This window comes from Astatotilapia calliptera, chromosome 9 (genome assembly GCF_964374335.1).
Source record: "Astatotilapia calliptera chromosome 9, fAstCal68.1, whole genome shotgun sequence".
Classification (NCBI taxonomy): Eukaryota; Metazoa; Chordata; class Actinopteri; order Cichliformes; family Cichlidae; genus Astatotilapia; species Astatotilapia calliptera.
In genome coordinates, this window is record NC_137430.1 from 23,767,202 (window position 1) to 23,911,380 (window position 144,179).

Below are 144,179 nucleotides of genomic sequence, written 5' to 3' on the forward strand. Positions count from 1 at the left end.
GACTGCGGAGAGGGAGAGCAAGAGACCTTTAAATTGTTCCAATGGGATACAAGATGGAGCGCTTTTACTTTTGATGCTCAGAGGCTGCGGCTGTCTCAACAATTTTTTCCTTCCCTCTCAAAAAAAAAAAAAAAAAAAAAAAGGAAGCTTGCCACCTTTTCCAACACCCCCTTTGCATCCTTAAGAGTTCACTTAGCGGAGACGGAGGATCCTGTGAAGTAAGACACCCCCCCCCCCCTCCATTCTCAATTCTGTTCATGCATCTCTACACCAGAAAAGCCATTAAAATTATGGATAAACAAGCTGAACAGTGCTACATCACATTCAAATGAAGAAAGGGTGTTTGGTATACAATAGGAAACATTTTATTACTAAAAACTTCTTATACTGAAGGTGCTCTTTCAGCAGCGTTTCCACAACTATTCTTTATTGAAATCACAAGATTTTTTTTTTTTTTTAACCACTTACTTGAAACAAAACAAATCATACATGAAATGACAGTAACTATGGACTATATACAACAGTGGAAGAGAGGTGGGGTTGGCTTCAATCGGCCAGCATTGTTTGGTGTTTTAACACACTAGGCTCGTACAGGAGGCACTTGAATGTGAGAGCCTTAAGAGCCACGACCTAGCCAGAGTGCTGGAGGGAGAGGAAGGTTAAAAATGGAATCGACCGGCAACAGAAAACAATGACTACCTGCTTTAAAAATTAAGAAAAAACAAAACAAAAACTTTTTGTAAGGAGTCCATAATATGCATCTATTCCTTCAGCTCAGACCTCGAGACCCGAGGACTGGTTAGTGGTGGAGCGGGGAGGTTGTCGTCGTCACATGTGGGACACTGATGCACATACAGAGCATTTTTACAGGCCTGCACCACGCAAATCTATAGCACAAAGGGTGCACATTCAAAAGCATGCATCGCCCCACAATGAGCAATGTGGTTATAAAAGAGGAAAGGTGTGTTTATGTTAGGACGTCTGCAACTACGACAAAATTCAACTGTCTGCTGCTCGAGATTGTTAATGCAATAGACATACACAGTATTTACAGGAATCATATTTTTCTTTTAAACATCTGTTTCTCCGATGCCAGTTAAATTAAAAAAAGAAACTAACTCATTGGATATCAGGGAAAAGTTTACAGTGACAATTGAAGAAAAAAAAAAAAACCTATGTTTTCAAGAATGGCTACCATTTCAATGATCTATTTACAATAAAACACAATTATGCATCCATAAACAAAATGAAGCTGAGGACGAAAAAAAAAAAAAAATCCATGACATTCTGAACAGTCTGTGAGTTGTCTGCCTCACTGCAGAGTTCCCGTCAGAGCAGGTTTAGTGGTTGGCTCTGTCTGTGTTGCTCTGGGAGTGTATGGTGTTCAGCGTTTCAGATCTTCTCCTGGATAAAGGGGTGCTGCAGAGCCTGGTTGATACTGATGCGCTTGGCTGGGTCCAGCATCAGCGTTCCATCCAGCAGGTCCTTCAGCTGCATTACCTTCTTCCTCTGGTCCTCAGGCAGCCGCTGGCCTCCTATCATGTCTGCCAGCAGGTCTTTGGTGGGGTTGATGGTGCTCATCACTGTCACCTTCTCCTAAAGGCGTTGAGCAACAAAAATATAAAACTTTTAAAACTGCTATTAAAATAGAGGGACATGTAAAAAAAAAGAAAAAGAATGGTTTAGAGGCAAGAAAGAACACCTTACCCTTTCAGTCACTTTGTCTACTTCAATGTACAAGAAGTTCAAATTCTGATCGAAGTGCTGGTCTTTGAACAATCCTTTACGGATCATCTGTGGAAAGAATCCAAAACATTGCATCAGTCTTCTTGAACAGTGCACAGTAGAGCAACACATCTCCCTTCATCTAGAAAAGGGGAAACAATCACTAAAGGAACTGAAATTATATGATGCAATTTCACCTTGTTGGGCATCTTGCCCTTGAGGTCCATAGCCAGCTTGAGCATGTGATTGTTGGAAGATCCAGGAAGCAGGATTTTGCCTGTGTAAAGCTCGTACAGAGTGCAGCCGACGGACCACATGTCGATGCCATAGTCGTACGGCTTTCCTATGACTGAGGAAGAAATTATGAGCAAACTTCAAATTTAAAACGAGCTGATTAATGGTGAATATTTAAAGAAAAGAATAAATAGTGGTACTTACTAATTTCTGGAGCCCTGTAAAATCTGCTGACCAGATATGGTGTGATGTCATTGTCAGCAACATGTGACGCCGAACCAAAGTCACACAGCTTCAGGATGGTCTTTGACTCATTCACCTTTTAAAGACATGAATAGAAATCACACGTGGCACAACTACTTTGGTCATTCTGTGAGCCGATTTAAGATGACTGAGCATTTGAGTCATACCAGGATATTATCTGGCTTGATGTCGGCGTGGAGGATGTTGCATCGTTTGAGCAGCTTGAGAGCCAAGAAGAGCTGCTGGCTGTAGGAACGCACAGCTTTGATGTGAAGCCCAACATCTTTACCGTACTTCTTCAGCACCTCTCGCAAATTCATGCTACAAATGAAAAATTTACAAACTCATGAATTATGCTGAGGTAATTGATGAAAAGCACACCTTTCAAAATATGATGAAAATGAATGTGATGTCCTCTCTCCGAGTACCTTAGAGGCTCAAACACCAAACAAAGATGCTGCTTGTGGTAAAAGTGCCTGAAAAGGCGCAGGCAGTGGAACTTGTCATCGGGATCAGCGTCATTCAGCTTCTTGAGGAATTCCAGCTCTTTTAATCCGGTCTTGTGCCTGTTCAAACATACATCTTGTCAGGAGTGAAGCCATTACGGTATTTAAACAGATCAATAACTTTCACATATGAAATGCTGGCATTCATGGGAAGACTCACATGAGCTCGTTGTTTCGGATGATCTTGATTGCCACCTCCTGGCCGGCTCTGGCAGTGTCTCTGGCTCTGATCACATTGCTGAACACACCTTGTCCAGTGTAGCCATACACGTCGTAACGTTTGTCCAGCGTCTCCCCGATGTTCACTCCTAAACAACAACACAATTTACAAATGTGTAAAATGACTGAGACGAAGTCTCTCGTTGCACTTAAAAACAAACTTTGATGTGCGACGAACGCAAACAGGCTACAACCTTCATTCCTGGTGACATTAAACAAGCATAAAATGTCACCTTAACCTACAGTTAACAGAAAGGAAACACTTACGGTAGTAACCCTCAGCATCAGTCCAGTTGTCCCTGAGGTTGGGGTTCTCCTTGAAGTCCTTTCCTACACCTGCTGCTCTCATCCTGGCACTCTGCAGAAACAGCATGAAAAAAAACAGAGGTCAGTAATTCACTGGTGTGCCTCAATAATTTACACTCTTCTGAAGAACGACACAAAGACACAAATTAAAAATAAGTGAAGATTTTAAGATGCCCTACTGAGCTCAGTATTTAAATACTTACGTCAAAGTCTGCAGCAAACATGTCATCTGACTCGGTAAACATGTCTGGAGCTGAAGGCTTCTTCGGGTTAGATCCTGAGACACACAACAACAACAACAACAAAATTATACCAGCAAAAGATGAGTTTCTGCTCATTCAGCATGTTGTAAAAAACAGTATATCTGGAACTTGTGTTTGATTCACATACTCTGCAGAGATCAAAACATGCTGCAGGTGGCAGAGACACCAGGCTTTGGATTACAAGCCAGCAACTGAATGAACACATGACAGAAAGAAACAAAATTAAAATCCCTGCATCACAAAACGCTGCATTTCTCACACAAACGAGCCACCAAATACCCTTTTAGACATGTGTACTTCCTGTACTGGACGTTTTTTAACATGCCCCTGTGTTAAAATGAAAATACCAAATTGTTCCAAACTGCAGGGAAGCAATATTAATGCAGCGTCCTAGCTCCAATTTCAAGTAATGTAAAAACGCTTTTTAATCACATTTCACGTTTATAAACTTGATTTGATTCATTTCTGCTGAAGGGACTGTGACAAAACCAAAAGAAAGAAAGAAAAAAAAACAAAAAACTGAAAAGTGCCATTTTGCTTTCAACAAAAATCACAGCCAGAAAACTGGGAACAGGCTGTCCAAAAGATTGCCATCTCTGACAGAAGGAGCTTTTAACTGTTAGGTTTCATCTCTCCGCCATGCTCACAGAAGACTGTGCTCTTCAGTGATCAAGTGGGCACAGGCAGCGACTCAAATCTCTTTTCAGAAAAATTTCAAAGGCTTAAGTGAGGGGTGGAAGTAAAGGAAGGACAGCGCAGAACAGTCTGTCGTTACCTGGGTCAAGCTGTCTCCTTTTTGCTAAGATAACACATGAAGGCACGTTTGTATTTGGCCTAAAACTGACCATTTTAAACGAGCTCTGTGTTTGTTATGTGTTTTCAGCGGTCACTGGTATTTAAATTTGGATTCTTCTGCTTCATATGCAAAACAAAAAACAAACAGTCGCAAAGACCAAATGCGTTGATTTAAACTGGTGGGAAAGGCAATGCTTTTCATATGTTAGCTATGGCAGAATCAAAACAATACAGATGGGGTCTCCCACTTTTAATTCATTCATTCTGCCTGTTTAACTTTATAATAAAATTCAGGAGCACATAAAGGAAGAGAGTATACTTTGTAGGATGTCAGGTCAGTATGCAGTGATGTAGTATGGCCAAGGACACATCAAAGAACACGCTGCTAAAAACAAGTGGCTCTAACACACCCAGACCTCCTGCAGTTCAAGCAATCAGACATTACTGTGTCCTGAATGCATTCACTTCTGTGCATAAGCTGTCCACTTATGCTCAGATCAGCCAAAACACCTGCCAGTGTCAGGTGCGAAAAAGTAGATTTCAACCTCTGCAGTAGTTCTGGAAATAACATTTCAGCTAAAAAACATAAATAAAATACTAATAACAATTTAAAAAAAAAACTCTCAAAGGCTTCTGCTTGCTCTTATTGTGACAAGCAGGTAATAGGGTAACATACAAGAGTCTTTAAGAGATTCAAGTCCTTCTCCATGCTAACAAGGAGAAGGAAAAGAACATATCTGCATCCTCCTATAATCCATTAGACTATTTTAAAGAGATCCCCTGAATTTGCAGCCAACCAGGATGCTCACAGCTGACAGTGTGGTTCATTCAGTTGGCCTTGTATGCTAACAGTCATCATTCTGATTGGAACATTACCATCTTTCTCCTGGGCGATGAGGTTGTGCTTGGCTTTGATGCTGGCCTCGAAGGTGTTAACGTTCTCGCGCTCGTACTCCTTCACGTCTGCGGCTACTCGCTCCAAGATGTCATCGGGTGAGGGCGAACGGCTACGTGTGCTGCTCTGGGGGCTGCTGGGCTCTGACGTCTGATTGGTGTCCTCGTTCACGATTTTATACTTCTGTAAAGTGGAAAGAACAGCTGATGTAAGAAGGTCACTCATCAAATCCACTTATAGAAGTTACAAAAATTCCAGACATGAATTAGCGTGGGTATAAACAGACCTGGACGATGGCCATGCGCTGTTGGCGGCGCTGCTCAATGAGAGCTTCTTCATCTATCTCCTCACCATCAAAATCCTCCAAACTGCAAAAACATGCCAGAAATTAAAATTACAAAGGAAACACTTTCCTGTTAACGACTAAGCAACAAATCGTGCCCTGATGCATTAATGTGAAACAGGATATGATATCAGCTACAGATCATGGACGTCCTCAAAGACGAGATGGTAAAAATTGTCTTATTTCTAATCAATATCTACAAATGCTAAGGACTCAACTTTGTTTTGATTTATTAGTGCCAGCATTAATTCACCAAAAGCGGTTGATATGAATGGCTGCAGAGACGTACCACACCGTTTCACAGCAAATTTGAACTCTGTATGGCGAACCCGATCGGATCTTAGTTTTTATATCACTTTTACTTACACTTCTTCCTCTGAGGACTCCTGATCGACTTTCATGCCTTCTGAGAGACTTCCCTTGAACTTGTCTTCATCTCTGTTGCGTCGTCTTCTTTCCCGATCGCGGGACATTGAGCGTCGATACTGTCGGAGTCGACCATATCGGTCTCTCTCCCCAGACCTGTGAGGCACAGACGTGATGACAGGAATCATTATTTACTTCAAAAAGAAAAGAGGGGGGAAAGGTACTAGCAGACAGGGATATAAACAGAATTCATATCTAAACAACTGTTGGACCACCAAAAACTAATTAGAGAAACACAAGAGTTCTCCAGCGACTTTTGAGAACTGCTTTGTTGTGACTTGGGATAATGTCTTCTGTCACATGTAGACAAGTTGAGTGAAAAGTGAGCGGCCATCACCTCCGTCTCAGTGGAGACCTGCTCCGTCTGCGGGGGGAAGAGCGGGAGCGGCGGCGTGGCGATGGGGACCGTCGTCTTAGAGGCGAGCGACTCATCCTGCGGCGAGACGATGATCTCGGACTGGTATCACGCGATCGGTCTCTGCCTGGTCCAACATCTGCCCGAGAGCGCTTCCTGGAAGAACATAAAAAATAATATTTCAAAATCTGTCATAACTTTACTTTTGCGCCTTCAAGACTTTTTTTTCTCCGCAACTTTGGATCAGCATTTAAACTAAGTTAAATATATCATTATCTTCCAGTTTACAAAAAAATTAATAAATAAATAAATCTTTAGCTTTTATAAATGAACACTCAAATATTTTACATTTTTGCAAACTCACTTTTATTCATCTGAAACTGAAAGACAATTCTGTCATCTGTCACAATCAGCTTATTATGGGAAACGTTGGAAAAGCCAGAGGTGTGCACTAACCTCAGTGGTGATTCCTGTCTCTCAGCATCTCGCCTCCTGACCTCTAGTGAGCGGCTACGGCGTCTCTGGGGCGAGAACCTAGTTCTGGATGGAGAGTGGCTCTGTTTTGATATCCTTTCTGAGGCACTAGCCGAAGGGTAGCGGGCATCTCTATGGCGAGGGGAAGCGCTGCGTTTCCTTGCAGGGCTGTGAGCCCCTCGTCTATGAGGGGAGCGGTTTTCCTTTCCTAAAGAAGTGTCCTTGGATGGTGACTTGGCTGGCCGTTTGTCCCGGTCAGCGTCTGAGCGACTTGGCCGTTCTCGTCCAGGCGATCTGGACCGTCGGCTCACTCTTTCCTGGTTGGGTCTGTCATCCCGCTGCGGAGAGGACCGTTTATCAGTGCGGCCGACTTTCTGCTCTCCCCTGAAGCTGGAAGGAGAGTTGGACTTCCTTCTCTCCTTGGACCTATCAGTGCTGTGTGAACCCTTCCTGTCTTTTGACCTGCTCCTTCCTCGCCCTCTGTCTTTTACACCCGTGTCCTTGGTGCTTTTGGTCACCTTGTCCTGCTTAGACTCCTTGGCTAGCTTGTCTGCAGACTTACTCCGACTACAGCGTTTGGAGCTAGACTTACTGCCCTCTGTTGAGTCCCGTCTAGATTTGCCACTTTTTCCTCTGGGTGATATAGGTTTACCTGAGCTGCCCCTTTGTCGTGGTTCTCCATTTCTGAACCTTGCATCTCCATCCTCTTCAGATCCAGAGTTATACCCCTGAAGGATCAAACCCATGCCAGACTGAACTTTTCCCTCCATCAACTGGCTGTCAAGTTCAGCTTTGATCATGGCCCTCTGTTTCTCCAAATCCTCCAGCAAGGCCCTGTCATCCAGACTTGGATTTCCAGAAGAAGGAGAAGATTCAGCTTTTCTATGAGTAGAGGAGCCAAAGAGGACAGCGGCAGAGGGAGAGGAGCCCTCTTTGCGTTTGTGTTTCCTATGTTTGTGACGATGCTTGCGTTTGCGGTCCTTGTCCTCATCAGAGGCATGTTTGTGCTTTTTGTGCTTACTGCGATGCTTGTGTTTTTTCCGCTTGTGTTTACCGCTACTGCTGTGATGTTTGGACCCCTCCTCTGTCTTCTCGCCATTAGTTTCAGCCTCCTCCTAGGATGTGAACATACCAGGATAACAATCAATTTAGTTGACAGATGATCTCTGTAATTCTTAGTTATGGTGTAAACAGATATAATCTTGTTTTCTTTGAGTTTTTACCACCTAACCAACCTAGACTGTATTCAGAATGACTGATGTAGACAAAAAGTGTTACTAAATTTTGGTAAAAGTTGATCCTACAGCAAGTTATAGTAGCACAGTTTGGTATAGTCTGAGTTTTGTGTTAAAAGAGATGACACCACTTGATGGCATTTAGGTCCTCACATTGTCAAGCCCTACCTCCTCCTCCTCCTCTTCAGATATGTCGCCGCTGTCCTCATTTCCACTTCGTTCATGGCTTTCCAGATCTTGCTTCCTGTTTCCAAAAAAAAATATTTAATTGCTTTAGTGCTAAATTATTTGGCTGACTGAAGTCAAAAGGAAACAAAGGTCTAAAAAAATAGACACAACTGTGTCAAATATTGTTTTTGGACTGGTAGTAGGAACACACGGCCATAGCAATGCCTGACCCTGAATGCAACTGATAACATCCCATAAAATGAGACGCACAGAGTTCTGCCATCTGTCCAAAATACTGACAGGCGCTTAAGTTTAAGTGTCTGGGATATAAAACACTATGATAATCAACTAAAAATTTCAGTTACACATCAAATCTTCTTGTGGCACTATTATTTTTTCCCCTTTAAATCTGGAAAAATAGGAAACTCTGTCCAATTATTATTTCTTTAATACACAATGAAGTGAACACGATTTACAGTAACAAACATCATACAACGTGATCAGTAGTTTTAATTTTAATACATGTACATAAAAAGATCATAAAGATAGCTATTCTTTCCTCGAGGTAACTTGCAGTCGTTGTGAACATTTAGTCTAAAAATCAGTTCATAGCTTATACAACATTCATTTCCGAGTTTAACCCATCATCGCCCGAAGTGTACCATTTTAGGTAAGCGTAAGGTGTTTAACATCGGGCATACCGGGATTATATAACGTGGTCAGTTTAGCATGAAGCTGTAGAAACACTGATCAGAATCGCTCGTTGATGAGAGAGTGACACTCGGTAAATCCCCGTGTAACCTTCACTTGCTCCCTCTTTCTCCGAGCGAGACCGCCAAGATGATTTTCACTCATTAGCTCTGACATGCTAACCGTCTTTAGCAAAGTTAGTGCTAAGCAGCTACATCCACTGAATAATTTTTGCTATGCTAACTTACATTACATGATAGCTGCTTGGGAGCGAGTACAAACCTTACACTGCGTGTGGCTTAGCAGGTACACTTTATTGAGGCAAATACACACAAACGCGGATGAGGTACACTTCTACATGCTATCACCGAAACTTAGTGCTAGCCGCGCTGAAGAACATTAGCTAGCTAGCCAAGAACGTTAGCCTATCGTGAGCATGCCCCGGCAACAACGTGAACTTGCTACTCCGTTAGCCCCGGCAATGATAACACTTCCCTTCATATTCGACCTGAAAGAGGCCTATAACTTACTGCCACAAACTTTAAGTATCTTTTGTTGTGTAATAACTTACACGTGCTCGTTGCCATTATTCATTCTCCTGGACGAGATCTCCATCTCAACGTCGGCCATTTTCCTCAGCTGAGGGGGCTTTTTCTTCTTCGGCTACTTTCTCCACATGGGTACAATGATATCAAAATACTGACACGTTCCTCTGGTGTTTTGGCGGCGCATCGCAGTCAGAATTTGTGCACTGAAGTCTGTTCTTTGTCCACTAGAGTGTGTGCTCGTGTAACTTGAAATTTTCATATTAGCCACTTACGTCTTGATGCATGCTCAATCATCCAGGTAAGTAACGTTTACCTAAGTAAGTGACTTCTTCGAAGAAGTCACTTGGATGAGTGACGAAACGTTTCTCCCACAAAACGCTACGTCCAGATGAACAGAATCAACTTTTGGAGATTAGCCACTTACATTACACACAGACATCCCCTGCCCGAACAACTGCCAAATTAAAATATTTATAAATTTTTGGTAATTATGTCAAATTTTTCACCTACTAAGTATCTCGAAATTTCAAATTATTTCTGAGTGAAAAAATTGTAATAAGCAATTTGAAATGTAAAATTATTAACCAAAGTTTTTAAGTTGCAAATGTTGAAATTTCGTGTTATTATCTTAAAATGTCGAAATGCTAACGTACAAATGGAAAAATTGCAGAGTAAGATAGTGTTCTGAGATACGCAATTCAAGATATTAAGTGATTAACCAGAAATTTTAAGGTGCGTTACTCTAAATTTATATTTACTGTTTGTGTACTGTATGTGTTGTCCTGTATGTATATTTAAAGCGAGAGAATAGCTCTTTTAGCCAGTGTGACTGTTTTTAATGTGGCTTTTAATGATCTGCTATTTTGTATTATTCACACGTTTGTGCTCACTTGTCTGTATGCAATATAGTATTTGTTTTTTACTTGTTATATTATTATGTGTCGTATTAGCTTTTGCTGCCCTATTGGCCAGGCCTTTCTTGGAAATTAGATTTAAATCTCACCTGGATAAATAAAGGATAATAAAGACAAATGTATAACAAATACCCCACGATGTCCTTGATCTTATTTGAATTTTCGTATTTTTTCTGTATAAATAGATGGGCGACCTGAAGACTTGGATACAGGATTTTAAATGACCACATTGGCTATAGAAAGACTGAAAACATAGTCGTGCAAAGGACATGCTGTTGGAGCCTGTTCGGTCTGCTTTTACCACACGATGGCTCACGAGGTTAATTACAGGTGGATCATCTGTAGTGGTTCATGTGGTTGCTGAAAACCCCTCGTGCGCATCATGATTGCGCACCTCAGTGTGCGCCAATATTCAACAGAATGACACATGAATGATTACAGTTTTATCTCCAGTGCAACATTTTAACAGCAATGATTTTGCAGAAGTTACTTAGTATTATTGTGGTAAAAATAGAACAAGTAAAAGCGTGTCACTGTGTGATACTTGAGTTCTTTGCCTGAACTTCATTGCCTTTTATTTACAGTATCCTCAGGTCATTGGTCAGGTTCTTGTACCTTAGAGGAATGTGCTTTTTGTGTGAGCTTGTTAAGCCACTTAACACTGACCTACGAATCATCCAAACATAAAAAGACACATAGCACAAGGGATGAACCAGTATAGTGCCTACACATGACAGACAACTTAGCAAAGATATTTCCATACATCCTAGCAAACAATACAGAAATGTTCAGCGGTTCAACACTTCTACACACTTCTATAAATAGCCTTTTTCTTATGGTAGTCATCAGACCTGGAAAAACAAGAACAAGTCCAGTATCAGAAAGTGGTAATCCTTCTGAAAAGGGGAAAAACAGCATGTGACTCTGAAAGACAGAGTTAAAAAAAAAAACACCAAACACCACATCTGCTTTATCGTGTTGCCTCATACAAAATGCAAAATAAGGTCAGACGTGAGACATCATGTTCGCAACACAAAAAGTTGCGAGCTGTTCGGCGCACAGCTCTGTGAAACCGCATGACTTTCACGGATGCAAGCGCATTCAAGGGCTGGGCATTATCCACTTGTGACAGTTTTATATCAAGCAGTAAATTGTGGTATTGTGAGACACCTGTGGCTGCTCCACAACAGTGACGAAGTAATGGAAGCATGAAGACATAACGGCATTAATGCTGACATCCTGGCAGATGGGATGAGATTTTCTGGCAAATGATGATACTGCAGATGGTACTATTATCATCATGTGTTTGATGACATCTTGATTTGTGTATGTTTGAGTACTCTGAGATTTTGTTTACAAGTACAACAAGCATATACCGAAAAATACCCAACGCGACTTGAGTTTTACTGGAACCCCTCTCACGTAAATCCACACTGTATGTACAGAGTATAAACACACAGAGCCTCGGGATGTAACTCACAGCCTGGGCCTTCTGCCGTGCAGCCTATCTCAGATTTATATGGTAAAGTTGCAAGCTGGAGGTCTCACAACTGATTAAAGTCTCTTTCACAGAGACATTAGATATTCCATTAGTTCACAGCCCCATCCCAGTGTGCCCAGTAAATCATGGCAGTATACAGTACGAGGCAAATGTTGTATACTCCATTCTGCCGTGCAATCTAAAGACCAGTCTGTCTTACATTGTATGATTTATGAGGTGTGTAACTACTTATATTGTGTAAAGCTTGAAGTTCTTGCCTAAAATAATTTCTGACACCTGCGTTTCATCAATATCATTTATCTTTTTTTACTGTATTCATTTGACTTAACAAAGCAGCTTAAGAACATTTAGTTTTAAGATACCAGAGTGTCCATAAAACTATGTTGTCAGGCCTTGTTCAGATGCAGGAAACTTTATTTTAACATTTCCTATTTCCTTATTTTAGGTTAAAAATCTGCTTAAATTTTACATCTGTACAACTGTAAATCTAGAATAAATCTGACTTTAATGAGAGCATATAGAACATATAATGTACCGTTTCACTGTTTGGCACAAGTGTCGAATAATAGCAGCAGTAAGCTGTAATGCTAGAAGCATAAGTAATGATTACATACTTTGAGAGAAGGTGCTGATCTCAAGATCCTGTTTCAAGTCGAGAAAGTCCGAAGCGTCCTGGTGATTGCTGCTATATTTCGATCCATACCCATAAATGATGAGACCCTTAATCAGAACATTTGTCACAGAGTTAGAGCCAGATTGGATAGGGCTGTGAACATGCCAGCTACCCAGAGGCAAAGCCAAGATATTGTGAATGTTCCCCAGTGGCTAGCTGCAGTATATGTCAAAATCCTAAGAACCCAAGTTGAACCAGTTCATTTAAATTTGTTTTCCTTCATATTTAGTGATTATGTCTTTTAAAGCTCCAGTCTTCATTTTTCTAGGGATGCTTTTGATTAGCATTTTGATGCTATTTGATCAGCATCATTGTGATTACAGAGAACAACATATGCAAAACAAGCTGCTGATGAAAAATGTGTTTCATCTTGTGAGAATACTTGTTTAAAAGGTCATAATGCACATATGGGCTGATCAACCACATACTGATACATGGACATGTTGTTACCTGTATTATTCTCTGACTCTCTTCCACAGCCTGTCTTTATCCTGTCTTCCTTCTCTCACTTCAGCCGCTCACAGCAGATGGCCCCGCCCCTCCCTGAGCCTGGTTCTGCCAGAGGTTTCTTCCTGTTAAAAGGGAGTTTTTCCTTCCCACTGTTGCCAAAGTGCTTGCTCATAGGGGGTCATATGATTGTTGGGTTTTTCTCTGTATGTATTATTGTAGGGTTTACCTTACAATATAAAGCGCCATGAGGCAATAGTTGTTGTGATTTCACGCTGTATAAATAAAATTGAATTGAATTGTTAGCATGGGTAAAAACTGCACCTTTGCACAGTTATACAATCACTGTGCTTTAAGATCTGCAGCCACATTACTGATGAATGGACATTTCACAAATAAAGGCACACTGACACGGTAGATCTGATTCATGACTGCAACTCGTATTTCCCTGAGAAAAAAACCCCAAGCAGACATTAAGTCTACCTTGACTGTTCAGATCTCTGCTCGTTGGGCTTTACTGGAGACACAATAAGGACGGAGCCATAAAACATGGGGTCCAACAGATGCTCGCTGAAGACAACCGCAGTCCATTATAGAGCCTGTTAAAGACACTCAGGCAGTTTGCTAACCTGCTGTCACCCTAGCCTTTGCACTCTTCACTGGGTTTTGTCTGCTGCTGCTGCAGACAAAGATAGAGTTATAGCTCAGAATGACTTCCTCAATGTGAAGCTTAGGCAGCTCTTCTAAATAAAAGAAGAACGCCTGCTCCTATCAAGCAGATGTCATTTGTTGCCTGACAGATGTATCCATATTTTTTCTTTCTCGTCTTCTTAACAGTTTTGCTTTACGAGCCTCTTTTGTTTACTTTTCTGAGAGAATAAGGGCTGACAGGCAATTTACAAGGGCAAAGAAGTGGGTTTGGGAGTATGAGCTAAGCATATTCAGTTGATGTTTGCTTTAAAGGATGAGAACAACCAGAAAACCCCCTTCTGAAATCAAAAACAGCTCAGACCAGTTGGGGCAATGGACATTAGGTGTGTTCCACTGTGCACTGCAAATGCCTGATCAGTACTGGGATCTGGAAATCTTGGAATCAGATTTTTTGTGCCGTTTTGGGTGGAGTGCCATTTCCATGGTGTGGGGTGCTTACTTTGCAGTGTTTAGGTGGGTGGCATGTGTCAAAAAGACATCCACATGAATACCAGGAGCCTACTGGATTGAAACAGAAGGAACAGTGTTATTCGTCATTGGTTTCATTTTTAGGTTTATACTAATTTAAATTAAAATCAAGAAAGTCTTGTACCTTCAGCCAGACTGGGCGGTGACTTGAAGTTAATTGTGGACGTTAAGACCATCAGTGTGGGTGCAGGGTGTGGCAGAGAGGAGAATGTCTGTGAAGAGCTAACAAATTAGAAAACAGGAGTTGCAGAAACCCTTAATTTTACTCCTCTCAAGTGCTTAGTTAAGCATAGCTGTAAAATTGCATATGGGTGACAGTCAAAGCCTGTAATGGCGATATTTAAGCAGTGCTGTAGGTCCAACAGCTGCGTCACAAAATAAACAGTGTAAAACCACCCAGGTTACAAAGTGGAACTAGTGTACTGTATCTTATAATACTGCCTAATTCATGTGAATTATTTTGAACCTAAACTTGTATTTATTGGGTGTGATCATCATTTAAAAAGGTTGCAATCACAAGCTCCTTTTCATTAAGGGCGCGTACACGCATTAGATACAACACAGACATGGTAAAACTAAAGTACACCCTCAGATCAATCGATTACACCATGTCATTATTTATTAAACAAAAACCAAGCCAAATGAAGCAGAGCGTGAAAAATAACGTCTTTGTTCACCTCAGGTTGAAGTTACCCAATTTCAAAGCCTTGACAGTTTTTTTTATGCCCTCGTTTGCAAAATCTTAGAGCTGACAAATGATGCTCTTTGTTTTTACCGTGTAGTTTTAAACTGTTAAAAACACTGAGATTACCTTGTATAATCATTGCTACTGTCTCCCTAGATCAGACTGGAAGCAAAGAGAAACAGAAAGCCAGGCTTTAACCAGAATTAACATAGTGTGGACAGACTAGTTGATTCCCTATCACTGTTTCCTGGCTCCAGCTATAATTACACTGTGATTATATTTAATGGAGCGATTTCATCTCAATATTCTTGTCTAAATGATTTCAAGAAAGGAAAAAAAACAGCTTTGTTCAAACCTTTTTGTCCTGTGAGGACACTGAAACACAAACATACCGATGATATGTCATTCATGCATCAGACCAGGGGTCCCCAACTCCAGGCCTCGAGGGCCGGTGTCCTGCAGGTTTTAGATCTCACCCTGGGTCTACACACCTGAATCAAATGATTAGTTCATTACCAGGCTTCTGGAGAACTTCAGGACATGTTGAGGAGGTCATTTAGCCATTTGAATCAGCTGTGTTGGATCAGGGACACATCTAAAAACTGCAGGACACCAGCCCTTGAGGCCTGCAGTTGGGGACCCATGCATCAGATCAGAGGTGGGACCAAGTCATTGTTTTGCAAGTCTCAAGTAAGTCTCAAGTCTTTATCCTCAAGTCTCAAGTCAAGTCTCAAGTAATGTCAGGCAAGTCAGAGTCGAGTCTCAAGTCACTGGTGTAAAAGTCCGAGTCAAGTCACAAGTCTGAAATTTTGAATTTCAAGTCCTTTCGAGTCTTTAAAAAAAAGAAAAAGAAAAAAGTATGTTGCAGTTATGCTAAATGTAAATATTAGACCATGTAATTTTTAAATCTGTGTTTTTCTCAACACATGACAAAATAGTGAACTTAGAAAATATACACAAATTGTGAAATTGCACCTCTTTAAAATGCAGCTCAATTAAACTTAGCTCCAAGAATAATTTTCACCGACAGTTCTGAGATAAGCTGCATGTTATTCTTGGATGCGCATGTAGGACCGGCTTTAAAATCGCATGACAAAAATATCATACACATTAAAAAAAAACTGTATCACCAACGTAGCCTGGACAACATTTGCTAGTTAGATGAAGTCAGCTATCTCATCGTAGCATATTTATATGCATATTTATAATTATACGGTTCTTGTGAGTGCATACACTCGTGAAGTTTAGTAACTTCAGGTCACTGCAACAAGCCCAGGTACAGTTTACCGACGGATGGGTGCAGGACCTTGAAATGCACCGTGTAGAAAGTAAAGACCATCGTACGTATCATAAGTTTACCAGTCTCACAAATCGTCGTCATAAATACACATTCGTTAACCGTTTATTAATATAACCTTTGAGCTCAACGGTAATTAATTAGTAGTGGAAATAATTTCTGGTAGCATCACAGAAATGTAGCAGTGACAATAATACTGTATGCTGTAATCGTACTGGGCAATTAGTGATACAAAAAACCTGTTTTATCCTGTGAATAAAAGTATATGTTTTTGTCAATGTACCATAATAACAGAAGCGAAACGCAATATTGTGTCAGGACAATTCACTATTTATGCACAATAAATAAAGGAGCATAGCGCGACCATTTCTGTTCAGCGCCAGACTTGCTTGTAACCTATATCACCAATTATGTTATGAAAATGACGCATTAACTACAACAGCAGACTGACCTTCGTGTAAATGCTTGGAGCAGACTAACCTGTGAGCTGGAGTGTTCTAGGACGTTATATTTGATCTTTGAATGGCTGCAATCCAGTCGCGTCTTTGTTACTTCGGAAACATGGCTCGAACAATTTCTCTTCCACGACGTAATCCGATAACAACCGATCTCTTTACCCGTCGGCTTCCTGTGGCTGTCATGCGACCGGCTATTGCAGTTAATAATACAACAGCTTCTTGACATTTTTGTGTTTCTTTTTATCGCTGTGTGACTGATTTCAATTGAAAGCCTGCGTGCGCTAGTACCGCTTGCCACGAGTTCCCAGAATCCTTTGCGGTTCTACCCGTGAATGACGTCACATTTTCAATCTCTATATAATATGCATGTTAAATTTTATATTTGGGGTAAAATATCAAGTCTTTTCAAGTAAACCGGTTCAAGTCCAATTCAAGTCCCAAGTCATTGGTGTAAAAGTCCAAGTCAAGTCACAAGTCTTAGAACATTTTTTCAAGTCAAGTCTAAAGTCATAAAATTAATGACTCGAGTCTGACTCGAGTCCAAGTCATGTGACTCGAGTCCACACCTCTGCATCAGATAAACCAAAGCCGATCAAGCCCTCCTGCAGCTTCCCTCACAGAGCTTTGGCATTCTCATGACTGTAATGGGAGACAAATGTGCTAGAACGTGGCTTAAACGGTCTGTAAGAGTGAGTAGGCAAATCTATTTTTCCTTTTAAAGTTTATGCTTTCAGAGGAATTTCGTATATTGGAGCGAGGTATTGGGGTAGAATGTGCTGACTCTATAAATGTGGCCAAACCACAGATTGAAGCCCTGCTCAAAACAGACGTATCCCATTATTACACAAGGGGAGAAGGGGCTTTCTGATTATACCGAGGTGGTTTATTCAAGTAATATAATCATTCGTGCTTAAAATGAAATATTTAGCTCGTAGCATCTCCACACTTGGCTTATAGCTGAGAAAAGAAACCCCTAAACTCTTTTTCAGTAGGAAACTTGACAGAATGGCAGCACAGCGAGTTGTTTTCTAACAAATTAAAAGTCTGACATGTTCTCTGATTTATTTTTAACTTTTGAAACATTTTGTTTTTAGTCATTTCCAATCTTAATAGGTTGGGCTATTTGCTAAGAATATATTTTTAGCTAATTTGCAATAGTAAAAGGCAAAACAGCCCAGTTGAACCTGGTTTAGGTGCTCAACATTCATCCCAAATGAAGTTAGGATGCTCATCACAGTTTAGCATTTTAACTTGCATCTTAGCATATAGGTGTTTTTGCCTATAGTAGCATTTGGATGTGAAAGAACTGATGGCTTGTCTGCAGACTCTTGTTTTACTGCAACTCACTTTTGGTTTTGTATAGAAGTAATCAAAGCAAAAAATGATGGACACAAATATGAAATGTTTTTAAAAATGGCAAAAAAGTTAATATCACTAAACCAACTAATACAAATGTAAAAAGTGGGTTGACATTCAAGGAGACAGAATGTATCTACTTGAAATACCACCCAGGCTAATAGGTGAAATGTTCCTCTCATCTTTCGCCTCTGCTGTCCACTGGTTATCAGCAATGACAACTTGGCTCTTATTGATTCCTGTGTGTTTTGCATGTGTCATTCTGACACAAGGTAACCCCGTCTGTAGATAGATTTCTGCAACACAATAGTGCTGTAGTCATGCAAAACAAACTCTCCTCATAATAAAGACTGGGTTCTGCTGATGGGTCTGTCCTATGAGCACCGAGTAAAGGAGGCCAAGAGCAGGTGTTTTTCTCCCTACATGACAGCCTGGTATCAGTGTTTTTACACTGGCACTTTTTTTTTTTTTTTTTTTTGTAAATTTCCCTCTATTTCATGTCTATTTGGTGTGTGTGAGCGTGAATTTGGACACGTCTGTCTGGTTATTTAAACACGATCAGACATTAGAGGTGTGCAACATAACCTTCATATTAATGTCTGGCCTCTAAAAAGCTAAAGAGATGGCTAACTGAGACTGTTACATTTCAGGATGCCTTTGCGAACACTTATAGATGAAACAACATGGCACGCCTCCACGTGACAATTCAACATCCAGTGCTTGTCAGAGCGACTATGATATTAAATGACAGTCATTTTCTTTCCACTCTGTAATTTCGGCTACAGCTATGATGCAGGTTAATGGTTGGTACTGTGTGACTAGCAATCTGAGAGAACAGTGTTTTATCCCAGTTCTTGGCGTAAACAACCAGCGACGCAAGCGATCATCTAATTTTGTATGCCTCGTGCGATGCTCCGTAACATTTCTAATGCTTTCTTTTGGACATGTAATATGTTTCCATACCAGATGTATGGAGGGATGTGCAGTTGTACAAACAAAACAAAGTACTATGAGGATCCAAGTACCCCAAAAAGCATCTGAATCATAGAGTGGAAAACTGAAATGGGGTTTAAACCAGGTTAGTTTCAGTCTTTATATTATTTTAAACAATATTCTTACAAATCAATAATTGGCCACCTCTATAGGACACTTGTTGGCTACCCAGTATTATACATTATAAGGAGATTGCAGCGTCTTTATGACCAGGGACTGTAACTCTGCTACTTACTTTCAAAGAGACGGCTATTCGTATTTGTGGAAATCACTTTCAGTAAGTAGGCTTCAAGATAATAAAACTGTAAATTAGAGGGGAAAAATGTTTCATGGGAAGTGCAAAATGAAATTCTATCTGTGGTTGACAATGTTAGACCTCCAGTGAAGTGGGAATCCCTCGAGTCTTTTTCCATAGCAGCCTTTCTGTGCAGACAGTATGATAATGAAGAGTGCTCACTGGCAGCGAGGAACTATGAAACAGCTTGATATTAAACTGTTAAATATGAAGGGATCCTCTTCGGACAGCTTCAATGTGGCAAATTGAAACTTTATACTTTCACGACTGGCTCGATTTCCTTGTTGGGAGTGCTCGTGTTTGCCATTATGATCCTAAGTCACTCACAAAGGTACAATTGTGAGCAACAAACGGGGCACAAAGGCGGACTCTGCACCAACCACCTGCTCTGTCTCATAAAACGTGATGTGCACATTACACATCTCAGAATTTCTTTCACCAATCTCAACAGAACAATTCTCATTTTTTCTGTAATGATTCCTGTTACGTGTGCAGGTGCAATTGTGTTCCTGTACTGTAAGGGGTGTTTTACAGCTTGCTTTTACCAGCTATTAACATGCTATTTCCTGCGTGGAATTTATGAATTGCTTACCAGAAAAGTGTTTGCAGACAGTCCTTTCCCCCACTGTCTTTTAGTACAGCTGATTCGCCACTTTTTGACTTCCTGCAAAGCCTCTTTTAACCAGTCTCGCTACTCAGCTAAACATCAGTGAGCAATGCAGAGAAAATCAGCTCTTTAGGTTATTCTCTCCCAAGATCAACATCATGGAGCAGCGCATCATTTTGCTGTGGTTACATATTGGCAAAAAATACCAGTACTTTGTGAAGACGGGAGTTATAAAATAGTTTGAAATGAAGAATCTTGGAGAAGCACAATTTCATTGCCCTCCCGTGTTTCTGCCTGCTTCACTAGATTCAGACAGTAAGGGCTTGTTCTCTGTGTAATGTAATCAAATGACTGCAGAGAGGAGCGTAAAATGAAAAGAGACACAAACTTTTTGCAGACAGATGCAAAATGACCACAGAAATACAAACCAGTTCCCCAAAGCCATAACAGGACCTCATGGAGATGCAAAGACCACAAAGACACACAAACAACTGCAAGAAAACACACAAAGTTTCTCACTGCCAAGAACTAGGACCTTTAGTCCATTCAAAAGTTGTTTTTGGACTCCTTTCTGGGCATTTTTCTCCCTGTGGTTCATTCCAAACATCTCATTTCAAGATTAGGAGTGCTGATTTTTATGGAAATACACAGCAGCGACCTCACATGCAGGGTCACCAATAACTAGTTGACAGTGTGCAAAAGAAAATGAATGATTGAACCTGTCGATCCCGATTATACACAAGGAGATGGACAGTTTTGTCCTCACAGCCCTTTGCATTCCCTGCATAATAATAGCCTGTTGTCAAGGAGGGAGGAAGGAAGAAAGGAGGGAGAGGGGAGGAAACTGCGCTGAAAGAAAAGCAACTGCTGATCCAAGTGTGAGGTTAAATGCTCTGGAAGCGCAAAGAGGGAGGGAGCAGTGTCTTATTCTGAGAGGTGTGGGTTTAGTGTTGGATCTTTTCTTTCTCTCTTTTTTTGGTCAATAATTGACGAAAAAAACCCGCACTTGGATCAATATTACCAAATCAGTTTTTCAGGGGCGTTATCTCTGGCTCTAAAGTCTATTTTTTTTTTTCTTTCTAAGTCATGCCACGTTTGAGATTACGCCTGTGATGGGCTGAGCCATCATCCTCCTCTCGCTCACACTCTGCTGCCGCTCAGACACAGAGGCTGGTCGAAAAGTTACCAAAGTTGCCTTGCCTTTTATTTGTTTATGTATTTGACATTGTCATCGCGAACACCTCATTCTGCTGTTCACCGGGCCCGCCGCAGCATGCTGGACTGACGGCTTGGAGGAATGGCATCGGCTGTGTTTGAAGGGACGTCCCTGGTCAACATGTTCGTCCGGGACTGCTGGGTTAACGGGATCCGGAGACTTATTATCAGTCAGAGCGGAGAGGAAGAGGAGTTTTTCGAGATCAGGACCGAGTGGTCTGACAGGAACATTTTATACTTGCATCGCAGTTACTCTGATCTCGGGCGGCTGTTTAGGAGACTGGTGGAGTCTTTTCCGGAGGACAGACGAGATCTGTCCAAATCTCCACTGATAGAAGGTTGGTGTGACAGCGGATAACATGTGACAGTTACTAATCTACAAGGCAGGAAGCGATGATCGAGCAGTATCAGAAATAACTCATTTCTATTATTATATTCCCGTTCAGGAGCGTATTGCATTTATACTGTAAGTGTAGGAAGTAAGTTGGCCACCCTGTCCTCTTTAGCACTACGAGTTTCAGATTCCAGAAGAGAAATATTTACTCTGAAGTCCCGAAACAAAGAAAACTAATTTTGGCATTTCAAGCAATTAAACTTGCAGATGGCATTTCTATGTAATTAGTGAAATAATTGAAGCTCAGTTTTCTACTATTTACCAGACTTTTGCAGCATTTTTCAGCAATATGAAGCTACCTCGAACTAAATCAGCACTGACCACTTTTTTTTAACTAATTGAAAAGTTTGTCTTGGAGTTTGCGGTGGACTCCCTAAAGGAAATCCTCCTGCAGATTATATTCCTGTTTACATTTTGCAAGAGCTGGTACAGAAGTTGTTGTCTTTGTGCATTGCAGTCAGATCCAGATCTGCAAATGATCCATTGACACCATAGGGCTGATTAAAGTGCTGGTGATTAACAAAGCAGAATACACGAAAAATATTGAGCTTAATCAGCAAAGGCTTGGTTCTAATTTGAAAGGCTTCAGAGCCTTGGAGGTTAATAATTAACATTGTGCTCTTTAGGATGTCACATCAATAGAAGTCTGTGCTGACAGCATGTTTCTAATCTATGTCAATATTTAGGACCTAAAAGACTGGACACACTATGTGTAAGATTTGTTGCCATGACTCTGTGGGAGCTGGATTCCCTATGGGGATCCTTAAGTACCAATGCAGACTTTCAGTGTGGAAATCTGTTCTTTACATCTTACATCACAAGCTTGCTGCTGGAGCAAGTCTTTTCTGGTAGCTTAAAACTTGGATCAAAGGCCACGGCAAAAATATTTCTATTGCTTATGCACATTTTTTATTATGAGGGATAAAAAGTACACAGTTTTGCAGAAGATGAGTGCTGAAATATAAACTTGTTGAGATATAAACAGTTAGTCCAGATGGTAGCATTTTAGGTTAACATCAGTTATTTGACACACTATTTTGCCATCGCATGTCTCCAGATTTGGTGATTCTTTTAAAGATATGAAAGTGAAGGTTTTTCCTTCAAAAGCAAGCGGGGTATTCAAGTTAAAGCTTGGCTTTACTGTGTCTGAGCATCCAACCAAAGCATACTGTTTACGTTGTCTTTGACCATGTTGCAATATTTGCCTTTCATAGTCACTTTAAACCACCTGTGTCTGGCTTAATCCAGGGGTCTTTTTAGTGGTTTTCCCGCACTCTTTTCCACTTTCTATTTTTATTTATTTATTTTTAAATGGAAGTGCGGGAGAGCCATCCAGCCACAAACTACTGCAGAAATAACTTGTTTGTTTTGTTTTTTGTTTTTTAAATTACTTCACTTAATTTTGAGTAAATATAACTAAAACGTTCGTCCAAAACTGAATGTGAAAGATTTTGTGCTACTGATATCAGGTAATTTAAACAGTAAAATATAAGGCAGTGCTTTGCAGACGGCAGTCTTTTGGTATACTATGTGTGAACCTCCAGCATTCAGGATTTGGATACCCCACAACTGTCACAAATTTGGCAAAACTCCCAGCCTCTCCTGTGTGAGAGAGGACCCCCCCCCCCCCTCGGCACTTTGCTTTCGTGTCTACTTGCTGAGCTTATACCAGTGTTTTGGAGACATCCCTTTAGCTGGGACTGGAAAGGCTGGCTTCCTGCTCAGGCACTAAAATAGCTGACAGAGTTGTTGACAGCTAGCTGCTTCGCCTCAGCCAGTGCAGTGTGGAATGCATTTTGGGACGAGACATTTTTGATCTCATGACTCACTTTTCACTTCTTTATTCCGTCTGTCACTCTCATGCTGATTATAGCTCAATGATAAATGAAGCTGAAGGAGACATCAAGACCATTTTAGTGTTTGAAACTGGTTTGAGCATTTCATTGACGGATTGTGAGCCACAGGGTTAAAAGAAATTGAGGAATTCCTGAATTCCTATCCCTTTTTAATATTTCCTTTGCATGCCATCTAATCGCTGCCCTGATTGAAGATCTTGAGGGGAGAAAATACACAAAACCATAGGTCTGCCCTTTCTCAGTCCATTTTGCCACAATTTCTGGCTCTGGTCATGTTTTCCTGTTTCTGTGCTGCGTCTAGGCAACAAGGAAGGCGTGCAGAGCTTTTCAGACTTATGTCATGATGAGAAAGAGGGCGACTGCGGAGGAGTGGACTTCCCATATTTAGTACCGCTGGTCTGCCAGGGCCTCATCACACTTACCTTACATGTGACCCCATGAGCATACAGACAGCGAGCGATTGCTCACATTCCATGTGAGCTAGATATGATCAAGGAATGTAGACGCAGACAGCGTTGAAATCACTCTTACAAACTGTCAGCTTCTGTTGCCTACTCAAGCAGTTTCTCTATTTTAGGCTTTTTTTTTTAACAGTAATATATGAATGCTAAACAATATAATACAACCTCAATTTTTACTCTGTAGGCAGCGAAGGTGACACTTTGACACTGTGGAGAGGCTATTAAATTGGCAGACTACCTATAATGCAAAAGGAATATGTGCACATCACTTTCATGCAATTTGACATTTAAAATGGGATGTGCATGCATTGTCTGTTCAAAATTTGCATTAGATGAGAGATGAGAGTGAAGAAAATAGGCAATTTGATCATTAATGTGCTCAGAATGGCTACAGACAGGAGAATTCACCTAACCTAGCACCTTTCAAAGGTACACGATCTGCTCTCATGTCATCTGTAAACGTCGCTATTTAACATAGTTGTTTAATCTAATCAAGAAAACTCAATACAAAACAACATTGCTGCATTTATCAATGATCTCGGAGGGGCAGGTGAGCTTTGGACGTGCAACACTATCAACATCAAGCATAACTCAAGAAACGAAATTCCTCGAAATGCCAAAGTCTTCTTTTAACTTCCAGCTTAACGACAGCTGAATCAAGCTGAGCCATTTCAGCTTTTCACAAAGCAGCTTTGTGAAACCAAACAAATGGCAGCATACACGTAGTGGCTGCAAATAGAGATTTTACAGGAAATATAGTGTGCATGTGTAAAGATTAAAATGGCCTGCAGCAACAACTTGGTGCAACTTCTTGCTAATAAAAGTAACATCTTCTTTCTGACCATGCCTGGGGCTTGATGACAGAAGTATTCGGGAATAATGTGTTGACAAACTGTGGCATGTTAGTGGTTGAATGATTAAGTACTGTGCTGCTGACTGCAGCTTATCAGATCCCTGCAGAAGATAACTGTGAAATGTGGCTCTTACAACATAGGATGACTAGATAATGTGCATGAGGAAGACGTGGGGACGGCTGAGTTCCTGTTGTACACATGCTTCTATTTTTTGTAATATTACAGAGCTTCTCGTCACCATGGCATTTTATAATAATCTACCTTTATAATGACTACAATTAGTGCTACTGATTACTGATCACATTTTACCAACGAGCAGCCCCAGGTAAATAAACACAGTCACATGTTCTTCTTAAAAATAGAAGTACAGTAATCAAAAGTGAAAGCTACTAAGAGACAACTAAAAAGAGCCAAAATGGCTGGTTGTGAGGTCACTGTAGGGTAAAGTGAAAATGGTTTCACTGTAGAATAATTTGCTCTATACCACCAATGACAGCGTTGTTTAATTATTTATAGTGCATGGACCACTGTAACCAGAAAGTCCAAGCAGAAAAATCAGTTTACAACCATGTAATTCTAGCCAACACAGAAAATTAGACATCCTGGGTTAAACTCATGAGACACATGTCAGTAATCTAGCGAAGCACTCTAATATTGATGTGTTAGAGTGATTTCCAAAGCTATGGCACAAAATCCGCTCCCGAAAAATCCCCAAACTTTCTTTAATGAATATTTTTTCTCATCCAAAAGTTTTGCTGTGTGATTTTTTTTTTTTTTTTTTTTTTTTTTTAAATGAACATTAATCAGTATTTGTCATCTACAATAACATGCTTACACGACATTGGGCCTTATGACTGATTAACACCGTATGAAGCCAACTGATAGCAGCAGTTGCGTGCTGAAATTTGCACTCTCTAATTAGACACATAATCAAGCTACACACACCAGATTAACAGTGGTTAAAACTGGCAGAAACGCACACACTTCTCTTTGGCACATCACACACGTTTGAGTCTTGGTGTTATACGCAGTCTTCCAGATTATGCAGTGAAAAACGTCCCATCGTTGTCACCCCTACCCACTAGTTCCCACTTTGAAAATATTTATGTGCAAAGACACAGCCAAGATCAGACTGTGAAGAAAAGAACAGCAATTTGTGAGCTTGATCGCTCCAAATCTCTAAGATTAAATGCTTATGATTTATTCCTCATAATTCATTCCTTGATGGACTGCGTGCATGCATGCAATAAAGTGTATTTCTTTTCATTTAATTTATAACATTACTGCACTACATCAGTGGACACAAACTTTGAAATCTGTCCCCGATGATAACAACTAACAAGACAGGGTGTGGTTTGAAGTCTCCGCAGTGACGTTGTCATCCAGGCTTTGTTTCCGTTTAAGATGTTAACTGCTGACTGCTGACTCACACTTGAAACCTCCCGAGGTTTTGAATTAATATGAACAACTGTAACACAACCTAATGAACTTTATGGACACATTTCCAACATTGTGAAGCTTGTCTTGTTTAATCCAAGAGGTTATTTTCTGACTTCAGCTACATATTTTAAACAATTTTTACTTGCTCTCCATAGAGCTGCTTTTATTTACTGACACTACTCCCTGATTTTTCTGGTCGAGTGGACCAATCTGTAACACATTTATCTAATTTTTGCATGTTTACAACACTGAATATTGACACAAACCTATCACTAGCTTTAGTAGTAAAACATCTTAAAGTGCCTAAAACATGGGTGTCAAACATAAGGCCCGGGGACCAGAATAAGCCTGTGAAAGACAGCAGTGTTCATTTTGACAGTTAATTTTGATTTATTTTAATCACAGACTTTTGACTAAAATGTGAATTAGTTTTTGTCCTAATTTAGGCATCTAAATTTGTAATATGTCTATTTGTCTACTTTTAACATTGACATTTTGTCACATTTTCATGAGAAACAGGGAGCACGGGAGTTAGCTGAACCCTTGTTCCCACCCTGTTTCCCGGGGCCAGATCAAATTGTGTGTGTCTAACCTAACTGCATAAGGAGTTTACTTCTGATTGAATCACTTCCAAACTTGCCCCGCCTTTCTACACATCTTAATTAGTTCTGGTTGGATCTTGTCTCTCTTGAACATTTTCTTCTTTTTATTTGACAAAAGTGTAGATAAACTTCATCATTGCTTTTTCCTTGTGCGTTAGTACTTATTTAGGTATCGTCTTGTTTTTATCAAGAACAAAAAAGATCGTTGAAGAAAACTATGAAGAAAATTAGTGAACTAAAATGTGAAGAACACATTTTAACTCTACTTAAAAAGAACACCCCTATGGCCATTCATACCATACCAATGTAACTAAGTGAGAAACAATTAAATGGCCGATGTGTCTATTTACAACAGAAATTTCTGTTTTAAAGCTTGTGGGGATAGGTTAATTGGAAAATCCAAATTGTCACTAGGTGTGAATGTGCGAATGAATGTGAGTGTGAATGGTTGTCTGTCCCTGTGTGTTAGCCCTGCGACAGACTGGCGACCTGTCCAGGGTGTACCCTGCCTCTCGCCCTATGACAGCTGGGATAGGCTCCAGCACCCCCCGCGACCCTGAAAAAAAGGATAAGCGGAAGCGAATGGATGGAAATTTCTGTTTTAGTTTAAAATAACTTTCTGTGAATGAACAAAAACTTTCTGTTTTATAATCACAAGTCAGGCTGGGCAATGCACTACCAGAATTTTTCTGTATTATTGCACATTTATTTCTTACAATTTGAGTCCAAAGATGCTGACAGATTTTGTTTGCATTTCTTTATCGCGAAGAAAAATTGAGACGTAGGATTGAAATTGTACTTCACTTCCTTATATTGAGATATTTCAGAGAATAAATGTGTAATTAAGCTTCTTTACACTAACAGAAACAGGAGTTTCATTACTTAGGATCAAAGTGGGCTGTACGATATAAAATGAGTTTGACATCCTTCGCCTAAAACTCGTATCTGTTCTTGCACCGCGCTCTGGCAAACGGATATCGAAAGGACTTTGCAAGTTAAACAGGAGGAGGGCACAACACAAGCTTCAGATTGGGCACCTAGTCATGATTCAACTGCCACATCACTCTTCACATCCCCCAGGATGTGATGTCATCACTGTGGGTCATTATAAATGGATGAGCCTGTGAGTGTGCATAGAGGTCGTCTTACTCAGTGCTTCCATGTAACCACTGTGTGACTACATTTCATCTGTCCCAGTCAGTTCAGACAGAGCCACATCCCTGTGGCTGCAGTCTTCATCATTATTCTCCTCACCACATCCCTTTGTCAGCAGGCTGGCTGTAAATGATGCTCTGCTGACTTGCTCACTCATATCGGCGGTAGCCTTCTATTACCAAATGTGCTGATTTTACGCTCCCACTGCCTCTTAAATTGCATTCCTAGTTTTATGCAGGATTAGCGTGCTATCACAGACATTGTTCTACAGCCACTCCACCACCTATTATTACTTTCCTCTGTTATTACTGCTGTTATACAAATGCCAGCAATTGCGGTGGCAGTTTTACAGTGTTAGTGTGCACCCTGCTCTTGCTCTAAGGACAATGGTATGTGGTCTGTTTTTTCTCTCCTCCTACGAGAGGTAAATATCATGGGGCATTGTGAGGAAAAAGGTTACCGAAATAAAAAGGACTCTTGCATTTGAGCCAGTCTTTTTCAAGAGTTGGGATGAATTAAAATCTGTCTGGCTTTTGTGTTTTGACCTACAGAAAGCTAACACAGTGATGGCTGTAAAGGTCGTAGAGCTTGCCCTCTTTCATTTTCTAGGTGCAGAAATAGTTACACTTGGCCTTTTCATGGAGGGAAAGTTTCTTTGTACATCCGTCTCTATGTACAAATGATAAGGGCTCACCAAAAACATCTATACTAAAGGCACCGCTGCGTCAAATTTCACTGTGTCTTAGAGTTGTTGCGATACACTTTTTACAACATTAAAAAGACTGACAGGTGAAGTGAGTAACATTGAATAGGTCATAATAATGCAATGCTTTTAAGGAAAATGTTTGACCCCAAAGGAAGCTCAAAGGCTAAAAGCAAGACTATTTATCATCCAGGGCTCTTGAACTGTCATGGTTCTGCGTCATTTTGACCCAGTATTTTCAGTTTCTTGTATTTTGGTGTTTTTTCTGTATTATGGTTTGTTTTCTGATTCTTTAGTTGTCCTGTTTTGAATATTATAATCCTAAGTTTCAGTGTTATTCTGGTTAAGGGTTTGTTCTTAGGTTTAGTTCAGTGTCTAGTCTGTGCCTGTCATGTTTCCTGTTTTACTTTGAAGGTCCGTGTCTCATGTTAGTGTGTCCTGTGTAATTTTCCCCTGTGTTGTCATTATGTTTCATTCGAGTCAGCTGTGTCCTCATGTGTCTCCACTCCTCCTGATCACCTCATGTGTGTATTTAAGTCTTCAGTCTTCCTGTGTTCAGCGTCGTGTTGTCTGTGTTTCTTACCCTATGTCTGATCATAGTTTATTGTCGCAGTTTAAGTTGTAGTTCTAGGTCTTATTTGACTCGGTATTTTCTCAGTTAACTCTGTATGTTATCACCTGCAACTAGCAAAATAAAGGTTATTTTTGGGCTTTAAAGTTTCATCCCCTCGCCTCTGTCTGCTCCTGGGTCCTCAACGCTAACCCACACATGGTCTGCCTCGGCGGCCTGTGACATGAACGGATGTAAAACACTTCATGGAGATCCAGTGGATGGTTTTAAATCGAAGGAATCAAGTTAATAGAGCTTTATTTCACTGACAGGAATTCAAATCAGCAGCCAAATCCAGCGTACCGCAATCATTTAGAGTTCTTTGTTTCTTTCAGGGCTGGTGAAAATCAAAGAAGCGACCGACATCGAGGAGAAGTTAAACGAAGTGGAAAGGCTACTGAAGAATGCAATCAACATGCCATGCAAGGTTGGTATTTCATCTGATGGCATGTCATATAGACTTATAAAAGCTTCTTACATGAGCACATCAGCTCTGTACTCAAAAACCTCTTTCTTTAGTATTCCAGATCAGAGGTGATGCTGACTTTCTTTGAGCGGTCGCCCCTGGATCAGGTGCTAAGGAACGACAAAGTCCACAGAATCCAGCCATGCTTTGACAGTCCAATCAAGATATCAGGTTCATATACTTATTTAATGTGAATATAACTACATTTCAGTTATTTTTCATGATTTCTTTAAGGATGATGTAATATTCCTCTCTGCATTTTCCAGAAATCATGCGGTCCAATGGATTTTGTCTGGCCAACACAGAAACCATCGTGTTCGATCACAGTATCCCCGAAGAAAAAGAGAGACCTTCATCGACCGACTCTGTAGAACATACGTGAGTATAAGGATCGCTCAGTCATTAATTCTATCTGCCTTTGCATATGTTACTGAGCAAGAAAGCTATGTTTAAAATCACATTAAGGGCCAGAGTGAGTTTAACACAGTTGTAGGTTTGAAGGCCACTTCAGAGTAAGAAACTACCTACTTGCCTTCTCACAAATGTGAGGATTTCCATGCTTGCCTTTGAGTGTATACAATAAATGCTTTGGTGAGTAAAGAGGTCCTAGAATGTGAACCTACCCCAGGACCCTCCACCCGCTTCACATAGCACAGGAAGTGTGTCTGTGCAGCTCTTCCTTCCCTGGGTGTGTGTAGAAAGCAAAAGAGGAACACATTCCTCTCGGTACTTCACAGAAACACAAACAATGCAAATCACCCATAAATGGCAGCACAGTTCTAAGGTTTTGTCAGTGTTTTGATGTTGACACTTACATCACACCTTTGATTCCTGGGGTAAACTACACAGGCCTGGGTTAACCCAGTATGTCTTTCATTTTATTGCCAGGTATGAAGATGGAACAGAGTTTTTGCCATTGGAAACAGATGTGTGTGATGAAGAAACAGAAGCATATGTCACCAACCTCTCCTACTACCATCTGGTCCCATTTGAAACAGACATCCTGGAATGAGCATTGATCTACCAGATGCTTGTCGATGATGGCTTGTCACGCTGTAATATGTAGTCCTCAGTGGAACTCAACTATGCAATGCTGCACACCACGTAGCTGCTGCTTATTCCAGCGACTTTAAGAACTTTTTAAATAAGCATTGGTCATTTTGGAGTTGGCTGGGTGTACAGTTTGCACAGTAGTATTAGAGGAGCGCTACAGCAGCACGCCTTTGTTTTCATCCACTTTATGTGACATCACCGATGTGCCTCATCCAGAGCCTTACTTTTTTTTTTCCCACTTCAAAAGGCTTTCAGATGATGTACCTGAGGCAGCCACACAGTATAGATCCTCAGTGACACTTTTAACGTGCTGTTTGGCAACTTAAAAGAACTAAAATCTGTAGGTTGGGGTGTGATTGTAGTGGCGACTACGCAACAGTGGAAATTAAGAAGCAAAAGTAATTTATGGAAACATTCATGATTTTCTCTCATGGACCTAAGAGATGGATCTTTAAGGTTTATCATGTTCTCTGATTCCTGAAGTGATGCCACTTAGGAAAAAAGACAAAAACAAAAAACAGTTAAGGAGATTTTTATAGGATTTTTTTTTTTTTTGTTGTTGTTGTGTGGTGCAGTTTCCACCTGCATTAAGTTTTTTGTAAAAGCTTAAAACTCACAGGAAAACTCTGATTTTGTTGCTGTGTCATGCAGCAGGATCTTTGGTATGACAGTACACTGAAAGCTGAATGAAACTAGAAAACATGGGCTCTGATGATAGACACTTGTGGAATTTAGCTAGTCTTGGAGATGTTACCTGTGACAAATTGTTGCAATTGCTAAATTAAAGGCACTGAAGTGTGTGCAGTGCTTTTTGAGTCCTATTTGACCAGTCAAAGCAAACACCAGTCCACAAACTGGGGGGCAAGGTTTTCAATTTTGCATCTGTCCCAGGACTGAACCACAGAGGTTTTGATTATGATGGTGAATTGAGCAAGAATTATGTTATCTTATCCTCCAGCAGCATAAACATCAGCAGGAGATTCCTTTTCATGCTTCAGTTGGGCCTTGGACTGCTGTCAGTTAAAATAATATAAAGAAAATACAAAGTTTGGTTGTTATGTTGTTGCTTTGTGTTCAGATAAATGCTGCCGAGTTTGATGTTGATGAGACGTTTTTTGTATTAGTTTTGTCTGAATTATGAATTGTGATGTTAGACATGTAGCTTCATAAAAATGCTCATTTTTTTTGCCCATAAAGGAATAATTTGGTGTCAAGAGTGAGTGTAGCCTGTGGAAAACAGAATCATGTCTCTGCTGTTGTTGTTTTCTGATGAGTGATAAAATGGGGCAAAGAAAGCTTTGTTTAAAGGCTCCATTGAGGTCACTTTTGTAAGATGACATGAGTGGGTTCAGCCAGACAGCTGAGTGTGGGAGTCTACAGAACAAGTCCTCTCTTTATGTAAAGAAGACAAACAACTCTGCTGTACTACAAGTTTCTATAGGAAAAGTTGTGAAGCAAGGCAAACAATTGGTTAAAATTCACGCCTTTGTATGTTTGTACTATAAGGAGGGCACTTTTACTTCTGAAACTGAGAACTCAGTGGTGCATTGCAGAGGCTTTGAATGTGACCCAAATGCTAAAAATGTATATTTGTGTTGTGTTAGCTGTCTTTGCTTCAGCGGTTTTGTCACTGCAGGAGTCACCGTGGCCTTACAATGTAACTTAACAGCTTGTGTCCAGGTTCCTGCCCTTCCAAATGCAAAGGCATTCAGCCCTCCACAAACTTGGCACATGAGCCGTCAGCATGGCGATCCTCCACATGAATCTGTTTAGTAACACAGTCATGATCACTATTCACCCCGTGAGAAAGTACAGCTCTTTCACAGGATACAAAAGTATTTCATGCTTTCTCTTGTTTTTTGAACAAGAATGACGTGCTGATTTTGTATATAAGCATTTCTGTCTAAGGTGCGAAAAAAAACTGGAATTTCCCACTAAAATTTCTGGACCAAGATTTTGTTCTACATGAAATTGTCTGATATTGATGAACGAGCATAGGCGTTCATATTTAATAATGAAAACTCCAGCAAGACCTCTGCCTTCTTTACGACTCTTTTGCAAGCTTATGGCATTCAGTTTATTTTGAATATGAAGTTCTGAAATGGTACTCAACGCATTCAGTGCAATGAGGAAAAACACAACGCTGGTACTCCAGTGCCAGTGAAACTCTGAAACAAAGCTACATGCCTGGTGTGCCAGCCAGAGGTTTGAAGAGAGACAAGTGAAGACAATAGGAAAATAAAGTTACACAAAATATTCTTATTTATTTTGTAAATTTCAGCCACATTCTGTGAAGCCAACCATTCTATGCCTTGTAATGTATTGTATATTTACTTGTGTGCGTCATACGTGAGATGAACCTTTGGTTTGTAAATATGAATCTTAATTATAAACTTCTAAGATGAAGTTTATGTGCAAACATGTTTGATAACCTTAAAGATGTTCAGTATTGGTTACAAATTATTATTCAAAAAACCTTCTCAAAACAAATAAACGTTTTCAATAAAACAAATGGTCCTGTGATGTCTTTTGTGCACAAAGTGATTGGACCTTAGGGTCATAGAACGGCAGATGTAGACTGTGGGTAACTTGAGAAGCAAGGTGGCTACAATCATTAGTGTTGGATATGAGATTCAGAGGCATTCAGTGATAAGTGCACAATACTCATCCACAAACTCAAAGAAGTGGAGAATATTTGGTTGGGAAATCATGATTTGTAAATATGAATATCAGAAGCAAATATTCCAAGTTGCTGGAGCCTTATTGGAAGCAGTGCACAAATTTGGACGGCAATCACTGGAAAATTCTCTTATTCTGGTAGTATTTTAATGTTTATGTATTTAAGATGCTACTAAAAAGAAAGTGAAGACAGAGATGTATGGTAATATTGATGATATTTATTGTATATGATCACTTTATTCTATGGAAGTACACAGGCATTGAGGTGCTTGGCCCGCTGCCCGTTATCTTAGAGCGACACCTGATGGTGGGTACAGGTAGTCATCATCAGTGTCGCTTCTTCAAAATTCAGTACAGTTAAAAGGTTGCTGATTTAAAAAAAGGGGGAAAACTGTAAAATAAGAAACAGCAACAAGATGAAATAAGTAAATAATTACAGCAACCAGAAACCCCGTAAAAAAACAGAAAGATCAACATCAATATCTTGTGTTGTTTTCATTAGATAATCTTTGTTGTTCTATTTAACTGTGGAAAAAATGTTCTATCAACGGAATGTAAAAATAAAAAACTAAATTGAACATAACACAATAAATATTCATTAATTATTTGTTATTAACCACCTGTTTATTAGGACGACCTGCATCACAAACCTTGACTTGCAGTTTCATCAGTATAAATACTTATATTTTTGCATTTGTGTACGTTCATAAAGTGGAAAAAAAAAGACCGTAAACATGGCGTAAACGTCGATGAAAATCTTCTGTAAAAAATGTAGTAAGTGGTACAGATCAAAAGTGATTTAAATACTATTAAAACAAAATTAAACTACAAAAAAAAGCTAAAGGAGGAACCGTTTTGTTTGGTAACCCCTTCAGGAGGCTGCGCAACCCGGCGCATGCGCGGAGGGAGGTCGATTTAGCGGTTGTTTCCTGCTTGCTGTTTCCACTCGAAGCAATGGCAGAAGTAAAAGCTTCCCTGGCTTGTGGAGGTATGTTCAGCTTTTGTATTTCCTGTATGAATAACAGTGGACCACACACGCTATCCCAGCATCAGTTTAAAGGCCCCTAGCAGCTGCCGTTGGTGAAAATGCGGCTCAAACTGAAGCACAGTTAGCCGGAGGGGCGACAGCTTTAGCTGGTGATGCTTCAGTCATGAGGTTTAATGCTGGGGAGGAAAAGAAACCTTAAAGCTGTAAAGCTTCACATTGAGATAAACACCTTGTCTGATTTCAGTGTTTTCTTTTACCGTCACAGTTATAGCGGCTTTCCTGAGTTCAGCGGTGCTTGCATTTGTTGAAGACCTAGATGACACGTAAGTGATGCACTACTATGTGCTTTTCCCCCTTCACTGATTCACCAATTCAGCTTCCTGCTACGGCAACTTCCGAGTTTAGAAATCATGCTCCGTGTGGATGCAAAGTGGCTCACTGCTCCTACTTCCTGTACTTTAGCAATGCTCTAAACCCTGTATGGTAAAAAGTGCCCACATTGCAGTGGTTGCATTAGCAGAAAAAAAATACATGGTGGTGATGCTGATTTCCTCTCTTTCTAGTTGCACAGTGCTTTATTTTTTTTAATTGGATGCCTGTGGTGAAAAGTCTCTGTAGATTATCTCTCTTGTGTGTAATAAGCCTGTCTTTGTATTGGAACATTTTTCATGATTTTGCCAATGACAATTTAAACATTAGCTCATCAATGGGCAGAGAGTAGTCTGCACGCCACAGGCTTTAATTGATTTTTTCAGGCCCCCAGATGTCAGCAGTTTAAATGTGAGAATATGATTCTTACGTTAAATATGAGTTTGGATTGCTGTGGGGAGATTTACCCATATGGTATACTCAGTCTTTTGTGGTATTTCATTTGATTTTATTATTCATTAATTTTAATGTGATTTATTTGATTGTCAGAACTTGTCATTTCTGTCTAGTCTCAGCTGAATGGTTACAACTATGTTTTTTCTCTATTCCATAGATTTAAAGACACCAGAGTGAATGACGTCTGGCTGGTTGATGTGAGTTTGACATTATGGACCCACACAAACACACACTCTAATCTGGGTCCATTGAGCTATGGTTTACTTCATATCCAGCACGCCACTGTCTGAATCATCCCTTGCGGAAGCAATGGGAGTCTGGGTGGGATGTCATAAGGGAGGGGGTCGTGCAAACAGTCCCCTGTGATTAGTGAATGAGAAGTCATGCATGCACGGCAAAGCCGGGGGGCTCTGAGAGCTTTAAAGCAGGGTTTGTGTCGACACCCAAAGTAGCAAAAGTTGCTTTTGCTGCGCGTTATGGGCTCCATGGTGAATTGTGACATTAGTTTTATTTTTGTGTTGTTTTCTTATACTGATGAAATTGTTATATGTTGTGTAATTTGTGGAAACTAAGCTCCTAAAAAGAAATTCAAACAAACCAGACAATCACTGGAGCAAAAGGCTTTTACGTAAAATTAGTCAACAAGTTCTGCTTAACACTGAATCTTTGTCTTTTATTGCCATAATAACTGTTTTGTAATCCTTTTGGCTTTCAGTGGAGAAAGACCACTGTAACTGTTACCCATGGTCACATGTTAGGTTAGCCATTAAATCAACAATAAAGCACCAATGTGTAAAATTAGTACAGGAAAAATATGGTGTAACCGAAAAAGCCATAAAAATAACTTGCACAAGAGAGCAGATACAAACCAGTGTTTTAAGTATACAAAGAATCGTAACCAGTTACATAAGACATGTAATAGTCACACATATAATATAATAGACTTGTAATAACATTTCAATAAAAATGATGATTAAAAAACAGACAAAAACCAAACACTAAACGAGACCAGATAAAACAAACCTTTAATACACTACTTTTTGTTATTCATAAATTCAGACATACTTAACGTCCACTGATAAAGACAAACACGGTGTGTCATACCGGCTTCATAACTGCCTAACTTGTAAAATGCAATGGTACCTTAAATGGCCCTCTGGTTAAAGTGATGATTAAGAGCATGGGGAATCATACTTTCTCATGCTACTATCTCACCTCTGTGTGAAGATCTTTTTGTGGTGGTGGAATAAGACGTGACGTGCAACCTTTAGCGGGTTGTTTTGTTCTAATGAGCATGTCGTCATTTTGTGCATGCCTGTCTGTTAAACCCTACGTTTAGTGCTGCCGGCGTGCTCTGGAATGATGGTCTGGCACTTTTTCCTCCAAGGGAGGAAATGGAACACAGTCTGACTTAAAGTCAGTCATTGCTGAAGTGTATTTCATGCAAAAGATGCAAAAAGGCAAATTAAATGGTCAAAAGCTAACATGACCTAACACTGACAACATAGATGTCACAGTTTTCTCCTTCATTCACATGAACTCTGTTTCATCTTACAGTACCTGTCTTTTAGTTATCCTAAATGGCCTTTTATTCTTTTTGTTTGGTAAGCATAGTGTGCCATGTTAGTATTTTATTTTCTCTTGTCCTGTGAAACTTACTTCATTACGTCATGTCTGTGTAGGTTCTCAGTTGTCCAGGTCATGGTAGCTTCAGGAGCTTGACAAAAGAAGTCCAGTGGCCTTCTTTTCAAGCTCTTAAGACTTCATTACATTGTTCACATAAACTCAACCTTTCCTCAATCAGTTAAATTAAAAGTCCTGTACCTTTGCATATATTTTACTTTGACATATTTCTATAAATGTGCTGAAAATGTTAGAACAGCTTTTATTTTGAAGACATATGGGTACATAAGGATTATCTGTGGATATTTCATTAACCCTTGATGTATTATAAATCTTACCAGCAAACAGACAGATATTAAAAAAGAGAGAGTTTAACATTTAATTATAGTCTCCCTTAGAGGTAGCTAATGTGTCGTCATGGCAAAAAGAAAGTTAGACCTTTTGCCAATTCTACATTTTTTATATTGGGACATAATAGAAGTAATGCTCTCCTTACCAAGTCTTAAAATTTGGTAAATATAACCTTAGATGGACAGCAGCACGTGACATATCACACAGTGTCATTATCAGTAAATCATGAAAATGCAGAAGCAGTTTGTGGAAAAATTAAGTACACCCCAGTGTCTACTGATTTACTAGCTTGTAGAACGACTAGCCATACTTCAGCCTGTTAACTAATGTTAAGATCTAAGATGCTAACTGAGGCCTGTAGAGTCTGAGATGCTCTGGGGGTGAACTTGCCGCGATGTCCACTTCTGGCAAGATTAACAATTGTCTTGAATTTTCCATGTTCTCACTGTAGAATGATGCACTTTTAATTATTTGGAAATGGTCATATAGCCTCTCCAACACAGATGGACAGCAGCTTTTCCTTCTCTAAGAACAGTTAGACACTGCATTGCAGATGTCGTTCCTTCCTGGCAAACAAGTGTCAGTGCTCCAGACAGGAAAAACGTCTGTTTCTATGGCAGTGCTCACATTTGCTAATGACCAGTGCATTTGATTAGTAAAAGCAGGGTGTGCCTTATTTTTACCACAACTCTGCCTTTGTTTTGCCCCGGTACTAAAGACACTGCATCTGTACTGTTAATGTGACATCATGAAGTTCAGACTTCTGCAATGTAGAAAATATGAAAATATACTAGCGTCCCAAACCCTGATAAATGGGAGGGATGGATCAGGAAGGACTGCCGACATAAAATCTGTGTCAAATCAAATATGCGGATCCATCCTCTGTGGTGAACCGTTGGGAAATAAAGGACCAGCTGAAAGCACCTTCTCTTTTCTCTGTTCTTTGAAAATGGGATGACATGAGTACAGTTCTTGAACCACTATTTCAAGCTTAGCTTAAAATTAAACAACTGCAATTGTTCTTCCTTTTTTATCTGCTGTTAATTACCAATAATGCTTTAACTCAGCTGTGTTTGTCCTTTCAACAATGGGGTGAATCTTGACAGCGCAATATTAAGGTCGCTATTAATATAGTTTATGATTATATGAAAGACTTCACAGTAGGTTGTACATGATCTAAAGAATGCTTTTTTAAAATTCTTGTGGTCTCTTTCAGTTCTATGCTCCGTGGTGCGGCTATTGTAAAAAACTAGAGCCAATATGGCATGAGGTAGGAGCTGAGCTGAAGAGCTCAGGGTCGCCGGTTCGTGTGGGAAAGATGGATGCTACGGCTTACTCTGGTGAGTAAATCATGTAGCAGTTTAATGTCTTCCCCTGGAGCTTGCGTGCCCCCAGGTGATTACTTTATGTGCTAGAGACAACATTTCTCTGTAATGGACCATGTTGTTCAACATCATGATGCTTTCAATATAAACATTAGAGTATTAATGCCAGTTACTGTGACATTTGTGTGACGTGTAGGGATGTTGGTACAGCAATATTACAAGTGTGTTAGAGTAAAAATTATACCTCTACAAATGCAACAGTTCTGTGTCTTATTAAGCAGCTGCTAACTGCAAGATTAATCTATGGACACGTATTCTCCAGCCACAGGAAAGCATCTTTCTTTTTGAATCTGTAATGCTTCAGAGAGATATACTTAATTTTTGCAGTGAGATTAAATTAGGAGAGCATTTGAATCCTTTAAGACGATTACAAGAGGGTATTAAAATCTTTCAAAGAGAGAGACGTCTTTCAAGATGTGGAGATTAAGCCTTTCAAAAAAAGCAAGTATGATTTGTATTGTTTTCTGTGTTGCAGGAATGGCATCAGAGTTTGGTGTTCGTGGTTACCCCACAATAAAACTGTAAGTACCACTCTTTAGTTTGGTATAGATGCAAGATGAAGTTAAATGATTTGAATATATCCCACACTCATTATAGACTTTATGGGAAGTAATGCCAAGCAGTCTTTTAAAAACAAGTTATTATACTTGAGCGCTTAGAAAAAGTAATATGCTATTAAAAGGTTAATTAAATTTGAACACAATATTTAATTATTCCATTAAAGTTGTTTTGCAGGTAACACTGTCTTTGTGAAGCTTCAGTAATTTTCCTTTCACTATTTAATCAGAGGAGCGTTTTTTTTCACCAACATGTAGTAATTTTGGACTGTAATTTGTTATGTGGCTGTTGCATTATTTATATTTTATACTCTAGCTATTGCTTCAGCCACCCCACCCCCACTGTAACCTCCTGTATCTAAGTGTACCTGCGTGTATTTTGTGTCATTATAAAGATGCTTTTTCCCTTGTTGCCTTGCCTTTGGAGATGCCCTTAGATAAATTATTCAAGAGGGAATAAGGTGTTGTTGCTTTCTCCTTAAGGCATAACCAAGTAACAAAGTCAGTTCACACATTTTGAAAAAAAATTATATTAGTTTGGCACTTCAGAGTGCTGTTAATTACACATTTCTTGTGGGATGATTGTGCAAAACTCCCTTTAATCATTGGAATTAGCAATAGCTTCTTGATTTCATTCGTATGCCTTTCTTACAGTATATCTGAGTGTACCTGTGAAACTACAAATGCAGTTGTCCAAATGTTTTAGCGCATACTTTCCATTTAATTTATTTCAAATCATTTCTTAAAATTCAAGTGCCATTTTTTTTATTATAAAATGAATGAATTTAGGTAGACACCAGCTGCTTAACGGCAGGGCTCATGTTGACATGAGATAAATGATCTTGCAACTTAGCAGAGTTCCCTCCATTTATATGAAGCTGAATCATTTATCAGCACACTAACATAATGGGCTCCCCATTTAGTTTCATCAAGCTCATTTGGGAAAGTGCCACAAGATCACTGCAGGGTTCATAACATTAAACCAAGCAAGTGATGAAACATCCATCGAAGAACACGAGATACCTCCCTTGGTGACAGAAGGAGACTTGATTTAGAGTTCTGTTTCCCCCTGAGTTCATTAAGCGCCGTGGGCTGATGCAACCTTAGCAATCCTTAATGCATTTTGCTTGTTGTAAGAGCTCGACTCGAGCAGTTTTCTCGGCTGGAACTCAATTAGGTAAAGTCATTTGTCTTTTTTTTTTCCCCTATTGGAGGTGTAATGATTTAGATTAAGTTGACCTTTGCGGTGAACAGGGTTTTCCTGGTAGGTGCTGTTTCACCAGAACATGCTGTTTGTATGACAGGTTGTTGTTTTTAAGTTCAGATGTTGGTCACAGACTTTTAAGTGAGATAATTTGCTTTTTATTGTTAAAGGCATTCATTTCATATGTAAAGGTATGATGTTAATATAAAACATGGGCAGAGTTTCAAAATTATGATGGAAACGTCTGTAAAAGAAAGGCTTAATCTGGCATTAAATTCTAGGTTTTCAATTTGTTTTCTTTTCACATCATATACCACATATCTTATATTCAATGTATAACATATGAGACACCTATAACATGAAAGGGAACAGGTGGATTTATAAAACTGCTTATTGCGATGGTTTCTCAAAAATTGCTAACTCCTGTTAACTTACAATAGGTGTCTCCATAGTTTACAAAATTAGATATAAAAAACAAAAACATCCAGTGATGGGCTGTTCTTGTCAATGACAGAGGTCAGAGGAGAACTGCTTGATTGGTTAAGGCCCCCCCCCCCAAAAAAAGAAAAGTGACTGCAACTATTTTGAGCATGATCGCTTTGCAGATCAGTATCTCAGTATGCGTAACACGCTGAAACTTGATTGGCCAGACCAAACCAGGCTTCACTCCCTGTGACTCACCAAAACTGAAGTGTGGAAAAGCATGTCTTGGTACGATGACTTTAGATTTCTGCTGTAATGCGCAGATGGTAGGGTCACGATTTGGCATCCAGCTGCCTTGTGTCAACGCTTCAGGCTGGGTTAGTGGTAAAATTGCGTGGGGAATGCTTTTCCCTGGCGCATATTAAGGCCCTTAATACCAACTGAACATCATTCGAATGCCATTGCCGAGCCGAGTATTGTTGCTGACCGTGTGCATCTCTTGATAGCCACTGCCAGCAGGGTAAGGCGCCATTTCACAAAGCACACATGATCTGAAGCCGGTTCCATCGACATGCCAGCGGGTTTTGTATGTTCCATTCGCCTCGGCTCTCGACCAAAACCCCCTTTGGGATGAGGTTGAAAGGGAGAGCCGTACAGCCAGCAATTCTGTAGCATCGTGTACTGGTTTTATATGAACATGGTAAACAATCTGTAAGGAATGTTTCCAATATTATACTGAATCTATGCCACCAATTAATTTAGGATTTTTTAAGTGGGCAAAGGTGGGTCCAACACTACATTAGAAAAGCATACAAAAAATTGGCACCTGCTATATAAAATGAGGAAGAACCAGTAGAAGGAAAAAAATATTTGTGTTGCTTAAACAGCAAAAATAATCTACTCTAAAATGTCAAAAGAGCGGTCCAATCAGAAAATTTAGTTCGACGTACACCTCTTGCATAATATTCTTTTTTCATACAAATCCTGAATGCATGACTGCCAAGCAGTTAATTCCCGTTTTATTCAGTTTCACATAAATATGCAAGCGGTGTCATTCTGTTGGCACAAAACAGTGAAAGGTGTTGAATGGGTTTTCAATGAAATATTCAGTCTTTCACTATTTTTTCTTATTATTTTCAGGTTAAAGGGTGATCTTGCCTACAATTACAAGGGACCGAGGACAAAAGATGATATTGTAGAGTTTGCCAACAGGGTGGCAGGGTAAGTTACAGGGTTCAAACAACACTTGGAAATCAACATGAGGAGAAACTGAGAGCCGAGTAGAACTTCCCTTATTTCACAGGAAGACATGCCAAGCTAAATGAAAACCATCTAAGGCAGCTTATCAACCCAGGCCATATTTGTTTCATAGCTCAATGGATTTCTGCCTCTGATGCTCCACTTTAAACCACTGTATCAAGTGAGCCTGACAGATTTCTCCCCTCCTTGAGGGAAATCAAACTAGATCCGTGACAGAGGGGCTGATCAAAAGCTTGGCTCGGAGACGGGTTGAGGACTGCAGTGGTTTTTTGAACTGCCACTGGGTGGTGCTAGCAGCACAGAAACCAAGATTAGGACGTTACACATCACTGTTGTACTCTGTGAGGTTTAAATACTTATCAAAATGAACTCCTGTCTATGTTTTGTTTGTTTGTTTGTTTGTTTGTTTGTTCTTTATTCCATCAGACCAGCCGTCCGAGCCCTTCCCAGCAAGCAGATGTTTGAGCACATGATGAAACGGCACGATGTGCTTTTTGTGTATGTTGGTGGGGATTCTCCTCTCAAAGTAAGCAACCTACATCAATACACTTTCATTCTTTTATTCTTTAGCAACCACACAAAAGTCTGCATCATAGGGGCAATGCTATGCTGCAGCATTGACATAATATAAGAAAGAATTAATTCTATGCAATACCTTCAAGTGATAATTTACAATCTTTGAATACCGAAAGCCTTTTTTTTTTTTCCTTCTTTTTTTGCTATTGCAGGAGAAGTACAACGACGCTGCCTCTGAGCTCATCGTCTATACTTACTTCTTCTCTGCTTCAGAGGAAGCCTTGCCAGAGGTAATGCTTTGAATAGGCGATCATCTTTCGTCTTTAGAAAGTATGAAATTAATTTCACAAAGATACACTCACAAACATGTCATTAATGCACTTGGGAATGACACATGCAGTTATATTTTCCTAGTTTGAGATAATGTATTTAGATTCTTTGAGCATGTCTCTTGCCCTGGGATTGCACACGTTACAAGCTCTGATGTTTTTTTTTCCCAGTACAAAGAGTTTTTCACATATTTTATATGATTTATGGATCTTTGTCTAAAGTGGTGTTTTTGTGTTTTCAACAGTCAGTATCTTTGCCAGAGCTTCCTGCTGTCGTAGTCTTTAAAGATGGAGGCTACTTTACCTATGATGGTAAGTATTTTATTTGCTTTAGGCTTTGTCCACTACTGTTGTCTTGTTTTTTTCAATTGGTTTAGTTTAATAGCTTAACTAGAGGGCAGTAGGGTGCCATGCTGTCTCCTGCTCCCGCCTGCTATTCCCTCCTCCTTCTCGCCTCTCACATAAACTTTGTAACCAGAGCTGTCTTCATGTAGTTTTCCCGTTCCTGCCGCTGCTCTTTCATCCTCACCACACTGAGTTATGGTGTGCCTGGCCCATCATAAAGCACCCCAGGCTCTGCCCACTATTGTGTGTGTGGTTAGGCCAGTGATGTTGTGGCAGTTTGTCTCTGGGCGGACATACATAGCAGGCCAGGGTGGATGAACTGGCTTGAGTGGGCGTGCGAGACCGCAGATTCGACCAAAGAAGAGCGCAGAGCTGGTAGTGTGTATACAGTCAAAGCCAAGAGGTGAATCGCTGCATCAGCCATCGAGTCAAAGCAGACAAAAAAGAAAATCACATTTGTGATGCGTAAAAGCTTTAGAGGATCTGCTTTTTCAGGTCATAATTGAAAGCTTTCAGCGCAGTAACATGAGTTCACCGCATTCCTCCATGATCTCTTGTATTTCTCTGCCGCTTTGGGCCTGAGTTGGCAGGCGGAACCGGAAGCGAAGAGCGTCGAGGCACAGCGACAACACAAACGGACCCCAGTAGTGGCTGTTAGGGAGGTCAGGCGCACGGTGTGTGACCCGGAGAACAAAATCCATCTGCGTTGCGGTCTGTGCGTTTGCATCCATCTGCTCCACCTGACCATTTCGGAAGGCGGGCTTCACGCACCAGAATCTCAGCAGAAGAGGCTCGCCACAGTAGATGTTAACCACAAAAACTCCACACTCTGCAGAGTCCTCTAGGACTCTGATACGGAGGATGTGATGAATCTGTAGCATTGCCATGGTGACGGTGTGTTAAACTTGTCAAGGACTGAGGAGAAGAGCAGCATGGTAAAATGACATGGTTGTGTCCTTCCTTTCTTTGTCCTTTTCAGTCGTTCGGAAACTGCAGAAGAAAAAAACTTTGATTATTTAGTATAGTAACACAGAAACTGAGTCATTAAGCATTAGACACTTACCTCAAGTGATAGCAAAAGAGAAATTTAAGAAAGTGGTTTGCCTCGCTTTTTTAAAGACTTATAGCCTTCAGCCTCGGCTTTCTGTCCATCTGCTGTAGTATGCTTCTAGTCTCCCCGAAGGTCTTCTGGCTAAATGTTGGATGAAGGAATAAATGAGTCAACCACACCTCATATGGTTTGCTGTTGCCCTCACTTTGCATGGTGTTCAGTCAGAAAATTTTATATGGCTAAACTTATGAGCCCATTTGCATAGGCACCTAGTGACACTGTTTTATGGCAGGCTGTGACGTTTAGTCAAGCGTGTGAGTATTATACTGTGAAACTGACACGTTCTTTTTTTGCTGCATTGTTGTTTATCTTCTAGCTTTAGAGGCCGACAGCTGCCAAGATATTCTAACGACTTTGATCATGCCCCCCCGCCAACTATTTGCTTTCATATGTATTTTCCGGATACACAGATTCAAAGTACTCATTAGAAATTCACTGCACACTTGCTGTTCTTGCTGTGCACTCTTGTTTTTAAAGAACGGGTCCCACTGAGCACAACCACACTGTCCAAACACAAGCTCTCGCTTTGTGTAAAATGATATTTGACATGTTATTGTTTAGCTTTGATTGCTTTAGTGCGCATCACAAATAGCGGCATCCCCTTTGAAGAGCACTGTTAAGATATAGTAGAACACAGAAGCTCATACATATTTAATTATCCAAATCCTCTGTTTCATACAGTTATACAGGTCTGCTCTGCTATTGTGCTTCAAAGGCCAAGTGGTTTTGATCATTGTGTAGCTGCATTGAAAGCTACTGGGCAACATGTAAGAAAGCAGAAAAATATAATTAGCATATATGTCAGCATGCACAGTATGGCATTTGTAACTGTTTCACTTGCCAACAGTCTTTAGACACGTTTTTGGGTCTTTGAGTCCTCCTAATGCTCAGAGCTCCACATAAGGCTTCCTGTTAATCTGACTCAGTGGTTAATGGTTTGGCCTTTCCACTCCTTGTATGGAAACATTCATAATGCTGCCAGCTGTGAGGCCGAATGTGTTTGCATATGTTTATTGGGATCATGTAAATGACAGGATGATTAACAGTTTGTGAATGTGATGACAGAAAAGATCACACTTAAACAGGTGATAACACAATGATGACATTTTGGTACAGCGCACACGGTCAGCCTTCATTTCACTGGTTATTGCAATCTGCAGTGTTGGCAAGGTCAGCGTGAATGACATTGATGGAAACTGGTTGTTGTTTTTACTTTGTTTGGACAGAGGAGTGGTGGGTGGGAGATGGGGTATGAAGTGCAAAAAAGGCAGAGATGCTGCATGTAAATTGTGACCGTGGATTTCACGATCTTATTTTGGATAATTGTTTTTGGAAAGTGGACAAAAGTATTTAGACATGATTAACATAAGTCAAATGTTTAATTATTGTCAAATTATTAGGTCAAAATGATCAAATTATTGTTCCAGCTGCTGGTGTAATGTTTAATTACTAATTTATTGCTGAGCTATAAGTACATAATGTAGAGTGGAACCCCGACTTACGAAATTAATTCGTTCCCAAGGGTCTTTCGTAAGTCGAAAATTTTCTTAAGTCGAAGCACCCATCGCGCCTTTTGAGTGACCGATAGGCTATTGGCTAATTGCTAACTGCAACAACAATACACCGTTTAAGTGGAATAGCGAAGCGCAAGTACGAAAGCCAAGGGGGTTCTCACATGATCCGGAAGGCATTGTAGGCATTCTGGGCTCAGCCAAACAGAGCCAGCGGATTTCGTTATGCGGGCATGTTGCCGTAACACGGGCAGAAATATTGCCGTTAAGTGCCTACATAACTTGAATTTTTCGTTAAATGGGGTATTCGTAAGTCGGGGTTCCACATTCTGCAGTTGCATGCAAATTACAGTGGAGTAATTAAAGTAGGAATACAGTGAAGTACTTCAGTGAATTTACTTTAGTAGTAAGTCTACTTACTACATGGCTCTTGTCCACTTTTCTATATTTTTTTATTCATGTGGCATTTGTCACCAACAGTGGCTTCTTCTTCACTATAAATAATATAACTAACTATAACCGATATAGCTTTGTTTGATTTGATTGCTCAAGCATTACCTTACATGAATATGAGCTGCTAGCTACTGACAGCATCATTTTTTTTCTTTATCTTTACCCGATCCTATAACTGAGCAATACATAAAATATTTTTATATCACACTCTTTTTATTTGTTGTTGTATTCCTATTTCCTTTTAGCAGTTGAGCCAAAGCATCTTCTTTGTTAAACCTTATGTGTTCTTTTTTATAATAGCAAATTACCCATCATTACACCGAGCTTTGTGTCACATTTCAACACGTCATTCTCCTGGATCGTACGCTGTCTGAGTTATCTTTATGAAGCAGCTTCCTCCCCTCTCTATGCGTTTTCCCCCTGTGGTTCTGTTTCTACACTTTTTGCATTGTCTTGGAGGTCTTCTGTGCCATTAACCTTCATCCTTGAAATGTGTCAGAGCTGCCTCCTCCCTCTGCTCCAAACTCTGACACTGGATCATCCTCACTCCACCCACTGTCTGTTTATATTCCCCCTCATCTTTCTCTCTCACCTCCCACTGTGTGAACTCTGGGCTGAAGGGCTCCTGTAGGGCAGTATGGAGATTGTGAGGGTGGTGCCCGGGAAGAAAGCAGTTCTAATTTGTTTCAAGGTGAAGCAGGTTCAGTCGGTGTAGAGGTGGATCAGGCTGTACAACCCCAGTATGGGGCCTCCGAGCTTTCTTTTGCTTCTGGGGTAAAGTTGGGAAGCTGCATGCTGTCTGTAAAGCCAGAACATCTGTGGAAAGAACTCTCTGGAATGTCTGCCCTATCCACTGACTCAGCAGTCTTAACAGCAAGGCTCCGCTCCCTTTGCACAGTATAATCACTGAGGAATAGTTTCTAATACTACTGTAAGCTACGACCTTGGGGGGGGGTTTAAAAGTGTGTTCCAGGTTTTAGCTTGTCATGTTTAGTATTATGCTTCCAGCTCACTTGGAGCCCTGCAGGATGAGAATCATGTTAAAAGTCATCAGTGTTCTTGTAATTACTATGATGGTAGCGAAAGGTCACGGTAACTTATTAACGTGTCATAATAAGGTCCCGGCTACATTTGACATCAATTATGAGCGTCCTGTAGCCTCTCAGCTGGAGAAAACGGTGTTGTTTAAGCAGCTTCGTTACACCCTATTTATACCCTCCAGGGACATTCTCTGCTTCCTGTTTGCGTGTTGCCTCCAGATGTTAGAGGAGCAACAACATGTGGCTCGCATTCAGGAAGTAATTTTTTATTTTTCTGTCTTTGTTTATTTTTTTTTATTTATATGGTGCATTTGATAGGATTTTTTTTTCTTCTCTTGTTGCATCTGTTGAATTATACATTTGCTCCAGATGTGTTAAAAATAAATGTATGGTTGCAGAATCATTTACAAACCAAATGTGATGTTTTTCTTTCCTTAGCTGTTAAAATTAGGTCAGGTTAGCCAGCATTTTGGGGGAAAAGGCATCAATTGTGAATGAAAATTACAGTATTTTTCCTCTTAATGTTCTTGACAGCCATCTATTTGATAAATAGTAATTAATCTGGAAATGTGACTGTGAACAGTCAAAGCTAAACAAACTGTTATTTGATTTATGACTTGGCCATCTGTTGCGTTTGATTGTTTACATCTCCATCGATTGCCAATCTGTTCGCTCTGAGTCATAGATCATTGTGCTGCTTCAGATCTTGAATACCCTGCCTGACTGTTAAGCCAGAGGCAGCTGGCTGTCAAAACAGTTTCTGGTCATTGTTTATCTGACCTATGGCTGTGACTGCTCAGCTTCTGTCTTGCTCTTTGTTCCCCAAGAATGCATACAGGTGGCAAACGCTGATCTTCTTACATTCCAGCCATCAATACACTCTTCTGCTTTCCCTTTTTATTATAGGCAGTGTTTGGGCTGAATGTTGATTAGCTCTGTGCTTCTGTTTCTGAAAGATTTTACCTGTCTGTGTTGCAGAGTACGAGGACAGTAGCTTATCATTGTGGGTGAACAAGGAGCGCTTCCAAGGATACCTTCAGATTGATGGCTTTACGTTGTATGAGCTGGGGGAAACAGGTGGCGTATGCTCTTTTTCAATATATAACGTATTTATTCCTGAATTTCATTTTCCTTTGCACATTGTTTTTACTTTAGTTAGGGTTTATAATAGAATACTGTCCAAAAGGCTTGAGCCACCCCTAATTTCTTTAGATTTTGCTAAGAAAATGAGAAATAGATGCAGTGATCTATTGAAACCTGTGAAGATAATGAAAATACAGTTAAGATTCCCTGCCAAGTTAACTGTCATATGTAGACCCTTGAGTTAGGTGGCCTTTTTATGCCTGAATTATTTATATGTTAGGGCTTTGAACTTGACAAACAATCATTCCTCTGAATAATTGTTACGACCCGGCTCAAAAGCTGCAACATAAAAAAGGAGACTAATACCAGCGTGTAGGTGAAAAGAGGTTTTATCTTAAAATGGACAGGTTGGCTAAAATGGCTGGTGCCACCAAGGCAAAGACTAGTGAGCTCCCTGGGAAGTTTGCCTCAGGTATGCTTTTATCCACACCTGATTAGGTGTGGCCAATTAGCACCAGCTGAGCTGAGCTGAGCAGATTAGAGGCTGCAGAGGGACGTAATACCTCCTCCCTTAAAAGGGTTCCTTTAAGACCCCTAAATTTATTAAAAGCCCCTCTGAAGCCTTCAGGTCCTTGACCCACAAACCTGAAATAAAAGTTACAGCTAACAGAAGCACAGTGTTCACATTATAGTTGGCATCTCTAAGCATGGATGGGCATGAGGATTTGAAGTTGCCACACTGAACACACAAAAAGTAACATGTGACCAACACGAAGGAGCACAGTCAAACCCAAAATGATTACCTGATCTGCTACAACACAAAACCAAAAGTAGCAACAAATAATCACAACTAAGTGATCTGTTGTCTCCACCACACAAACAGTCACATACAGTGGCCCTATACCACAACAAGTTACTTAATCCACAAAGTTCAGTAAATCAAGCACACTAGTGACCAACCACAAAATGGAGAGCTATGGCCACACAATGATCACATCAAGGGTGGCTCAGCACCCCACAGTGTTATTGCCATCACCTGGCCAACAACACTCGAAAGTGACCCAACAAAATAGCCATATTCCCCACAACACTAAAGGTCACAGCACAAAACACTCACCTCATGAGGATCTCATTAGCATCCATCAACACTGACATATGCACACACATGGTGTACACTCAATGCCAACTTAAAAACAGCCTACCTGCCTCAGCTACAGACCATAATCATGAATGGTCTCAAACCCCCTACCAAGTTTGGGGCCACTGATTTACTATGTGCAACTCCCAGCCTAAAACACTAAAAAACAACAACAAAAAAAACCAACAACAAAACCCTAACTTTACCTACCCTAGTCTTCAGTGGTGTACCAGGCTCGAGGCAACTTTAAACGCGAGCTCGAGAGCAGGCAGCAGACCAGAAATATAGTCTCCTACCAAACTCTGAAGCGTACCCCCATCCAGGATAGCCACCAAACACAAATTAAAACAAGGCAAAACAACAAGTGCTTCGCTGGAAGGGCAGCACAGCCACCCAGCTGAAACACACTTACTAAAAGGGAGTTTGCTCAATTACAGTGAACACCATCACTCACCCACTTAAAAGCAAAACAAACTGACATTCAGTCTCCATTAAAATGTCCAAATATCCCGGACGAGCCCCCACTTATGTTACGACCCGGCTCAAAAGCCGCAACATAACAAAGGAGACGAATACCAGCGTGTAGGTGAAAAGAGGTTTTATCTTAAAATGGACTATCAGGTTGGCTAAAATGGCTGGTGCCACCAGGGCAAAGACTAGTGAGCTCCCTGGGAAGCTTGCCTCAGGTATGCTTTTATCCACACCTGACTAGGTGTGGCCAATTAGCACCAGCTGAACACACTGAGCAGATTAGAGGCTGCAGAGGGACGTAACAATAATAATCAGAAAACCTGAAGAACTATTGCATGAGAGGACTTTAAAACTGATTTGGAGAAAGTCTTGCTCCTTAGAAGCAAAGTTTACAAAAATGACAGGTGGCTCAAGACTTTTGCACAGTACTGTAATATCCTGCTTCAAAATGTATGGAATCGTGAGTTTCTGGGTCTAGTTTCATTTGTTTTTTTGGTTAGTAGATTAATTGCTGAAATTTCACTGAGAAATAGAAGAATGAACCGAAAACCTCAAAATATTCAGTTTCCTTTCATGGAAAACAAGACATGCAGCCAATGATCACTTTTAAAAACCCAGCACTGGGACATTTTATGTCTTTGCTTTATTATCAGAATAGATACAGATCAATTTTCTGCAGAATGACTGTTTTTTAAAGGGCTGTATTTTGTTAATTGTGAGCCTAAGATGTGGGACTTTTAATGTGTTTTTTTTATGTGTGTGTCCTTTTTAATCTTTATGACTGTGGAACCAAAGTGATTACAGATTGAATACCAGCTTATATCATTTGAACTGCATCAGCACTTTATACATGGCTTTGCTCAGACTGCCTGCCTCATTTTATTACATTGTAAAACCCCTTAATATTTTAGAATCTCTAAACATGTCTTCCACTTAACAACTTTATATTTAAGAATCAAACAACATAGAGCTGCTGTTTTTAAAAAATCCAGTAAAAATATCCAGGGCTAAGGTAGCAAAGAGTATCCCTTCCCTCCAGATATAGCCCATGTTCTGCTTGTTTAAATGTACATACACTTCTCCTCTAAAAGGAAATTTAAGCTCAAGAGTGAAATACAAACTGCCTCTTAAACGGCAGTAAATTGATGGTCTGTGCAGAGAAAGCTGTGCTTTCTAATATTAGATACAGTGTTTTCCTCCTTTATGCTGATGTTGCTGAGATCAGTGATGCTCAACAGTTGAATGTTGCTTAAATGTGTTACTGTGTGCAGTTTTAGTTTCTGGCCCATCCATATAGCAGGCTTTCCAGTTAGTTTTAACAGTTCTGCATATAACACGGTCTCCATAGCATCTTAATTGGATAAACACTGTAACTGATTAAAGGCTACATTGTTAAGTTTGATGTGTATCTGTGAATTTGCCAGCCTTGTCTTTGAAGCCTTTTCAACAAAGCATCAGATTTCACGCTCTTGGGCTCAGCGGAGCTGTAGGAGTGACATTTCATGCTGTAAAATCCCTGCTCCAACACATCGTAAGTCACACTGACACAGAACTTGGTACCCGCGACAGCCCCAGTGTGACCAAACCATTGAAAAGTTTGAAACTGTAATTTATGGGCTAAGATTTAGAGCACATGAGACCTATATTGGTAGCATACTGAAAGCAAAAAAACATGCAACACATGGATTTTAAAATTAAAAGGCAGCAGTTTGGATTTCTTTGCGGTGTAAAGAAACATTGAAGGTTTTTCTTTGGGGATAGAAGATAAATAGTAAGCAAGCGCTTTCATAGTGCGGTTAATTTGCAGATTTTCTAATTTAACCCATTAGAATCCAACTTGCTTCACACGTTATTGGATGGAGGCAGTGAACTAGTGAATAAACAACTTCTGCAGGTCAAACATGAATAGAAACCTGATAGAAATGTAATACGACATTTTAGAATATGTGAATTCTTTTTTTTAAAGCTATTATTACAAAATCTTGGAATTTAAAGGACTTGAGACTTGAGCAGTAAGGGATTCAGAAATTCTGTCTACATGTAAGCCATGAAAAATATCTTTTCTATGCTTTGATCTTTTTGCTTGGAGATTGTTTAAAAGATATAATAACAACCCTATGATCACAGAGCTTGGAAGTATTGGATGTCGAAGCTGTAGAAAATAACACCAGTGGTTCTTCATTTCATCTGTGGGTCAAAAATTACAACTAAATTCACAGAACGAGGGGCTTTGATGCCAGAGGGTAGCAGGCTGAGAAACATCAGTGGTTTCAAAAAGTGGTTGAATAAATAACGACACAGTGCAAACACGGTAAATATAATGTTCGATGGGTGTGCCGGTTGTAAGTTTTCACTAATACGTTTATTAATATTAGATCTATTTAATGCATTCTGGATCAATTATGAGTAGGTCACAAGCTCAGCTTTTTTAAGTTGCCAGGTTGTGAAAAACCCACCTTTCACATAGGATTAGTCTTTTTAGCTCTTTAATTAACCCCACAGACCCTTTCGGATAATCTGATGTTTGACATCCGATCCTCTGGAAAGAGCCGCAAGGCTTCTGAACCAAAAGTCAATTTATTAACTGTTTTCCTTTTAAATCTGCAGACTTGATATTTATGTGAAGAAATCCCTCATTAATCACTTGAATGCACTCACTTTTATAATTGCACTTACTACACCTTGTTGTCACCTTCATAGAAAATAAGAAGCCTATGATGCTTATCAGCATATGTAACTAGTGAAATTGCCACATGTAGAGGATTGAAAAACAAAGAGGTTTTGAACACTGCTGCACTTGAGTGGCTTTATTTGCCATAGTAAATTATTATTAAATTGGCTACATTGTTAAAAATACTCCATAAATGTCTAAATAATACTTGCATGGTAGTGCAATTTTAGTGTAAAACTTAATTTGTCCTTTTCCAACTTGAGTTGTGCAGAATCCATCTAATCTTCCTGGAAATACACAGATGAATGATGCTGCTGTGCTCATGCTCAAACACAGCACAGAGTTAATTATACACATTTCCACAGGTTGTATTCCCATGAAGAATAAAAACACCAACTGAACCATAAATTAACATTTTTTCCTCTCTGATTTTCTGTTTCCACCAGCAGTTACAGAAAATCTGCAATCAAAGTTATTTAGATATACAGTATAATTTCACTGAATATACATGTTAAATATTATTCCTTCTCCTGATGCAAAGCTGGCAACTTTCTTTATATAACCTCATTCTTGGCATCTAATCAAAGTGAGTGACCACCAGGGGGCAGGCTGGCACTCTCACCCAAGCAGCAAGGGACGTGTAGCATCAAAGCATATCAGGCCGAGAACAAACCTTTAAAGTTGTGTAACAGTTTTTTGTTGTGCTTTTTAAGCAGATCTATTTGTTGTGGGTTTGGGTTTTGAATGGCACTGAAATAGCTCTCCCACCACAAAGTGACCACTTGTTTCCTATTCAGCCGAGCAGAAAGCCTAAGCTAGCTTAATGTTTGAGTGATGAATGAGCAAAGTGCTCGCCGTGTCCCTTCCTTTCTTCTTCCCCTATTGAGAGGTGATAGATCTCCTCCGGAACCTCTTACCCTCCCACCATTGTCTTTTCACCGTCCTTTTTGTGTGTCTGACTGATTTGTAATCCTTGTCTTCCACCTCAGGCAAACTGGTGGCAATTGCAATCATCGATGAGAAGGACCCCACAGAGGAGAGTGGCAGGTACAAAAGAACACTGAAATTAAAAAGCATGACTCTTATAAATTACTCCCACTCTCACCACAATAATTGAGCTTAAGTGCATGGCTTTCAAATACAGATAAGACCATTATTGTTTGCATCTGCCTACAAATTGCAGCCAACAGCTAAAAAAAGGTTAGACTCCAACTCGTGTGGTATTTCTCTGTCTTCTAATTTGCTTTTAGATTAAAGACCTTGATGCAGAGGGTGGCAAAGGAATACCGGGAACACTTTAACAGGTAAGGCACGGGTAAATGATGAGGTCAAAGACGGAGATCCAATTTATACATTTATTCTAGGATGTTGCGCTCACTGGGGAACGCTGCCTGTCTACTCACAAGCAAGTTATACCTTTGTCAGGGCACGTCTGTTTTTGTTGAGGTTCAATTATGAAAAATGTCAGATTCCAAATATAGGTGTTCTTTTCAGCTGTCACTCAGAAACACAACTCGGCTTGTATTAATGCATAATTTTCTGTTTTCTCTGGCTCCAATTGTGCGATAACAACTGGAGATGGGGTATTTATGTTACGCGCTGTGCTGCTCGACCTGTTCTTTTACAGGAGAGGAGCCAGCGTAACAAGGCAAATGAAAGGATAAAAAAACACTTGAATGCATAATTTCACACTGCCACTATTGTTATTTTTGCTCAAGTGCGCTATAGTTGGCAGGTCATCCTTCCCCTACAGCACCCAGGTGGAAGCAAACGGGGTTTTTTGCTGAAGTGGCTTCAGGTAAAATGAGCTCAAAGGTTGCTGTTCTTTATGTGACCCTCATTTCTGATCACTGTCAGCAGGGAGTCAGTCACCAGGTGGATTGCCACAAAAGATTAGTTAAAAAAAAAAAAGTCCAATACATTTGCATAATGATGCAGTGCTTTAGTTCCTCGCTGTGTCCTGTCATTGACCGCGTTGCTTCATCAGATACATTTCTGCTTTTGAATGAAGAGGTGTGTCTCAAACCGTAATGATAAAAGTGCTTCTCACTCTGCAGGCATGCCCATTAAGACTGATTGAATTACACAGATCCCTATCATCTGTTATACTACTGTCTGCCACACTACTCAGCGCTGTTTTTGAAGGCTTCAGAGTCTGAGATCCCTACTGAGATCAGAGCTGCCTGCGGCGTTCAGACACACCTAAACGGTACTTGTAATTACAAGCTGCCGAGTGTTGCCCCTGTTAGTGGGTGGAGCCAGCATACAGAGTCAACAGAGCATAGGGGGTGACTGACATTTGAATGAGTTGGTGCCGTTTGATGTAGTATTAGTTCACCTTCAGTTTGTAGCATTTGCAGAAATGTTGGTGTGGGGCAGTGGAGGACTCGTGCCCACGTTTGTGTGGCGGAGTTTGATTTTTGTCACTTTGATGGGCGTGTAGGCTGGGTTGTCACTCTACACCAGTCATTGTGTATGCCTTTATATTTTACAGCACTCATGACAAGATGACAAGCAATGTCACAAAGTCTGCCTCAACTGGAGGTTTTTATCCAAAAACGACTCTGTGCGCTCCTTTTTTTTTTTTTTTTTTTTTTTTAAAGGAAACTTTTGCAACATTTCAAGAAACCCTGCTGTTAAAAATAATGTGAAAATGACCAACTCTGAAGTGTCACTCTTTTGACTGTCACAAACCACAGCGACGTAGCACAAGTTATTTACTAGAAAGCGCAGAGCAGAATTTAGCTGCAGAAGAAACTAAAACGGAAGTAAGCATTGATCTTTAATTCACTAGGAGAGCAGAAACACATCCAGGTTAGTACTTATGAATAGTTGGTGTAAATAGGCAAAACTAAATTAATGCAAGTATTATGAATTTTTAAAAAAAGGTCTTCAAAAAAGACCATAGTAAACAGCAGTTCATCCTACCTCTTAAACCCTCATCTGAACTGCGAATGTAATGACAGATGAAAACATTTACTCATACACATTTAGTATAATCACATAATAAGAATGTATTAAAAGTGACCCTGTTATGCTCATTTGCAGCCTGTATTTTTATTATTTCATTCTACTAGAGTTGATTTGTGTGGCTTCTTTCAGCTGCTCCCTTATTCTTAAGGGGTTGCCACAGCGGGCAGCACTGCATGTTTGATTTGGCACATTTTTATGCGGGATGTCCTTCCTGACAAAACCTCCAAGGGATTTGTGTCTCTTTTCTCAATCGAAATGGGGTCTTTTGCTTGTTAGGCGAACTATTCTGTTCAATAAGTAGGAATCAGTTGGAAGAAATTAACATGATTTTATTGAGATACAGAATTCAGTCAGACTGTTTGGCAATTAGACTATGATAGGAGTGAAGGACCCCTTGAAGTCTAGAAGCTGGTGGTGGTGAAGATGAAGATGGTGATGGGGAGGAGGTGGGTTGTACAAAAGGCAGAAAGACATAAAAGCACAGAGATTTAAAGTACGCAAAATGCAGGCAAGAAGATGATTGGACAGCCTCGATGATGTCATCATTAAGTTTGACAGCGTGAGAAAGTGGAAGTGATGTAAAGGAATAGACTAGCAGCCGAGTACCCGGGAAAGCAGGCGGCTGAGTGATTACAGATCTTCCTTCTTGAACTTGCACATACGCTTCATGGTAACTGTTGAAAATAATCCTTGTTGACCTTGCACTGGGTGTTGGTGCAGCACCTCAGTTCATCCACTCTCTGCAACAAGCTGTTTGAGCTCCCTTCCCCTTTCCTTTAAAGCCAGCTGTCTTCTGATTGGCTGCTCAAACAAGCAGAACGCTTTGAAGGTGGGTGGAGCTTCTGATCCAGAATGAATTCACTGTTGTTTGTTTTTTGTTTTTTAACCCTGACTGCTTGTCCCATCTTTTAATTTCAGCCCACAGAAACATTTTGTTTTTAAAGCATTTCTAAGAACTGTGTGCCATGAGATGACGGGGCCACAAGATTATTTTATGATTACTCATTACCTAGCATAAAAACACCCTCTGGGATTTGGCTCTAAGTATAATGATGGTCAGAATGATGAGTTTAGATAGGTGAAAAAATACGCCCACCTTACTTGGAATTTCTTTTTTTTTGGTTGTGCTCTGACTTTTGAAAATACTCAGTGAGAACTGCAGATAAAGTCAATATAGACAACCAGGATTTTAAAAAAAGTTTATTAGAAAACCTTGCCACAAAGGGAATATTTTATAAAAACGCAAACAGTTTGGACACACTTACCTTCAGTTTGTTCTACTCTCACATATACAAGGCTCTCGGTAGGTTACTCACTATTTTGGCCAGTGTGCTCCATGATTCCTCCAGCCAGGAGAGTCAGTGGAAAGATATACATACATGGTGAAGAGACTTGTAAATGTTTAATTTATCGGATCTGAAAAGTACTAATAATAGCAAAGTAAAACTGGAATGGAATTTAATTTAATATTTTCTGTGCCTCAGTCTCGTATCTCAGTGGTTGTTTTGCCAGTCTTTGAGATCTGGATCGTTTCTAACAGTGCCTGATCTGTGTCTTATAGCATTGAAGTTATAAGCTGACTTTTTGATGAGCTTTATTCCCAGTCAGGCCCACTATTGTCAGCAAGATTATCAGTAACCCAGACTGATTTTTATATTGCATCCAGTGGTTATATTATACAGTTCAGTTTCTTCATAATCATGTCAAGCACAAGCAGTATTGTTTAGCACCCAGGGGACCAATGCCCTAGATGTTGCTGTGATTCAGAATGAATATAATATATATCTAGAGGCCTCCACAATCAGTCATTCAGAGAAAGTTCCTAGTTTTCCTGGACTTGTGCAACCCCCTTTCCTAGTCTGCCCACAATACACTTTGCTCAGACATTGTGCAGCACAATGAGATACAAATTGAATTCCTCCTCCTACCTTATCGTTTAGATAAATCACCTGAGTCTTTTCTGTGCTAGAAAAGATGAGGAGAAACAGGAGATGGCACAGAATGGAGCTTTGGGGATATTCCCCCCCCCCTCCTCTGTTAAAGCGTTCTCCAGTTTCCAATAGCAAGAACATGTAATTTCATTCACCAAGTTTTCATAGCTGTATACTATTGTGCGTTGAAGTTTGTGTCCCAGTTTGTGCTAGTGTCATGCAGTCCACCGAGACAGGAAAAAGAGTTCATTTCACTCAGCTTTTTTTGGATGCAATGTTTCGCTTTCTCATGCCACTGATTTCTCTTGCATCTCCAGAGACTTCCAGTTTGGCCACATGGACGGGAATGACTACATTAACAGCCTCATTATGGGGTAAGTGTCTCACATTCAGCCTCCCTCTCTCTTCTCGTGTCATCCTCCTCGTTCTCAGCTTCATTTTACCTTCTGTCAGCTACTTATCCAGGTCTGCACTGACTTGTAATGCCAGCCTCTGCCATTAAAGATGCTCTCTTGTGGAGAAGTCAATTACACAGACTGTCATTTCTTTTTTAGTGCTCTTGGAAACTTTAAACCCCCCTTTCCCCCCCTCTACATCCAGCATACACCCAGGAAAAGCACAAAGATCCACAAGCTCATGCAAATCTGGTTGTGAAAGTGCAGCCTATTGAGATGAATATGTGAGGAGTTTAGGGAAAGCGGGCTGTGCGTGGATTAAATCTATAGCGGTCATGTATTTTTCTAATAGCTTGCCAAAGAGCAACGCTAATGATGCAGTTAGACCCTTTGCTGCAGCAACTTTGTGCCCAAGCTGAGGCTGGCTGTTAGGGTGTCATGCTTAGGGAGGCCTTGAAACTGACATCCCTTCCTTTTAATTAGGCAGAACCCCACTACGACCAGGATGGCCGTCGCAGTCGGCATGTCTGTTTTGTGTCTACTAACGTACAGCATCTAATTATGTGTGTCTGTATAATTTTGTGTGAGAATCTGCATGCGTAAAACGACCGCGGCAGGATGTTATTTTAATTTGAGCATGTTATTGTTTGTATGAGCAAGATTATAGCAGACATGGTGTCCCAAGTCCTGTGTAATTTAGTCAGTGTGTCACTGAGTACAGTAGAAGTTATGGCTTGAAATATAACTACATTGAACCAGCAGGCTTCTGGTGCACAGTTGAAAATAGGCGGTGTTTATATTTAAGGATAAAAGAGGTGATTAGCCTTCCTAATTTTGTATGAGCACATACAATATGTATTTTTCCTGGGTTTTAGGGGACTGAATTTAGCTGCTGTAGCGCAGGATTAATTGCCCTCCTTTGAGGAATAAAATCCTGGCCTGTCAATGTCCACTAATCCTTTCCCTTAGGAGGGCCATGGAAATAAATCTGATGGCTTTTTATTCCTCTTTCTGTCATCACAGCGATTACTGTGTTCTGGCAGCAGTCTGTCTGGCGTAAGGCTGCTTCTGCTTTCACCAGAGGCACACAAACACACTCAGGAATACACACATACCAGATGAGAACCACTCAAAGTCTGAGGTCGTCTTTGTTTCTGTTTAAATGTAGGATTATCTCTAACCCCTTATATGGGATGCATTGTAGACTGTGAAAAACGTGAAAAGATGTGAGCTGACTGAAAACTGGCAATATCGAGGGAGGACTTGTAATCGGAATGGGAATGATTACGAAAGGCATTTCTCCAGTTGGACATCCAAATGAACGACCTCCTGATGTCAGCAAACATCATTTTCTGATAACTTTAAATTGATATTTATCCAGATTTTATGTTGGCACGCATCCTAAATGTATATTCTGGACATACTGTGATAATGATTATCATAGTTTACAGCTGGGATTAGTAATTAGGCCTTCTTACAATAATTAATGCTCAGAAAATGCTTCTGGTAACAAAGCGCAAAAGGAAACTTTGAGAAAAACGAACTGATGAACTGTTGCTAATGAGTCCTGTTAAAAAAAAAAAGAAATAAAATAACATGAAGCCCTCAAATGTGTAAACTGCACATAATTTGTGCACAATTTGTTCACTTCTATTTTCATTTTTTAACACCAACTAACATTAGTGCATTAAAGTCAATATTTCAAAAATGTATTAATATATATGTTGTCCAATGTGCACAAAGGGTCAATGGGAAAGCACAAGACATGCCGAAAATTGCATAATTTAGAAATTGTGTAATCACATTGTGCCCAGCAGAGCAGCTTGAGCTGCAGCACATGTAGGCGAGTACATGCTAAAGCTGAGCAGACAGTTGTGAAGTCTTTGGTTGTATTCACAGTAAATTAATAACTAGTTTGTTAAAATTCATTTGCTGAATTTTTAATGAACAACAACCCTGTTCAGAATATAAGGAACAGCTTCTGATAAATCAGTATTAGACAACTGTTGGTTAGTGGTTGCTGGAGGTTGGAGGTAGAAGTCATTGTTTAATTGATTGCTAAAGCTTTAATCAGGCAGGCATCGAGACTGGTCAGTCACCCCCCAGCACTGACCAGCCTCCAGAGAAAGGAGGAATGACGAATAGTTGCTGGCAGTCGTAAAGAGGTACCAAAAACCTCCTTGTGATTGCTTTGGTTGTTAGCAGACTGCCTGTAGAGTGGCTCCAATACGCTGACGAACAAAAAACTTGGCTCAAGTCTTCAAGATGGGACTCTCATGTAGTTAGGGATGGGTACCGGTATCCAGTGTCATTATGGCACCGGTTCTGACATAAACGGTAGTAACCAGACCGAAAAGCAGCGCACATTTCGGTGCTTTATTTCAGTGCTTTATTTCAGTGCTTTTTTTCCTGAGATGTCATACACTTTGGATTCTAGCCAATCATTTTACCTTTCCAAGGATAGTAGGCGGGCCCAGGTACGTATGCTCTTTTAGAGCAGAGCTACAGATTAAAAATGCCCAAGGCGAAGCGGTCAAAAGTCTGGCTGTACTTCACAGCAAAAGATGCAAACTCAGCAGCAACAAGTGCTTTAAGGTGATACTGTGCAAAGGAGGTAACACCTCGAATCTGATGAAACACCTGGCGACGCATAGCCTTTTTTTAAAAGCCGAGAAATCACCATATTTGATAGCTTGCTGCAAGACCGAGCACCGAGCACATCTACCCATCCCTACATGTAGTCTGTGCTTCTTGTGTTAGTTCTAATGAATACCAATAGTTTCTCAGCTCCTGCTCCATAGTGAATCCAAAGACATGTAATGGTATCTTATCGTCTAACTTTCTATCTAATATGCAAATTCCCCCAAATCCCGAGTTATTACTTGAATAGTGAATTTTGGCTAGACTAGAAATTAGCTCACTATTACTTTAATTCCTTTAGCAGTTTGTACAGATCTTGTAGGATGGTACATAAAAGAAAAACAACAACAAAACCACTGGCCCTAATTGCATAGAAACCATTTTTTGCAGTAGAAGAAGAATGTGTGCAAATGGTAGAATATATGACCCTTAATTATGGTGGCGAACCCCCAGTAGTCCCACTAACTGAGGCACCTAGGCTAATCCATATTTATTTTAAATGGGTGCCATCTGTTGGAGTAGGCTGGATGTCAGATGGAAATACCCATTCATAATGTGTGTGTGGTTGTGTGTGTGTGAGAGAGAGAGATTGCAGAACTCAGCTGGACAGAGTAGTGAGGCACTGATGACTCTACCGCACAGGCGTATATGTTTGCACTCCTGATTTCAGCGGGGTGGTGGATTGGGACAGTGATGGATATGCGTGCGTGTGTGTGCAATTTGTTGCTGGGTTGAGTAACACCGCGGGGATGTAAGGTGGCAGCGCCGTGATGGACTGTTTGTGCGCCTGTGTGCATGTGTGTATCTAAGCACTAGGATACCTTATCTAAGCCAGGCTTTGGTGTTGTGCGAGACGTGTGGAAGAGGGATCGGTTGTTTGTATGACCTTATTCCCTATCTCACTGAGTTTTGTAATTCCTCTGCTGATTTGTCGAAATGAGCCGGCTTGGCAGCGTACAGCGTGTCACTGTTTCTGTGTTTTCTGTTAAAACAAAGCCTGTAAGATCACTGGAGTAGTTAGTATATGTTTTGTACGTGTCTCGGTGTGGATGCAGAGCTGCCTTCCTCTGGACTCCCTGGGCTTCACTTGTCAGTTTTAGTTTGTAAAGGTCTCTTTAACTGTGACCGGCACAGACCCATAAAACCCCTGAGTTGCACACTCTTTGTATAAAAGATGGAAGAAATGCCACTCTGAAATGGGCCACACTGCATCGCCTTTTTCCTTGGGAAAGAAAAAGTCTCTGTTTGAAAGAAAACCCATGGGAAAAGTTGGGTTGCTCAGAGTACAAAGGGTTTGTTTATCTCACTATTGTATTCTCTGTGTTGCAATTTATTCTTTAAGACTACAATTTGTTCCCATCTAATGATGCTCTTTGATAATGGCAGTCTGAGGTGTGGGGGTTAAGAAGATTAAAAGCCGTGTTTCCTGTTTTTTTCCTCAGCGAGGTGACAGTTCCCTCCGTTATCATCCTCAACACATCCAACGAGCAGTACTTCCTGCCCAGTGAGCCGATCGAAAGCATGGAGCAGCTGGTCCAATTCATCAGCAGTGTTCTGAACGGTTCTGCACAGGTCCAAATCCTTCCCTCTCCCCTCCCTTGCCTCCCTTTCCTGCTTTCTGTTTATGTATTCAGCCTGGTGTAGCCTTCGCTCCCCTTCACCTTATGTTGTACTGTTGTAATCACACCAAATCTTCATTAATCAAGCATGTTGCCTTGCATTTTAAGTCCCCCCTCAGAAAATTTTTTTTTTATCAGATGAGATATTTTTCCAATCTCCTTTTTGCATGTTTAGATTTCATATTGCATTCCCTTTTGAATAGATTATCTGCAATAATTCTATGTTCTGAGCCAAACACTGAGATTACTACATGACTTTGTATTGTAGTGTGCGCACTAATCTGGAAAATAAATGTCATCGTTCTCTCTACTCTACGCTAAAGTCACCAGATGTATGAAACCATAAGCCAAACACCCAAAGGTCTTTTTCCTTTTTCCGAGAATGGTCTGGGCTATTTTTCGCCTGGCAAAACAAACCACCCTCCCACCAAATAAACAGCAACAGAAACCACCATGTTTCTGCAGTCCAGTTTTAGCCAAGCCCCGGACAGTTTCAGCCTCTACACGTCAGGCTCGTAATCTCAGCCATGTGGTGTCTCAGGGCCCGTTTGTCCTTCATGTAGAAATGCACCAAATAAAGTTTTTGCCCCACAAAAAATGTTACCATAGAATAGAAGTGGATTTCAAGGATTTTCTTGTGGAGTGTAGGGAGCTTTTTTGCTCCAAGCATGATCAAGTTTTGTGAATCTTTAATGCTTTTTCAATGGAAGTATAAAAAACATGAAAACTGGGTGTGTTTTTTGTGGAATTCGCCTCCTGTGAAGCATGAACCAGCCTCAAGAACAGAGTTACCTTAGCAGTCTGTCACATCGCTACACCTGGTTTTCATGGAATAATTATTTTATTTTTTTAAACTCACTGCTGCCATATTTAAGTCCTCGTTCCTTTGCTTCGTTTCAATTAAGAAGAAAAAGCTACAACTTCTTTATATGTTGTTTTTGCATAAGGATGTCTGATACCTTGCGTAGTTCTCATGCAATTTGTGCTTAGTCTGTTCAGCAGCTGCATCCACAAAGATTGTCTCATACCCCACCTTCAGCTTATTTCCAGAAGTCCTGCTTAGTTGGAGCTCACTAATTGGCCATCCTGATGAATTAGCATCAGGACAAATCACTCATTGGCTGCCCCGGTGCTTTTTGCCAATAAATGAGCTCAGATGGAGCAGAACTGCTGCACTGTGAGCAAACTAGAGTCAGGCACATTAGATAATTTTGTGCAAGGAAGCGGTTAATTAAACATTATTTAAAATGTCTGAAATGTACTAAGCACATGACTGGAGAACTGAAACCTGGATATTTCAGTCTGTGTATAGTATGTGTTGCTGTTTGCAAAGTTTTTATTGATTTATTGATTGTTTTGTGGTTTAGGGAATGCTTCCAGGTAACTGCATCAAATTGTTGTTGCCAAGCTGAAGAGTGCATGAAACCCTGCGCATGTCCTATAGAACTGGGATAGACTACACGTAGTAGCTTATCTGTGTCCATTAAACTCTGTCTTCCTGCAGGCATATGGAGGTGACGGCATCATTCAGAGGATCAAACGTGTTGCCTTTGATGCCAGGTCCACCATTATGGTAAGTTGGTGAGATTTCAATCAGAGAATATTGCCTAAGCAGGATGTAGCTCAAGTTCAAAGTGAAATGAAATACAAAACATCATCTAAGATTTCCACCAAAAAGCAATAAATATGTACAAAAGGGCGTAAAATAATTCAGTCTGCAGGATGTCTGCATCAAGTGTTCCTCAGGACTGAAGAAACAATATGACTAAAATTCAATCATGTCTTTTTTGTGCCCTGTTCATGAAGAATCAAGCTCCAAAACTATATTATTATTATTATTATTGTTGTTATTATTTCGTTGCATAGTTGCATTCCTAAAAATGAATTTAAGTGGTTGAATGTTATGCTTCATTATTATGCTGACCTCTCAGAGGGACTCAGTATGCCGGCTGAAATTTGGGTATAAAACTGGTAATTCAGTTTATTTAATAAATAACAATACATTTCTGAGATTTAAACAACCTTTTGACAAATTTTCTCAGTTTTGACAGACGGTATCGTAGATTTGTATTAAGTTGACTTAAGCATACAGTGGCCAAAAGTTCAATATTTGCACTGCTTTGGTTCTGTTTTGGTCTCCACCACCTTCATGGGGAAATGTGTTTTTCTGTGTTCACCAGCTAATTGTAACTATTAACTAATGGCTTGTATACAGTTGGAACAATGTTCTGTGGGTTCTCACATTACATACAACACTTACTGTTTGTCAAATAAGAGTATTGCAGATGATTATCCAATCTAGCTTTCAAGCTAATATTACTTCAGGGTAATTTTACTATGCGACATGCTACTCAGAGGACGCTCTCCTGTTTAAGGATACCAGGCTTCACCTCTACAATTAAAGCGCAGCATTATCGTGCTGCACAATATCAAATTGCCCCTGTTATGGAATAATATTCTTGCTGTGTTTCAAAATGTGCTTCACCTTGACTGCGTTTGCTAAATTAGGGTTAATGCTCTGTGTTCAAGCTGCTCTGCAACAATGTCAAACAAATGCCCCTGTGCACTCCACTTTTCCTCTTTGAGGAAAAACAACATTTAGAGGACAAGATTGGATGTACAACTGAGAATATGCAGTACAGGCAGTAAACAGTCCGTAGGGAGAGGGGGGGAAAAACAGCAGAGCAGATGGAGGTGGAGTGTTGAGGGAGGAGAGGGTCAGGCGGCTGAACTTCTCCTCCTTCTTTTACTCTAAGTAGTTGGTTCTTTTGGGAGAACTAGTGTTTATTTTACCAAGGGTGTGATAGGAATGTAAATACAGCTGTGAATAATACCTCTCAGCAGGCATGGTTGAACTTTAACCACGACTAACACTCTGCTCCGCCCATAACCGTGTCCTTAAAGCCATGTGGAGCATGTCTAAATGAGAATCGCATGCTTTAATGTTAGATTGAAGTAAAGGGTTTGACTTAAAGCTCAAACGAGAGCCTTTTAACAAGATATTAATTGAAGGTTTAATTCTTCGTGCGTCAGATCAGGCTTGACTCTCGGGTTATTAAATGAAATCAGTGATAAAGTAAGCCAGATGAGCAATGGGTAAATGTTTCAGTGCAAAAGAAAAGCTGTATTTCTTTGAGCTAAAAAAGCAACAATGCAGGATCTTTATTTGACTTCTTCTATTGGCTGCTTAAAAGTAAAAATCTTGTGTCAAGGGTCTGACTTACATCTGTAAGAGAAATGAAATGTGAGACTTGTGCTTTCCTAAATTTAGCAAGCTGGAAGTATCACCAGTCTAGTTTTGCTTACAGTGACATGATATAATATAGAGGAGATAGGCAACAGCCATCACCTTGCCCCTAGAGAGCCTATTTAAATTCATGTCTGACAGGAGCATGAAGAAGCAAGCGCATTAAGCCCAATGAGTCATAGCCAGCTGTGTTAGCATAGCATGCCCATCCTTTCCCTCATCCAGCATCACAGAGCACCGGCAATTACCATTCCTCTTCCTGTGGCAACGACTGAAGGGAACGTGAGTGTTTCTCTTCTTCTCAGCTCAGTGGCTGGCAGGAGTTGGGACCGAATGTGCCCTTTTAGGTGGATTCTCTCTGATGCAGTTTGCTACATTAAGATCATCTGAATTGTGCTTCACGTGTTCCTGAAAGAAAAAAAAAACAGATTTAATTACACTGGAGTGCTTAAGAAATATTAGAAATAAATTGTATCAAAGTGGAAAACATGGATGTGAAATGAGGGGTGCCTTAATTATTACCAGAGAGCAACTTGTTGGCTCTGCGTGTTTACTTTGATTTTTCTCTTAAGTGATCCTCAAGGATAAATGTAGTTGGTATAAATGTGCAAATTTGTCACTAACGCTGGTTTAATTTAAAATGAAAAGGTTGTAATTAGGATGGAAAGCACAGTCTCGACAAATGTAGCGTCCACAGAGGTTTGCGTCACGTTCCTCCAGCAGCTTTTTGCTCATTTCCGTTTCATCTTCGTCTCATAAGCGAGATTAGCCAGCTTGTGACCTGTAGTTACCTATAGCATCATGCTCTGTGCAGGTCTGCAGAGATTTACATTCATATTCATGGAAGCATAATTTCGGCTTTAATGTGCTCGCACGCACTAAAGCCGAGGGAGGTGGGAGGTGAGCCCGTAATAAGCAGGGCAGTGTGTGTGCAGGCAGTATCTTCAGAAAGACTAGTGTGTAACGGTGGGCCTGTGCTCGTGTTTGATTTTTCTTTATTCATCTTAGTTGAGTTTGTAAAATGAGAAAGTAAAAGAAACATGAAGGATGTTCGATTGAAGGCCAACGCTCTCCAATATGGTCATTTGGTGTAAAACAAAACAAGCGGCACAGCAGACGATACAAATAGTTTAACACACTATAAGCATCTGAAAATTACAGGACAGAAGTGGAATTAATACTAAAACATTAAACCCTGCGTGAGTGTATGGAAATGTTTCAAGACCAGCTTTTTAAAAACTTACACAACATGTAGTGTAAATGATAGAATACATGAATAAGTTACAAACTTGGCGAAAAAGTGTTTTGATCTGCAGATCTGATTTGAATTTGCTTAACTTTCTGCAGCTAAAGGCAGGCTCTTTGCTACTACAAACACTGGTTGTTGAGAGCAATGTGATGCTTTTATGGGACTGGACTGAACAGGTTGTGTTACAAGTAAGCAAGTCTCAGTGTGTGAATTTAAGAAACTGCAGCACTGACTCATCGTGGGACCTCTGGACCACAACTGAGCTTTAGGGTCTTATTTATCATATTTCCTCCCTTGTAGTCTCCGATAATGTGTGCACATGTCAAAGTACATGTGGCAGTTTCATTATATTTTGCCCCGAGCTCATAAACTAACCATCACTCCTACTAGCTGTTAGTCGTGGTAGACAGACAATCGGACCGAATTGACATTTTGCTGGATATTGATTTAGCCTGACATTTACCTCTTGTTAGCAGATTGTTTTGTCTTAAGCAGTCCTCATACTCACTTGACATCCCTTTTACTTTCCTTTTATTACCATTTGCTAGTAGTGTAGCTGGTTATTTCTGCGAATGACCTCAGATTACTGTGTACAGATGTATTCATTTTAATTTTTACTCCCCATTTTCTTGTCTGTGTCATGCGTGGATCTTGCTGAGAAGCTAGCTGGATTTCAGATTTTTTTTCCCCATAGAAAGGAAAACAAAATTAATCCTGTGAACGATGATCAGTTAGTGAAGGAAGAAAAAATCAGATTTCTTGGATAATATTATTGTTTGCACATAAATGTTTTGACTGACAGACAGACATACAGATAGATCAAGAGCATGGTGATGGATGAGACCATTAATGACAAGTCGTTCGCCAATGAGTGTGTAGATTTGAACCAAATCTACACACTAAAAATTAGTTTTTATTCAGCATGACCATAAATGGGTGACTGAAAGTGTTCACAGACATCAAGACAGATTTTTTTTTATATATAGACTTCTATAGGGCCAGGACTCTATTTGCAACCACAGCTGTCGCCATCTGGTGCACGTTCAAGACACTTCAGCATAATTTAATTTTCCATATTAACTTCACAATATATTAAACAACACTGGAAATAGCGATTGAGTAATTAGAAACCTATCTGGAAATAATTCTCACTCAAATTTTTAAATCAAATGACAAACAATGATCACTTCCTCGTGGACTTCTGTTCTGTGAGACCTTTCGAAACCAGAGAGTTGCCCCCCCAGCTGTTAGAAACAATGCAAGTTTAAGGTATGCTGTATGGATACAAGTATTGGGCCACACCTCTAAATCACTGAATCCAGTTGCTTTTCGACCTGTTGCCACAGGGGTATAAAATCGAGCTCTTGGCCATGCTGTCTGCTTTTACAAACATTTGTGGAGGAAGGGTAATCCTAATGCGCTAACAGAGTTTGAGTGTGGTACCATAAGAGGATGCCACTATTGCGAAAAGTTATTTTGTGAACTTTCTTCCCTCATAGATATTCATCAATCTTTTATTTGCAGTTAATGGTGTTTAAAGTGGTGTTTGGTTGCTGAAAGATAAAACTAAGGTTATATATTTTTCTCTTGTATTTTCTCACTGGATTATTTCAGTGTTTTCCTCAAGTTACTGTATTAGTGTCTTTTACAAATTTGTCTCCCTATACTCTCCCTCACCCCTCGTGCTTCGCGTTCTTAATTTTCCTTTCATCTTTCGCTGTCTTCTTTCCCTCATCAGTCGGTGTTTCGCAGCTCTCCACTGCTGGGCTGCTTCCTGTTTGGCCTACCGCTGGGCGTAATTAGCCTGATGTGCTATGGCATCTGCACAGCTGAGTCTGATGACGGTTCGGATGACATAGATGCGCCAAAGAGAGAGGGCCTGACTGACGAGGAGGAGGAAGAGGAGGAGGAGGAGAGGCAACGTGCTGCGGCGCTGGAGGGCCCAGAAGAAGAGGATGAGGACGTTGGAGAGAAGGATCCTGAAGAGAAGAAAACCGATTAACACAGGGGCACCTGCTGGATAGAGGATCATAGGCCTAGTCAAATGCAGTGACATGAAACTCAAAGACATATCAATGTGTTACTGTTGTGCTTTGTTTTTCATCTCACTTCCCCTCAGAGCCCCTCTAGCACAGACTATTCTTCCATCTTTGAGTTCTTTGTCTGCGTGTAAGGTCGGCTGCTTGGCGAAGCCACTGAATTATGTTGAAAGCAAACAGCCTCTTTAATGATGGAGTGTAAACACTGTTCACATGAAGAAGGGATGGCTGCGAACCAAACATACCATCTTATTTATTATGATTCCAACCAACCAACCAGTGGTTAATTCCATGTGACGTGTGACACCCTGATTTCATAGGTCAGTGTCTTGAAACCACTTTTTTTTTGTCGCATACCGAACTATTTTTCATTTTAATTCTCATTTTCTATATTATCCTACAGTAGTAGAAACTGATTGATGTTGCCTTTAAATTTGCCCTCAATCCATTGTGTAGGCTTGTGTATTGTTATTGACGCGTGTAGAATGAAAAAGAAGTGCCCAACAAGGAAAATCTGCCATCGTTGAAATGTGCAGTTTTTGTTTTTAATTCTGTGTTATTGCCTAAAAATATTTCTTCTTATAAAGGGTTACAAAGTGCCCAGACAGTTCTGCACTTCACCGCATTTCTCTGTCAGCCATCTGCTGTCATTAAGAAAGACTGGGGACAATAATCGGGATCACTCGCTGTGATACCGACACACGGCAGATGGACATTTTTAACCCATTTCCTTCCAACATGACCAACTGGGTAAAAACAAATAAAAAATATCCTTATATAGACAGGTTGTACCTGTCTAGCAAAAGCCATAACATGCACCAGTAGCTCCTGTGGATCTTAACAAGTCATATTCCTCAGACAGACAAGCTCTGTCTGTTTCCATATTTCAGGCTATCCCCCATCACCGGTTTCTATATTCAATTCATTTGACATTTGAAGTTTACATCCCAATGCCCTGAGATGTACACAGAGCATGTAGAACATTAGGATTGTCTTTATGCTGCTGAGTTGTTGTTGTTCTTTTTTTTTTTCTTTGTTGGTCTCAAGGCATAGAGATCCTGTATACCCTCTCCTTGTGACTAAAGTGTGTGTAATAGCTGAAATCAAGTAGGGATAATGGATTCCTCCTTAATTCACCAGACCAATCTATTTCATAAAAAGACAGAGTGTTCCCAAAATCCTCTACACCCAGTGTAATAACATTTTCATGAAAATTCCACAGTACAGTGCACCTTACTGGATTTAGGGTGCAATGAGGCAGAGACCTCAAAGCATCTGAAAACACAACTTGAATATCTGTAAAATAGATTCTTACTCTCAGCTGGTACGGCGAGTTACGTGGCGTCCACCTTTTCCAATAAAGATCAATTTTCTTCAATATAAGATTTTCTTTAATGTTCTTGTTTTTTGCCAAGAGTTAGAGGACATGGTTGATGCTGCTGACATGTGTCTACGTCAGCAGGTAGGCAGCTTATAGCATAAAGACGAAACTGGGGCCGCGCTCGCCCGGCTCTGTCCAAAGAGCTGCCTCAGAGCTCCTTTAAAAAGCAGGAATAACAGTAATTTCACCATTCGGTTCTAGTTCAGTAACCCATTCGACTCAATATAAGCACACCTTTTCTCTTTTAAAAGAAAATTGTTATTATCTGTGGTTTACTGTGAAGCTGCGCTAAAGGAGCCATGCCCTCGCCTTGCCTTCTGGTCTGTAGTTGCCTACCACTATCTGCCAAACTTCCCGTTAGGGTTTGAATTGAGTTTGTCACATTTTATTACAGGTTTGAAAGATTGAAATAAAGATGGTCGTCTTTTTTTCTTGCTCATTGGAATTTCTTTCTTTTTTTCATCATGTAATGTCGGGTTGTTAGGTTTCCTTTTTTGTTTTTTCTTTTAGGTCTGTCAATCTTCCAGCTACCGTGCTGTGCAAAAGTCTTGAGCCGGTCCTCACATCTTTGTTTTACTTCCAAGCGCCAGAGTTACTTTAAATTTTTAAAAAGTGGTTGTGAGCAGTAGTTCTCTGGGCTTTTTGAAGATCTTGGACATGATGCCTTTTCCCCTCAGCAGTGTGGGTAGGCGGCGTGGACATTGAGTTTGTGAATTTGGTAACTCGAGAATGAGGTGAAATAGGAGCTTCAAGTTGATACCAAAGGTGTATCTACTAAAAGCCTTGGACAGGATTAAAACTCAGTGACCTAGACCTCAAAGTCAGAGGTAAATTTCACTGAGAACACAGTAAGATTTTCAGTTAATGCCATTGGTGAATGTCCTAAAAATTTTGGATGTGTCTCAGGGACCTTGATCTGAAAGCAAAAGTAAGTTTTCTGACCATCTTGTGTATGCAATAACAAGATGATGTAGGATTTTGTAATTGATACTATAGGTGGCTGAGGGGTAGCAGTATCACAGTATTTCAGTATAATGATTTTGTTTGGTAAGCTATGTAACTGACCTGTTACGGTTAACAAGGCTCCTAACTCAAAGAATGAACCAGTGCCAGGTCTACACCAACACATACCAGACAAAAAACAGTTGTAGGTGCTTTGTTAGTAGCAGGTTGTCAGAAAAACACACTGAATATCTTTATCTGCATGTATGAAAAATGCCAAAGATGACAGAATCTGACAGACATAAAATAGTAATTTTGTACAAACAAAGTGATTCCCAAAGAGTTATTAATCAACAATTGGCAAATCACAACACATCTACACTGAAAAAGAAATGGCAGCAGGTGTTGCTTCTGACTTTAAACCCTGGTAGAATAATACAAACTCCTTATGTTCTGTATTTCCTTCTGTACTAATGAATAAATCACTGCATGTATTTTCTTTGGTAAATGGTAAATGGCCTGTATTTATATAGCGCTTTACTAGTCCCTAAGGACCCCAAAGCGCTTTACATATCCAGTCATCCACACACTGGTGATGGCAGCTACATTGTAGCCACGGCCACCCTGGGGCGCACTGACAGAGGCGAGGCTGCCGGACACTGGCGCCACCGGGCCCTCTGACCACCACCAGTAGGCAACGGGTGAAGTGTCTTGCCCAAGGACACAACGACCGAGACTGTTCAAGCCGGGGCTCAAACCGGCAACCTTCCGATTACAAGGCGAACTCCCAACTCTTGAGCCACGATAGCCACGATCTTTGAAAAACATAAAGAAATGAAGGCTGCTTCAAGACTTTTGCACACTATAGTTCTCTGCCAAGCTTCAATTATCACACAGACAAATGTGTTTTTTTTTTTCTTCCCCCCACTTCCACCATTATAATCCTTGGCAGAGGTGTGTACTCACATATGGCAGATATAATCACATTTTTGGAGATCTAGGTTTAACCAGGGCTGATTGCTTTCCTTGATGTGAAACTCATTTATTTCTTCTCTTTAGGGAAAGACGACATTCTCAAGTCAAACTCAGAAACGTGACTTTACATAATGAAAAAGCACACCGTCAGCATACTTCCCTCACATGATTTGAGAGGGGGAAAAAAAGTGTTGCTTTTCGTAAAGTTTGATTGGTTGTTTTCAAGTCTGATAAAGTCAGAGAATTTTCCAGCGGATGTCTTTTTGGGGACAAATTACCACATAGGGGGAGATAATATATTACTACATCAGAATCAGTGTCATTGAGTGGTGCTGATGCAAAAAGTAATTCATCGCTCAATTACCTCGCGCTATATTCTGAGAATGAGTTTCATCGTGTGCTAAATGAAGGAGGCCTGGTGTCTCTCTCTCTCTCTTTTTTTCCCAAAGTACCAACAGTCTGGCGCGCTAGACAAGGGCAATTACACACTGAAGCTCGTTCTGACGTCTGTCTTATGTTGGAATGGCAAATTAAGGCGAGATAGTAATCATCTCATTTCTGACTCACATGGGAGGTGTTTAATGGTTTAGGTTCACATGTAAGGTCAAAGCAAAAAATAAAAAAGAAGGAAAGATAGATGGTTATTTCCATTAATGCTTCAACCCTCCATGTCGAGTGTAGTCTGAGCTCAGTTGGTGTCAATCAGTAGCAAGATGAGAAATAGCTGATTAACTTTGCTCACCATGGAAACCAGCCCACACTTGTTCTCTGTGAGTCTTTGCAAATCCTGTTAGAAACAAGAGTATTTTATTTATTTATTCATTTATTTTTGTATGGTTGATAGATGGCTGCAGCTGCCCGATTCCATCTGTTTGCTGCCACTATAGAAAAATACCTCAATGCCTAATTACACAAACAATGTAGGCAAATCTGCCCTTTTGAGATATCTCACCTCCTCTCAGTGAATCGGTGTGTGTGTGTGTGTGTGTGTGTGTGTGCACGTTTATTTCGTTCAATCATCAGCTGTTACATCCTTTCTCATAGCCCTGTCTATGACTATTTTTGGGGATCCGACTTTACCTCAACAGTTCAACTGGGCTTAATAGGCACTTGTCAGCCTGTCAGTCGATAGACAGTGCTCGTTGCTGCCGTTTTCTTCTGTGCGCTCTGACAATTTGGCAAACTTTTCTTCAGGGCTTGTGTGAAAATGATTCTGCAAAGATGGTTGCTGCCCATCAATGCTGTTACAACTTCTCCTGCAACAAAAAGCATCAAGTAGGCAAACTCCTGCAGGGGATGGTAACTGCAGATAGAAGCTGAGATAAGAACTCCGCATTAGAGCAGCAAACACACCCTGTTTTTGAAACACACAGGACGTGGTAAAGAAACTATGTTTAGTTTGTGATGTCTGAACACTATTAGATCTCACCCATTATGGTACAGAATCATCACAAAGATTTCAACCCACTTATGCACGTGTGCCTTTTTCTTCCTTAAGTCCGTCTATTCCACATACTCTACACTTACTGGCCACTTCATTAGTTGCACCTTGTTATTGATGGATTGGATTCCTTTTTGAATTGAAACTGCTTTGTGGCATAGATTCAACAACATACTTCAAACATTCCTCTTGATCTCACAGTCACAGCCACCAGGTTGTTGTCATGCTCAAGAAACTAGTTCTAGATGATCCGAGCTTTGTGACACCATGCATTATCCTGCTGGAAGCAACCATCAGAAAATGAGTACACTGTGGTCTCAAAAGGGATAGATGTGGTCAGCAACAATACTCAGGTGGGTTGTGGTATTTAAAACATGCTTGAGGGGCCGAAAGCGTGCCAAGAAAATATCCTCAACACCAACAGCAGCGCTGGCATTTGCTCACACAAAGCCGGACGGTTCCATCCAGTTTCGAGACTCATCAGACCAGGCAATGTTTTTCTTCTATCAATCTTCTTTTGTTCAGTTCTGTGAGCCTGTGTGAAGCCTCGGTTTCATGTTCTTATCTGACAGGAGTGGCACTTGGTGTGGTCTTCTGCTGCTATAGCCCACTTGCTTCAATGTTCAGAGATGCTCTTCTGCATACCTTGGTTGTAACAAGTGATTATTTCAGTTACTGTTGCTTTTTTTTTTTTTTTTTTTGCTCAAAGCAGTCTGGCCAGTCTACTTTAATCTCTTAAATAAGCAAGCTGCTTTTGTCCCCAGAGAACTGCAGCTCACTGGATATTTTCTTATTTTCAAACCATTCTCAGTAAAACCCAGGGATGGCTGTGCAGTAAAATCCCAGTAGATCAGCAGTTTCTGAAATAGTTAAACAGCTCATCTGGCACAAACAATAATGTCATATTCAAAGCCACTTAAAATTACCTTTGTTCTCATCTGAGATGCAGGTCATCCTTCAGACTACAGATATTTGCATTAACAAACAGTTGAACAGGTGTACAAGTATGCGTTGAAAGATCACAGAATGTTCTTGTACACAAACTATTTAAGAGCTGTATCAAAAACAGTACCCAAATAACTTTTAAACTACATTTATTATTATATTATTATTATTTCATGTTCAACCTGATGGACGCGTGTGCTACCTCTGCATCCTGTGCTCCACAAGCTCTGTTTTCTCTGCTCGGGTGTTTATTTTTAATCTAAAATTTGGTATTTTATTGTTGCAGTCCATGAGGGTTGACTAAGCAGCATCTTCTGGAATAAAAAAAAGGTAAATCCATGGCTATGCAATAAACTACAGCTGGGGGCGGGGGTTGTATTATTTCATAAGTGATTCATTTGGACACTGGATTTAGATTCATGGTCACTTTGATTATTCAAATGTCCCATCAAAGGCTCCCATGTTCCTCAGTTCTTTATATGTGCCATCCTAAGGTTCCTATTCTCTCCAGCTAACAGGAAGCTAATAAACAAGGTGCTCTGTATGAAGTTAAAGTAGGTTATCAAGAACTAGAGTCAGTGTTTGGGTGTCCATCCCACAACAGATATTTTGATTTGCTATATTTCTTCAAAATCTATAAACAAAAACAACTTTAATGCTTTATTTTAACATTTTGAAGCCTCTACATTCAGCGTTATGTCTGCTTACATTTTATTCTTTTTGGAGCTATAAATGACCGTACACAGACTAGAGAGTGGAGTGCTAAGTTGTCGGCTAATGCCAGCATGCTACAAAGATTCATTTTCAAACTGTATGGATGCATTTTACAGGCACAGATATTTACTTATTAACATATAGATACATTGGACAGACTGTTAGTACAGTTAACTCAATAATAATTGCATGAAATATTGTCCAAAAGGCGAAACCACAAAAATTGATAGAAGTTAGCTGAGGTGATTCCTAGCAGATAGCTAGCAGATAGCTAGCAGTAGGCTAATCATGTACAAAGAAGCCAGACAGCAGTGTAAGCCTTAACAGGGCTTCAACAGGTGAGTTATTACAAAGATTTAAATGAAAAGGCAAATTTGACATTTTCTATTAAGTATTTTTATCAAACATAAAACCCTTTATTCTGTTCAGAGTCCATGCTGATCCACTCCCATCTTTGAATGAATATAAGCAATGCGTTTGGCCAAAGCTGCTGGAGTATAACCTTCTCTACATTCAGATAAGTTCACACTTGCCTACTGACATGAGACATAAGCCCTAAATACTAAAAACTGTTTGGCGTTTAGACGTGCACGCTGATGATTGCTGCTTTGCTCTTGCCATACCTTTAAATCGATTCCACAAATGGAAGCAGAGTATGACAGCCTGACAGTTTGGTCTGATATCAGGCCAGTTTTGCACCTGTAAATGATGTTTTTTAAATGCTGCTCTTGCTAGAGCCACATGCGCCCCTCTATAAGGTGGAGAGATTTAAAGCTTAACAGACCTGCCATGTGCAGTCGCTGTTGGAAAAATGGTCCATTTAAAATCGTGACAAATAAATCAACTTCTTTCCGTATTCCAGTTTGTGACAATTTTTTATTTATTGCTGAAATGATGCACATCTCTGCTGAGAATAACAAGTGCATATTATCCCCTGCCAAGAGCACTGTAAGCGTTTCCCAGTGGTGTTTTTCTCCTTATCGCTCTACCAACGGGCCACTGCCACACAGCAGTTGCCTAATGATGTTTCCTGGGTCGTGATCATTTACTGAAGGGACCTGTCCCCTCAGGGTGGTCTTGGTGACTTACAGTACCTGAGATGCAGCTGTTTCTGGAGGAGGTGACATGTGCCCAAATGTAGCTGTGAATGCTGTCACTCCAACCGCTGCCACAGGCTCCTTTCCGTCCTCCAACCTGATTATCGAGAGAACTTAAAAATCAGCCTTCACATTCAAGGCGCAAAACAGGTTCATCAACAGATGAATGAGTGCAAGCAGTGTGTGCGTATATGTGTGTCCCAGCCTTTGTGTGTTTAATCTGCGCTACTTCACACAGATGTTCAGGGACGTTATGTGTCTCGACTGCTGGGTCCAGAGCTTACTTCTAAGCCCCCTTATAGTGACTGTAGCCAGCTGGGTGTCAATGATGGTACAGTCAACAACACTTCCACACTCATGCACTCTTCCTTACTGCGCGCACACACACACACACACACACACACACACACACACACACACACACACACTTTATGTGGGACTTTCTGAAGCTCAGGCAACAACCTGGAGGAAGCTTGTGGGAGCAGTCTTTGAATCCCTTTAACTCTTAAAAACCGGATATCTCAGAAAATACTACCCGGGTATAAGAAGCTAAGTGCTATACTCTGTAAAGAAAGTGGGATTTATTTAAGTTAAGGGCTTTTGCATGATAATCCTTTCACAGGCATGCCTAGAACATTTCGAATGGGTGGGTTCAATAGCTGAGGAGAAAGAAGTAGCTATATATATATGGAGAATACAATACATGGATTCACACATGTATTCAGGACTGTTTCATCGAAAGATTACGAATATTTCCATCTCAGCAAAACAAACCTAAATGACTTGATTTGCTTTGCTTATGTTTGCTTTACAATATGTTTGAGGTTGGGCCAAGGGAAATCCATTATAGAAACTTAACGGGGCATTTCTAATCAACTGCCAATTGCAGGACTATCAGTTTAGTCAAGTGCACGAGTACAAATTATTCTAATGTGTCAATACGTTGCCAAGATCTGGAAGAAGATCCAAATTGTCATTTCTGGATTAGAGGAAATTGATTTGAATGTTCATGAACAACCCAGGAACCACCAAGTCTCAAGCTTGCCTGAAGTGAATTTTACATGGCCATGGCCTGAGAGTCAGGCTTGACTGAAATCTGTAGCTGCCAAAATGTTCAGACAATTATTGAGCTATTTATGCACAAGAGGGATATTTAGAGGGATAAAGGTCATGTTTTTAAACTTAAGATTACTGTACCAACTCTCAAGCACGGTGGTGGTAGCGTCATGCTCTGGGGCTGTTTTGCCAGGAAACCAAATAATTTAAATGAACTCTACCAATTTCATTAAGAAGGGTGGTCGATTATTCAACCAGAATTATGCCAGAAGGCAAAAACGTCTAGTTGAAGTGCAATTTGCCAAAGGACCAAACTTAATGAGGGTGCATGTATATGTTCGAGCCTGTGTGGATTAGAGAAAATCCAAAATAGTTTCCAAATTCTGCATCCTGTTCTGGTTTTTAAAAATCATTAAACATGTATGCTGTACAACAATGCCACACTGGAAAACGAACAGTTCAAACAAATCATGAAAGTCCCAGGTTTACCACAACATTCATGCCCGTGATGAGTGTGTACTGTATCTAAACATCTGACCTCAGCTGTACGCACTACTTTCCTATTAGTTGCTCTCTTGTAAATGTCATTATTTGTTGGAGAACTAATGTGCAACAATAGACAATATAGATAGTTATATAGATAGTTATGATAAAGCTTTGTACACAGAGGAGCCTTCCAAAAGAGTGTTCAAAGGATAATCCGAATCTTTTTAGTCTATTGAGGAGGAAATGCACTTATCTGAGTTGTTCTGTATGATTAACTGCAATAACAGGCAGCTTGAAAGAGCAGGCTTCTATATTTATTCTCTTCATAAGTACTTCATTGCTTTTAATGAGTTGTTGAATGCAAACAATTTTGTTATTTTATTCATGTTCATGACAAACATGTCCAAGATTTTAAAGGTCAAGGACTGAATGACTGTAAAACCCATGTGTGCCAAATGCTCAAGCTTTAGGCACTTTTCCAGTGTCATTGCAATGTTTAATACACCTAGATTTGGGATTTGAGAAATGTCTTTGCACTGCACTCCCACACACCTGGTGTATCAGTTTCGTAATAGGCTTTGATTTCAGAATCCAGGAATAAAAATATGTAGCTAGAAATGAGCACAATAAACAGCCCACTATCCCAACTATGGTGCTCTGCAGAAACCCCTACATCAGTGCGGCACCAGAGAAAAATCAAGCATTTAAAACTTACCAGATGCCTTTGAGATCTGATGTGAACAATGACAAGTCAAGTACAGACAACTGCTCCTGATGTGCTAGTCTTTGGAAGAGCGACACAAAATGCTGTTAGTGGTCATTACTGAGTCCACTTTAGCATCCAGCACCACAGAGGAATAGCCACATAGAGCCTACAGAGAGTAATAACATCTTATTGCTCTTGTGGTCACATTTGGCCCAGGCCAGTGGTTAACTTTGCAACCTAATAGGAAATGTTTCCTTTTCAGCTCCCTCTGATAGCTTTTTAATTGCTTTCAGTGACACTGTCACCTCTCTTCCTCAGTAGCCTCAGGACCATGTTGTGTTTTCTATGGCGAGGGAGCTCTGCAATGTAATCATGAAATGATCATAATTAGGGAAACATAATTGTGAGGAGTTATTTGGTTTAAAATGACCTAGAGGTACAAACTAATCTCTTAAAATGCATTTTTGTTGATAGTAGATGGCTTAGGAACGCATTCAAAACAAGCAATAATGAGGCCCAAGGATTATTACTGTTTGTAAGGACCACAACAACAAAGTCTAACAGACTCCTTGGGGCTTCTGGGTTGTAATGCACTGAATTACTTTTATTGCATGAGGCTATGCTGAAAAACGTCTTCAGTATTTGTTGACTGTGGGAAAAATATTCCAAGGACAAAATACTAAAGGAGCCTTAAATGATCGGTGTGAAATAAAGTACCTGAATAAAATGGTCCCCGACTCATTTTTAAGGTGCGACTGGTATATCTCGATCTTACATAAGAAACCAAAATAACTTTATTTTCTGAAAAAAGCTCGTCTTAAAATGGCACTACTGTTTCACAAGGAGGAAGATAAATCAAATGTTTGAGGATGAGTAATTAAATATAAATATTGGTAAAACATTAATTAAAAAATGTTTTTTTTAATTTTTTTTATTCACACAAGATGTTAAGAAGACAGTTTTACATATTTTAGATGATCTTACAGTAGTGTGTAAAGATCTTTGCCACTCATTATTTCTTGTTTTGCTAGGAAAATAGAAAATTATTTATAATTTTATAATTTATAATTTTTTGATTTTTTTTTGAAAAATGTGCGATGTGGACGTCGGCTCCTTTTGTTCCATCCTCTGTTAAAATTGCTGCTTGGCATTGTGTTTTTCAGTCACTGCCATCCTGAAAATAGAAACGATTGCCAATTACAAGGCTTTTCAGATGGTATTGCATGATGGATCAAACTCTGACTGTACTTTTCTGCGTTCATCATTTTTTCAATTTTGACCTGATCCAGAAATCATGACAGAACCTCCATCGTGTTTTTCAGACGGGTGTAGACACTCACTGACACTCACTCCCTCTTGACCTCCTCTCTGCATACAACATTTTGGATTACTCACTCCATAAGACCTGTTGCTGCTGCTTTTCAGTTCAGTTCTTGTGTGATTTGGTATACCTCAGCCTTTTCTGACTGTTTCACTTTGTTAAGAATGGCCTTTTGAGAGCCAACCTTCCACTGAGAGCATTTCTTATAAAGCTTAAGTGAACATTAGATGGACCAGGTGAATGATCAGATGCATCTCTCAGGTCCTGTGCCAGTTTTTTGTTAGATTTTGTCCTATTTCTTGAGGGCATGAGTTTCATATACTGTTCATTTGGTCTAGATATATTTTTTAGGTTTGTCACTTCTTTTGTCCTCCACTTGTTCAGTTTCTTCAATTTTTCCAAGGACACACTAACAGCATGAAACTTGGACTAAACAGTCCAAGTTTTTGGCTAATAACTCTTTTTTTCCACTTGATTCCCAAATAATATTTTATTTCTGTTATCTTTGGCATTTTTCAGACATTCAACTAAACAGATGGGAACAAATTGTGTTTTTGTGAAACACTGTTAGTAGCGAATTGTTCTATGTAAACACAACAATGATTCATCCCTTGAGTTACACACCGTTTTTTATGTTTGAATAATTCATAGATCATTCCAAAAGGTCTTAACAAACAAACCAAATGATTCCCCTGAAAATGGTCGGATACAAGGAAAAACCTTCTGAAAGCCTGGAGAACTATGGTTTAAAATGTATTTAAAAAAAAGTCTGGCTTGGACTTTCACCCATTATTGAATTTCTTCATTTTATGTTACTTTGTATATGTAAATGAAAAGAGAAGCTTATTTATATTGATACATTTGTAGCAGATGTGTGAAGCTTTTCATATTGATACATTTAAATATTTGCCTTCTTCCATCATGTAGTTATTTATTTACATCAGAGGCTGTGCAAAAGTTTTATGAGAATGCTTTCAGCATTCATTTCAGCTGTTCAAGTGTCGTAAGTTCGGTGGCTGAGTGTCACATTTTCATTACATACTAGTCATTTGCCGCTTATATATTTTTATTGCTCTCTGAAAGAATAGCTGCTGTAATAATGGGTATTTAAACAAACAAAACGGTAGCTTGAACTGGAAAATCTGCAGCTCGGCAGAGAAGAAACCTCAACGCTCCAAGTGTGCTTCCTCAAAACTTTTCCAAATTAAAGTGAAAAACCAGATGAAACAACCCCACATGTCATTGTCAACTAGCTTTACTTTTAAAGCCGTGACACACACTCTCTTTGGAGACATGAGCGGGCTGGATAAGTGCTGCAGAAGTTGTCAACAATCCAGATAAATCTTCTCAGTGCTCCACACTGCTTGGACCACCCAGGAGTATCTGGCCCGGAGGTTTGTCAAGGACAGTCACAGGCATATTCAGAACTGGCCCTCAGCCTTGTTTTTTTCCCTAAGTGGGTTCTCTTCTGTGGTTTCAGTCCTATGCATTTCTCTGATGTTTGTGCCCATGTGTTGTAGCTGCATATAGGACAGAGATTGTCTGTCATGCGTTTCCGCCCTTCTGCTCTCGGTTTAAACAGAGCGGAAAGTGAAAGCGTTGCTCGGTGCGGGCAGTGCATCTCAGCTCTGGCCATAGATGACAGAGGAGGAAAAGATGGGATGGAACACCTGGAGTTAATGAAAGAAATGTAACGCTCATACGCAACATCAAGGGTCCTACAGGATCACAGCCTGCCACATCCACTTAGAGGCTACATTTGTCACAGGCAAAGAACAGGGAGCTGAGAGCCAGCATTGCCTGTTAGAGAGAGTCCTCTGCTGCACCATTTTTTTTTTTTATCACTCAGCTTTTTCTGACAGCAACATGAGACAGAAAGGGAAACAGATGGCATCTGTCTTTGCCTTAAAAATATGAACATAGGATATCAGCAGGCATTAGAGACACAGGCAGTTTGTAATCAGCTGTCCTTTTTGTCTCATCTGTCAATGAATTTCAATCTGAAATCCATCACAGAGGGTCTGAGAGTCAGATTTGAAGACATAATTTCCAACTTAAAATAAATGCCATTGAATCATAGCTCAAGAATAAGCAGATCCACTTTAATAGCAGTAATCATACTGTCAGAGCAAGTTGTTTTTCCTCAAATGGTAAACGCTGTAACTCTCTGGTTAAATTTGACTTTAACAAAGAAATAAAGCATCATTTCTACTTTCCCGTCCCTTGAATTTGCTCTTTACACTGACATTTTATTCATGTCTCAGAGGAAGACATAAAAGAGAATGGAGAGCCTGGCACCGCCGAGCTGCACATCTCTGTGTTATGTGGAATAAAGCATGATACAATTAAGTGGGCAACCTTACAAAATGATGAATGCTGTAGCTGTTGTTCCATTTATCTTTCTTTGTAAATTACATTTTTCTCTGTTTTCTGAACTCTCTCTCTCTCTCTTTCTCAAATGCAGCTATAACAAACGCTAGCTACCCCCCCCCTCCCAACATAATGCTAACCTATTGTTTTCACTGCAGCTCTTTTGTCTCAAAGTGACTGCTTGATGTAAGCTTCAGAGCACAGTGCTTGCACAATAAGTAGCCTACTAGTGGCCCAGATTAAAAATGATCACACTGTACTCATTTCCACTTTTGTAATAATGTTTTGGTGGTGTAGTACAAAAGGCTTAATGCTTTTATATTCTTTGTACTGAAAATTGCTGCAGCACCTTTTTTGCCCTCTTTGTGAAGAACACTCCTATGTTGCTCCTACTGTATAGCTGTGAGGGTCAGGCTGCTATGATTGATCAATATGCAGACAACGCGGCGATACAGGAGTCACATGTGTGCATGCATGATGGTGGGCGTGCCTCAGGTTTGCAGGTTATTATGCGTGAACTCACTAGAGACTCTCAATGGGCTTTAATTAGCAGTAAGGCCCATTAAGACGTGAGTCTTATTGGACTTTGCACTGCATTGTATTTCATTGTTTTGTGAATTGCAAAAGGTTTATTGTGTATTCAGTCAAATTAAAAATAGTGTAGGTGACCACAAACACGAAAAGAGATGAAAACAGAGACATGAGAAAGAGAGAGGACACTACTGAAAGGATCCTGAATTAAAATTTATGAGAGGACAAAGATGCTGGTAGACATGCCATGCTCCTGTACTGAGCTCTATACTAAGAAGCAGGATTTCATCTTATCTAGGTAACTTTGGAGATAACCCTGGCTTTTCTGTTCTGATTGTGGTTCACTTGTTAGCAGGGTATATCACCATGGTAACTTATGTTGTGATTTGAAATCACCTCCTACAGACCAATCAAATCTAAAGAAAATAGCGTCAAATTCCCGAAAGATCTCACGAACCTCTGTGACTTTATTCCTTAGTTTTTTCTGTTGAGAGCAAACAATTTAGCAACGATTTTATTGTTCCATAAATGTTAATATATGATCCTCAAACAGCACGTCCACACTGTAGATGTGATGTCATATGAAATTTGTATGCAGACTGTTTGGTTTCGGTTTTTATATTTAATCTTTAACCTGAAACCCTAAAACACCACCACGCCTGTTGCTGAAAGAATAAAAACAAAAATCTTCCTTTTTGAACATGAATTTAATGAAATAGTTGATTATAATCAGATTGCTCTGCTGTTTTGATGGAGTTGTGATATTGCTAAATCAGTTCACTTACACGGGGGCTTCTGGCTTTCCTTCGTGGCTTCCAATAGACTGAGCTTTATTAATATAGTCGGTCTTTTCCATTCTTATTGACCAAAGTGCTTAAAACACACACTCTTAACACTAGATTACTCTACAATGCTTTTTCCTCTCACACACATTCACATTGCTGCTTTGTCTGCAGCCACTGTTCAACTTTCAACCTCTTTTATGTGTTTACTGCTTCATAATTTCTCTTTAGAGCAGTTTTATCTTCCTTTCTAAAATGAGCCGCTCTGATGCCAGTGCACCAATCTGCTGGCAGCCCCTTTCACGTGAACACGCAGAGGAAAAGCCGAGCTAACATAGCAAGTTGATAATCAGCTTTGTGTGACTGCTTATCCTGATTGTCAGTTCATAGTAAGAACCCAAATAACAGAAAGATACCCTTTTTAGGTTGAACCTGCTTCATAGTACACGACTCAGATTCTGGCTCATGGTTTTTCCTCTGCCTTCACTTACCTGAATTTAAGGACCATGTCCAGCATTCCCTTTCCACCAGATTATTATCAATAGTAGAGTGTAATTCTGGGACAGCAAAAGAGCTCACTACCTGCAAAGTTTACTTACCTGTATCCATGAAAATGGCCCACTGCATTTGGAAAGGTCTGCTTAATATTAGCCTGTTCACCTTCCAATGGCCTCAACTATCCATGGACCCATGTCCTGGATTCTCTAAGTAAGAACTCCAGTCCCAGATATCAATTACCATCTTTAAACTATACCTGAACTCATCTCATCCAAGCTGCCAACCCCTTGATGCAAGTTTCTCTCTGCTGACCCAGTCAACAGCTGAATTAGAAAACATATTACCCACTCATGATCGTGTATCGATGCAATAGAGATTCATGACAGTTTCAGCCATGTAATGAGAGCAATATTAGTCTTTATCAATGAATGAATCCACGACTTTTTGACTGGAACACAGTGCTGAGGTCCAACTGGTGCGTGGCATTAAACCCTAGTGGGGAGTTTCCCCTTTTGGAGGTGGTCAGTGACCCACTATTGATCATATGCGTGTGTTCACACCTTAGCTCATGTGATTAGGCACATGATTAATAGGGGGTCACAGACCACCTCCAAAGTGGCCACCCCCACTAGGATTTAAAAATGTGGGACTGTCCACCTTTTTGTTTTTATGACTGAAGAACTGGTGAAACGTCTTTACAAACATAAAAAAGTCCAGTTGCCTTCTTTTTTCAGTCGGCTAAGACTACCACGACCTGGATGACTGAGAGTCATTCATCACTGAGAGTTTCATGCAGCCAACAAAACAATATTGGGTGTGTTCTTCTCATACCTAAGATATTTTAGATTTAGTAGAAGAGTAAACAATGGTCAACCACAAACGATGCTAGCTGCATCTTTATTTAGTTAACCCTCTCAAGGCAGGCGTTGCCGATTTGCAACAGTTAAAAACTAACAACCTGATTACCCCACATACATATTTTATGAGTTTTTTTACTCAGAAGTACCACTGCAGGACTTGGTTGTGCATTAGCAACAAAAAGTTTAATTTGAGCCTGAGAGGGTTAAAGCAGCTGCTTATTTTTTGAGCCTGTGTGTAAATGGTAAACATGTAAATAAAAAACAGAAGAAGAGCCAGGGCTACAAACCAGTTCAGGAGCTGTGCTTTCTTTAGTGTGGACTCATGTCCAGATCTTTTGCAGAGAAGGAAAAGCTACGCAACAGATTCCATCACAGCAATGTGCAGTGAAACAATGATGTTTTCTCCAAAGCCTTGGATGAGGTTGATGGTATTCATTTTCCATATGACATTCTAGGATTCCAGGCCGCATGAGACAGTCTAGTGGGGCGATAAAAGTAGAGGTCAAAAGTTTAGGTTTGGCTTTACCACACCAGAGATATGAAGACTGCCTTGATTTTCAGTTGACTGCAATACTCTGAGCAGCAGCTGTTGTGAAGGTGCCTTTTGCTTCACTACAAATCGGTTGCTAAGAACAAAGCTCCTTCCTCAGCCAGTGTCGTCTCCCTCAGTGCAACAAGCAAGAGGCAGCAATCTTATGTGATTTGGCTTGTTCCCATCGGGTCTTTACGATCATTTACTGACACAGGAACAAAGGCTGACAGCCCTGCTGTACCCATTAAAGTTTGCCAATTAAAATAGATTTCACAGTTTCCTAAAAATATGCACGTTGTTTGCTCCGCTGTGTTGCTGTCAGTGAGGTGGCCCGTGCGGATGGAAAATGTTGGGGTGCAGAGTCAGTGTAAAGTCACAAATTTATAACTATTAATATGATTTATGGCTTCCTAAATTGAGTGTGGCACAAGCAAAATTGTCCATTTTCATGGTCAGAAAGCGCCGTAGCTTCTGTATTCACACAGGTACAAACGGAGACTTCTCTTTTGTTTATGGCGGATGGCATTTTTTATTACTCTAGAAAAACGACATTTTTATTACTTTATTTCCCTTTTAACAGACAACCTTGTCGTCTTTAACTTCAAAAAATGCTTCTCTGACGCACGAGTGCAGATGGACACACTCCCACACACGCACACACTCTTTGTCCTTGTAATTTATTCCACCATATCTCTTTTGCTTCTGTCAACAGCGCCTGATATCAGAATGAATCTGAAAACTTGCTCGTCTTTGCCCATTAGCATGCAGGAGGGATGCCACTATTTTGCATGTGAATAAACAGTTATTAAAGTTACTGTCGGAATCTCAAGAGGATCAAAGATTAAACAGTTACCATGACTGACACTTTCTGATACCATTTCAAAATAGAGGAAGTCACATTTGAATAACCTTCTGTTTATTCTAACCTCACACCAGGAGTCTCCTCAGACAGCAGCGTGACATACAGGATTGTGGCGACCTTCAGCTGGATGACCCGGAATCAACTACTCATGTTGTCAAGCGCGAGTCCTTGATGTGCATTTGAACACAACCTCACCGTTTGTCTGCACTGGAGTGCACAGCCAGTAAAGTTTAATTTGCACATTTAGATTGCCACATTTTTGGTTACATGCAAGTTACATATTAAAATAAAAATACATTTACTAAATCTTAAGCATTTATAAATATTAAAACACTGATTAAAAACAGAAACACCTCTGCTATTTTCTGAAGAACATGCAGTTTGCTTCCTGGGGGATCTTGGTTATTGCTTGAAAAGCTGCAAATAAAGGGGCAAGTGAAGCAGAATGAGTTGCAGAGGAATGGTGTTAATTCAGGTGAAAGAAGCGAGGAATGCGCAAAAATGAACTTGTGTGTAAGCAGTGAATAGAAATGGGCTCGGAAAAGAAAACTTAAAGTGCTAACTGAATTTTTGTTGAGAAAAAATCCAAACCTGTTAACAGCTAAAAGCTTTTTCACTCTTGTTAGTGAAACTGTTAGAAAGCCTTTCTTTATTTTAAACGTTGTCAGGGAGTAAAATGTGCAGCTTTTATTCATTATGCATGTAACATGAAGTAAACGTATTAAATTCTTCAATTCAATTGTATTTATACAGCGCCAAATCACAACAGCAGAAGCCTCAAGGCGCTTTATATTGTAAGGTGCACCCTACAATAATACATAAAGAGAAAAACCCAACAATCATATGACCCCCTATGAGCAAGCACTTTGCTTTTAATTATTTTCTTCCACAATGATTAGCAACTGCAAAGAGATGTCTGATTGTATAGAAGTCTATAGTAAAATGACCCCGATGTTCATTTGATATATGAACCCTTTCCTAATAGGTAACCCCTTATTTCACCTCTAGTTTCAAGTATTATTTAATAGAACATCATCTTTGTGATGATGACTGTCAAGCAAGTATTACATAGATGAGTGGTGTCCTTGCCACTCTTCACTTTTCTTCACTCAAGTTTAAGCTTCACCAAGACAAAGCAACGATGCCACTTTCAGAGTGACTTAAATCACCTTCCTTTTTCATTCTAATGCTCGGTTAAACTTCAGCAGGTTGCTTTGACTGCGTCTACATGCCTAAAAACATTACGTTTCTTCCATGTGATTGGCTGATTAGATAACTACATTAAAAAGCAGCTGAGCAGGTGCCCAATGAGTATAAGCGTACCTTTAGTATCCGGTCGTTAAGTCTGACGTCACTAGCCGTTTCTGGGCCTAAACTCCGCTGCAGGTCCATATATCAAACGATCACTATGGCATTACTGAGAGTTGAAAAACTGTCTAAAGTCTTTCATCTTTAATAAAATGATCAGCGTTCTGCTCTACCAGGTGTAACAATTGAGTTTAACATCCAGGCATCCATGAAAACGGAATTTATGACATTTAACGAGTTAGAAGTTAGCAGGAAGTTAGCTCGCTAGCTTCCATCTAAATACAATATAGCATGTCCTGACTGCGGGGTTTTGGAAACATATGAAAACGTACAGCTCTGTTATCACTTCCAACATAAATGAAGACAGAAAACTAAACAGCAGTGACGTTTGTAGGGTCACTGAAGTTTGGCTAGCTGTAGCTAATGATGTGCTACGTGAATGCTAGCGACACAGCTATGTTAGCATAATATAAACAAGCTAACTTTTGTTCTCAGTGGTCAGGAACAAATGTAATCGCATGGCAGGATGCTGTAAACGGACCAAACTTCAGCCAGGAGAACAACTGAGATAATCCATTCACAATACGAGGTTAGTCATTCATATACTGCTGCATGGGCTGGGCTGTAGTTACATCCTAAGGTTTTAAAAACTGAGCTTAAATAAATGATTAGTGGTAATAAAAGCCGAGGGAGGTCAACAGTGATCACTGACTGTTTTAGGAGCTTTTTGAGATTAAATAGAAGAAAATACAAAACATTAAACATGTTAACAACACAAAAGCCATATTAAACGCAGACTACTTTAGGCCCGGAAGTAGGATTCGTCACGTCATCACTTAACGACCGGATTATCACACTTTAGGCTTATAGGGATCTCATTAGACATTTGTTTACACATTACACATGGAGTGATATTACGCTGCTGGCTGTATTTATATGAAGCAAATAAATTATAAACTCTCTCTTCTCTCTCTTTGCTTTCACTCTTTGCTTTGACTGTAGGTTCAAATGGTGTAACATGTCTGGCATGTGATACAAGGCAAAAAAAGTAAAGGTGTTTTTGCATTTTTTTATTAGACATTAGGGCTGCTGTGCTCAAAAGTAACAACACAAGAAGAGTGAGATTAAACTGAACTCGTGATATCATGATTCAGATTAATGAAACGAGCATAAAGATGGTTGAGGAGAGCTGCTCTGTCAGCTGATACGTCCCTATAGGCTCATTACTAGACATCATTTTCTCACCATGTGATCCGTTGCTCACATAACATTGCATTACTCATGTCCATATTTAGAACTGAAGCTTACTGTTGTAAAAATTTGAACATTTTCTTTGCACGGCTCCAGAAGCTTAGAAACTATTTCTCATAACTCAGCTGTCAAAGAAGAGCAGCCAGTGAAGCTTTTGTCTGTTTGTAGACTGCGTTCTGTCAAAAACGTAGAAAATGTTGATGATGGAAAGACTTGAAGCAGCAGCTCCGGTAAACTATGCTACACTGCTTTAAGTCAAAAACTAAGCGTATGTGGAGGAGATGTGTCTGCTGCCTTGAATTCAGAAATCCAGACAGCAGTGTGCTCATAAGAGATAAACACGATGATGACTGCTTCCTCCGTGTCAAATAGTGGAGTGTCTAAGCTGTGGTCCCAGTCAGTAGTAATGAAATGTTTCTATCTTGGCTAACAAGCACTCTCTAACTCTCACCACCGTACGCCCTGCTCTCTCATTGAAATCCTTAAAGGCACAAGATTGCAAGGCCCCCATGTTACCTTGATGAGTGAATAGTGACACTTTCTGTGTTCACAGCGGATATGACGCTCTTCCATCCTCCATCCTGGCTTTTGTATCACATACACACAAACACACAGACTTTGCATCTACTTTATCTGCTTCACTAATGTCGGACCATGTGCCTCAGCAAGAATTTTACTGGCTCCACTGCACATACAGCTGCATTAGTCACTGGACCAAATGAATCTATGGGCTGTGAAATCATTCAAGGGGTGTAATGATGAGCTATCACTGATCTGTTCTAGCTTTTGTAGCTATAAAACACACTGATGGAGTTGGGACCGTGAATTTGCTGACACTTTGGAATATGAAAAGCTGCAATAGGAGAGTTAGGATGCACTGTACTTCCTCCCCTCCCTTCTCATTCATCCAGAAGCCTGTTTCCTCAGACAGTGTATATTTTTATTATATCTAAAAAAAGCACCTGAAGGCTGTCCATGCAGGGTCTGTACTGAATAACTCATGATTATTTCTAAATTCATTCATGGCCTGAAAACTTTGTGTTTCTTTGTGCGCTTCTGCTTCAATTCACAAAACAAAAAAGAATCAATATTTTAATATGGCTGTTTTTACAGGTTATTGCACAGGGAAAAATAAGCTTTGTATGATTTGGGTGGTTAACTGATCTTGGAGATTAGTCCAGGATTGCAAGGTGGGTGCAGTGTAATAAAACAATGTGAGTATTTGAGACTTTTTATTGCAGAAAATTCTGAGGCTTTACTTGGCTTATTGCACTGATAGTCTCTTTTACTACTGGCCATTTTTAGTCTTAGACCTGGATAAAACTGTTCTATTTGGCAAAGCTTATTGCTGTCAAAATACTCACTAACAAAATGAATATGTTGCATATCAACCTGTGCCGGAGGCAGGTTTTTGACCCAATATGCAGAACTCAGCACATACGTTTAGAACACAAGGTGAGCCTTTATTGCTGTCTGATGAAACTTAACAAGTTCAACAGAAATACACTAGCAGGGAATACATACATGGAGGGAAATAAGAACCATGAGAAACACTGAACAAAGGAAATACAAAGCACTAAAGAGGATACAGGGACAGTGGACGATGTGACAATACTCACAAGACAATGAGAGAAGTGGAAGACACAGTGGCAACAAATCAAGATAAACAAGACAAGGGAAGCAAAACCAAACACAGTGAATTCAAAACTAACGACCAAAAAATAAAACAGGAAACAACGACACAAAGTATAACCAGATGTAACGCAACAAATTGACCAGATACAGGAATGTAAGGCAAGAACACTTTGGGAACTACAGGGATACAAAATAACCTTAAACTCAGAACAGAACTGGATGACAAACAAAACCTAGAAAAATCAATATAAAGAAAAAGAAAGCAGCATCCACTGCCTACCTGACTGAAATGCTACTAGGTGGTAAAAAAACTGACAAAGAGTATAGTAGTTAATTACATGCATAAGTGTTGAGTCCAGGCATACAAAGCAGGTTCATATACATGCCAGTCATTAACTACAATAAAAAAACTGTATATCTCTGACACAAGGGCATTGCATATTCAAGCAGTGTGCATGGACTACAAAGAAAAAAGGAATACATTTCTTGAGAAAAGTGAAATGTGAATACACTTATTTATCCACAGTTAGTAAATGCTGAAATGTAAAAAAAAAAAAACACCATATTGCTGCCCTTCAAAAATACTGAAAAAATACTGCAAATAAAATCTTTTGTAAAAAAAATCATTCAATAATTCAATAACAGTGTGTTGGTGCAATTTCTACATACGATCTTGTGTATTGTTTCAGATCGTTAATGTGTACTAAAGGGTTTTTAAAAGTGCAACAACACCTATAAAGTCGTATTGTCAGACACTATTATAAAAATAATTAGGTTTAGAATCACACGAGAGTGCAATTATTCCTTTACTGCCTCAGATGGTATCCTGGGCATTTTTTCTTCATCGGAAGAAAAATGACAGGCCTTTATTTAACCAGACTTGTATTCAAAGCATCTATTGTACTAGAGGCAGGCATTTATTTTTAAGTGCCAATGTTTGACTAGAGCAATTGGTCATGTCCATGCAATTAAAGTCTTATGCTCATTATACCATAACAAGTGATGAATCACCCATTAGACAGACAAATGAGATTGCTCGAGATTCTTTGTAAAATGACTTAATTTTCAGCCTGCTCACATACGTCTGGTTGGTGAGAGGTCTTCAGACCAGCAAAGCACCGCATTCATAGCTTTGGTCATCTAATTTGTGCTGTATTTAAATAAAACACAACATGAAGAAACTGTAAACAATATGGACCAAACAGAACATCTCATTAGGACATGAGTGTTGTTAGGGAAGTTCCAGGGAACAAACTCTAAATAAATACAAAAGTACATGTTCAAAAGTAAAACTGTTTGTTATTTTTAGTGGACAGAAATGTATTTTGTTTTTAACAAGACCTTTATTGTAAACGGTTGCCAGTGCAAAGACTCTGTTTTCAATAAATCCCTTAGAGCTGGGCGATTTCTGCCAATTAACAAGCAGATCTGTTTAAAACTCAAAGCTAACACTTGTTTTGCTGTAAATTGTCATTAATTTTTGTCTAAATGTGTTTGAAAGCTATAATTAGCATTTTTATTTTTAGATAGAAATAAACATTTGTGATGTGATATATTTGTAAAGATGTATTTTTTCCTGTAAAAATAAATCAGTGGTTTTTTTGATATTCAAAGTTTTAACAGAATACAGTCAAAACTTTCCAAGCTATTGTGTTTACAGACAGAATGACACACACGCAAATGCTACCAAAAACATAACCGCTTTGACAGAGGTAATTAATCATATACTTAACCTGTACTGATGTCTGTAGGTGTCACTAATTACTAGGTGTGGCCATGAAATAGAATATATACAGTGTAATACTTCAAGTCTGATTGGATCTGACACGGAGCCATTACTCTAAATCTCACACACCCAAGTTCTGGCGTTGTCCTTGCAACTAGGAAAAAAACACTCTGTGGTTGCCCAGTGATGACATTGAAGTCTTTTGCTACTGGTGACCAATTACCTTAAGTTGTGGTGACCAACTTTTTGTGGTCTGATGCAGATTGAGTGCAGTCACTCTCAGACACACTGGCAAATAATTGGTGTATAATTGTTAAATGCAGACTGCCGTAAGCATCTATGTTCAATAGGGTCACGACTCAACTAACTGCCAACTGGTTGTACTCTGGTTGTATTGCTACAGTATATACACAAGTAAAGTTGCTGAGTGTCAGTCATTTTGCAGTTAAATTGCTAACCGGATGTAACTATTTGTGGAACATTCTTCTTGTCCTTAGCGGGCGTCCAGCGGCGGTGGTCGGCTGCGCAACCAGTACGCTGCTGTAGGTGCCGCAGGTTGTCTTGCTTGACCAACGATTATCTTCCACGCTTCTCGATCTAAGGCGATGGTTCTTGCCTGCTCGAGGTCAAGTCGAAGGGCCTTCAAATCATCCTGAATTTGTTTCATCCATGTCTTCTTTGGTGCATTTTGATGCACCCTCCAATCAGTGGAGCGGGTCAACCAGAGTAGGCCATGGGGGCAGCGGCTCGGGTCCATTCGACAAATGTGGCCAAACCAACGGAGTCGGCGGCGCTGGATTAGGTCGCCGATCGTTAGTTGGCTGCCGCAGCTGGTGAGGATGGCGTCATTCAAATGACGTTAGCGAAGGGAAATGCAGAGAACGCATCAAAAGGCAACACATTTGGAAAACTTCGAGCTTGCTCAGGTCGTGTTTGAGCATTGTCCACGTCTCGGTGCCGTATAGTAGAATGGGCAGGATCAGCGTTCGGTAAAGGCGGATCTTTCTGGAACATTAAAAATGTAATTTCGATTAAAGAGCTTGCACATACTGGTGGATTAACCATTGCAGAAAAATAAAAAAAGGATTTTGACAGTTACCAAGACTATTCATTTGGGGCAGTTGTGGCATAAACCTTATGCTAGGCATTGGCCTAATTTGCACCTGGACCCCACGCAATTGCAAACTGTGAGCAGACTGACAGGTCACTCCATGTATCTTACTGTCATTTTATCACCACTAACGCTAATCTGTGAGTGGTTGCAGACTTGTCCCCATCCTCAGAGCAACTATTTCATAAGCAACATGATTCCAAGTTCATTGGATGCAGTCTCAATAATTCTTCTTGTGTCGAAGTCTTCAAAAACTGATTGCCGTAGCATGACTGTAGCATAACACAGAAATATCTGGTTCTTAATCGGGTTAATTCACTTTGATGCACCACTGATTTTTCAGATGATTGTTTTGTTGTTAAACACATAATATTCTTCGCCACACTGTATATCACTGCAAATCCCAAAGGGAACTGTCAGATGACAGCAAAATAGCTAAATGGACACAAGCGCGGCACACAGGAAAAGTCTTTCTAACATTGTGTTACATCGCTGCCTTATGATTTTGTCACCTCACACAATGATTTCCCTGTGGCCAACTATCATTACCAGCTCTTAGATAACAAGACAATTTCAGCTCTGATTCTGAGAGGTAAAATAGCAGCTTTGTAATAAAATATGAGTCAGATTTTGATCAGATTTGATTAGTGTGAAAAGATGGTTAATCAGGTCAAAATGGGAAATCTCTCACATTAGGGCACTCTCAGCAAGCACAATCTCTTATAGTCGGCTTCTGCCTGAGACTTATGAAACTGATAGCCCTGGGTGAATCATAAGCCTGCTGCCTAGCACTATACATCCCACCAATCACTCTTTTCACATGTCCCACCCTCGTCTCCTCCTCCTGCTTTATAAGTGTCTCATTGCTCTCACCACATACTGTCTGTGGGGGGAAAGTGACTGCCTCACAGGTCTCTGGTATCTCAGCACCCATCTGTCATCGCCGTTCAGCCCGGCTCCACGCTGTATCCAGGGAACATCAGGCGTGGGCTGGCTGCTCTGCCGGTTGGCTTGATGGCTTCAGTGTATGCTCACAGTCACAGAACTGCCCAGAGATTGGATTTGTGTCAAGTTGAGCAGCAGGTTTTAGCAGATATCAGCTGTAATCTTTGTGTGTCTGTGCGTGGCCGCTGCTGATGGTTTTCACAGCCTCAGCAGTTATCACATAACCGCATGATTGGATGTGACTGAAGACTTCCATTCACATGACATAACTAAAAAACATGGCTGACAGGATGGCAACATGACTGCCGCATACTAGATTAAATGAGCGACAAATGTTGGAATTAATAATACTGAATTTTTAAAACCTTAAAAATCTTCGAGGTAATGTACTTCACTGTTGTGTCTCCATTTCATGCAATTTTATGTCATGTCATGCACATCGAAAAGATTTCTAAATACAGCAACACACATTTCTAAATGTGTTTCGGCAAAAAGATGACTCCTGTCCTGTAGTTCTTTATGAATGGAAAGACGAGTAACAAATAGGCCAGTATAGGCTGGTAAAACAAACAAACAAACAAACAAACAAACAAAACAAAAAAACTTTGCCACCTTCAGTACCTTGTAATTGATAATTGAAGTAATTATTCTTTGTATGATTTTATCAGTCTCTCACTTCATTGTGGAGGAACCCATCACCCATCATCACCCCTCTACCTCCACGCTTGACAGTTGATATTTGATGATTGTGCTGATACACTGTTCTTGGATTTCTACAGATGTCGAGTCACAGTCAGACATCTCTACCTTGGTTCTTACTGTCCAGAGGTTTTCCAGAAATCTTGTGGTTTGCTCAGTCACAACTTTGCAAATCTAATCTGTGCTACCATGCTCTTTTTACAGAGAAGAGGCTTTCTCCTGACAAACCTTCAAAACAAACCATACTTATTCACTCTTTTTCTGAGTGTACTGTTATCAACTTTAATAATTAACACGACAACTGAGGCCTTTATATTTTGAGATGTAGCTCTTGGGTTTTTTGCAAATTCTATCAGATTAGCACAATTTGACAGTGGGCATTCCCTGGAATGTCCTCTCGTGGGAAGGCATTGTGGCAACATGCAGCTGAAAGCACCAGATCAGCAAACTGCTAAAATGTCAACAAGTGTTCACACTTGGTGATGATGAATTAATCAAGCACATGATAAGTGACACCTGGCTGCTACTTAAGCTCTTATTTCCTCTGGAAGCCTAGCAGAGCCCTGTGAAAACTTTATTTCCACATAACTTTTTAAGGCAGGGATTTTATTTTTTAAATTTCATGCCTTCTTTGATTGATAGCTGTCAGACCTCGTCTCCACCCATGGGAGTCACAGAATGGGATCTCTGCCGTGTTTGTCACTTCTGTTTTGGTGAGTGGAATTCTAGCAATTTATTAATCTTTTTCTTTGCAGATACGTGTCTGTTTAATGCATCTCTGCAGTTCATGCATGCAGCTTGCAAATATTAACTGAGAGTTAGGTTAGCACTCTACCCACTCCTTAAAAAAAGCATGGTAACTTCTGGTTTCAAACTTCTACTATAGCAGTTGGCAAAATGCTAACACTTAATGAACAAAATGCATCATTTACTCATGTAATAAATGTCTTAAATGCCCCCCCCCCCCCAAAAAAAAGAGGATGATTTTAATAATATTAGGGTCTGGAAGTAGAAATAGTTGAATTTATTAGCTAATAGTATGGATAAATAAATTAAATTATTAGCTTATTAGCATATTAGATAAGCAGCTGTTGGTAGCTACCTAAAATTATTATATATAACTGTTGCTACCAGTTAAACTGTTGACAAACAATATGTAATAACAGTTGAAATGCTAATTTAAAATATACAAATATTGCCCTTTATTAGCTAAATGCTCATAAATTTTAGTTAAACATATCAAATTGATGGGGGAAATTAGTCACTTTGGAGGTTAAGTGTAATACTTGTCAAAAGTTATATCAATTTAAACCTAATAGTTATGGATGATTGAAATGCTGACCTAACTGTAACTGAGAAGCACTGAGCTGAAAGTTGTGCAGAGCCAGTTTAAGACAGCACATGTTATGAAGGTTTTTTTTAGTCTATCTGACAACAGATGGCCAACTAGAAAAAAGTTGGAAACCATTGCTGTAGCAAACCAAAGGTAAAGTCAGCGTTAACACAGTGGCGACCTCAGCCCCAACACGTCAGTGTGTGAATGAAAATAGATGATCTATTTGGTCATTTATTCTCCTTAGTTTATGGCAAGGCAATGTGTGTATCCCAGTTTCCAGCAGTAAGTGCTGAACATGTGATTCTATCAAAGGCCCATTTCCACTGGTTTCAGCATTTTTAAATTACTTGCTAACCCAGATTTGGTCTCTCCTGAATCCCAACCCAGATCTGGTGTCTTGGCTAGCCACTCCACAGAATGCTGAATGGGTGATTTATCAGTTCTTGGAGTGGTGGGAAACTAAATGATTTATGGCCCATCTCTCTCTCTCTTTTTTTTACCCAAATCTTATTTATGTCACTGCTTCTGTTGCTGTCTTGATCTCCCTGCTTGTCTCTTCTGCTTTCCCCTTCAGAAGTCATCTCAGTGATAATAACAATGTATGCTATAAGTTCTGAGAAGCCCTGTGTGATCCCAGAGAGGAAATATGAATGATCAGAGGCTGGATGTCTGTGAAATCAACTCTCGCACAATACTGACACGCGTCAGCCCTGGCATGTATTCCTGGCGGGACATATGAAAACATGCAGTCAAGTACACATAGAGAAGAACACACATGTGCAGTGTCAAACTGAATTAATGCACAGGTCGAAGCATTGCCAAATGCAAGTTATTGCTTATCCTCGATTCCATGGAGAATGCATCGGATGAATAAAACATTTGTGAATAAAGGCATATATTGATTTAAATATAACCGTGAATAGGTCATAGATTGCTCTCGAGATTTTGTCCCGTTCCTTTCTCCTTACCCATTATTCCATAGACACTGACGTTAGCATATTTTCCATCTCTTTTTCCATTTCACTCCTTTGCTATCTGCGAAAAACGAATTGGACTATTATCATCATGCATTCAGGAAACGCAGCCTGGGGATATAAATTGGTCAAATGCAAACAAGTGGAATCCCCTGATCCTAAATGTGAGTCACTAAGTTGAGAATTTGGAGCCTTGAAATGTCTGACAGCTTAAATCACTGTCACTGTGGGCAATGACACAGAAAAGAAGGACAGGATGGAGATGGAGAAAAGAAAGGCAGAGAAAGGGGAAGAACTAATGAGATTTTTTTTAGTACTATTTCATCTATGTGACCACAAAGGCATTAGTAAATAGGAACAGCATTTAAAATTAAGCCCCAAATCTTCTGTGGCTTCATGCCTTTTTCATGAGGTCTTCTTGATAAAAATTCATAATCTGTATCTGCGTTCTCTGATCAAAAGCCCTCCTGAAATGCGCAAACAGATCGTCACCTCGGCTGAAACAGAGATGTTTCACAATGAAGGGTTGCGGGAAAAACCACGGCAGGACACACACACGCTGTTTCGGTATGAAAATGATACTTGAAAGGCGAGATGAAATATTCACCAGAGAGAAATATGGGGAGATAGCACATAGCCTTGAGCGAGCAGGGCTCCTGCTGCGAGATACAGGGAGAGAGAAAGAGATAGCGAAAGAGAGGAAGCTGGGGTGAAACTGGGAAAAATAGAGAGTGTGAGGGAATATAAAAAGAGATTTATTGAAGACCAGATAAAGAATGAGTGGATGAAAGAATGACTAGTAGGCGAGTAACACCTCCAAACTGTAAATCTGTCACTTTACCGTGAATATTTATGTCACTTCAAAAGGTCACATGTCTTTGCAACTTTATCAAAAAAGTTCAGGAAATTCATGTGTCCCTAAAACACTCACAAAGACATTGGAGCACAACGGTTTGCTGTCAAAGTCGGCAAAGCTGCAACAAGTATTTAGTATTTATTTATTTATTGTCATTGTCAAGAACAATGAAATTGCGTTTGGGGCTTCCATACAACCCAAAAAAAAGAAGAAAATAATAAATACCCCTTAAAACCCAAGTGTACATATTTAACCCAGTGTGACTCCAATGCAATAAGACAATCCTTAGCAATAATGTTCGTAGAAATTCAGACAAAGACCTGAGAAACATGACAAAATACAACAATGCAACCCATTCAATATTATTGTACTGTGAGATATGATATCAGATATGATAGTTATCTATTTAAGAAAGAGGGGGGGGGGGCAGGAGGGGGAAGAGAATAAAGATATGATGCACCAATGCAGACCAGTTCATTGCTATTAAGAAGTTGGATATGGTTATTGTCCGTGAGAGGGGGGCAGAGAGTTCAGGAGCCTCACAGCCTGTGGATACAGGCTGTTGGCCAGTCTGGATGTTCTGGCCTGTATAGACCTGTACCTTCTCCCTGAGGGCAGCAGATGGAAAAGGTGGCGCGCAGGGTGATGTTGGTCCCGCAGGATACTGTGCACCCTCCTCAGACAGCGAGTGGGGAAGATATTACTGATCTCTGGCAGACTTGTTCCAATAATTCTGCCAGCTTCCTTCACCACCCGCTGGAGTGCTTGCTGATCGGCCTTGGTGCAGCTGGGGAACCACACTAGAAATCCATACGTCAGAACGCTGCTGATACAAGAGACATCACTAATGTTTTCACCTGACATTTTTGTCTCCACAGTTCCTGAGAGTGTCAGAGACAGACACGGTCAGAAGATCATTAGATCATTTGAAAAAACATAAAGAAAACATGATCTATTGATTCGGGACATAACATTCTAGGTCACCATTGATTAGCAGACACAGGCTTTTTGCTTGCCTCTTTCTTTGCTGGGCCCTAACTTTATTTTTAGGCTCGCGCTGATCGATAGGAGGCAGCTTTGTGCAAATCTCAGTGGCATTGTGCCTCCCGGCAGAGCCTGTGTAGGTCAGACTGAAGACATCCAAAAGGTTGAACCAATGATGGAAATCAATGGATCAGAAATGTCAACTAACATGGCTGTTTACCACAGTGGAGGACATTTTCTAGATATTTGCTTGTACGTTGTTTCGTGTGAGCAGATGTCTAAAGCCCATTTATAGTTCTTATCCTTTTAAACTGATACAAATCTAGCACAGATGCTTGTGACATTTTCAGCCTATGTAGATACAAGTTTCTTGTTGGTTCAATTATGTACTCAACTGGCTCACCATTTGGTCGCCCAGATTCAGAGACTGCAGTGAGTGTTTGCTATTTGTCAGTGCTCCTTTTAACAACTATCTGCTATTTCCCTTTTTGAACAGTAATTACACTGAATTAATGCCATTGTTTTGCAGACTCGAGGAAAAAAACAACATCATTGTAGCACAATAATTATTCAGATAATGATGGTGGTGATGATGAACTTCTGTTTTGTGTTATGTGAAAATATATGACCATCCCAAAGGGGGTTTGAGATACTGTGAATTAATAGAAAAACACACCATAATACGTCACAATGCATAAACTATAATGACCAAAGCTAATTGTAGCTTGTATGTATTACCACTAAAGCACATGGAACCTAAAAAGTGAAGTGTTAATAAAAAAATATCTGAGCTTCTACATTTACAGGGAGTGCAGAATTATTAGGAAAATGAGTATTTTGTCCACATCATCCTCTTCATGCATGTTGTCTTACTCCAAGCTGTATAGGCTCGAAAGCCTACTACCAATTAAGCATATTAGGTGATTTGCAACTCTGTAATGAGAAGGGGTGTGGTCTAATGACATCAACACCCTATATCAGGTGTGCATACTTATTAGGCAACGTCCTTTCCTTTGGCAAAATGGGTCAAAAGAAGGACTTGACAGGCTCAGAAAAGTCAAAAATAGTGAGATATCTTGCAGAGGGATGCAGCAGTCTCAAAATTGCAAAGCTTCTGAAGCGTGATCATCGAACAATCAAGCGTTTCATTCAAAATAGTCAACAGGGTCGCAAGAAGCGTGTGGAAAAACCAAGGCGCAAAATAACTGCCCATGAACTGAGAAAAGTCAAGCGTGCAGCTGCCAAGATGCCACTTGCCACCAGTTTGGCCATATTTCAGAGCTGCAACATCACTGGAGTGCCCAAAAGCACAAGGTGTGCAATACTCAGAGACATGGCCAAGGTAAGAAAGGCTGAAAGACGACCACCACTGAACAAGACACACAAGCTGAAACGTCAAGACTGGGCCAAGAAATATCTCAAGACTGGTTTTTCTAAGGTTTTATGGACTGATGAAATGAGAGTGAGTCTTGATGGGCCAGATGGATGGGCCCGTGGCTGGATTGGTAAAGGGCAGAGAGCTCCAGTCCGACTCAGCAAGGTGGAGGTGGAGTACTGGTTTGGGCTGGTATCATCAAAGATGAGCTTGTGGGGCCTTTTCGGGTTGAGGATGAAGTCAAGCTCAACTCCCAGTCCTACTGCCAGTTTCTGGAAGACACCTTCTTCAAGCAGTGGTACAGGAAGAAGTCTGCATCCTTCAAGAAAAACATGATTTTCATGCAGGACAATGCTCCATCACACGCGTCCAAGTACTCCACAGCGTGGCTGGCAAGAAAGGGTATAAAAGAAGAAAAACTAATGACATGGCCACCTTGTTCACCTGATCTGAACCCCATTGAGAACCTGTGGTCCATCATCAAATGTGAGATTTACAAGGAGGGAAAACGGTACACCTCTCTGAACAGTGTCTGGGAGGCTGTGGTTGCTGCTGCACGCAATGTTGATGGTGAACAGATCAAAACACTGACAGAATCCATGGATGGCAGGCTTTTGAGTGTCCTTGCAAAGAAAGGTGGCTATATTGGTCGCTGATTTGTTTTTGTTTTGTTTTTGAATGTCAGAAATGCATATTTGTGAATGTGGAGATGTTATATTGGTTTCACTGGTAAAAATAAATAATTGAAATGGGTATATATTTGTTTTTTGTTAAGTTGCCTAATAATTATGCACAGTAATAGTCACCTGCACACACAGATATCCCCCTAAAATAGCTAAAACTAAAAACAAACTAAAAACTACTTCCAAAATCATTCAGCTTTGATATTAATGAGTTTTTTGGGTTCATTGAGAACATGGTTGTTGTTCAATAATAAAATTATTCCTCAAAAATACAACTTGCCTAATAATTCTGCACTCCCTGTATATATCATTGAACTGGTTGTGATGTCAAATTAATGGATGATGGACATGATCAGGTGCATACCCATCAAATCTACCTGTTGAAGTTCATTCTGACCGTCAGACTGTGGAAGAAAACTAATTTAAGTGACTCTATCGTGGTTGTTGGTGACCAGTGTTGGTTAGTTACTTGAAAATAGTAATTAGTTACTATTTTTTTTCCTCCAAGAAAGTAATCCCATTAATATACTGATTACTTATTTTCAAAAGTAATTAGTTACTTAGTCTTTAAAAAGCATGATAAACAACCTTAATACGTAATAAAGCAATAGACCTTTCAGCCAATTCTGTATTTTTTCTGCATAATCCATCATATAAAATGTAATCAAATGAAAAAGTCTCTTTGTAAAACTTGTTTTATTAGTTTTAATCTTTTAACTTTATGCACATTGCATCAAACAAAAATTACATTTTATGCAACAGTCTTTGACTTGAAAAAAATTGTTTATTTATTTTAAACGCAGCAAAAAATCAATCAAATCAAAGATTCAGCAACACTGAGTCCTGTTGCTCTTAAATCTGTTGTCACCTGTTTAGTAGCGTGGGGCGTGTGGATGTTTGCCAGGTACCTCAGCGGTCATGTCAGTGGGGGGATCCGGGGGGTTTCGCTGTGGATTTCACATTCCCGTGGCGGCGTGCTCGGTGGCCGGGCCGGGCCGTAGAAACGCTCTCACAAACAAAATCACAACAGTTTAGTAACGCAGTAACACAGTAACACAGCGTGCTCACGGGAAAGTAACACTAATCTAATTACTTTTTGTTGCAATAGTAACCCCTTACTTTACTCGTTACTTGAAAAAAAAGTAATCGGATTACCAATTCACATCTCTGTTGGCGACAGACAGGATGGATTGAGTATTTCAGAATCTGCTGAGCTTAAGAAATTGTCCTACTCTAACTTCTCCTGGATTTACAAAGAATAGTCCAAAAAATGAAAACTGTCCAGTGAGCTGCGGATCTCTGGTTGACGTCAGAGGAGAATGGTCAGACTGCTTTGAGCTGATTGGAAGGCAGCAGTAACTCAACCAGTCTTGATGCGCAACACGTCGATCGTTGAAGCAGATGAGCTACAGCAGCAGAAGACCACACCTTGTGCCACGTCTCTCAGCTAAGTACAGGAAACTGAGTCTACAGTTCTCATGTGGTGCACCTCTTGATGAGTGCAGATGACTTCACAATAGAAAATGTATACAAAAATAATTCGGTGTGCTAATCAACCTTGATACTTTTTTATGTATTAATAAAACAATCAAATTTAGTTAGAAAACAAAATCTGTAGCATGTTAACAATAAAGAGATTCAGCACAGTATATCCAGATCGGTTTTCCACTCTGCTAAATCTCCTAATGAGTTTTATGCTGTCGTTAGTAACATATCCAACTAATACAGCCAAGAAATGTCAAAGTACATCATATAATGCAATTAAACAAATGTTCTGAACAAAGGTGACCTGACAACCCAATTATCACTCCACACTGTTTTAAGCTTCTCTCCCTCTCATTTCCATGTGAGAGTCCACTCATGCAGTCCACGTCCACCCACTCATGTGAGCTGCTCGAGCTGCTCGATGACTCAGTGGCGTTACACAGTGAAATCACAATCTGTTTTTGAGAGGCGCTTAAAGATTTTTAATCCATTCTGAAACTGGGCCTGATGCAAGTGGCTGCTTTTACATAATGCTGTGACCAACTATGTGTTTATGATTTCAAACTGCACTTAAAGTCACTTGTTTGTTTTGTGCGAAATTCCCTGGACAGCACATGATGCAACAATGACGAAAAATAGATCCACTGCACGGTTATTGTTTCCTTGTGCATTTATTTCCCCTGAAGGTTTTTGGATTCTGTGTCAAAATTGTCAGAAGATATGAAGAGATGAAGGTTTTCTGTTTAATGCATTATGGATTTGCACTTGCAAGCATTCCTGAGATGGAGGCTCACGACAAACTGTTATCTCTGTTATCTCTACTGCAGCGTTACAATCACACAATCCAATTTTGCTTGAAAAATGGGAAAAAGGTGCAGGTATTTATTGTAACATAAATAAGAGGAAAAAACAGTGTACAATTTTGTTGAACTTGAAAGTAAATAATTGGTATAACCACCATTATTCTACAACACAATCTAAATTCTTGTAATTTCTCTGCAGCAATAGTTCTCCGGGCTTTTTGAAGGACATTTAAAGAGTTTCTTATTGGGTGTTTGCTGCCTTTTAAAAAATTTTGAGTTCTGTGGAGGCCAATCCATGACTGATAGTGTTACATTGTATAATTTTTCAATCCAGGTGTGTTATTGCCACATTTACAGGGTGTTTGGGATCATTGTCATGCTGAAAAATGAAGCTGTTGCCACTCTCATGGTGTTTTTCTCTGTTCATAATTTCAAGAGCTCCAAACACTACTACCTGAAATGCAGCCCTAAATCACAACAGTGCCTCCACATGTTTTTTTACAAATGTATATCACTTCATGAGATCTGTTGCCATGAATTTTTTCAGCTCTTGTCCAGCTCTTGTGTAATTTGCCATTTTATCTGTTTCCCTTCGTTAAAAATGGCTTCAATAGATAAATCAGTTAAAGGTCCATATGCATCCCCCAGGTCCTGTATCAGGTCTTTTCTGGATTTTATCCTATTTCTTAAAGACATGACTTTCACATATTATTCATCACCTGTACATATCTTTCTTGTCTAGTGTCCAGTTTTCTCATTTTTTTTATGGAAGCTCTGACAAGCTGCTGGCAACAAAGAGCCTAAAGATACAATTTAAAACAGGTTCTTAGCTAAGTTGTCTTTTATTTTAAGACACAACACTGTTCACCCTGAGGTCAGGTACCTTTAATATTCTCAAATGATTCATAAGCCAGTGTCAGGCAGCAAAGCATATTTCTCTTTCAGGTACGATGACTGAAATGTATGAAAAGAAGCCAAAATCCGAAGAAAAAGGCCTGGAGAACTTTTGCTCAAGACAAGTTTAAAAATTACACACATCTAGCTCCTTGAAAGCGAAATCTAAAGAAATCAGGGGAGGTTCAAGACTTTTTGAAAGCTATATATAAATTTTATCTGCAGAAATATTTTATTGTTACTTATATATTTATATGTAAGTTGCGTCACTCACCTGACTATCACTTCTAACAGAGCCCAGAACTCTAGAAACTCCTTTTCTCCTTTTTGTTCTTTTCCTTTATGTTATTTTGCTTTGGTCTCACTTCCTCTTCCTCTTGACAAATTAGTGTTACAAAGCAGATTTAAAAAGCTCGGAGACACAGTTTTTCCATTCAGGTTGAAATCCTTTTAACTTGTGCAAATGCATCCTTTCACCACTTTGCCAAAACAAAAACTTTGTTCCATTTAAAGTCGTCACTCAAGACGGCCAATTTTTGAGCAACAACAAAATCCTTTACAAAGGACAGGTTTGTCAGCTTTCTGCAGTATCACAACTTATTCGAGTACATCTGTAACAAAACTGTGTCACAACTTCCTTTGTAGATAATGACAGCAGAGCTGAGAGAAGGAGGTATGTGAAATCCTCTTTTCTACTTGTAAAGTGTATCAATGGCTCAGGTGCTGCTGTGAGAGAGATAACAGGTGATTATAGAAGCATACACATCTGCAGGCCCAAAGGGTCACCCAGAAGGTCTCAACAGTGCCGGTGTCAGCAGGGCTGTGGTGCATGCAGGGCGGCAGACGGTCAGACTCGGGCAGCCGATTCTCGACACAACAGCTCAGACCATTGATCCCTGCTACCAAGCCTCCTCACACTCATTAGTAGCGTTACTTGGAGCACTGTTGGTCCCTGGGATCCTGCTCCAATTGGACTGCAGAGCTAGTCGGCGGTCTGAGGAGAAATGATAACATGCCCATTTTTCAGGCCAAGGAGCACACACAAGGGCCAGGCGGATTAGAGTGAAGCAGTGCAGAAGTCTTGTTTGGCCAAAAAAGTGACTTTGACAATCTTGCAGCCAGCTGGTCAACTGTAGTGTATATTAGACGGCCGATTGTAGATTTACTGCCTGTGGACATCCCAATGGCAGCATTTGAGTCTGCACTGAAGTAATAGGCAAGTATAAAATACAAAGAAAAACAACAGATATTTGCAAATACTTATTTCTGGACTTGGAACGTGTTTACCTTGCAGTGTTTATTGCATTGTCTCACAGTCACACTAAACAGTGCGCTTGAAATTTAAGCTACACTCAGACAGTGTGAGAGGAATTTTTAAACATACTCTTTTGCACAGCGTTGATCTGCTAGTACCGAAGCAGAATTTGATACACATAAATCTCCGGTTATGTTTGTGTGAGTGTTAAATACAAACATTTACATATTTTCCAAAAGGAAAATCCTATCTGCAGACTGTTAATTTGACATTGTGCATTTGCATGAGACAAATCGCAGCGCTGTTGACTTTTTATATGACGCATTTATTCCAAAGTGCCAGAATTCAACCTTTGTGTTTTGTGTTGGGAAACGAGCTCCTGAAATAACTCCTCGTGCAGAAAATACGCTTGAGGAAAGGAGTTAAGGGTTGTCATGTCTTTTACGTTTCAGGTGTGTGTGTGATCACAAAGTGTCACAAATATGCCATTCACACTGCATGTTAAAAATCCCTTTATTTGATCCTGCCAGCACCGCGGTGCTCCCACAGTACCAGTACAAAAATACTGCAGTCAAAGGCAGCAGAAGACCACTGATGTTCCTCTACTTTTTCTCATAAACAAACGTCTAACATTTGCCGCCTTGCTCATTGAACACTGCACCTTGTACTTCTATCAGAGAATACCTTTGACTTTCACAAGTAATTCTTGTTTGAGGGCACCTGAAAGGATGATGTGAGGAAGGCAGTCTCCAAAAATAGGCTGCTTATTTATATAATATGTTCAAAGACTCAGATATCGCTTGCTTCATCTAAAGACATATTTATATATATTCCTCCTGAGCGGTTTGCTTTAAACAAGATTTGGCAATGTCTCTGATAATAACGGGGGAATTGTGAGAATATCTGAACGCCAGTCTGACACACAGAGTATCAGATATGATGCCGGTGAGTAAATGTCCTGATAGGTAAAGTCGTAGTATACTTGGATGGCTTAAAACAGCAGAGTCAGTTGAGCTAAATATGTCCTGTCGCTTTCACTTTTTGTTGCAGAGATTGCACTTTAGAGGTAAGAGTCAGAAGAGCTACAGAAGTGTAGCCGTACATCAGGGAGGCAATTAAATGTCATGTTTAACAGCGCTTCAGCAGGGTGAAAGTTAACCCCAAATGTCTCCTCTCTCAAAGCCTCATTTTAAATGCATAGATATAAATATAATAGTAATAACAACACAAGTATGTTTCAGACAGTTGCAACTGCCATGACTTTGATGTAATGCCTCCCAAATCAGCTTGGTACTTTTCAAAGTCCTGTTATTATCTCTTGGGCTACAGTAACCAGAAAACATGTGTTTTACAGTGGGGTTGGGGAGAATGGTGGGGGTGCTGACAGACACAGGCGCCTGAGCAGTGAGGCATGTGGGGGAGATGCACCTCCATTAATCAGCTATGTTGACCAAAGCCATCCTAAATGTTCTTGTTTCTTAGAATTAGGCACCATACAGTCCCTGAAAGTGGCCTATCTGATCATTTTTCTATTTAGAGCATCAGACAAAATCAATAATAACAGAATCACACTGTTTTGGATCACCGTTGGTGCTGTTTAGCCCAACTTGCGCCGATCGTTTGCACAGCGTGCCTTAGCTGTCAGTCACAGTCTGTCGATACAACCAGGAGTCTGTCTCTTTACAAAGGTAAAAAACATGCTATTTAGCTTAGCTGCAGCCACTGATTGAAAGGAGAAGACAGGAAACGATGGAGTACTGAATGAGCTTGCTTGGACCACAGATAAACTTTAAATGAGCTAAACTGTGCTGGAACTGTTTTCTGAGACAATGTTGACTGACTTTGCTAGTTTGCTATTCTGACTGGATTAAGCAGCATGGCCTCTCTTCCTCTCCCCTTGGGTCATGCGCACGCAAGCAGGAGTGAGAACGAGGTCACACACATTTTTTTAGAGTAGAATGCCTTCATGCAAAAACATGTAAACATATATACACAAATAAGTATCTAACTGAAATCTAGTGATATAATTTTAATGATAAATATTAATAATTTATTTAAATGACTCTATTGCACCACTGCATAGTGGTTAGCACTGTGTTACAAAGCAGAACAAAGATTCTGGGTTCAAACCTGCTACTTTTCTGTGTGGAGCTTGAGTGCTCTCTGTCATTACCACAGTCTAAAAACATGCAATTTAATTTAGTTGGTGATTATAAAATGGCTACAGGTCTAGATCTTGGTGAGAAAAGCTGCCTTCTGTCTGCGACAGTAACTGTGTCATAGACCGATGAGGCTCTTTCCAAGCGTCAGCTACGATAAGCTTTTTAGAAAGATTCGTGTTGGTAGGCTGCTGATTTTTGACCCGTCTATAATAAACAGATTATTTCCTGGCGATATCGTCATATTAACAGAACACACACTGACATTAAACTTTTAGACTAGATTGATCTAAAGTAGAAAGAGTAGGACCCTGTTTTTGGATTTTGTGCCATTAATTATTAGGCCACACTGTTACCACACTCACTCTTGCCACGCTACACATCATCTGCAAGCATAAATTATCATGTGGGTGTGAGCGAAGTGTGCTTCATCTGAGTAATTCATGATTTAAGGCTCGAGTTTGGTCATTTCAAGGCTTTGAGGACCCTCTGACATAATTTTAATCCAGCTGTTTCTGAGCCAAGCTGTCGCAGTCTCTCTGCTTAGTCTGACAGGAATAGCATCCAAAAGCGCTTCCTTCAATAGTGCTAAATTAAAGAGGAGTCACAGATCCGGCAGGATGCACCCCAATCTTGACAAATTGGAATGATTAAAGCTCTAGGAAACCCATGCTTCATCTCCTAGTTTCAGTCAATTTATGACAGCTCTCATTACTGTCCCTGCTTTGTCCCAGACGTTCTATACACTGCCCAAATTAGCAGTCCTACATCATACTGCCTGTTTATGCATTCAAACCACACAGACTGGGCTGCAAAAGCATATCATGTCAGAGAAGAGGCAGGCACTTAACATGTGACAGTGCTGTCCTAGTCTGCATCTGGTCCTCCTTGTTTTGAGGGGATCTGTGGGATAGAGGCAATTTCCTAGATTTTATGTCAGCTCTGAAACTAGCACTCTCTCTCCTTTTATCCTGTGCTAGCAAGCCGCTCTACGCCTATTGTGTGTTTTCAGGGGAAGAATATGAAGTTTGGCAGATACAGAGCAAGCCTGATTGGTGTCCTGAATCATTAAGAATGGACCACAGCACTGGAGTCTGCGTGTCTGACATTTCAGAACAACGTGAAACCGGGCCTGTCGCACAGATAACGTCCCTTGGGGGCGAGGTTGCGAGCGAAACACCAGCTTTATTTATTTATTTCGCATTAATTCCGTGCAGTCAAGGTGGCAGCTTCGTATGGAGATTGTCACGTTTGCAGCATCTTTGTTGGCTTCTCTTTGCTATCACAATGTTGCACCTTGTATCAAAATTGCAGAGGTTTCCGGTGAAGCATTTGCAGTCTGCTGCTAATGCCCAACTCCCGATGTAAGAATGGTGTGGTGATGTATGCAAGCACTCTATTGTTAAGTCTTTTGGAGTAAAATCCTCTTTGCTGTCGCCCAGCTGGGAGCGTAGGGTTCAGGGTTGAACATAATTGAAGAGAAACCACACTTGCTGGCCAGTTAGTGGTGGACCCTAGAGTAATAGCTCACGCAGCGTCTCCACTGACACCCCTAAAAGTACCATGCCCCTTGTTTATGGTTGTGGACCTTGCAGTTTTAAAATTCCAATGAGGTTCCATGCTGCTTTGTCTTCATCAGGCTGGATGATTTAAGTGCATCGAGGGAGAAGGGGACTGCCTTCGCTGCCTGCTTCACAGGGCCAGTAGAGCATGCAGCAGGAGGCCACTTCAAACAGCTTCACTAACTATTTCATATCAAAATCTTTCATTCACAACTTTTGATTTATAATTTCACTTGTAGAGTAAAAATTGTGATACGCTGACTAATTTTAGGGTATTCATTTAGGTTTAGTTTTTGGTGACATATAAATCAATTTTTTTCATTCACTGAATTACTATAATTCAATTTAAGGAAATGAAATGTACATCTGGAACCTAGCCACAATACCACATGTACAGCTAAAATAAGATTTAACACACAAGTGTCTGAATACTAATGCTCATTGTAAGATCTGCAGTCAGTGTGTATTTAAATCATCTAGACAGTTTTGGAAAGGAAAGTGGAGATTAATGAGCCTCATCACTGGCAAGTCCTGTAACAGAAATGGTTATTGGTTTAGATGGGCTGCCACTGTAAATTAAGAAAGTGGAAAGTGATAACATCTTTTTATCGTTTCGTTCGGTTACTGTGTTTCACTTCTCTTTGCAGCTTTAGTCACTGCTTGTAAGAACAACATCTAGCAGTATAAAAGACTGTGTTTAGATTTTTGTAATACACCTACAATTGTTGGATGTTTTACATTCAAATCTTATTTTGCAACTGAGCCAGATATTTATTGCAGGTATTGTAGGTTTATTGCAGGCATTTACTCTGTATTCACCTCAATTTATCACTTATGACAATATAATGCATTCTTATAAAATAAAATATCATGTGTTCAAAATGTTGGATATCTCTCTCTATCTCTCTCTATCTCTCTCTATCTCTCTCTATCTCTCTCTATCTCTCTCTATCTCTCTCTCTATCTCTCTCTCTATCTCTCTCTCTCTCTATCTCTCTCTCTCTCTATCTCTCTCTCTCTCTCTCTCTATCTCTCTCTCTCTCTCTCTCTCTCTCTATCTCTCTCTCTCTCTATCTCTCTCTCTCTCTCTCTCTCTCTCTCTCTCTCTCTCTCTATCTCTCTCTCTATCTCTCTCTCTATCTCTCTCTCTATCTCTCTATCTCTCTATCTCTCTCTCTATCTATCTCTCTCTCTATCTATCTCTCTCTCTATCTATCTCTCTAATCACAAAACTGGAAGTGTACCAATTAAACAGTGTGCCAGATTCATTTGTAATTAGTACTATTTTACATAGTTCTTCCAAAGGACCTCCAGATGAATTCACAGCTGCAGTTTCTTAGAAGAAATTACAGGATGCTTTGGGACCCCTAAGTGTTACCAAATGAGCTACAACAGTAAAACATGGGTGGGTCAGTTTATTTGCACTGTACTTAAACCAGTCTGTGTTGCTGTAGGTCCACATGTCCATGCCGCTGTCTTCACATGTTACCCAGCTCACACTGCACCTAATACCTGCTCCTGTGGTTGGTAGGCCAACAGAGCAGTGGAACCATATTATTATTTGGGCTGTGCCTCAAGACGCCCCTCAGACACATGCCTGGCCACCAGATACTTGCCATTGAGTGTCTCTTCCTGGGACTGGCTCCAGCAGAGGGCTCTGGTTTCCTGGGAGAGGTTAACCAAAGTCAAAGGAATTCTCCTTGTCTGAGACCCTACCAGAGGCTACTGACCCAGACAACACACCTCCTGGGATTACAAGGAAGCATAAACCTCCACCACGGTAGGCTGGTGATACAGGGGTGTCGAAAGGAGCCAGTCAAAATAGCTCAGTAATTAGAAAGCAACTAGAAAGAGACCCCAGGAAAGACCCAGAACCAGTTGGAGAGATTATATTTTGGGCCTGAGCCTGGGAATACCTCATGCTTGCCCAGAAGGAACTGAAAAATGTGTGCTTATGCTGCTGCCATTGTGCCCCAACGTTAGTGAAGTGGAAGATAATGGTTGGGTGGATGGATGTACTAGGGACAACAATGCAATACAAACTTCTGACATGTCAGATGGTTTCTTGAGAGTACAAATTTATTAGAAACATTACAAAAAAGAGATATGGCACTAAAATAATCTGAAATTAAAGTTACTCTAAATAGCTTCCAAAATAAGTGCCCAAAGGCATCTCATGGGAGGCTACTACATGGCAAGTGTTTGCAAGAACTTTGCACATATGGATGCAGCATTCTCATTCTTTCACTTGTATGGTATATTCCTACAGTGTTGCAAGAATACGACTCCTTTCTCAATCACTGAGACTTGTGGATAACTGAGCAGTGCAGCATGTTGACCCTGCATGACCAGACCAACCACACAGCGGTTATGTACCTCACAGAACACACACATACAGATCTACAGTATGACAGAAGTAGCCGTGGGGCCCCAACGCTGCTGCATTTAGATTTAAACAGAACTTTTGCATCCACACATTCAACATTTATGAGCATTTCTTGTTTTCCTGGCATATGGTGCTCCGCTGGGGCTCCTCTTTCCCATATGCCGCAGTGCCCAGAGGAACATGCAGACTACCTTGTTGGGCTGTTGCAGATGAAGGAATATCACTCAATCACACACAAACCAAGCATAAATGTGCATGCACTGCCAGAAGAGTCGATTAGCGTGTAGAATGTTTGAAGGCAAAGAAAGCCTAAGAGTGAAGACGAGCTTGATATAACCTGACACGTTTCAGCGTGATATACAATATGTGAGTACTACTGTATAGATTCACAAGCGATTGAATTTAAACTCTTCACTTACGATTGGTCAAAAGTTGGCATGGTTTACTGAATACAGTGAAATACAGAACTATAGGATTCTTAATTAGGGGAATGACAAAGACAAAGAAGCCAGTGCATGAAACTATTCTAATACTGAGCTGTAAATCACGAAGCACCGTTATTCAACAGTAAAGACCTCATATATATACAGTTAAAAAACACTGAGTTGGAATTTGCTGCATTTAAGAGTTTATCACTTGGTGTGATAAACTCCAAGATTAGATTACACACAGATAGCTGGTTATATATAATTGGGCCAGAATTAGATTTCGCTACATGTTGATAGTCATGCCAGTGTACTAATGCATGTTTGGCTTTCATTAAGGTAATGAACATAAATCATCTCTATAATATCATTTGCAATGATTTTATTTTTATAACTCTGCTTAAGGAAAGTGTATATGCATAACAAACAACAGCCACTTCTAACAGGAGCACTTTGCTCTCAAAGTTGAAGTTAGTTTCAGCATTTTAACACGGTTTTCTGTGCTGTATCAGGGGATTTGAAGGAATAGCCGTTGCAAATGTATGAGTTGAAGAGATGCGTGTTTTCTACCCGCAATAAATGCGGTATGAGCGAACATAATGAGAAGATATGAAGTTGATTTATGAAGTTTTAAATGTATTATTTCTAAAGCTCCTTCATTTACACTTCTTCACTCTCGCTGTATCTTTCAATCATGCTGAATGTAGTAAGCGGACACATTCATCATTAGAATTTAATTCCCCGTTTCATTGTGGTCTCTGCAGCTCGGCTGTATCACTGACGAGGTCTAGCTCTCACGCTAAAATAACCGAATTACCGACATGGCAAAGAGGAGACTATGGATTCTGCCATTATCGCCATGGCAACATGAGCTGGGAGTGTGAGCTGCCGGTTTGATATTGCACTCCAGTGAGCTCCTGCTCACTCTTGTTAAGAGGATGGGAGTTCAGACCATTGTGTTCTCTTGAAAATGGGGGGTAAAAGCATCGCTTCGTATTGTGGGCAAGCCTCCAGGAGATATGATCAGAGCTATGAGAGACTGCGAGGTTTTCCAAATAAGCTGATTCCAGTTACGATTTTTTAAAAGGGTGGATTTCATCGGCACGTGTCATCTCTGCTTTGAGAAAATTCATCCTGCCCTGGGTTGAGCAGCTTTTCATGCTAGAAACAGGATTTGCTCGACTCTTTTAAAACTTATGAAATGAAAATCAAGACACGCTTTTCAAATAAATTACTTTTCAGCTTCTTCAGATTTGTAACTTGAGTGTCTAGCCATTGGTTACAACAGGGCGAGTGTTTGTCAGCAGTGAAAGAAATACTCACGTGATAAATAAATAACTAATTAGTCTGTTTAAAGTATTAAAGTACGATAATTCATAAAAAATGCCCTTTGTAATGTTCTTATTGTACATTATTACAGTTGAAATAAGACACAATATGCATGAAAGTACTCTGTGACTTACACTTTATAACTACAGCAGCAGCTCAGCCATGGAAACCCTTGTGATGGCACAATCTTCCACTTCATGTATAATTTGCTGTGGTTCCTCAATACTTTTATTTTGCAACAGTGGAAAACACTTTTACAGTACCAGACTAAAATTCAGTGAGCTGTTCTGAATGACTCATTCTTTCATAGGAGGTTGTAAAGGCAGACTGCGTGGCTTGCTGTTTGACTTTATGCACCTGTGGCCATGGGACTGAAAACACATGAATCCAAAACACTGTGTGCTTTCAGTAGACTTTATTCATGTAGTGTATGTAGCGGTCATTCTGGTCTAGGTGCAGCTGCTTTGAGATATTATATTATTCTGGGTGATCCAGATATAATGGTGTCTGTTATTTTAAAAGCACATCCAAATTTTTATGTGAAATCTTATTCTGTGAACTATTAGATAAAAGAATTGTGTTGCAGCTTTAGTACGCTTAGAAATTATTATTTTGTTTGGTATTTAAGGGGGTAATCTGCTGTATCTAACACACCATCAACATTTTTCTCACTTCTATTCTAAAAAAACAATAAAACAAAAAAACAACAATTTCATTGTACAGTGGGGCAAAAAAGTATTTAGTCAGCCACCGATTGTGCAAGTTCCCCCACTTAAAATGATGACAGAGGTCAGTAATTTGCACCAGAGGTACACTTCAACTGTGAGAGACAGAATGTGAAAAAAAAAATCCATGAATTCACATGGTAGGATTTGTAAAGAATTTATTCATAAATCAGGGTGGAAAATAAGTATTTGGTCACCTCAAACAAGGAAAATCTCTGGCTCTCACAAACCTGTAACGTCTTCTGTAAGAAGCTTTTCTGTCCCCCACTCATTACCTGTATGAATGGCACCCGTTTGAACTCATCATCTGTATAAAAGACACCTGTCCACAGCCTCAAACAGTCAGACTCCAAACTCCGCCATGGCCAAGACCAAAGAGCTTTCGAAGGACACCAGGAAAAGTATTGTAGACCTGCAGCAGACTGGGAAGAGTGAATCTACAATAGGCAAGCAGCTTGGTGTGAAAAAATCAACTGTGGGAGCAATCATCAGAAAATGGAAGACATACAAGACCACTGATAATCTCCCTCGATCTGGGGCTCCACGCAAGATCTCATCCCGTGGGGTCAAAATGATCATGAGAACGGTGAGCAAAGATCCTAGAACCACACGGGGGGACCTGGTGAATGACCTGCAGAGAGCTGGGACCAAAGTAACAAAGGTCACCATCAGTAACACACTACAACGGCAGGGAATCAAATCCCGCAGTGCCAGACGTGTTCCGCTGCTGAAGCCAGTGCATGTCCAGGCCCGTCTGAAGTTTGCCAGAGAGCACATGGATGATACAGCAGAGGATTGGGAGAATGTCATGTGGTCAGATGAAACCAAAGTAGAACTCAACTCGTCGTGTTTGGAGGAAGAAGAATACTGAGTTGCATCCCAAGAACACCATACCTACTGTGAAGCATGGGGGTGGAAACATCATGCTATGGGGCTGTTTTTCTGCCAAGGGGACAGGACGACTGATCCGTGTTAAGGACAGAATGAATGGGGCCATGTATCGTGAGATTTTGAGCCAAAACCTCCTTCCATCAGTGAGAACTTTGAAGAAACGAGGCTGGGTCTTCCAACATGACAATGATCCAAAACACACCGCCCGGGCAACAAAGGAGTGGCTCCGTAAGAAGCATTTGAAAGTCTCCAGACCTCAACCCCATAGAAAATCTGTGGCGGGAGTTGAAAGTCCGTGTTGCTCGGCGACAGCCCCAAAACATCACTGCTCTCGAGAAGATCTGCATGGAGGAATGGGCCAAAATACCAGCTACTGTGTGTGCAAACCTGGTAAAGACCTATAGTAAACGTTTGACCTCTGTTATTGCCAACAAAGGTTATGTTACAAAGTATTGAGTTGTATTTTTGTTATTGACCAAATACTTATTTTCCACCCTGATTTACGAATAAATTCTTTACAAATCCTACCATGTGGATTCATGGATTTTTTTTTTCACATTCTGTCTCTCACAGTTGAAGTGTACCTCTGGTGCAAATTACTGACCTCTGTCATCATTTTAGGTGGGGGAACTTGCACAATCGGTGGCTGACTAAATACTTTTTTGCCCCACTGTACATGTACAATGACAAAGTGCTATTCTGTGCTATTGTATTCTATTGTATTGCATTCTATATCTTAAATTGTTTTGAAACTTGTTTGTTTGTGAAGAGAAAAATAAAGACAATTAAAAAAAAGACTTTAAAGCTAAAACCAAAATTTAAAATGAATTCAACGTTTTCACTAAGAGAAGCTGATGAAGGACAACATAGATATAGAGCTATAACGTTTTCTTTCTTCACAGTCTCGTTTTATTCTGTAAAATTGTGATCACCAAATCACCCCCAATTTTCTTGACAGGTGGCACAGATAGCATCTTTTCATTTGTTCAATGCATTTCCTTTTGTTCTCCCAAATCATTGTCTTCTAAATGCAAATACCTCAGGCTCGACTGTTCAAGACATATTTTTTTCCCCATTATTGGCCAGTCTCAAGAACGCTCGCGGCAAACTAACGACACGTTTCAAAAGAAGTTTTCAGAACTTTTTTTCTTTCTTCTTTGCCTTGTTGAGACTAATCAAATCCACAAAGGCTGGTGCTCCAGACACTCAATTAACCAAATGTATTTCTTTTTTTATCAGCACAACAGTTTTCAGCTCTGCTAACATAATTGGAAAAGGTTTTTTCTAATCATCAATTAGCCTTTTAACATGATAAACTTACTTTAGGTAACAGTGTACCACGGGAACACAATAGTAGCTGCTGAAAATCATTTGCACGCGGCTATTTCCATTAAAAACCATTAGTGATTTATGATTAATGAACAATCATTAATTGCCTTGTACCATATTTGTAATCAATGTAATCTTGTATTAATTTAGCACAAATACTTCTTTTCAAACTCATTTTCATAGTGACCCCAAACTTTTGAGCTGTAGCATAAAAGCACCTCAGTTATATACAGTTCAGTTCTTGCATAACTGTAAAATAAAGCACCCAGGGAATCAAATATCACCATCAAGCCAAAGTGCTCCAGGATGACCTGGTAGAAAATGAAAGGAAAATATACATGAAGATATAAAAATAGCTAAAGCAATGATATGCACCAACACTTTTTCTTAAGACTAATATTCTGACATTTTTGGAGATATAAAAAGATAAATGTAAAAAATATGTCCAAGAAAACTTTCATAAAAATCCAGGTCCAGGCAGTCAATGTATATTTGGAAATTAATGTCTCTGGCCCACTAAAATAAAGGCCTTTTATTACTTGTCCAACCCTACCGGGAGTGCCTGGACCTGGATTTTTATGCCAATATTAGGTCATAATTTTTCCATTTTTCTTTTTACCATTATTCCCTACTCCACCTGATGTCTCTCAAATGGGACATCAGGAGCTCTCCTGTTATTTTCTTACTTTAGGAGATATTTTTCATCACTTTTTTTCCTCCAAAGTAAATAAGACTCGTGCTGTTTTTATGTCTGTGCAGAAAATTTCACACTAAAATTCAGGTAGAAAATGTAGAGAAAATGAATACCGGCTGCACATATGCACGTTTTCCAAAGTGTAACATGTTGCTTCACTGTTCTGTTTTTTGCAGTTATGATTTCGATCACATAATTGATACCAGATGAGTAAAAACTGTGTCATATTCAAACTTTTTCATTTGAATGTGACACAATTTAGTTTCTTTGGTGACCAAAGAAAGTAGAAAATGATTTTATTTTCTTAAAACAACACATCTCTGCTGGTTTTGTTGCCATGCTGTGGAAACTCCGGTGGTCACATGTGGAGGCATTCATCTGACACCAGCTGGAAGCTGATTGGCTACATCGACTGAGCAGCACAGAAAGGTTTATTGTATCTACAAATGACGCATGAGTTTCAACGCAAAGCGGGGCATACTTAACGCGTGAGCTGAACAATTTGATTGAACTGAGTCACAGACAACCCTCAACAGCTACTAAAACATTTACCGCATTCACTGATATCGGATTAGTTAAAGGCCTCTCTGGAAATGATAAACATCTCTGAGCCGAAGAAACACACCGAGATTGCGATTGATGCCATCACTGACATAAAAACTTAAGAAAAAAAAACTTTTCTACCAATAGCCCGTTCCTTGTGTAATTAATTAAAATCCAATTACAAGTACTCATTACCGTAAACAAACACCACATTAGCATCAAATATGCAAATGAGCGAGTATCATAATACTCAGTGTGATGAATCACTGTGCATTGGAAGAGAGAGACCTGGTGATGTGTGTGAAACAGCCTTTCTTTTGTTCAGGTTGAGTGTGTGGAACCCAAATAGTGTGTGAGTACAGTTATTTGCAGCAAATATAATACCCATTAAAGATTCATTAGTGAGCCAATGTACCAGACACATTCTTTTCATCCTATTTGGTTCAGCAGAAATACTGGCTTGCACATAAAAATGAGTCAGAAAATGTGTTGTTTTCCATTGGGTCTTTGCAATTAAGTCAAAAACTGGTGTGTGTTGTAAACCAAGGAGATTTGAAAAAGGAAATACTACTTCAAAGAAAAGCTGTCAAATGGGATTTGATAAGAGGTTAAATTTTCAGTTATTGTAAAGCAATGCCACATACTGTCTGTTCTTTAGGTTGCAAATCTGAACACTATTTCCACTAAAGCAAAAAGCTCTTAAATTCCTGCTTTCTAGTAATGAAGAAAAATGAGAGAGAGAAAAATAAGTTAATTAATAACTTCTGTTAGACTACATTTTCACAGTTTCACTGTTTTGTCTGTTTAAATTAAACTTTCCTCGGTTTCTTTCTTGGTGCATTTTGTGTGTGCAGATGTGAACATGGTAACCACACCGGGGTGCGGACCATTAAAGGAAGCAGATAGATCCTTTGGAGGAGGTGGTATGGGTCTGGTTCCAAGTCAACTCCAGAGAGGTTCATTTATGGTGAGAACGTGATCTGACAGCAATTCATCCCAGCTACTAGGAGTGTGCTGCAATGCTTAGCTGAATGCCTTCCTGTAACCAGATATGCCTTTTGCCATTCTGCCATAACCTTTCAGAGTACACAAACTTTAAAATATTCCCCAGATAAAGACGAATGTTAGGAGTAAATTGTTAGCTGCTACACAAAGACCACAGCACTTTCTCCCTGTATTTACTTTTGTTGCTTCCACTCCAGACACATCTGGTACATGTGTGTCTGGTAAATAAGTGGACTAAATGTTCTCACATGATTTGTAGTGTTGCATGTTGGTGCTCTGTGTGATAAGAAACCGAACTGGGGGGAAAAGCGTTATATTTACAAACTCAGCTGACTCATATCAGTGTGAAAATAACCAAAAACAAAGCAGTTGGGTTTTATAAAAACTGCTACAAAACAATTTTAGTTTACTAAACTAAATCTTTGCCTTAGCATACCATTTAGCATACAATTAACCGTGTTTACCATCACAATTTAGTTTAGCATGCTAGTTTTATGAAAAAGACTAAAATTCAACTGAGGTTGATGAGAAAATAATTTTTCTCGGCTTTGATTATAAACCAGAGTATTGGACTGTAAAAAAGTGAAATATATGAGCTTTTTATCTAATGGCATTAGATAAAAATATATCTTCAAATCAGCTAAAGTGAGTATCAGTCGGGCTGAAAGGAGCACAAATGTGTATAAAAGACTTCATGAAGTTCATCCAAGATACTATAAATGTCAGCTGGATGGTGATGCTACAGGGAATGTTACAGGAATCACAGAGGATATTGAAGTTGATGATCTTTGCATCATGACACCATAAAAATCTGCAACCAGATGTTATCGAGACATTTCATGCCAAATGACAAGTCAAGGGATAAATCAAAGTTAGTGTCCTTTGGGAGAATATAGTAATGATAATTCAACCATTTAACATGAAATCAAACATAACCATTGTGAACTGATCTGCTTTCCATTTCTTGAGCTGCTATTAAGTCAAAACTGAAACTTTTCAGTTCTGTACTGACAAATTTGAGGAAAATCGCTCACAGAACAGAAATAGTATCTTTGTGCATATATCGTTAGATATAGTGTTAGGTTTCCTTTGGATATGTGACTACACACTAGCACAATAACTACAATGTGCTTAGAAAGCTTCTAGTTTCAGTCCGTCTTGTTGTTGCTCGCCTGGAGGCAAGGACGGTACCTTTTCATTTTGTGTCAGTGTCAAAGTGCATTGACTGAAACACATTATCTGTCATCTCAGTGTATTTGCAGGACAATGGCTGGACCTAAAGGCCTCCCATTTTAACAGTGGTGCGTGTCAGGGTTATTGCCGAGAAAGTGGCATTTTTCTTTGGAGGGCAGATGGAATTTCTCATGGGTGACTCAGAACAATTTTGGTGTCAAAAATTTTCAATTTCTCTAAAGCTGTTTTTGTAGACGGGTTTACTTTTAATGCATTTATTCTCAGATGATGAAAAGAAAAGCGCCATTTTCTAACTGTAACTTGTAAATGACCCATCATAGATGTGATTAAGTTACCCAATTTTGCACAATTACTACTTCACTTTTTTTTTATGGGTAAAACCGACAGATAGGAAAAGTCCTTGCCAGCGATGCTGTCTGTTATTTCCATGGTGTAACAACACCCCGGCATCCAAGCACATTAGTATTCACAAAGCCATGGAATTTTTGCATGCAATATAACAAACATTAGGACTCTGCATTCGACATGGTTGTTGTGATAAGGTGATATGTAATTTTAGGATGCGCTCCATACAGCGGGTTTGTGTGCTCACAGCCAGTCTGCCATTTTTTACGTGTGCAATTCTATTTAGCAATCTGTCAGTGCCCCAAAACAATCCTGAATAAACTAAAGAAATGACACCAGAAGGTCTGTGATGACACGAACAGCAGGAATGTTCAGCAAACTCGCTTTACCTGAAATGAAGTCAGTGCTGCTTTCCACCAGTGGCTCAGAGAAAGAGTTCCACCTGATTATATTTTGGTGAATACTCAGCTCTTCAGTGGGGACTAGGATATCTGGCATAGCTGAGCCTTCTGCAGTTATTGTATATTTATTTCCTTGTCCTCTTCATATTTGCTTCAATGGTTCAACTAACATTAAGTGTGTCACTTATTATCCAAAATTATTATATAGTTATTATACAAATAACACACACCCATTTTTCTATTTTCCATTTTTAATTTTGATAACAAGTATAAAGAAGCATCACATGTTAAGAAATAAATGCTACGCCTATATAAATGGTAAGACCATTACACAGCGTGCAAACAAAGGTTGAGACAGTTACAGAGTTAACTTAAAAGGACACTCATTTTTCACTCAGTTTCTTTTTACTCAGATTCTAATATTTCCTTTTTTAAATTTCTGTTTTTTCTTTCATTTTCTTTTCTTTTTTCTGGTTGAGTTGATGAGTGATCTAACACGGTTTTCTTCTTTTTCTGTTTTCCGTCTCTTTTTACACAGCAATCACAGTTAAAACGGTTTAACTGTGATTGCTGTGTTGTAGAAAAACACATTAAAAATAAATGCATTTCTTGGAAGATTAATTTTTTCCCACCTCTTCTTTGGTGTTTTTGATGATATTACCTTTAGCACAAATCATCTTCATAAATTCCATCTAGTCCTCTACTACCTCTTCAGCTGCAACCTCCTATTTGATGTTCTTCAAGTCACAGTTGAGTTGCAAATCATGAATTTTGATACCTGTATATACGCATCAGCTATACCTTACTCCTTTTGCCTACAGAATTATGATAAAATTATGCTAGAAAGAGACTTTTCACAGAATTTGACATGATAGCATCAAAACATTACTGCAGATTTGTTGGCTGCACATGCATCATGAGACTCTCTTATTCCACCACACCCCACAGATGCTCTATTGGATTGAGGGTTGGTTACTGTGGAGGGTATTTGAATACAGTGGACCCACTTCATGTTCAAATTTCAGTTGATTTAAGCTTTGTCACATGGTCTATTGTCCTACTGGGATTAGCTGTCAGAAGATGGGTACAGTGTATTCATAAAAGGATGGACATGGTTAGCGCCAATACTATAGGTAGGCTGTGGTATTTAAACAATGCTCATTTGGTGCCAAAAATGGGCCAAGAAAATATTTCCCACCCAATTACACCAAAACCACCAGCATGACCAGTGGATCCATGCTTTCATGCTTTTTATTACCCTACCATCTGAATGTTGCTGCAGAAATCGAAGCTCATCAGACCAGGAATTGTTGTTCAATCTTCTTTTTTGTCCAGTTTTGCTGAGCCCAAGTGATTTGTAGCCTCAGTATCTTGTTGTAGGTGTAGGTGACAAAAACAGCACCTGATGTGTTCTTCTCGTGCTGTTAGCCCAACCGCGTCAAGGTTTGAAGTGTAGTGTGTTCAAAAACGCTCTTCTACATACCTTGATCTGCATACCTTGAGTGTTCGTTTGAGCAACGGTTGTCTTCCTATGAGCTCAGAGCAGTCTGACCACTCTCATCTGACCTCTGGCATTAACAAGGCATTTTCATCCAAGAGAACTGACACTCACAGGACATTTTCTCCTTCCCAGGCCATTCTCTGTAAATCCTAGAGATTCCAGTTCTAAATCCTAGATCAGCAGTTTCTGAAATTCACCTGACCAGCCAACAACCTTCCTACAGTATGTTCAAAGACACTAAAGTCACCTTTTCCCCATTTTGATGCTAATTTTAAACTTCAGCAGGTCATATTAAGCATGTTTATATGTCTAAATTTATTGAACTTGTGCCGTGTGACTGGCTGATTAGATATTTGGATTAACGAGCATGTAAGCAGGTGTATCCAATAAAGTCCACCCAGCTATCTATTAATCCATCCATCCACCCTCCATCTGTTAAAAGAACTAAATCATCATTGTCACAGTAAACGTTTTAGAATGACCTTCTACATCCTATGTTTAAATGTGCACATCTCTGTGACCTTAGCTTATAGTCTTATATTAATGAATCCTTCTTGGCTCAACTAATTATCCTGTGTTTGATTAACTAAACACACTGGCTTAACATCACCAGCTCAGCTGATTATGAATGACCTAGTTCTTCTTGGGGCTTTTAAGCGCCATGCAAAAAAATCTTGACCTGTGTCCCTGGTCAGTTAAAACTTATTAGCATGGACTTTATAAAGGAAAAGAAAATTAGTATTACCTCAAACTATTGCATCACGTTAATAATGCTTCATATGTCAACATTTTATCCAAATATAAATAAATAGACAGCCTCTACATGCTTTCTCTACTATTACCAAATTATTGCTATTTTTCTAACATTCGCAACTCCTTCACCACAGATACTCCTTCTCATGTTACTGAAGCTTTCACATTGCCTTGCTGAGCTCATGTTCATGTGTTTCTGTATCTTACTCTGTAGTGAAGGATTAACTCTCTCAGCAAAACCATCCCTTCAGCTGCTCATTCATTAAGAGCTCCTCAAACAGGAGACCATTCTCAGTCAAATTACACAGTATAACAAACTCGCTCTCACTCTGAACTCTTCACATTTGGTGGGGAATCATGCTTGAAAACACTATGTACCCCTTTAGCATCATATTTAAACATAAAGAATGGTCCAGTGGACTTCAATAGAAGCCCTTTAGTGACTTAAATGGATGACATGACACTGCAGCCAGAAATTCGAGGCTAGCAATGTCTCTGACACAGAACTCTTAACAGTGGTGAAGAAAACAGAGATATGTGCTGCAAATGGCAGAAGAATAAAGAAGTTAACTTTGTATAAGTGTCTCTACAAGCTTTTGGTTGCCTAAACCAAGCCAAACAGTAAGCAATGAAAAACAACAACAACAAACAAACAAAAAAAACAAAGTCTTAAAACTGTGGCAGTACATGGGGTGCAAAGTACTGAACTTGTCTTCATTTGATTTATGCCACCAAAACACCTCCAGCCTCCAAATGTAGATGCTTCCTTATCAAGCAACATGCTGGAGCAGTATCCTGCAGGCTGAAAGGTGAAGGTGCACCCGCTGCAAAGTGAACGTTTTCAGCAAGTGTCTCTAACACAACCTGAAAAGGGTGTTTAATTTAACACATGACATTTTTTGTCACTGGTTGACTTGTGCAGCACCATGGTTAAATATAACTTCCGAGTGAATGGGGAATTGTGCATCTCATGTAGTACAGAGAAAATGTTCTTGTCTTGTCCTTTTTGTCTTCTTCTATCGTGCTAGAACTCTTAAGGCTGTTTTCTCAAATTGAGTTTTTACTCATAGTTTGGTCCACAAATCTCCTCTTTTGTAACACTTACATAAGAAAACTTTATCACTTTGTGTCCTGAAGGCTTTTATAGAACAAGGTTTTTCATATATCATTCAGAGACTCATTCAGAGCCTTTATAGAAGGCAAAAAATGGATTTGGTCTCTTTTTGGCTTTTGTATTTTCTTTGGCAACAATTTTAAATCTGAATAGCTGAATTTAGGGTTTATTGTTATATTATATGACACTTAATTTGCATACTGTTCCAGAAAACTTGCAATATAATGAAAAATATTCTTAATGTAAGTAATCTACTGGAGATATTTCATGATAGTAACTGCACTGCTACGCAATATTCCCAGTAATGTAAAAGAACAAGTTGGCAGTACTAGTGATCCCACTATTCCTCCACACACAATGTTTTCTACCTGCACAACAAAATAAATTAATAATAATAATAAAGATAAACAAAAGTGTAAAATGTTGTCATGATGTCTGGTTTTTGTTTCAGACTTTTGAGTTGCTTTAGTGTTTTTGCTTTGGTTTTGTAATTTTTTTGATTCATGTCTTGATTTTTTTTCCTGGCTTCGTTCTCCCTCTGTCTGTATTCATTTCCTTAACTCTTTATTTTCTTGTTTAATGTGGCTCTTAATCTTTAATGTGTCTTCATCTTTAGTATCTTTGGGGTACTTCCTGTTTTATTCTGATAGGTAGTTTCCTTTACTCTTACTTCCTCAGTCCTCTGTGTATAAACTGTCCTCTAAAGTGTCTGGTTCACAGTTTTCTGCTGTGACTGCTCATGTTTTTTTGGATTTTAGTTAATTTTACATTTTTGGACTCTTTTTAATTTTGTCATTTGTTGTTAGCCTGAATAAATTGCTTGTTTTTTAGTTTACCTCCAGTCTTCTGCATTTTTGGCCTCACTAAGGCATTAGGATTTCCAACTGGGATACCCATGATACATTTTTATATTTATAAGCACTTACTTACATAATAATAAAAATAAGAACCATAACAGCTGATACAATAGAGCCCTTGCTTAATAAAGCTTTGAAATCATCACACTCATATAATAAAAAAAGTACCTTTCAAGGTTCCTGGCTTTGCTGAAGTCTATACTTAATTAAGTTGCTGGACCTTACTGCTTTGTGAAATCATTGCCACACCAGTTTCCACCTCCACCACCTTTACTCTAACATACACCCCCACAGCACAAGTTACTACCTGAATGCTTGTTTTGATAATTTCAATGAAAGGAAAACATTCTGGGCATTTCTGCAATGTCTAACATGTGTGCTGGTCGCATTCAGAGCTTTAGCCATGCAAGTTTTAATCTGTCAGTAAGCAAAAGCTTTGATTTTTCAGTGGGTGAGTTTGTATCAGTACCAGTGGTGGTAAAGTCACTGATATGGAATATTTTAATGAACACAAAAACTTGGAACAACAATTTGTCAGGTTTTATTTCATCCAGACTGTGTATATTAGGGCTTTGCTGATCTTGGTGTTTTAGATTATGTTTACTTATCATTACGTGAGTGTCCTTATAGTGGATGGGGCTGCCTAAATCCACCTACTAGGAATTAGATAGATAGATATTGTATAATAGGGGTGCAGAGAAAGAAATAATCCCGAGAGAGAGACACTGATATTTCCATTTGAAAGAACCCGAAAGTCTTTTGTTCAGTTTGGTGGGAAGCTGTTCCCTCAACCATACAAGACGTTATTAGGATTTGTGTATGTTGACAGTGAATAACTTGATCTTTAATCATTTACATATGTGGGTTATTTTCAGTCATGATCTCTTGTTGTTAGCTGATGCACAGCCATGTGGAAAAACGTTTAACCTTCAGCTACATCCCATTTGCCTCCCATGGTGATGGTGCCATAGTAATTATAACCCTCTGCAGGGTTGCAAAAACTAAACAATTTTAAGGCTTGATATCCAACAAAATCCTTGTCAGGACTGAGCTTCGGGCTAACATTAATAGGAGGTCTGGCAGAGCAGTCAGGTCCACCTTTGATAAATTGCCAGCTTTATTGTCCTTTACTTGCTGCCCTCTTTTTTTCCTTCCTTTTACTGTACACGATAAATTACCCTTAGTGTTAAATTCTCTCTTGTAAATTAGGAAACTTACTCAGACGAGCCTGAGGACATTTTTACCCCAGTTGTTAGCCACCTGGGGGTTCAGATAATTGATTAGGAGAGAAAGTGCCACCGGCACAACGTCTGCTCGAAAGCGGGTGTCCCAATAAGCCCTAGGTGTATTCAGGTCTTTGTGTTTGTAATTTTACTTCCATTACAGAAGACTGAAGTTTTATGTCAGCTCTCTGCAAGGCAGGAAACTGGTCTTAGCAACAGGTGCTTCTTACTGTGGCCGCTTTATCGCAATTTGTATATGAAGAAGGGGGCCTACAGTGGTGGACACCTGTGTTTCTTGTATTCCTTAACATTGTCCTGCAGAGTTAATTCGCCTGAGGCAGAATGTCTCAAAGGGAGAGCAGTAATTCCAGCCGCTGGCAGCCAGGCTGACAACAAAAACCCAATTCTACATTCAGGTTTAGATTACAAGTAATTTAATTTTTCTTGCATTTTTCAGGTTTTATTTACATTTGTTTTGTTGTTATGTTGAATCGCCTACCCCAACCTATAATATTGTGAATGTGTGTGTGAATGGGTGAATGACTGAATGTAGTGTAAAGTGCTTTGGGGTCCTTAGGGACTGAGTAAAGCGCTATACAAATGCAGGCCATTTACCATAATAGTCCAAGATAACCATAGATAACCCTGAACTGGCAGCCAGTTTATTGTTCACTGAATATTCCTTTGAACCTTTCACTGCAGAATGTGGAATACCAAGGTTGCCATATAGAAAATTGTATATAATGTTGACTCATAAAACCACGTTTCTCTAGCTAGGAGAGCAGAGTGGCCATTTTTATTATAAGTCTTTTTGTTTGGTGCTTTTGCAGGCCAGGGCTTCTTGTATACTTGGTCAACTCATTAGTTCTAGGTGTTATTTGGTATCACCTTTGTTTTAAAACCACAAACATATTTTCTGTTGTACCCAGTTTATGAACAAATATCTGTTTTCTACATAGTGAGAATATTTCCTATGGGCATGCAAAATTGGAGAGTGAAATAAATAAATAAATAGATGCTGCATGGCAACATTGTAACACACAGCTACAGTAATAAAACATATCCTGCAGGGATTCACATCCTCACTCCTGTTAGACACTCACTTGTGAAAGAATCATGTCTTACATTACAGTCTTACGACTTTATAACTAATTTAACCCGTGAATTAAGAAAGTAAGTAGCAGCTACTCAGACTCAGCTTTATTTTCGTTCAACTATTTGATATGTGAATGAAACACAGATTCGTAGGTTATGGTATTGTCACATTTTACCAAACAACAGGTATAATACTATAAAAAAACTACTAAAAATACTAAACTAAATCTTAAAAACTTAAGTACTAAAATATGTTAAAATATAAATAATGAAGCTTAATATATCTTACATCATGTGTGGCAGCGAGTAGCAGTAGCTTAAGATCATTGTGGTGTGTGTTGTTGTTGTTCATCTGTGGTTGTATCTACCAAAGTTTATGAGCTGGACACTATTCCAGGAAGCATGTTCAACATCTCCGAGATTTTAAACTCCGAGATGTTGAACATGCTTCCTGGAATCAATTCTGGGTTGATTAAACGTGACATCTCCAAGTTAATAAGTTCACCTAGAGTTAAGAACGTGCGCGAGAGGCAAAGGAAAACCATTATCGATGGAACTCTAACACCAGGATTCACCACAGCAACCGGTAAAGCCAGTGGAGGGAGGAATATGAATGTGTGTCAGTGTGGGTCATAAAGTTTAACTTTATGAAACAGTGAAACAGCAGGAGACGAAAAGAGTCATTTTAATTAGCTGGGACCTCTCTGAAATTATCATACACAAAATAAAATACTGATGTAAAATATTTATTAATGTAAATTCATATATGCAAATTAATATTTTGCTATTCTGTTTTTTTCCATTTTCAAGAAATTAGAATTTTCTGGCAAGTATTTCAACAATTATTTTATATGGTCTTTTTTCAATATATAGCCAGCTTCAGTTTTCATTAGAAGCTGGAATCCTCATTTTACATTTGAAAAAACAACTGGAGATAAAAATAAGGAGAAACAGATTACACATCATTTACTAATGGACCTGTCATATTGGCTACCCGGATAGCAAAAGACTCCAGAGGCAGATCTGCCCTCAAGTCGCATTTTTCCATAATTTCGGTAAACATTTATTGTACTGATGGGCTGTATCAAACTCATTCCTATAGACGATTTGATTGTTTCAGCCATTACTGGATAAAAATCCTTCATGAGATTTAAAGAAAAACTCTGCTTCGGTTTTTCACCATTTATAATTTGAACTAATACCAGCCCTCACTGATAGATAATGGCTTTTTCACAGACATAGCAGAGATGTCTTCTGAGCTACTACTCATAGTAAGAGTTCACAAACAGTAACTGTTTCAGTAAAGGCAAATATTTTTAGATCTGTCCATATGCTGGTCAGAAAGCTTTTGCTGTGTCTTTATAAATTTAAAAAGATGAGATATTTTGAATAAGGACAAAATATGCCACCATGAATGGATTCAAAACTGATATGGACGGGATGAGCTGGTAAATGATGCAAATCGCAGACCAAGTTTGCTGATCCATTGTGGAATCTATAACTCTTGGGTTGATCGGGTTCAGAGTCAGTGGGTAGACCCACTGATAATAAATCAGGTGATTTTCGGTGGAAAATAGGTTGTTATTCAGGCTCTGACTTTCAGACACTGCACCTTAAAAAAGTTGGTTTGACATCATTTAACGTTTGAATCACACAACGTTTTGAATGCAGGTTTTTGAAAGCGTGTTTTAAAGTGGCTTTTTTATATGCACTATGCAGACAACTCTGCTCTGAACATTTCCACCCTCCGGGCAGTTTTTTGCCAGGCCTGCAGAGCCTTTTCACTTTGCTCATTTATGCAAACACAGACATGTATGTTCATTTATTATGTATCACTGTATATAGTGAGATTATAAACAGACTTTTTTGCCATCTAAATAACAAATTATTAATGATGTTTATTTTTCTTATTCTTTGCACGCTACATATTTATGGCACAGTATAAGTCAAATAAAACAATTACAGGCACTGTTAACATTACTGTTGTGTTATCATACATGCATGAGATAATAATGTTACAATGACGACTTCCATAACCCATAGAGATGCTGATATTTCCTGGCTGTTTTTAGAATAAGTTAGGAGTTAGTGAACAGACATACAAACATACAAGGTCTTCATGGTGGTGTGGTGATTAGCACTGTTGCCTCACAGCAAGAAGGTCCAATCCACCACTTGGCTGGAGCCTTTCTGTGGAGCATGTTCTTCCGGTGTTTGCGTGAGTCCTGTCCGGGTACTCCGACATCCACAGTCCATAGACATACGCCTATTTTTCCATCAGTGAGACCAATTACAACACGACAAATGATTGCTCATTGATCAATGTGTTATGTGTCTAAATATTTCTACAGATAACTTTAATTTAAATAGTGACTGCTGGTTCCAGTGCAAGGGAACTGGCTGAAAGCCTGGCAGCTGCATTACTATCCAACAAGTTACAGAATTACAAAGATATAGAGTCTGATCAGATAATACATGGTGTAATCATTGTCTCCATTCTAAAAACACTCCTGTTAACTTTAAAAAAGAACAAATGTCTAACTAGGATTTAAATGTCTGCAAAAAAAGTAAACTTCTGCAAATCAATTTGCTCCAGGAGTTTGTTGAAGAAAACCAGTCAGTGAGCAAGTTCACAGAATCTGTTACCCCAGTAACTGACTGAGAGCGAACGCTCTCAAAGCTCTTAGTTAGCCCTGGTTCCTTAAATAGGGCTGGATTTTTTTTTTATTACATCCTGACACATTTTTAAATTGCAGGAGGGCGTACTTTCTTTTTATCATGTCGCACCACAGACGTAAAAGAGAAAGAAGAGAGAGAAATTAGGATTGAAGCAATACTTTCTTTTCTTTTTGTTGGTGTGTCTGGCCAACTTAAACATCTCTGATTGGATGGAATGGTAGTTAACCTTTCTTCTGAAATGGGTTACAAACAAGGAGACAAACGAACAAATAGAAACCCCGTATGCACTCCTGGACCTATTAGAACACAATCATTACTGTGGCCCTGTCCTTCTCATGGCAGTTGCAAGAGCATCCAATGAAGCAAAATGTCAAGTTCAGCCCCAAAGGGTAATTAGAAAGCAGAATTTGCCATTATACTAAACAGATTGGCAGTTAGATATGGACTGACGGTGCAAATTTTATTTAAAAGGTTTAATTAAAATTCAAATATAAAATATAATCAATGCAATAAAAGAAAAAAGGAATTCTAAACTGCTCTTGGAAGAGAAATAAATGACTGAAAAAGGATTTTCTCCAATACGTGTTGATGTGCTGCCAGTACAATCCATCTGCATTTCATAATATTTAATGCTTTGTAGAAATTCGGATCTATTTTTGTTTATTATTTTCCTGGTGAACAGGCGGCATACTTTTCTTTAACATATGGGAGTCATGCTTGGCAAGATCCTCACACAGAAATCGGCAGATTGTAATAAAATATGAAACCTGTAATTCAAAACGCAGCAATAAAATGTCAACTTTATCTAACAAATGGTCTTTAATCCATTTAGTGGCATGAAGGTTAGATAAAATAACCAAAAAATAAATTTCTAAATTATGTTTAGGATAAAAAAAAAAAAATCTCAGTATTTTTTTTTTATTTCTAGATGAAATTTTACTATAGTAAAAGTGTTTAAGTAAAGCAATGTTTTACCTGTTGTTGTACAGGACACAATATTTGGTGCCAGCTGGAGGGCTGTGAAGTTTTGCCCTGGGCCCCAACATGTCATGGTCCGCGGCCCGGCGTCTGAGGTGCTGGTGGGCGTGGCCGCTGACTCCACACCTGCATCCCATCCCAGGCGATCACCAGGTGGACCATTTAATCCTGCCCAGCCTGCTGCTCCACGCCAGTCCGTAATCGTCCTTCAGCGGTAACGCACACCTACGGGAAAGTCCTTAGGCAATCCTATCCGTGTGAACTAGTACTAACTCTGCCTTGTATACCCAGATCACTGCTCGGCGTGTTTTGAGTCACCAGCCTGTCCACCTGCCTGTCCAGAATTTGGATCACGATCAACCCCAGCCGCCTCGCCCTTTCTGGAGCTTCTCCCCACGGACCCTCACCCCTCCCTCCGGTTCCCTTGGCCCCGCTATCATCGTAAGACGCGTACACTACCTCCCCTCGTATGCTGCCGGTTTACCCGCACCCCAATAATCCTTTTTTCTTTTTCTGTTTCAGCCTCCCACGGTCCCGCTCTCGGCGTTTCCTGCGCGATTCTTCTCCCGGTCCCTCGGTTTCTCTGGTTCCGTGCGTTTTCTCCCTTCTACTCTCCCGGGACACTCTCAGTTATAATAAAGTTTATTTTTTCTCTCGTACCGCTGTGTGTGTGTTCTGCTCCTGGGTCCAGCTTGTGTGTTGAACTTCGGTTCTTGACAGTACGGACTGGCCAGTATCGACCAGCAGCTTCAATCGCTCCAGGACCGCTACCAAGAGCTCAGTGACACTCGGGAACAGCTGCGAACCAAGCCGCCCGATCCCGTGCCCCACGGCGTTTCGCCTCCGCCTTTGGAGCCCTTCCACGGGGAGTTAGACCTGTGTGGGGGGTTCCTTTTTCAATGCTCCCTGTTCTTCAGCCGCACGCCACACGCCTTCCCCACGGATGCAGCTAAAATCTCCTATTTTGTAGGTTTATTACGGGGACGTGCTTTAACGTGGGCTGAGGCCTATTTAACATCTCACTCCATTCGTGATTGCGATTACGATGATTTCCTGGAGGAGTTCCGGGCTACGTTCTCCCCTCCGGTCTCGGAAGATGACGCCACACAGAAGTTGCTGGGGCTCCGTCAGGGGCGGCGCAGTATCGCGGAGTACCTAGTCGAGTTTCGTACCAGAGCGGTCGCCGTGGGTTGGCCCGATTCAGCTCTCCGTGGGTTTTTTTTACGGTCACTAACCGACCAGATGAAGGACCAACTAGCTTTTCACGAAGAGACTAAATCCTTCGAAGAATTGGCTTCCCTCGCCCGTAGGATCGATAGTCGCCTGCGGGAGAGGGATGCCGAGCGGCGGCTTAAACCTATGGGCTCCGTATTGCGCCCCGGGATCAGTGTTTCTCCGCCCACGGCTGCGTGTGCGCGCTCTCCGTCGCCTCCCCCGCCCGAACCCATGCAGATCGGACGCTCTCGGCTTTCTCCGGAGGAGAGGGAACGCCGATTTCGGGCTGGAGAATGCCTGTACTGTGGGAGGCCCGGTCACCGCATCGCTGTCTGCCCGGTCCGCCCAAACGACCCGGCCCACCGGTAAGTCCGGGGATACGGGTGGGCAGCACGTTAAGCACTACTAGACCCCGATTATTACTGTCCGTTACCCTCGTAACTAATAACCAGACCTTTACATGCTCCGCGCTGGTAGACTCCGGGGCGGAACAGAATCTTATGGATGAGAGACTGGCTAAGAAATTAGCTGTGTCCCTCATGCCACTCGAGCCGCCCATCCCTGCGTCCACGTTGAATAATCAAGTGTTTGCTTATATCACCCACCAAACTGCACCCGTACAGTTAGTCACATCAGGGAATCACCAGGAGCAGCTTTCCTTTTTCACTTTTCCCGCTCCTGACACCCCGCTTATCTTAGGTTACCCCTGGCTACAGAAACATAACCCTCGCATCGATTAGGCCGGAAAGAGGATCGCGAGCTGGAGTGTGTTCTGTCTGGCGAACTGTTTGGGGTCGGCCGTTCCCTCCGCCTCAACGAAACGAAATTCAACCCCGCCACCCGCACCGGACCTCTCTTCCGTGCCCCCCGAATATCACGATCTTCGGCAGGTGTTCAGTAAGGACGAGGCGCTCTCACTACCTCCTCACCGTCCTTATGACTGTGCCATTGATTTACTCCCGGGAGCTTCCCTGCCCTCTAGCAGACTGTATAACCTGTCTCGCCCCGAAAGAGAAACCATGGAGAATTACATCCAGGAGTCGCTAGCGGCAGGACGAATCAGGCCGTCGTCCTCCCCTGTCGCTGCGGGTTTTTTCTTTGTGGGAAAGAAGGACGGGACGCTTCGCCCCTGCATCGATTACCAGGGTCTTAACGACATTACCATCAAGAATAAATATCCCCTCCCACTAATTAATTCTATTTTTGACTCACTCCAGGAAGCCACAGTCTTCACCAAGCTGGATCTGCGGAACGCCTATCACCTGGTTCGAATACGTGAGGGTGATGAGTGGAAGACCGCCTTCAACACCCCACTGGGGCATTTCGAATATCTGGTGATGCCGTTTGGACTAACCAACGCCCCGGCGGTTTTTCAAGCTCTAGTCAACGACGTGTTACGGGACTTCCTAAATGTGTTTGTTTTCGTATACCTAGATGACATTCTGATCTTTTCCAAAACACCCGAAGAACATCACATCCATGTGAGAAGCGTACTACAACGGCTGCTCGAAAACAGGTTGTACGTCAAGGCGGAAAAATGTGAGTTCCAAGTTTCATCCATCTCCTTCTTGGGCTACATTCTAGCAGGTGGGCAGGTGAAGACCGACCCGGTGAAAGTCAAGGCAGTGTTGGAATGGCCGGTTCCGGAGTCACGGAAGAAGCTTCAGAGCTTCCTGGGGTTTGCGAACTTTTACCGCCGCTTCATCCGGAACTACAGCCAGGTGGCAGCGCCGCTCACCCAGCTCACCTCACCCAAAGTGCCCTTCACCTGGTCCCCTGAAGCCCACGCAGCCTTCGCTAAGTTAAAACGGTTATTCACTTCCACACCCATCCTAACCCACCCAGACGCTGCTAAGCAGTTTGTTGTAGAAGTTGACGCGTCTGATGCGGGAGTGGGAGCGGTTCTCTCCCAGCGGTCTGGGCCTCTGAATAAGCTCCGGCCATGCGCCTTCTTCTCACGCCGACTCACCCCCGCAGAGAAGAATTATGACATCGGCGACAGGGAACTGCTAGCCGTTAAACTCGCTTTAGAGGAATGGCGCCACTGGCTGGAGGGGGCCGCTCAGCCCTTCCTCATCTGGACAGACCATAAGAACCTCCTGTACCTGAGAACCGCCAAGAGGTTGAATCCACGCCAAGCTCGCTGGTCCCTATTCTTCGCCCGCTTCAACTTCACGCTCTCCTATCGTCCAGGATCGCGGAACACCAAGCCCGATGCGCTCTCCCGTCAGTACTCCTCCGACAGCGAAGCGACTCCCCCCGCCACCATCCTACCCGCCACCTGCGTGGTGGGCGCCCTCACCTGGGAAATAGAGGAGACCATTCGCCGAGCTCTCCCGGGAGACCCCGATCCAGGGACCGGACCACCCGGACGGCGCTTCGTTCCTGCTGCCGCCCGTGGAGCTGTCATCCACTGGATCCACACAGCACGATTCACGTGCCACCCAGGCGTGAACAGAACGACGCACCTCCTCAAGAAACATTTTTGGTGGAAAACGCTAATAAGGGACGTGAGGGACTATGTGTCTGCCTGTGCCGTCTGCGCCCATAATAAGTCATCCACCCAGCGCCCCGCAGGCCAGCTCCACCCGCTCACTACACCCCACCGGCCCTGGTCTCACATCTCCCTCGACTTTGTTACCGGTCTCCCTGCCTCGTCCGGAAAGCGTGTCATTCTCACCGTTGTAGATCGGTTTTCCAAGGCCGCTCACTTCATCCCGCTAGCCAAGCTGCCCTCAGCCGCTGAGACTGCCCAGTCGTTGGTTGCTAATGTGTTCAGGCTCCACGGAATCCCCTTGGAAATTGTCTCCGATCGAGGTCCCCAGTTCACCTCACAGGTGTGGAAGACCTTCTGTTCCGCTCTCGGCGCCAAGGTTAACCTAAGCTCCGGCTTCCACCCGCAATCCAACGGACAGACTGAACGTCTCAATCAAGAACTGGAGACTATGCTACAGTGCGTGGCCAGTCAAAACCCCTCCTCTTGGGTTACCTACCTGCCCTGGGTGGAGTACGCCCACAACACTCTAACCTCGTCCTCCACCGGTCTATCACCTTTCGAGGCGTCTCTCGGATATCAGCCTCCGCTCTTCCCTGAAGAGGACTTGACTCTCTCCGTCCCGTCGGCTCCACACCACCTTCGGCGCTGCCAACGTGTATGGCGCAGCGTTCGCAGCGCCCTCCGAAGGAACGACATGCGCACTACGCCGATCGTCGCCGCGCCCCAGCCCCTGACTACCAGCCGGGACAGAAGGTTTGGTTGGCTGCTGGGAACATCCCACTCCGGGGCACATCCTGCAAACTGGCTCCCCGTTTCATCGGGCCATACGAGGTGGGCCGAGTCATCAACCCGGTGGCGGTCAGGCTTCGGCTTCCAGCCTCCCGGCGTGTGCACCCCACGTTCCATGTGTCTCAGCTTAAACCAGTCCGCCTCAGCCCAGCTGTGCCCTCCTTCCGCGCCCCCTCCTCCCGCCCGGCTCGTCGGCGGCCATCCGGCCTATGCGGTCCGGCGTGTCCTGGATGCGCGCCGGCGCGGGCGCGGCTGGCAGTATCTCGTGGATTGGGAGGGGTACGGCCCCGAGGACCGCCTCTGGGTCCCGCGCTCCTTCGTTCTGGACCCTCGCCTCATCTCTGCTTTCCATGCTTCTCTCCGCAGGCGGGGTCCCGGCCTGTCGCCTGGGGGCGACTCTTGAGGGGGGGGTACTGTCATGGTCCGCGGCCCGGCGTCTGAGGTGCTGATGGGATGCCCACTCCCGTGGGCGTGGCCGCTGACTCCACACCTGCATCCCATCCCAGGCGATCACCAATCCTGCCCAGCCTGCTGCTCCACGCCAGTCCGTAATCGTCCTTTCCTACGGGAAAGTCCTTAGGCAATCCTATCCGTGTGAACTAGTACTAACTCTGCCTTGTATACCCAGATCACTGCTCGGCGTGTTTTGAGTCACCAGCCTGTCCACCTGCCTGTCCAGAATTTGGATCACGATCAACCCCAGCCGCCTCGCCCTTTCTGGAGCTTCTCCCCACGGACCCTCACCCCTCCCTCCGGTTCCCTTGGCCCCGCTATCATCGTAAGACGCGTACACTACCTCCCCTCGTATGCTGCCGGTTTACCCGCACCCCAATAATCCTTTTTTCTTTTTCTGTTTCAGCCTCCCACGGTCCCGCTCTCGGCGTTTCCTGCGCGATTCTTCTCCCGGTCCCTCGGTTTCTCTGGTTCCGTGCGTTTTCTCCCTTCTACTCTCCCGGGACACTCTCAGTTATAATAAAGTTTATTTTTTCTCTCGTACCGCTGTGTGTGTGTTCTGCTCCTGGGTCCAGCTTGTGTGTTGAACTTCGGTTCTTGACACAACATATGTATTAAAAACTATTAATTTACCGATAATTTCCTTAGGGATGATTGGAGTTCAACTCAGTTCAGTTTTATTTATACTGCGCCAAATCACAACAACAGCCTCGAGGTGCTTTATATTGTAAGGTAGACCCTACAAAGATACATAAGAGAAAAACCAAAACAACCAAACCAGGCTCAGGAGGGAGCGTCCATCTGCTGCAACCAGTTGGGGTGAGAGAAGGAAGACAGGATAAAAGACAAGAAGCTCATTTTAAAATGTTCTGCATTTGATGGCAACAACGGTTTGAACAAAAACTGATTATTGATTAGGGATAAAATTTGGGGTTATTTTTTCCATTAATAATTTGGTCGATTGTTAATGTACCCTTCTGGTTTTGATTTCATGAGTTTTTCATTCATCATGCTTCTTGTCTAAACTGCCCCCCCAGAAGTTCCTCAAATTTGTACTAAATTTAAAGCTTCTTGGGTCATGTTAATCTAAGGAGCTTGGAAAGAAAGGTGACTGGACTTGTTTAAGTTTCTTTAAGATGTTTTACGTCTCATCCGAGAAGCAGTTCTAAGACCAAATGGTGGAGAGTCCCGGGTAACCAGTTGGGTTGCAGCAGATGGAACCCAACTGCTGCCGTTTAGTACGGAAAGTGCTCACAAAAACCCCAACAAAAACATGACACCTCTTTCCTATTAGTGGAAAAATGCACAATGTTGAACAATCATGGAGAGCAATAGCAATAGTGTGTTTTGAGATGTGAGAGACTTGTGACATGTAGCATGTTTGGAGTGTATAGTTAGTGTGTTGTGCTGTCTTGTGTAGTGATTGTGTAGTGTAGTCATTTATTTTGGGCCTTACTGAATGTCACAGTTGCTAGTCCAACAGCTACCAAAGACAGACTGCAATGTAAAAGCTGTTTCTGAGTGGAAGTTTTTAAAATGTACAATTTATATTTTTGTGGTTTTTACAGTAAAAAAATATTTTCCTACTTAGATTTAATGGTTTTTTTTGTGTGATTTTAGATAAACTGTTTTAATACAGAATGTCTAAATGGAAAAATAACTTTGAATTCAGACATGGGAGATTGTGCTTAAAAGAATGATACCAAACAATGCAAGGTAAATAGTTTTTAAAGGTGAAATATAAAGGTAAAATCAAAAGTAATCAAAAACAGCCAGATATACTCTGAACCCCAGAGCACAGTTAGTGAGTAAACGTCATTAATGGTGCTCACATTTAGATAGACTACACTGCATGTTTAATTCATTCATTTCAATTAAGCAGTATGTAATAATCCTTAGTCAAGTAAGTAAACGTTTCTCCAGGGATTCGCCAGCCACCACTTTGGTCTAGGCTGCTTTTCCTTCACAATTACTTTGCTATTAAACTTTGAACACACATCTGCACAGACCTTAATGATATGCAAAGTGTCTTTGGTAGCATTCTAATGTTTCCTTTAATGACACCATAATGTTGTCGTTCTTACTTCAGAGTGATTGCTGGATAGACAAGATACAAAGGTAATTCTTTTCCATGATGTTTAGAGCAAGTTTTAAGGTGCTCAGTGAAACTTTACTGACCGTGTGATTTTACTTACTTACTTTTGTTCCCTCTTTTTAAATAAAGCTCAACATGCTGTAATTTGTACTTACTAAACCTCCAAGTAGTTTTCTATAAAATGAAGTATAGGTTGATGGTATATCATATTACCTGTCATAGCTTTCTATCTAGTGCCATTAGCAGAGAGATGGATATAACGGTTTGATTTTACATGAGAAACTGCAAAGCAGTGTGAATATTTTACAGTAATTAAGAAGTATTATTAAAGTAGTTTTTGATCAAATCTATATTGGGGTTAGCTCTGATACTGCTGAAATTAGAATTGAAATAAGTGGTAAAACTGAGGCATTTAATATATGCTAATTTTAAACTACCATGTTGCTATAGCTACATTTGTGGTAGTGGTATTGCATACACTCATCATGGACATGAATGTCATGGTAATTTTGAGCTTCCAGTGGTTTCTTTGAATTATTCTCTTTCCAGGGTGCATTGATGTACTTTTATATTTCCCCCACAGCATCAAAAGGGTACATGCAGGCTCAGATGTATACATATTTCCTCCTAATAGGGTTCCACTGAATCGTTCCTTGGTCTTCTCTACATGCTAGACATCAACTTGGTGGTTGCAGTGGTGGCAATTTTGTGTGAATTCTCCTTGTAGCATTAACTGCATCTGAGGCTAAATAACCAGACTCAATGCATCTCCCGGGACTTTCAAGCCAATGAAAGTCTATTCCAATTTTTTCTGTCTGAACAATTTAAGTTTTCAATTACATTAAATAACTCCACCCTACATTGTGCTCGTTCAATGTATGGGGCAGGTTTCCCTCTGTTATTTCAGTACTGCCAGGGTGTGCCCCTACCAATGTGGTCAACTATTATCACCCCCTCCCCACCTAAATATAATGACGCTAAACCGCACCACCAGCTGCAGACGTAGTCTGGAAAAGCCATGCATTTTAGATTTTCAGATCACATGCCAGTTGATTATATAAGTAACATTCCAAGGAAAAGACCAAAATGACCTTGGCAGAAACTTGTGACAGAGATATAAATAGTCTTTTCAAATGGTCTTACATTGCACAGAAGTTTGTCCACACCACAATTAATGGTTGGTAAAAGTTAGAGTATATACTATAATAACTCTAACTTCTTGTTTCTCCCTACATTTAAAAAAATAAATAAATACTGTAGCTCTAAACCGTATGTTTCACACTACCCTCAGTACCTTGCTCTCAGTAGGGTGCAGAGTCTAGACTGCCTAAGCAGGTGGTCAAGGTTAGCTTGTTTGACAGCCACTGAGAATCTGAAGTCTGTCAATCAGCACCGACATCAATCTGAGGAATCTTCTTGCGGTAGTGATTGATTTAGAGGTCTATCTCATCAAAGACCTCTGAGTGTTTTCTTCTCTTGGAGCCATGGGTTATAAACCGTCACGAATCCCTTAAAATTGTTTTTCTCTGCACCATCAGATAGAGAGAGACTGGGGTTTTGTTTGCCATTACATTTTAATAAGATAGATGAGAGAGAGAGAGAGAGGGAGAGTGTTTTCAGGGGGAAAATAAATAATCAGAGACCTGGCTGCTCTGGGCCATATTGTGAATGAATCAATTGACTATTAGCGCCTGAAGCCAGGCATGAAAATGCATCTGTCTTGAGCTAAGAGATATAGAGGTCAGAGATGACATTGGAAAGATATGTGCTCCAGTCAGATTTGTGGCGATACTGTTGTCATGTCTCTTCTGGCAGAGTGGAGCTTTTGTTCTTAATGGTGCCATACTTCAAAATGGACATAACTGTCAACCACCCACTACGACCATGACTGGCGATGTTTCACCGCTATTGCATCACATGGAAAATCGAGTCGCAAGCATTTTGCCTGCATATCTGAATATGATATGACAATAACTGCATTCTTTCTGCAGCGAGGGCAGAATTTTAACTGTACATCATTATGTTTTATGTGTCGAGAATAAATTCAGAGACAATTAAAGTAGAGAGAAAATTAAAATGCCCAGACAGCAGGATTACTAGGAAAAAAATTATTGCAGGCTTACTATAATCTCTCTTGCCAAATACATTTTTGATTAGAACACAATTTTGCTAGGACAATGCTCATTGGAAATGTACTCAGGTAGAGAATGACCTCCCAAAAAGATAGATAGTATCAGATATTTCAGTAAACATAGTTTATGTAAAAGAGAAGGTGGAAACTCTATAGCAGGGGTCCCCAATCCCAGTCCACGAGGGCCGTTGTCCCTGCAGGTTTTAGATCTCACCCTGGGTCAACACACCTGAATCACATGATTAGTTCATTACCAGGCCTCTGGAGAACTGTAGGACTTGTTGAGGAGGTCATTTATCCATTTAAATCAGCTGTGATGGATCAAGGGCACATCTAAAACCTGCAGGGACACCAGCCCTCGTGGACCTGGGATTGGGGACCCCTGCTCTATAGTAATGACAATATATGGAATCCGAAGTTGGGAGGTAAGACCATTGTTTTTTTAGTTGTCATGTCAATAAATGTTAAACCAAACACACGTGTTGGGTCTTTTTTCTGAACCAGAAGCCTGACTTATTGGTATACATCCAGGACAGGTCTACAGTCTATCCCAGGGCCAACACAGAGGACAAACAAGCTTTTATGCTTACAATCCTTACACACCTTGTAAAATCACCACTGGGAACTTGGCTGTTTTTGATTTAGCCATTTTATTGTTTCTTTTATTGTTGTAATTTAAATATGGTTTGACTGAAGCAGATTACTCTGTAAATGAGTCTTTGATCCTCAATCTGCATAAATAATGATTTAAAGAGAAATCACATCTACAACAGTTTAAAGTTACCATTTCTGTGGGAGGAAACCTGGAGATAACACATGGAGACACTGGTAGAACATGCAAACTCCACACAGAACTACTGTTGATGACAGATTCAGGAAAAAAATAATAATTTGGAGTGATATAGGTCCAGTATTCACTTTCTTTACTTCTGTCCTTCCTTACATTTTTTATCCTAACCAACACTAGAATCATCTGGATCTCTGACAGTTAAATTCTTCAATGCATTCATGAATCACTCGCCATTTTTGCCTGTCGGGTGTTTTGTGCAGGTTTTATAAAATATTTTTTTGAAAAGTTTCATTAAAATCATTCCCATTTAAAAACATTTATTCAGTATTCTGATGAAAATTCAGACGACATTTATTAGCCATTTAAATTGGCTAGAATCTCGAGGAACACTACAATCAAAACAGACTGTGTGAAAGTCCTCCATGCATTTTTAACTCTATGCTTGAAAAGAAGAGGACGTTTGAGTTGTGTACACATAAATTCAGATGTTATAAAAGAGCTTCAAACTTTGCACGAATCAATACCAGCAAAAATAATATTATTTAAAAAGGGTTGCCCCTCCTTGAAGTTGGAGGTTTCTTCCTGTTAAAAGGAAGTTTTTCCTTCCCACTGTCACCAAGTGCTTTCTCAAGCAGGTTGTTTGGTTGTTCTGGTTTTCTCACTATTATTGCAGCGTCTTGTGGAAGGACCAGATATGACAAGGGGGTGTATGCAAATGCTTTATTTTAATTTTGTTCCCAACACACATCTTTCACTGTTGTTGTTCCTTACTTGATTATCAGCCTGAATAAAAAGCTTGATTTGCTGTTTCACGTCGTAAATATGTAGCAGGAATATTTCTGGGATGGAAAATTATGTAGTCAAAAAGGACACAGCAGCTCAGAACTTCAAATGTATTTGACAGATGCCTCACATTAAAACCATTGATTACCATTAATCACCACCGTGTCACCTGTAATTACTTCATTTATACCGGTAAGCCCTGGTCAGCCCACTAATGAAGGTTAATGTGTTCAGCAGCCATCATTGTGCTGCCTGCATTATAGTAGCAGCAATCACATCATCTCCATCAAAGACACCAGGTGTTCTAAGCCCTTCTCTGTAGCAGTGTCATTATGTCACAGGTTTCTCTGATCTCAGGCAACAATGAGCACTAGACCCGGCTGCCGCCACCTTTTGTGTAATGACACGTCTAAGCATTGCCTAGTGACATGGAAAAAAAAGAAAGAAAAAGGTTTTGATGTAAATGCTATCAAAGGATTTTCTGTAGGAATACAAAATATGTTATTTACATTTTACTCCCAGCATTGAAACCCCAGAGTTTCAATGCTGCAGTAAGACTCGAGGGGACAGGGTTGTATTGCTCAAACCCACTTCAAAACTACTATGAAGCATACTGCAGATGTGCGTTGGCCAAAAATATATACCGTATAACATTTTAATTTAAGACGTATAGTTTGTTTTGGCCAGAGCAGCTCTACACCATAATATGTACTTGTCATTTCTCACATGAGGCTAAAATATCCATGCAACTAAATCCTGGTTTGTTTGCAGACATAAATATGACTTTATTTACCTGATCAATGAAGCCCTTCTTATTTTTATTGGATGCACAAATATCACCTATTCACAGCCAAAGGCTCATGATATTAAAGAAGGATAATTTACAGCTTTACCTTACTTAAAAAGATATCCTGGCTTGTATTTTAGTTGTATGTCATTTTCCATCCATCTGATACATAGTGTTAACAAAAACACTGAAATATCAAGAAGCATATATGTTATAGGTATACCCAGTGTGTTTTAAATAGACTTTAAAACACACTGGCTCGTATTTCACACGAGCCGAATGTGACAGTCTGAAAAGCCAAAAGTGACATCAGTGTTGTCTTTCCAGTTCAGTTCAAACTTCGAGATATGCCGTTCACGATGCTCTAACATAAAAATGCATCACATCCCGAGATCTGTTTGGAAGATGCTAATTTTAAGAATTTTTCTTTGATAAACATCAGACAGAGACTCTGAGCATTTCTGAACAAGTGGCAGATCATGTAATTGGCGACTGCGTTGGGAAATATGTTGTAAAGCAGTGTTTCCCTGTTGACCCAATCACATTACGATCACACTAAGAATGAATCCAAGATTTCAAGAATTTCTATGGTTTGCCCGTTGGCCATTTCCTGTTTACATGTTTTTGTTATCTATAACAAGTGAAGCATTTGTCAACAGACACAGCCCATCGGCTTGTCTGGGTTGCTGAGGGGGTAGATAAAGGCATGTTGTGCCCTCCCGACAGAAGGCAAGAATAGAGGAATAGGCACATCCTGTTTGATCTCTGAGGAGGGAGGATGCCTCACACTGTTGGCTATAGTTCTGCATACAGAGTCTGATAAGAGCCTGGTGTGAGTCTCTGTGTCGTACACAGACGAGTGGCGTACCACAAACTGAATTCAGAAGTTAAAGTCTGACCTTTACAAGCCTTTGAAAGCGCAAACAAGCACCAGTATTTTCTGACTGAAATTACAACAGTCTAAAACCCAAATATAGATACAAAAAAACCTTACATTTGATCACTTTAATTCTATAAAATTATGCCTGGAAAGACATCTGGAATAACATTCAGATCATAATTTACGTCTTTTTGTCTTTTAGATATTGAAAGTGTTTCATATAGGTTATTTGCTCCTCTAGGAAGTATGACTACTACTAGCTATTCAGATTTCAATTAATGTTTAATTTTCAAAAATATAGAATAATGCATGTTTTTCTATTCTGGTGTGCTTTTACTGCGTTGGCAGTGTGTCTGGGATCATTGTCATACTGAAAAATAAAGCTGTTGCCAATCAGACTTCCCTAAAACATGACAGAACCTCCACTGTGTTTTACAGATAGCTGTAAACACTCACTGTTAAACACTAACTCCCTCTCCCAACCTCCTGTATATATATTATCAACATTTTGAGTAAAAATACATATAATTTACACTTGTATTCATCAAACCATAAGACCCATTGTCACTGATTTTCAATCCAGTTCTTTGTAATTTGACATACCTCAGCCTTTTCTGCCTGTTTCCCTTCCTTAAGAATAACTTCTTGCCAGTCATTCTTTAATGAGACCCTTTCTGATGAGACTCTAGTGAACAGTAGATGAATCAAATGAAGGCCCACATGCATTTCCTAGGTCCATGTTAGATCTTTGGATTTTTTTCTCCCCATTTTTGCTGTAGATAGTTTTTTTTACACCTTCCACGTCTTCTTTTGTCCTCCACTTGTCCAGTTTCCTCAAATTTTTTAAGGGCACATGGCACACTCTTCTGAGATATGCCAGCATTCTGCTAATACGTTTTTGGAAGTCACCTCGTTGGTGGAAAAGTAGTTTTATTTTTCTGTCAAACATGGTGTATACATTCTACAGATGATAGTTTTGCTTTTTCATAGATTCAACTAAGGACATTGGAACAAATTATGTGTTTTGCATCAGGAACAAAGTGCCAAATGACATAAT

General features: G+C 40.3%; 4 protein-coding genes and 3 long non-coding RNA genes across 9 annotated transcripts; 4 read left to right on the forward strand and 3 right to left on the reverse strand.

Annotated features, from left to right (window-relative positions):
- Positions 1 to 342: 342 nt before the first annotated feature.
- On the reverse strand, positions 343 to 9,599 carry prpf4bb (pre-mRNA processing factor 4Bb). 2 transcript variants are annotated; one of them, XM_026180047.2, is made up of 16 exons: positions 9,449 to 9,599; positions 8,188 to 8,263; positions 6,767 to 7,899; positions 6,293 to 6,466; positions 5,896 to 6,051; positions 5,473 to 5,554; positions 5,168 to 5,369; positions 3,437 to 3,510; positions 3,195 to 3,285; positions 2,869 to 3,016; positions 2,631 to 2,768; positions 2,370 to 2,523; positions 2,164 to 2,278; positions 1,923 to 2,074; positions 1,708 to 1,794; positions 343 to 1,596 (listed from the first exon to the last, which is right to left on the reverse strand). In XM_026180047.2, the coding sequence occupies exons 1-16, from the start codon at positions 9,505 to 9,507 to the stop codon at positions 1,393 to 1,395; spliced, it is 3,045 nt and encodes a 1,014-aa protein (XP_026035832.2). In that variant the 5' UTR covers positions 9,508 to 9,599; the 3' UTR covers positions 343 to 1,392. The 2 variants fall into 2 exon arrangements, with proteins under 2 accessions (XP_026035832.2, XP_026035831.2); XM_026180046.2 differs by having other exon boundaries at positions 8,173 to 8,263.
- Positions 9,600 to 10,872: 1,273 nt separating this feature from the next.
- On the reverse strand, positions 10,873 to 14,363 carry LOC113029791 (uncharacterized). 2 transcript variants are annotated; one of them, XR_003273500.2, is made up of 5 exons: positions 14,264 to 14,363; positions 14,111 to 14,172; positions 12,964 to 13,068; positions 12,455 to 12,560; positions 10,873 to 11,190 (listed from the first exon to the last, which is right to left on the reverse strand). It is a non-coding gene; the product is annotated as an uncharacterized LOC113029791 (long non-coding RNA). The 2 variants fall into 2 exon arrangements; XR_003273499.2 differs by having other exon boundaries at positions 12,964 to 13,085.
- A 6,267-nt stretch (positions 14,364 to 20,630) lies between these two features.
- pxdc1b (PX domain containing 1b) lies at positions 20,631 to 33,151 on the forward strand. Its single transcript, XM_026180222.2, has 5 exons — positions 20,631 to 21,383; positions 29,456 to 29,547; positions 29,640 to 29,757; positions 29,853 to 29,964; positions 30,475 to 33,151. The coding sequence occupies exons 1-5, from the start codon at positions 21,128 to 21,130 to the stop codon at positions 30,596 to 30,598; spliced, it is 702 nt and encodes a 233-aa protein (XP_026036007.1). The 5' UTR covers positions 20,631 to 21,127; the 3' UTR covers positions 30,599 to 33,151.
- A 1,037-nt stretch (positions 33,152 to 34,188) lies between these two features.
- On the forward strand, positions 34,189 to 70,515 carry tmx3b (thioredoxin related transmembrane protein 3b). The gene is made up of 16 exons (XM_026179963.2): positions 34,189 to 34,306; positions 34,572 to 34,629; positions 35,289 to 35,328; positions 38,322 to 38,445; positions 38,966 to 39,011; positions 41,815 to 41,895; positions 42,361 to 42,460; positions 42,663 to 42,740; positions 43,025 to 43,091; positions 48,218 to 48,316; positions 53,592 to 53,649; positions 53,853 to 53,906; positions 57,824 to 57,880; positions 61,984 to 62,113; positions 63,665 to 63,733; positions 68,395 to 70,515. The coding sequence occupies exons 1-16, from the start codon at positions 34,273 to 34,275 to the stop codon at positions 68,656 to 68,658; spliced, it is 1,359 nt and encodes a 452-aa protein (XP_026035748.2). The 5' UTR covers positions 34,189 to 34,272; the 3' UTR covers positions 68,659 to 70,515.
- Positions 42,479 to 45,456, reverse strand: LOC145430964 (uncharacterized). The gene is made up of 2 exons (XR_013911323.1): positions 44,188 to 45,456; positions 42,479 to 44,114 (listed from the first exon to the last, which is right to left on the reverse strand). It is a non-coding gene; the product is annotated as an uncharacterized LOC145430964 (long non-coding RNA).
- Positions 70,516 to 95,397: 24,882 nt separating the features above from the next.
- On the forward strand, positions 95,398 to 131,361 carry LOC113029870 (uncharacterized). The gene is made up of 5 exons (XM_080306085.1): positions 95,398 to 95,582; positions 118,412 to 118,524; positions 130,714 to 130,916; positions 130,994 to 131,143; positions 131,225 to 131,361. The coding sequence occupies exons 1-4, from the start codon at positions 95,492 to 95,494 to the stop codon at positions 131,013 to 131,015; spliced, it is 429 nt and encodes a 142-aa protein (XP_080162211.1). The 5' UTR covers positions 95,398 to 95,491; the 3' UTR covers positions 131,016 to 131,143; positions 131,225 to 131,361.
- Positions 131,362 to 135,789: 4,428 nt separating this feature from the next.
- Positions 135,790 to 136,199, forward strand: LOC145430844 (uncharacterized). Its single transcript, XR_013911163.1, has 2 exons — positions 135,790 to 135,981; positions 136,063 to 136,199. It is a non-coding gene; the product is annotated as an uncharacterized LOC145430844 (long non-coding RNA).
- The last annotated feature ends 7,980 nt before the right edge of the window (positions 136,200 to 144,179 follow it).

Excerpts from the sequence above, each read along its gene's own strand:
- prpf4bb (XM_026180046.2), bottom strand. The coding sequence starts at position 9,507 with ATGGCCGACGTTGAGATGGAGATCTCGTCCAGGAGAATGAATAATGGC. Across the intron at positions 6,052-6,292 it reads AGGTCTCCACTGAGACGGAG|GTCTGGGGAGAGAGACCGAT; the intron begins GTGATGGCCGCT and ends TGTGCCTCACAG. Across the intron at positions 1,795-1,922 it reads AGGGCAAGATGCCCAACAAG|ATGATCCGTAAAGGATTGTT; the intron begins GTGAAATTGCAT and ends TTCTTTCCACAG.
- pxdc1b (XM_026180222.2), top strand. The coding sequence starts at position 21,128 with ATGGCATCGGCTGTGTTTGAAGGGACGTCCCTGGTCAACATGTTCGTC. Across the intron at positions 29,548-29,639 it reads CAATCAACATGCCATGCAAG|TATTCCAGATCAGAGGTGAT; the intron begins GTTGGTATTTCA and ends CTCTTTCTTTAG. Across the intron at positions 29,758-29,852 it reads CAGTCCAATCAAGATATCAG|AAATCATGCGGTCCAATGGA; the intron begins GTTCATATACTT and ends TGCATTTTCCAG.
- tmx3b (XM_026179963.2), top strand. The coding sequence starts at position 34,273 with ATGGCAGAAGTAAAAGCTTCCCTGGCTTGTGGAG. Across the intron at positions 39,012-41,814 it reads GGTTACCCCACAATAAAACT|GTTAAAGGGTGATCTTGCCT; the intron begins GTAAGTACCACT and ends TATTATTTTCAG. Across the intron at positions 42,461-42,662 it reads GTGGGGATTCTCCTCTCAAA|GAGAAGTACAACGACGCTGC; the intron begins GTAAGCAACCTA and ends TTGCTATTGCAG.
- LOC113029870 (XM_080306085.1), top strand. The coding sequence starts at position 95,492 with ATGCCTTCTTTGATTGATAGCTGTCAGACCTCGTCTCCACCCATGGGA. Across the intron at positions 118,525-130,713 it reads TCCAGAGAGGTTCATTTATG|GACACAATATTTGGTGCCAG; the intron begins GTGAGAACGTGA and ends GTTGTTGTACAG. Across the intron at positions 130,917-130,993 it reads TCCGTAATCGTCCTTCAGCG|ATCACTGCTCGGCGTGTTTT; the intron begins GTAACGCACACC and ends TTGTATACCCAG.